At 34.8% G+C, this 144,179-nt stretch overlaps 1 pseudogene; it reads left to right on the top strand.

Moving 5' to 3' along the window:
* Window positions 1-40,474: 40,474 nt before the first annotated feature.
* On the top strand, window positions 40,475-110,833 carry LOC109456959 (sorting nexin-19-like; annotated as a pseudogene).
* Window positions 110,834-144,179: the final 33,346 nt, after the last annotated feature.

The raw sequence follows: 144,179 nt of genomic DNA, 5'->3' as shown, positions 1-144,179 counted from the left end.
AGCTTTAAATTTCCCACACGTGGAGAACAGCTCCACGATGTGTTTCTTGTCATATTCCTGGTGAGCCTCCCAATGGGGGTGGGTGGGTTCAGGGGAAGGGTTCGCCTTTTCCTCTCCTTTTCATCTCTTTTGAGTGGCTTAATTTGGAGTGGAAACGTGTCCTGTAGTCCTGTCTGTGCTAAGAAGGATTCGGAGAGCCAGAGAGCTGCTGGAGCAGTAGCTACAGGGAAGTGCTGGAGCCGGAGCTGGTCGCAGAGCTGGTGGGAGGCCTAGAGCCACTGCTCCCTTGGGAAGCACAGTACCCCTGTCAGGTTTTCTCCCGGCCACATCCTTCTCGCTCCAAGTCTTGGTGGCATCTTTCTCTGTAGAGTGTTCCTTGGTAGGAGAAGAAGCTCTAGTGCTGGACTTCGTGATATTTTCTTTGATTCCCAGCAAGTTCTCCTTCTTCTCTCCTGATAAATCCATTCTCTCTTCCAAGGTGTTCAGAGCGGCCATGGCAGCCTGACTTGTTGAATGCTCACTTACAACTTGAGTCTGAGAAGTGATTCCCAGTCGATTGCAGTTTATGCCAAAGTGCAGCAACGGTCCAGTCCAGGCGCCGGGCCTTGAGTGCCTGCAGGGTCTCCAGGATTGCAGTCTTGGGTCTCCAGCCAGGAGAGGGTTCCGGCAGCCTGACTGTGCCTCGTGAATAAATGGAGTGAGGCACCCTGTCTTAGCTCACAGGAGGTCCCACCACTTCATTCCAATGTTGTTTATTCCTTCAATCTTTTGGTTATTTGCCTTTATTTAGTATTCCATTCCATTTAGCATTTCTTTTGACTTCCTCTAACTTTGTGTATTGCTGTTATGTTTTAAGTTTTCATTCTAGGGATTACAAGAAGCACGCCTCATGATAATTAGCTTCCTTAATTAATTATAGTTTACTTAAAAGTAATACTGTCTACCTGCATTAGCTATTTATTTTAGCATAGCAAATTGCTCCGAAACTTAGCATTTTAAAATAATACATCTCTATTATCTCACAATTTCTGTGGATAAGGCAACTAGGCATTGATTGGCCAGTCTTGCAGGAAACTTATGAGTTGTCATTCTGGGCTGTAGTCATCTCAAAGCCAGATGAAGAAGGATCTCTTTCAAGCTCATTCACATAGTGTGGATGCATTCATTCTCGCAGTGTGAGCACTTGGTAGTACCTCCTTCTTCATTCATTATTGATCAAAGATTCAAGTTGTCTCAGCTTTTGCTACATGGACCTCAACCATAACATGACACCTTGTTCTATCAAAGGGAGCAAGTCAAGAAGACAATAGAAAAAGAGGGAGAAAAGACAGAAGGTGATGGGTGTCATCATGATATTGTCAAGATTCTTGGTTTTTATTTCAAACATTCTTCAAAGATATCACTTGTTTTTCCACTGGTATAGATATAGTACAAATGGACTGCAGGCTCTCTAGTTCATCAGTTCTCCAAATCTGCTTTTAAATGAGCTAGCACATATTTCATCATGCTTCAGAAATTTATACTCACCAAAAATAATATCTAGTAGCTTTGAAAAATAAGTCAGTTTTTCATGGCAAGGGAGAGTGCCACATTGTTTTTTCCAACTTTGGGTAAATTGTCACAGCCTTCATTTACACTAACCCATTCCAGCATGAACTCTAAATCCAAAATATTTTCTTGCTGTTATCTAAATCAAGTATGGATGAGACTCCAGGTACAATTTATTTTGCAACAAAATTCCTCTCTATCTCTGAATCTGTAAAACCAGACATCAAGTTGTCTGCTTCTAAAATACAATTCTGTGGCAGGCATTGGATAGACATCCACATTCCAAAAGAAAGAAATTGGACGATAGGAGCCATGGGTCTCAAGCAGATCGCAAACATAGCAAGGCAAATTCCATAATATTTTAAGGCTAATGAATAATCTTCTTTGGCTCCAGGCTCTGTCCTCCAAGCCCAGTAATAAACTCAGTAGAAGCTAAAGAATATGTCAACAAAGTTGCACAATACAAGGTCAACACACAAAATCAGTAGTATTTCTATATACTAGTAATAGACAATCTGAAATTGTAATTAAGAAAATTGTTGTATTTATAGTAACAGCAAGACAATAAAATTATTGGAAATTAGTTTAACCAAGAACGTACAAAATTTGTACACTAAAAAATGTAGAAAATATTGCTGAAAGAAATTAAAGCATACTGAAATGAATGAAATATATATTGTATGTTAATGTATAGAAGAATTAATCTTGTATAACTACTTCCAAATTAATCTCCAGGTTTAGCTTATCTATTAAAATCTAAACAGCATTTTACTTTGTGTCTCTCTTTTTTTTTAAAATCAATGGAAAAGCTGCTGCAAAAATTCATATGGATTTGAAAGGGACCAAAATAACACAAACAATCTTGAAAAATATTTACCAAGTTGGAAAATTCACACTTTCTGATTTGCAAATTTACTACAAAACTTCAGTAATTAAATCAGTGTTGCCTGTCAGGATGCTGGAAATACAGGTCAAGGGAACATATCTGAGAAACTAGAAATAAATCCACAGCAAAATAATGAACTTGGACCATTACCTTATACCACATACGAAAGCGAACTCAAATGTACCAAAGACCTAAATCTAAGATATATATAGATATAGATATAGATATAGACATAGATATAGATATATATATATAATGCATATATGTGTATATATATAATATGTATATATATATACATATTACATATAAATTGAACTTAGTTAAGATCAAACAACTTTTGCTCCTTTAAGATCACTATCAAGAGAATAAAAAATAGTCTACAGAATGGGAGGAAACACTTGCAAATCATATATCTAATAAGCATCTGGTATCCAAAGTATAGGAGTAACTCTCACAAGTCAACAACAAAAAGCCAAATCAATCCTATTCAAAAATGGACATAAGACTTGAAAATACTTTTCCTCCAAGAAGATAAATAAATGTCAGGCGACAATCACATGGATAGATGCTCAATGTCTTTAGCCACTAGAGAAATATAAACAAAAACAACAATGAGGTGCCATATCAGACCCACTAGGGTGGCTAGATTTAAAAAAAAGAAGAAAGGAAAATAACACTTGCTGGTGAGAATGTGGAAAACAAATAGAACTCTTGTACATTGCTAATGATAATATAAAATGGTATAGCTCTGTGGAAATAGTTTGTCAGGTCCTCAGTATATTAAAAATATAAGTAATAAAAGACTAATCTCCCTAACTATTCCAATGAATATATGCAGGAAAGAAATGATGTGTCTATAAATAAATAAATAAATAAATAAATAAATAAATAAATAACTGACTGACTCAGGAAATACACTGCAGTGAATATACTGAAAAGACTTAAAAACAGGTACTGAAGCAAAAACTTGTACATGAATGTTTATAAAAACACTGCTCACAGTAGCTAAAACTCACAAAAACTGGAAACAATGCAAATATCCATCAACTGATACATTTATAAACAAAATATGGTATAGCCATACCATGCAATATTATTCAGCCACAGAAATGAATGAAATACTGATGCATATTACAACATAATGCATGAAAACATAATGCTAAGTAAAAGAAGCAAAACACCAAAGGCCACAAATTACATGATTCCACTTACATGAAATATACAGAATAGGAAAATTCATGGTAATGGAAAGATTAGTGTTTTCCACTGGCTAGGCATCATGGGACTATGGAATGATGCTTAATGGGTTCATTTTGGGGTGAAAGAAAAGTTCTGGAACTACATAGGGCTAATAGTTATATAACATTTCGAAAGTACTTAGTGTCATCGAATTGTACTTGTCAAAGTTGCTAAAATGGTAAATTGTGTGCTATGTGTATTCTTGCCTCAATGAAAAAATATGTACATAAAGAAATTTCACTACTAAATCCTCACTATAGTTGAAATTTTAAGAAAATATCTTTAGCTGAACGACAGTCAACTTACAATGTAAAAAAATGTAATACAGAGTTAAAACAATATGTAAAGGAGAATGTTATCTCTTAAAGCACATATTAAAACATAAAAAAGTTTTAAAAAAAATCCTAAATTTCTACATCAAGAGCCAAGAACAATTAATTAAATCCAAAGAAAAAATAAAAAAGAAAATAATAAAGGTAAGACAATAAACCAATAAAATAGATAAACAGTAACAAAAATTGATGAAGCCAAAATTCGTCAATTAAAAAAAATTATTAAAACTGATAAAGCTTTAGCAAACCTCATGAAGATAGAGAAACCCCAAATAACCTGTAGTAGAATAAAAGGACATCACTACAGATCCTCCAAGATTATGTCAATGTATTTGAAGATTTTTTATGAAATTGAAAAATTCCCTGATCACAAATAAAAATACACACAAAATGGAATATAAAAATTGCTATTGTTTTAAATTATAAGAAATTGACTATAATTAAAATATTTCTCATTCAGAAATAGATAATTTCACTGGTAAATTCTTTCAAAATTTGAGGAGAAAATAATTTGTCTATCAAAAACTTTTCTAGAAATTAGGAAGACATTCTGCTTAAATTTATTTTATGAGACTAGCATAATCTTGACATCAAAATTTACCAGATATTATGAGAAAAGTAGAAACACATCTCTCCAATGAAAATAAATACAAAAATCATTTCAAATATGAGCTATTTTGATGCAGTGATATATTTAAAAAGGAGATAATTTATTATTAACTGCTGGAATGTTTTTTAAAAATGCAAGGTGGTTTAAAATTTGAATATTAATTAAATACAAAACATGGAGAAAAAAGAAAAATCACATGTACTTCAATAGAATGCATAAAACACTTTGATAACATTCATCATCACTTGCTTATCATAAAAGATTATCAACCAAAGAATAGATGGGGACTTCTGTAATTGGATTGAGTATCTGGGAAACAGTGTAAAGCAAAAATCATGTATAGGGTGAAATACTGAATATTGTTCCCTTAGAGGCAAGACAAGGGTATTCCTATAACTACTTGCATTCAATGTTTTGTGAGACAACTTGGCCACTAAAATATGATGAGGAAAAGCAAAAGAAAAGTTATACTGTGTGGAGTGAGAAAAAAAAATTGTCATAATTGCAGATTACATAATTGTGTACATAGAAACAGCTGCCGTCTGAAAAAATTACAAATTATTAGATACAATAAATGAGTTTAGCAATGAGCTAGTATACAAATGAGTTCAATACACAAAACTTAATTGCATTTCTACACATCAGCAATTAAAAATGAAATTAAAAATATCTCATACAAATGGCATTAGAAATATAAGCTATTAAAAAAAATGATGTGCAAGAATTCCACACAGAAAACTTGAAAACATTGCTAAGAATAATTTTCAAATAACTTACTAGAAAAGAATGTGATGTCTCTAAATTGGAATTTTAAATATTGTAAAGATTTCAATTTTCCCAAAATTTATCTGTAGCTTCAACAAATCCTTATAGAAATCCCATATTTTTTCTAGTGATTGACAGATGATTTTACAATTCATATGGAAATGGAAATGCTGAATATTAGTCAAAACAGTTTGAAGAAGAATATAACTGGAAATCTTGGTCTACTAGATTTCAAGACATTACAAGTTTACACTAATAAAATTATAATATCAATGCAAGGATAGACAAATAGAAAAATGGACAAAGACAGAAATTAGAAATCAAGAAATTGATCCTGTACATGTATAATCATTTACTATACAACAAAGTCACCATTTTAAGGCCAAGAGAAAAGAGTGGTTATTTGCACAAATCATGCCAGATCAACTGGTTATTAATATGAAAATTTTTAAAAATCTTGATTCTATACTTATACTCTACACAAAATCATTCCCAGCTATGTTGAAATAAATAAAAGTTCTGGAAAAGACAGGAAAGCATCTATATGACCACAGTGTTAGTTAAATCATTTCTTTAACTGGATACAATAATACTAATAATCATCAAATAAAATATTTTAAAATGCACTATTTTAAAATGTAAACTTTTTTTAATCAAAGACACTATAAAGCAACAGAAAAGGGAAGCCATAAACTGTATGCATATCCATAATACATATATCAAAAAATGACAAACTTTTTAATTTGATGTAAAAAATTATATCAAAGTGTAAGAAAAATATCAACTGCCCGTATTTTAATTAATTGAAGACTTGAACAAGCAATCCACACAAGTCAGTATTTAAATAGATAGTAATAGATGATAACTTTTTGCAACTAGTGGAATGGTTAAACCTGAAAAACAAACGAACAACTTTTATATTACAATTTAAAAAGGAAAATGAACAAAATCCAAGGTTGATAAAAATGTGAAACAACTAGGAACCTAATATAATACATAGCTACTTCCTCTATAGAACATAATTTTTATAAAACACATTTTAGCAATATAGTATAACATTAATATTACCATATTACCAGCAATCCCACGCCTAGAAATATAGCAAACCAAATAAGCACGAGTCAATCAAAAGATCTGAACAAAAATATTTATAGCTCCTAAATTATAATACCAACAAACTTTCAGTAAACTAAAAACCCATCAACAGAGCAGATACATAAATTGTAGTATATCTTTAAAATGAAATACTACACAGATTTGAAAAATAATGAACCAATCTATACACAATAGCATAGACAAATGTAATATATTATGATAAATATAATGATCCAAAAAATGAAGAAATATGTGATTCCTTTATGTGATGTTCAAAAACAAGCCATATCTTCTTGATGAAGATGTACTCATATATTCAAAACAATTCATAGATAGCAGAAAAATAATGCAAATTATTCTAAATTAAAGGAGGTAGTAACTAGGTGTATCATTGCTATTCTTCATGCAACCATCATTTGAGCATTTATAGGGGTTTTAAGCACCTGATTACACAAAACATTAATAGCTTGACAATGAGGTAATTAAATAAATTGGAACAATGGTGAGTAGTACAATTTGCAGTCAAGACCTTAAAAGGTAGCCCTGATCCCAGTTGGCAACAGCTGAAAATATTAGATTTAAATCCTTATCTGTTCATGGTGCTTGTGGCAAAAATGGAATGTCCCTTAAGAGGTTCTGCAAGTTTAAGAAGCTTGGATGTTTCTGATTCTACCTGGAAAGAGGTATTTAACCAGACATAGCAAGAGGTATTAACTATGGCATAAACTCCTCCCTGGACTGCAAATAATCTAAGGCAACTGTATTTTCAAGGATTGCTGGAGCCAGGGAGTGTAAAGATATTTGTTGAGTTCTGATGGCTGTAGAGGCTGAGCAGGCTATTCTGTTAACTGTTCTGGGCAGATTCCACATCATTATATCTAATTGAGCAGTGCCAAGGCCAGTTCATGGGCTTGCAGAGGTGAAGTGGGAACTATTATATATTTATGTATTTATGTATTTATGTATTTATTTATTTATTTTATTTTTTAACCATTTTTGTCCATTCTCTTGAATCTGATATAGTGTTATTACAGCTTCTAGATTAAGGTAGGTGCTCTAAAGGATCCAACTAATTGAATTTCTAGGTTCCAGAAATATTGCAGGTTTATGCAATAAGAAGCCTGTCTGCCAGAAAGTCATGTATGGTTCAAACATTTTCTGAATCAATGATTGAGAAGTTAAGACTAACTGCCAATGAAGACAGATTCTTCCCTAATTGTCAGATAACAGTTTGATCTTTTCTATCAAATTAAAATTCCTTAGTGAATATGGCCAAATCTCATTATTTTCCTGAATCCTCTACTAAAGTGTAGTGAACATGAGTACCATTTGGTGGATATATCTGGAAAAGGAAATTTTTTCTGCCTCAAAGAAAACACTAATCCATCACATGGTACACTTTAACTCCAATAACTTGATTTACAGAATCATTAACCTTTATAATTTCATTAAATGCTATCCATACTAATAGATATTTAAAATGTTGGGCTTATTCCCTCTGACATCACATGAATTCATTTCAATTTTAAATATTGGCATGAGGTAGAAAATGAGGAACTCATAAGGCAAGTAATCTTCAAAATACTGAACTCTACTCACTGCAATTAGCCCTGAGAGTGAGATAAGAAAAGTGAGAGCCTTAAGCTGGCAGACTGACTACTGTCGAGGTATTACTCCTTTATGAAAGAAATGTTCTTATATTTGAAATTACCCCTTTAATATTCAGTTTAAGGTGTTAGGAAAGGGACAACACACGTTTTAAACTTTTCATAAAGATTGTACACATTTTTTTTAGTCATCAATTTTATCTTACCTAGTTGCTCTAAGTCACTTCAATTGAAATACAGGTCCTTTCCTCTTGAATAACTGATCGATATCAGGGTTAAAAACCCTTCTAGCAAGATAAAAAATGATTCACATTTAAAATAATGCATGTTTCATAAACCAGCAGCACTTCATTCTACCAGGACTTAAAAATTTTGCTTCATTGACTGGTCAGAAATAAAAGAAAATGAATGTATGTCAAAAACAGCTCCTTGCACAAGGAAAATATGAAGATAAGGTCTTTATAATTAGTCAGAGGGTCTCCTTAATAAGGCAGGTTTGTACATTTCCAAACCAAGCCATATATTTTCCGATAATGATTTCAAAAGGAGACAATCGATGTTTACCAAAGGGAGTAGATTTCACATTAAGCAATACCAAGGGAAGGGCTTTAGGCCAAAGCATAATTAAGGTTTAAGAAGTTTTGCCAATTGAGTTTTCACTGTCTCATTGGTGTGTTCTACAAAGCCATAGGACTGTGGGTGATCAGCACAATGGAAATGTTGCAATTGGTCCATTTTTGGACACCTGGGATAGAAGCAGTGTTCTACAGTGGATTTCCTAAATTGCTATGGGACTCTGGGGAATTTTCAAGCAGAGAAAAAACCTGTCTCAAAGTATTTTTGTTACTGTTGTGTCTCTGGCTCTTCATCATGAGAATGCTTCTCTCAAATAATAATAGATACAAATCATCACCAGTCCATTTTCATCCTTGAAAAGGGGGGCAATTGGATTGAAACTCACTTTTCAAGCCTCAAATAAGCCTAATCAGTTTCACTTCCCCTTTTCATAAAGAGCATTTCCCTTACTTTAGTTATCTATTTAATCGTGATAACATTTAAAGACTTTACCAGCAATTATAGAAATTTACATGGTTAGTCACAAAATTTAGCTTTTTTAATATTAAGACTATTTGGTTTACCCAAGCAATTAAAGACCTGATGATGCAGAGCACAGGAAATAATTTTAATAACACATGAAGTCTTTACTTTCCCATGATAATTTCTTATTAAGAACATACCAATAGTACAAGGAAAACTGTGTCCTTTTCACAGGAAAGAAAAAAAGAACTCTAATTTTGCATCAGACCACTTCTGATATTCAAATTGACTTATTTAAATTTATTTTAATCTTATTTAGCTTGGTCATATATAAAATTACTTTCCCAAGATCCCTTTTCCACAAACCTTCTACAACTTTCCTTGTCCCCCGTACTTTGTGTTTATTAACTCACTCAGGAACAACCAACGTAGCTTAGAACAAACCATTTTCCTCCAGTTCCCTCAAAAATGCATTTCCATGTCTTAAACCTCCCTTCACTGAAAAGATGCATCATTTCCTTCCCAATAAGTTAGAATTTCTAAACTTTAGCAAAGTTAACGTGTAGTGACAACTAAAAGTACATAAACAGAATTCTTTATATTGGCATATTTATGAGTCTCTCTCATAACCTCTAGAAACACAGGTCTTTTATTGGCTAATATATTTCATAATTTTTAGAAATATATGCTGCCTCAATAAAGAATAAAAACATTTTCATTAACAGATTCAAATGTATCTGTTAGTTTCTCCATAATAAGTAGTCAATAGTAGATAAATGTAGACTTATTTAATAATTAATAATTAAGTATTTTATCTTACCTGGTAATGTTTTATATACTCAATGACTATAACTTGACTCATTTAACTTAACTTGGCTCTAAGGTTTCAAGTTACCAAAATATTTTGGAAACTATTTGCTGAAAAGTTCACCCACAAACTCTTATCTAGTTTATATGTAGTTAAATCATTTGTTTTTATAAATTATATTTAGATTGCTCCTGAAGATTTTATGAGATTTTAAAGCCATTCTCTTAAGTTATTTTTCTTGCTGACAAATTTTGTAAGAGAAAATGTGAGCTTTTTTGATTAATAAACCAGGTAAAATGAAAGCTGTATGTCCCCATTATTTTTCAGTGTTGATAATTAAAGGCATGACCATTTTAATTAAATCAATGACATTAAGCTAGATTTATTTACTAAAGATTAACCTTAGATTATGTGCACTTGAAAAGCATTTTGGTTAGTTTCTGATATTTCTCCAACTTGTATTAGCACACATTTTTAAAGTAAATTGAATAAGTTTCTGTTATAACCTAATTTTTAAATTACAAACCAATTTTGGCACTACTGGCCAGTGGTAGAAATATGCCATATCTATAATATACATACATAGACATCCATAGACAACAGACACACAGACAGTGATCTCACAGCTTTCATTTTACAATGCTAGCTTTTGTGACCCAGCACAATATAAAACTCAGATGAAAAACTGGATCCAAGATATGTTTCTAGCAGATGGACAAAGTTAAGATTTTGCTCAGATGTCCAAAGCTTTTGCATGCTGTAAGAATTCCTTTAAAATCAAAGAATAGTTACTATTGTCTCTGTGAGTTCTGAGATATTCTCCTTTAAGGATGCCCTTTAAGGTAGACTTATCGACAAAACCAAGCAAAAGATAGAAATAGAAAGCAAGTGTTCACATTATAGTTGTGTAGCTCAGAAAGTATAGGGAACAGCTTCAGAAGGCATGATTTCAAAGGAGCAGATTTTCCTAGAGGAAGATGTTGCCAAGGTGGAGACTGAGTGAACGATGGTGGTTGCCTCATGTCTGGAAACAAAGAAGATGAGGGATGGGAAGAAGCCTCAGACTCCGTATTAGGTATAAGTCATCTTGGGTTATTTTTGTTCAAACACCTACCCAACTGTAACTTTAAGAAAGGTTACCCACTTGCACTCACCTGATGAAGGCATCCCTTCGAGTGCACCTTAAGTGTGAGTGTCCTTGCAACCTTTATGACAGGTCTTAGTCCAAGCCTTATGGACAAGTTCCACCCACCGTATAGACCAAACTTGAATATGGATGAAGGTTTCTTTCCTTGGTCTGAAAAACGATATGGACCAAGCCCTAACCCAAATGAAGGTTAGTACCTTCTCTGAGGTACTCAGTATAGACAAGTGGAGATGAAATAACTGAAATCTGAACCTCCGACTTGTAAACAGAAGAAGACAGAAATCTTTGAATCTGAGTCTCTCACTCAGATGATATAGAAATATTGAGGAAAATTTTCCTTCATTGGCTGATGTGAGCTTTGGTCTGTTGGTTTTTGTTCCTTTATTTTTCCACACAAGATAATGCCAGTGAAGTTCCCTCCCGTGAGAGACTGCATGTTAAGTATTAGTTAGCTTTTACTTAGCGTTTATTCCCCCACATGAGAGACTGCATTTGGGGTTCCATCCTGTGAGAGACTGCATGTGAGGTATAGGTTAGCTTAGGGTTAAGAAAATTTCTCCCTTGTCTAGTTCCCAGCAGGAGAGATATAGGAAGATGTTGCTTTCTGTCTGTTTTGCCCACACCAGCAAATGAGGTGGAGAAGTTACTAAGTTATATCAGAATGACATGACACGCATGTTGCCAAGCTTTGGAAGGCCTTGAGCCAATGGTCCAAGGCAGGAACAGCCGGTGTTGTTTGTCCCAATGAACTGGACCCTCAGCCAGATAAGCAATATTCTTATCACAGTAACTGCCGGACCCTCCTGGAACTGGCCATTCCTGGAAGTGGAGACAGGAACAAGGAGCTTGGCTCTATGGTACATCTGAAAAAATATGTAAGACAGACCTCAGTTGGCAGTGTAATTTTCATAATTTTGTCATTTGTCATTGGTGATTCTTCATCATTCTAACATTTTGGAAACTTCCAGCAACGTGCAGCTTACAACACCAGGAGAAGCCCTGACTTCCAGCTGAGAACCTGGTGAGGTCTGGCAGGTTACTGACCTCTCCAGTGTTTTTCCCCATGGTTAGCCTTCTTGAGAACTGTTAGCGTTTTGAAACTTGCATGCAGTTTGCAGCGTGCAGCATCAGGAGATGCCCTAACTTCCAGCAACAACAACAAGAGCAATGGCAACAGCAGCAACATTCTTGGGAATTAGGGAGACCTGCTGCAGACCTGGCAAGGTTTTGATTCCTGACCTTTCCACTTGTTTTTCCGATGTTTTGGGGAGTTTTGGTATCTACTGTAATAGTTGCTATCCTATAGAGTGTATTACTGCTTTTGGATACTGCTTATTGATGTTATTTGTGTATTTAGCCAAGTGATTTTTGATCAATAGTAAACATATGTTAGGATCTCTTATGTATACTCCTTTGACATGACATTGTTATCGATGTATATAGTCTTAACCACCTTTACTTTCTGTCATTAGTACATACTTTTAAGTAACTTTGTCTTTTGCTATTGCATATTGCTAAATAAATTGATATATATATATATATATATATATATATATATATATATATATAATTTTATTTTTTTTTATTTTTATTTTTTGCTAAATAAATGCATTATTCCTACTCTAGTGTGTACCTCCTCCTTTTTTCCCTCCGCTCGTCATTATAGATGAGTGGAAGCCAGCAAATAGGAAAAAGAAAAAAGAAAAAGATGCTCAAATAAAGGCCAGAACCTCAACCGAAGAGGAAGGTTAGGATCCAGGACTTACCACCAAAAACTGGAACGACAGCAGGAGATGGTAGTGATAGTCTCTTGCCAGTACCTGGCGTGAATCCATGGAGGTGCTGGGAACTGCAGGAGCGTCACTCTATAATCCCATTGCTGCCACCATTAATGTAAACCCAAATTAATGTTTAATATTCTTAATAAAGAATAAAAGCATGTATTTGATCAAAAAGGAGCTGCAACCCTGGAGACACAGATTCAGGTAACAATCTTAATTGTGTTCCACCAAAACAAAGGAGAGGCAGCTTTTTATAACAATGTACACACCCAGGTTCTCAATTAGGTCCGTTTTATGTAAATGAGGTATCCAAATTGTGTAGCTCTGATTGACAGAGCAGGTCTCACTCTGTAGATAGAAAGACAAAACCAGGGTTTTCCTGAAGTTGTTGACTCAGGCAGTATAAACAAGCAGAGGTATTGCAGGAAGTCAAGAGTTCAGTGTGAGGTTTTCTCAAGTATACCCAGTACACGATGATAGTTTGTCAGCACATGGCCGCTAGACTCTTATTATTTATAAAATCTGGTCCCTTTGTTGACCATGAGGAGTCCGTCTCAGCAGATAACTTCCTTCTCATCAAATGAATCTTTCCTCTGTGGGGTACAGACATACATGAGACTAGCTCAGTAGTTCTCAACCAGGGGCATTTTGGTCCTCAGTGAACATTTTGCAATTTCTGGAGATTTACTGATTGTCTTGACTGGGAGTGTTGCGGAAAAACGGTGAGGACCGAGAGACACAAACGGCACCCAGAAGGCAAGGAGAACTCAGCTTTATTACACTAGTGGGCTCAGTGGGATATTTCCCAAAGAACTGAGCACTGACTGAGGTCAGGGGCTTTACTTTATGGGGTCAGGCCTCCGGGTTGGGGGGAAATCTGGCCAGGGGGCCAGGGAGATCCGTCCCTAGCTGCTGTGATCCCTCAACTTTGTTTTGACAGGGAGGCCTCTAACCATAGTGCCTGCAGGAGTCATCTCTGATAAGGTATGGGAGGAGGAGGGGGCAGAGCTCCTAGGGGGAGCTTGCCGGGGACATCTCCAATAAGGGGGAGATTGAGCTCTTAGGGGGGGCCTGCAGGAAAAACCGTCTCAACATATTCCCTCCTGTTGATGAATGAAAGGGGAACCCCAAAAGATCATCATCTAAACAGAGAGTGACAGCCCCGCAGGGCAAGGGTGTGGGAGGCGGTTAGACGGGAGACGGCACCTTCGATGAAGTGGACAAGGGCAGCAAAGATGTATGGGCCGATGGCAGCAAGGAGGAAAATGGAGAGTAAGGGGGAGTCAGGAGGTCCAGGACTGAAAGCTAAACCCCCAGGAGGCGAGCTCCTCGCAGCAGTTCTATATGCGATCCCCGGAGCTCACGGACCCTGGTGGCAGGGATCCCAGGCTGGCCTACACAGCAGCAACATTCTTCTTGGAGGAAGAGACAGGTCCCGCACTTTTCGGCCCTGCGCAGATCCAGGGCTCCCCAGCCCACGAGGGCGACTGCCGCCAGGCTGGAGAGTTGGGTCTGGAGTAACGTGAGTGAGTCCGCGACCAGTTCTAGGAGCAGAGCTTGCTACTGGCATTTAATCAGTCAAATCCCGGAGTGCTGCTAAACATCTTATAATGCACAGGACTGCCCTAGGACAAATAATTAACTGAATCAAAATGTAAATAATGCCAACGTTGAGAAACTGGATTAGATCAATCAGTGACCTTGAAGTAAGATGAAAGACACGATTTTGTAATCATGTCTGAGCAGACAGAAACAAAAACACAATGTACAAGACACAAAAATAACTAAACTTTCTGATTTCTCAACAACTTGAATGACTGCTACATTACCAATTACAGATCTAGTTCCACTCCATTCTATTTGTCTAATAAATATCAATTATTGATATATACAATCATGGAATTGCCTCTCCTCCACCTGACATCACTCAGTTTAGAGGAAATTCTGCTTCTTGGAACTCTCTCACAAATCATGTAAAGTAAGCTCAAATCCTATAATACGCCCTTCCTACTACTGTCACTAAAAGGTGACATGGTTCCCTATAGTGTATGTTGTTCTTTGCTGCCCCAAGCAAAAGCCTAACTTTGAGTACCCATTTGTGTGTTCCTACTTTTGATCCTTAGCTGGTGACCACTTTCAGTTTCTGTGACTTTTAGAACGTTATATTTGTAAGAGAACCTTAAAGAGCAGCAGAATATGCCTCTTTGGCGTAGAATTATTTTTAGCTGATTATCGTGTGAAAGAGCAGAACAGGAGAAGCTCTGAAAACAAGTGGAAGTTACCCTCCTTTTATACAGGACATTTACATTTATAAAAGGAATTTACAAATTTACATTTGTGAAGATGTCTCTCATTCTGTACTAAAAACAGAAAGGTGGCTAAATCACAAGAAACTTACTAATGGATAAAGTGGGTGCTTAAATCTGCATAACAAATCTTACTCTTGTTTACCATGCTTGTCCTACTCATCTCCCCATAAATGGTCTCCTGCATCTTTCTTTCTTTTGTCTTTAGCTGAAGATGACATCTAAGCTGCAGTCCTAAGCCACTTGCCAGAGCCCCTCTTTTTTCCCTGGGCATCTCCCATGTACACATGATGCTCAGTATACATGTTAGCACATTTTTGTTTGTAATCTGTCTATTATTATAGGGGTCTCAGCCAAGAACTCTGAAGAGTAGAGGGAAAATTATGTTTCCTCCCATGAAACATAAAGATTTTCTTCCAAATATGGAAAATGTCACGCAAGATGAGCTATATCTACAGCCGTTTGCCTAGAAAGAAAATGTATTCAATTACTCATCAAACCATCTGGACTGAATCTAGATGAATTAGTGGTTAATCAAAGAAAATATTAGGACTTTCCTTCCCATTACATTTGTTCCATTAGTTTAAGGTTTATACTTCTGAAGGGTACTTCTTGAGCAATGCTTTAATTACCTGTTTCTTGTTTGTCTCCAGATTAAAATGTTAGGTTCTTAAGGAAAACAACTGTGTTACATTTAATTTATCTTGTGCCTAACACAATGTTTAGCACAATTTAAGACATGAATAAACGTCTACTGTTATATTTTAGTTATAATTCTAGTTAAATGTTCATTTGTTACTCCCAGCAGTATTGTAAGTGCTTTACAGGCCAGAATATGTTAAACTTTATAGTGCCAAACATAGGGGTTTATTCTTTTAGGAGACAAATAAATTGTCCTGATTGACTTACATTTCTGTACAATTTCATGGTATAATTTACTATCATGCTGAAGAAATTAATGTGATGACATTTGATTGCAACCACAGGGAACTGGAAATTTAACAAGCCTCATCCTTAATTCACAATTTCATTAAGGAAATTGTTGAGCACTATATGTGCCACACTCTCCATTTGGACTCATAAGTTAGGAATGGAACCATAAATAGAAATATCATTGTCTTCAAAGACCTATGCATAATTTTATACGGGAGTGAGATATAAGCAAGTAAACTAAAAATCATAAATTAATAATGTATGCTAAAATAGTGTTAGTAACAATTTATATGGGAGAAAAAGTATGGTTCATTTAACCCAAGGAGGTAGGAATGTGCCAACCAGGAAGGGTCTTCTAGAGATGTTGACATGCCAGTTGAATTGTGGATAGTTGTTCTAAGTAAGCCAATAAAGAATAAGTTTGTGCATTCCAAGTAATGAAAAGTTACCTTCAAAGTCACAGAGATGATAAAGAGGGGATGGTACCTTTAGTAAAATGTTAACAGAGTTAAGTTTGATATATAAGGTGAAGGAGGGAGATGGGCTGGACAGTTAGGCAGAAATGAGATCACGATGGGCTATGTGCCATTTAAATATGTTGAATTATATCTGGAAGGCAAATTTTTACCTGTTTAATTGAAAGATTGTGCAAAGTCTCATGAGAACGCACTCTTCAAGTCCCATAAGCTAGACCTCTCCAACCCTTACTATTCAGCCTTCTTTCCTAGAAGTACTTATTTAGCTTCTGAATTTTCTTTTCTTTTTTTCTTTTTTTGTATATTGCCAGAGGGAATGAGACAATGTGGATCTTTCAGAATAAAATGCCAGGCATGCAGTTAAATTTCACAACAAATGTCCCATTTGGTGTTTCATTAGAGAGGAAGTATTACCTAAGATATTAATCTGATATAGTATGTTAATAGAGGGAGTGAAACAAACTAACAAAAACAAAAACCCAAAAGCCTCTTTTCAGATTCAGCAGTGAGTGACTCTGGGAACAGTATGATGGACCTTATTGAACACTAAGCAAAGTAAATAAGCTCTTGATATTAAAGTCCCTTAGCTGTAAACCCAAATGCTCAAACTCCCAATTCGAGCAACATCACCCATTTGCTTCTGTTTTGTACACTAGTTTTATTACAGAATTCCTACAAGAGTGCTAAATTGTTGGGAGATTCCTTCATGCCTGACTTTCAACACTAATCTTTAGGCTATCAAATTGCCTAAATGAAGTACCATCAAATACTTTTAGGGTATCATATTGCCTAAATTATGCGCCATAAAATACCAACAAAAAATTAGACTTTAAACATAATTGCACCCTTGTATAACATGTAGAGAGAACTTTCTATATAACATGTTTTATATTTATTGCAAAGTTGCTGAAACATATTTCACATGATAGCTCACTTCTATTTGATTCAGGCAAAAAAAGAGCTAAGGGCTCTTTTCCTATTATGAGGAAAAGCCCAGAATGAGGATAGGAAATGCTTTCTGTTAACTAGTAAGATGGGCTGGGCTGAGCTGTGACTGTAGCAACAGCTTAATTATACTGACTTATCCTTTTATTGCTAAAGACCTAGTTATAGACTAAACTGTATTCCCCCAAAATTAACATGTTGAAGCCCTTATCTCCAGTGTGATTATATTTAAAGATAGGGCCCTTAAGGAGGTAATTAAGGTTACATGAGGTCATAAACGCAAGACCCTAATCCTATAGGATTAGTGTCCTTATAAGAAGAAGGAAAGACATGAGCTCTCTCTCTCTCTCTCTCTCTCTCTCTCTCTCTCTCTCTCTCTCTCTTTCTCTCTCTCTCTCTCTCCCCACACACCTACACAGAGGGAAAGCAATAAAGAAAGTGGTTATCTATAAGCTAGGAGGAGGATACTCACCAGATACCAACCATATTGGCGCCTTGATCTTGAACCTCACCTCTAGCACTGTGAGACAATAAGCGTCTGCTATTGCTTAAGCCACCCAGACTATGGCATTATGGCAGCCCTAGCATAATAACATTAACTTCTTCAGTGTGGGGCTGAGACAACTCAGGAAAAATGTTGGAATGATTTACAAAAACCCAGAAGGTATCATAAAGGACATGATTAAATATCTTTCTTTAGTCACTGCTGTAGGCAGCCTATAAGATGACCCCAATAATCCCCACATCCTAATGTTCACACCGTTGTATAATTCTACCCCACTTTGAGTGCTAAGTGGATCTACTGATTCATTTCTAATGAATAGAATGGGGCGGAGGTGATAAGATACCAGTAGCTTAGTTTTGCTAGATTCAGCAAGCAATAATTAGAATGACCAGTTCAATTTAAATTTCAGGTAAGCAACATTTTTAGTATAAACATATCCCATGTAATATTTCAAATGTATTTATATTTAAAATGTTATTTATCTGAAATTCAAATTTAATTGGGTATCCTGTATCTGACAACTCTAAAGGAGCTCAACTAGAATATGAAAGAAATGATGGAATGTCACTTTCAAGCTGGTGTTACAAAAAGATTGTGCTTCCATCTTGGTTGCCCTCTCTCAGAGAGAAGTGAGTTGCTTTGCTTTGATATTCTCTACAAAGAGATTTTTTTGACAAGTAACTGAGAGATGCTTCTGGCCAACAGACACCAATAAATGGAGGCCTGGCAACAGCCATGTGAGGGAGCTTGAAAGTTGTTACTTCCCCACATCAGACTTGAGATGACTGCATCCCTGGCCAACATCTTCATTACAGCCTGCCTGAGTCAGAGAGGCCAGCTAAGCAATGCTCCTCATTCTGACCTGCAGATACAATGAGATAAGTACGTGATGTTTTGAGCTGCTAAACTTTGATTAATTTGTTGTGCCATAATAGATAATTAGTACAGTAACTGAGGCTTCCCAAATCAGTCATTTGATTTCTTGTTTTCTGAAAAGCAATGGGAAGACTCTGCAGAGATAACACCATGACACCCTGAACACGCTACTCCTCTGCTAGGACTCCCTGTTTCACTCCAATCCTTCCTCCTCTTTACTTGGTTCTACAACTTGTTATGCTTTTGCATACAGCTCAACTAGCACCTCTTCCAGGAAACTTTCCCTGAATTTGAAGGTCCTCCTTATACACATCCGTAACACACTTTACGTAGTCATATTGCATCTACTACTATACTGTGTTGAAATTTCACTTCTTTCCCCTTTTGCTCTCTCACTGGTTGCAAGTTTTTGGCCTAACACTGTGCCTGGCATTTGGTAGATACAAACAAATCATTGATAAACAAGAAGGATACAAGCAACATTTAAAAGGAAATAAATAGTTTTGGCCAGACTCTCCCAGAGTTTTGAAGGAGGATGAATCCTAATTGTGTTCCTTCTGGTTAAAATATAAGGAACATTCATGGCTGAGCTGTCTGGGTGTGGAAGCTCTAGAAGGAGACTGGATTGAGTAGAGGACTAGGAGAAACCGCAAAGGGTGACTGCTTCAGCATTCCAGAAAGCTCAACTCAGAACATGAGGAGATGGTATATTTGGTCAAGAATATGAGCCAGATGGTCTGATACCGAAATCTGAGTCCTGCATCATAAGGCAATGTTGCCTTGAGAACATTTATTAAATTGTCTGTAGCTTGGCTTTCTCATCCTTAAAATGGAAGTAATGTGAAAAAAAAAAAAAGCTAATGCTTAGTAAGAGTTTAGAACATTCACAGAGTAGGCTAAATAAAAATTCCTATTATAAGGAACATTACATATATATATATATATGAAATAGTATAAGGATGAACAGTGAGAAAGTAAAGAGACGGAATGGACTATGTCATCATAATAATAGTAATAGTCATGCAGCACTTGCTCTATATGGGACATATGTTATGGACGTCACATGTATTAATTCAAGCCTCATACCTAACTCTGTAGTAAGTATACTTTCCTTCTTGGTATTGCAGATGATTTAGAAAAGCACAACATAATTAAGTATAATTTGTCCAAAGCCTCAAAACTAGTAAATGTCAGAATTAGGACTTGACCCAACATAATCAAGATTCAGAGCCTGGGCTATTTACCACTTCACATACCCTGTCTCCCCTGAGTGGTCAGTTTCCATTTCCCAAAGACATTCTAACATATGCTGCCTGGTTATATATCTCATTCATCTCACCCTGCTAATAGGGCCTCACCCAGTTACACACTATCTTCTAGGCTCTGTACTTCTGTAACAATGTACTTAAGTATGATTTAGGGTCTTATAGGCAAAAGAGGAGAACATAGGGACAACTATTGATCTCAGTAAACTCATTACTTTCAAGAGTTAAAGGAAATATCTATCTGATCATTAGCTTACTGCTAAGCTAACTGATTGGAGAATTCAATGGGCATACATGATTAAGAATACACGTATTAGTTCAGAAGCAAGCAAACTACAAAATCAATAACAACTCAACAACAAATGATAGCAACAACAATCCCTAAGGCGAGAGAAGAATTTGATTTCCATATATATTTCAAGTATCATATAAAATGTTTAATTGTTAATAAAAATTATATAGTTTGCAAAAAAAAAATGACAAAATTAAAAGTATGGACCACACACAGGAAATAAAACCTATCAATTGAAATTGTCCTCGAGAAAGCCAGTACTTTGGACTTACTGCAACACAGCTTTACATCAGTTATATTAAATATGCTTCAAGAGCTAAAGGGAATAATGTATAAATAATTTTAAAAATGTGTAAGAATGATGTCTTAAAAATAGAGAATATAAATAAAAACAGAGATTGTTTTTCAAAAAATCAGAAATTCTGGAGTTAAAGAGTACAACACTGAAAAGAAAAAATCAGTAGAGGGACTTATCAGAAGACTTGACCAGGCAGGAAAAAAAAAAAAAAAAAAAAAAAATCAGTAAACTTGAAGATACGTAAACTGAGATTAACCAGTCTAAAGAACAGAATAAAGGTAAATGACCAGCACAGAGTTTCAAGATATGTGGGATGCCATTGAGCATATCAATATACACATAATGGAAGCCCAGGAAAAAGAGAGAAGACAGGGAGGAGCTGAAAAAATATTTAAAGAAAGAATGGCCAAAAAACCCCACCCTCTATATTTGAGGAACAATAATCTATAGATCCAAGAAGCTCAACACTCCAAGTAGTATAAACTGGGAACAATCCACACCTAGGTACATCATGAAAAAACTGTCCAAAGCAAAAAACTCAGAGAATTTTAGAAGCATCAAGAAGAAAATGACGTACCACATACACATCATCTTCAATACAATTAAGAGCTAATTTCTCACCAAAACCATGAAGCTAGGAAGCAATAGGAAGACACTTTAAGAGTGGAGAAAGAAAAATTGTCAACCAAGAATTTTATATCTCCCAAACTACCTTTCAAAAATGTAGGCTAATTTAGGACTTTCCAGATTAAAAACAAACAAAAAACTGAGAGACTAATGAAAAACAAACAAAACAAAAAAATTGAGAGAATCCGTCACTAGTGAAACTGCCTTATAATGAATACTAAAAGGATTTCTTCTGACTGAAACGAAAGGACACTAGAATGTTGACTTGAATTCCCATGAAATAATAGAGTACTTACAAAGGTAACTGTATAAGCAAATACGGTATAAATGTATGAAAGACACTATAATGTGCTTTTGATTTTTGTTCTGTCATTTAAAAGAAAATAGCATAAATTAATAATTATAAATATGTGGTTATGGGCATACAGAGTATAAAGATATAGCAAGTGACGTAAATGCAAAAAGGAGGCAGAACAGAGCTACATAGGGGCAAAGATTTTGTATAGCATTGAAATTAGGTTGGCATTAATTCAAATTAGATTATTATAAATTAAGATGTTCGTTGGAACCCCAGGGCAATCACTAAGAATGCAACTATATATATAGTAAGATGAATAAAAATGAATTAAAATAATACCTTAGAAAGTATCTATTTAATGTAATTAAACTTTGACCGTGCATTGAAACCCATTTTTCAATTATTCTCTTTTTTTTTTAACTACTTCAATCCATAATGAAACTGGCATTCTCTGAATATTGGTTGCTGCCTTCAGCTCTTAGAGCCATGCAACTTAACAAATAAGAGTCTGATACAATGGAAAGAGACTAGGCTTTGGAGATACAGGGATCTGATACTCAGTTTTTCAGTTCTTGCACTATCAGAGGAGTTTAGGTTCGCCCAAGGTTAGGTACATCATCTCATGGGCTGGTAATTTAACATCTCTTCACTGAGAAATGAAGTTATTACTCTTGACTGTGCCTGTTTGGAGAAGACTAATGATAGTCAAGCACATGGCATATGGTAAGAAGCCAATTGTATTGTAATTGAGGTCTGACCGTTATATTTCAGAACTCATTCTTGCCTTATTCCTAGTGTTAAACTTTCAGTATTTTGAGTTCTACCAATTACACCAAGAAGAATGCCCATTAGCTTCCAATGACTCACAGTACATATAGTTGTTTAATTTCCCCAGGAGGCCTTGCCTCAGTTGGGTTCTTTCATAATAACAACAGTGGCAAAAATTCATGGTGGCATTTAGAAGTTTGGGTGGGAGACGGGATCATGGAATCCAGGATGAGCTGTTCCTAAGGATTAAAAATAGCAGCTAAGAAACTAAAATCATGTGTTTCTAGTTAATTTGCAAAATTGCTTTCTACCCTTTGGACCTTTATGTGCAATGCAGAGAATTACTGTGTTGAGAACATAGTAAACAAGAGTTTTCACATGCTTAAGAGTAGGCTAGCCCACTCATTTCACTCTTATTTAATAAGGTAAACCCAGCATCTAACGAGTAGAAACTATTTAACAATCATAGGTGACAAATTAGAAATACAATCAAGGTACTTGCATTCCAACTTATGGACTTAGTCAAGTCTTTCCTTTTTTGATAGCTCAGCTAACCCCTTAAATCATATGTTCATAAAATATTAAGATTGGAAAAAAAAAAAAAAGCCTTTCACTTGTATGATATAGGAAAAAGGTAAGAACTTTTAAATGATTGCAGCTAATGCTGAGGACCGTTAAAAATGTGGTTGGGTTATATTCATATTTTTCTCAAAGGACATTTAAAAGTAAATGATTTTATTACCCCCAAATGGGTTGGATAATTAATTATGTATCTTACTGTGATTTATTAATAGGTGCTGAGTATTAAATAACATCAGCCCTTATCCACAGGGAATTAATTTGTACTCTGAGCAACCAGAAGGAAGAAAGATATGAAACGAATGATGTTTCAGTAGCAAATGAAATGAGCTATAGTAAATTACATAAATAAAACTATTTTAAGCCTTTCCTTAAGGTGTATTTGCGTCTCCCCAAGGTAGATTGCTGTGCTCTGCTCCTGTGGGATGCCAGAGGCAAGAGAACATTGATTACATTTTCAATAACCTCGAGTGCCTCATATGCATCTTGTGATATGTTATACTTTAGTAACTGAAATGAAAAACAACCTGGTAAAGCCCATCACTTAGCACCACTTCTACACTGTGAGGGGCCAGAGCTTCAGACTCCTTTTCAGTACCACAGATGTAAGAGACTTTAACCCTTATAAGGGAGAAGAGTAAGTGTAAGAGATGCAAGTTTTCGCAAATGACCTCAAAATTTTTAGTGAAAGGTTTTGTGCATATCTGAGTGGTAAATGAGGTGACAGCTAAATGTTTAGGTATGTTGCTACAAAGCCGGGTGTCAAGATGCTTCTTAATGGGGATGCCAATTCCAGCATTAAAGGCCAGACATTGATATATTTACACAAATAATGAAGAAAATGATATTTAATTGGCAACTTTTCATCTCCCTTTTGTCTCTTCTCTTTTCCTCATGCTTAAATCCTGAGAATTCCTCATGCTTCCCCCACCACACACACACACACACACACACACACACACACACACACACTGGTTACCTAGGTAAGCGGCTATTCTGTTTACCATTCTTTTATTTTTCCAGTTCATTGATGACACTTTGAATTTACTTATAATGAAGGTGTTAGTTGTTAACTAAGGGCAGCCAGCACATCGTGGTATATCATGAAACTTCTCTGCATGAAACTTCAGGTATGATGCTCGATTGTAGTTTCTGCACTTTAAGTAAGAAACAACAAAACCTACCAATTAGCAACACAGGTTTACAATCAGAAAAGCTAGGGTTGAAATATTAATTCTGTCATCTGTCATTTACAAGTTGTGTCCTGCGACAGTGACTTATTTCACCTATTCTTAAAAATTATTGAATTTATTGAGAAATTACTATGTGACACACACTGTGATAAGCACTTCATAGGAATTCTTGCAATCCCTATAACAACCTACTGAGTAGTATTATTCTAATGTCTGTGTCACCGATAAGAAAAGTGAGGCTTAGACATGTTAAATAACTTGCACCTAGTTATGCAACTTACAGTGATGAAGCTGGAGTTCTAAACACTCCTGCGTAAATAGGCACCTCACACCCCTTTATGCCAGCACTACTTGATCCTTATCAGGCAAATGTGGGTAAGAATGCTTCTTTAACTATTTTGCTGTGAACTTTAAATGACAGTATATGTTCTAGATATCTTAGAATAACTTTGGAACATAGTAGCCAGTGATTACATACAATGCCTAACATCTTCTAATCTTCCAAATTCTCTAGATACACAATGAGTTAAAACAAAACAGCATAATAGCTGGGATTGGGGATTATATTATACTCTAAAATATTAAAAATAATGCAAACACATTACATTAGCTTGTATGGAATTAATTTTCACACAATTCTTCTTTTAAGTGAAATATCGTTATCCTAACTCTATAGATTAGAAAGATACATTTTTGCACCTTCAGTATGCTTTAGGGTTTGTGATAAATCTTGGGGGTGGGGAAGCTCAGTTTTTGTAACCAATGAATTTATAGGATAGTAAAATAAACAGAAAATTTATTTTAGGTGCTATATATTAAGTGCTACGGTTGAGATACGTTTGCTTAAGCATTATAATACAATGCAGAGATACTTAATACAACTTTGAAGTTAAAAGAAGCCTTACAGGAGGAAGTAGGGAACCATGAGTTCTACAAACATAGATACGAGGGGGGAAAAAAAAAAAAAAAGGTATTCTCTACAGAGGGAAGGCTATTCAAATATAAAAATTTGACATTATGGCAATTGAATATGGTGAGAGAGATGGTTTCCTGATCTGCGGAAGAAGGGTGGATCATTGTTATTTTAACAAGCTAAAATTTTGACAAAATAATGGGGATCCTTTAGCAATGGCAGGATGATATAGGAAGGATTGGTGAATATTGGTTGACTTTATTTTCTAAGCATCAGTTATCCATCTTTATAGTAACATCTCTTATTTTTCAAAGAACTCCACTGTTAATCTCTATGACTTCTATCTCAGCTCCAGGGATTGTCATGTCACCAGGGCTAGCCAATCATAGTATCCTATCCCACCGGTTACAGCTCACAGGTCACAAATAAGACACTGGTAAAGAGGAATCAACAAGATCCAATTGTAAGATTTTGAGAATGTTTGTATGAGATAATCTGTATGTTTCCATTGGGGCTACTAAGGAAGTCTAAAATTGTCAGTGCCAAACTAAAATTAACAGGAAGAGTTTCTGTCTCAGAGTTGAGCCACTCGAAAAAATAAAACAAAATAAAAACACTGCCAGAGAGCCTGCGCTTGGGACATTGTGTGAGCCAATGAAGTCCACTCTATATTTACCTGTGGGCTCCAGCTATTGCAACTAATTGATTTAGTACTCAGAAGTAAGACTAATTTTGTATTACCTTTACAAAGCATTCTGACTAATAGAGAAGATTAGCAGTGTATGTTTTAGCTGCCACTTTTAAAACAGATGGCCTTAATTCATGTAAACAAGAACTCCTGATGGGTTTATATATTAGATCATAGAGGTGAAAAGTTCTTTGACAAGAATCCTCTAAAAAATGCAATCACATGTAACTTACAAGATAGATATTCATAAAATATGTACTATTCTCTTTATCCCTCTGAGGATATAACTAAGTTTCCCTTTTTCTATTTTATAAATTATGTATCCCCGCAAGTAGAGGTGTCTTGACCGGCAGTTATCCTCAAATGCTTTACTGCCCGTATCAGCAGAATATTACTTCCATTCTCACGATCTAAAATCTGACTGTTCGCTAAACTGAAAGAAATTGGTCTCTGTTGTGTCCCATTTAATTCAACAAACAGTTGTTGGTCTGGGTCACAGGATCTATGATAGATGCGGGGTACTAATACAGAAGATGTTTTGTGCCCTGCTGCTGTTCCAGTTCACCAGTAGAGACATACAGGTAAATAGATTTATGATGTATTAGGAATATATATACAAGTGCAATCAAGGCGGACTTAACCTACTCATACTAGTTCAGAGGAGGGTGAGTCCTACCAGTGAGGAGTGAGGGTTCAAAAGGACGATTCCATAGCCTTCAGAATTACAGAGAATGTGTTGTTTTCACTTTGGGTATATCAATATCAAGCTCAACTTATCAACTTATCGGCATTATCTCTGGCTTCCTAAAAAAAAGAATTACCTGTATCTTGTATTAAACCCTTTTTCTCCAAATTATTATAATGCAACAAATACTACGTTTAATCTCTTCCTATTTTATCATTTGTCAAGAAAAAAGGATAGCGGGTATGAACAGAGGGACAAAGATCTAAAATATTTCTAAAGATTCTTCTGAATTTGCTAAAATTCAGGGCTTTGCTGATCCATTGTGATTCTTTCAAAAAAAATAAATAAATAAAATGGAGACAAGGCAAAAGTTGGCCAAATTTTTACCTTAATTTATGGAGCCGTACATTTTTTGGAACATAAATAAAATTCTATGGGGGTAATATTTAGTTGGCTATAATAGGATGCTTAATTTTGGTATTCAGATTTTCCTTTAACAGAAAAAGAGTTATTTTTAAATTGTTTGAAGTGACAGAGAGAGGCCTTTCTGAACTCATGGGACTTAAAACCATGTACCGTAGTAGCAGGACCTTGGGTTAGAATTGTAATCAAGTCCAGCTCTCCTGTTAATCACTTAATTATTCTGAAAGTTCTTTCCTTTATTTTAAAATTTTCTCTCCTAGTTTACACTATTGTCTAGTAGTGATGTTTCTTAGATTCCAGTAGTGGATTCAAAACATTTGCACACACTGTGTTTTTAATGACATTTGGCTCACTATTTAGTATACTTTATTTTTGAAATGTGCTGAAGTTACTATTGACATTTATTTCATCATTATTCATCACAATCACCACTTGATGTACTTAGAAATAGTCAATAATATTTATAGATATTTAGTTAATATTTTTATTTTAAAAATAAAACTGTCACTCTTTACACAATGCATAATGGTACATACATAAAAGGCAAAATAATACATTGATAATGTTTTGAAATTAATGTTAATCAGTGAGGTCACTGATAAAAAGTTAATATAAAATTTTCACTTTTTATATATAAGCAACTACGACATGGAAAAGAAAGTATCATTTATGATAGCGTCTGTAAAAAATAATAAATAGAAACCTTGTCTAAAATGGAGTTGAGAGGGTAAAAGAGAGAACTCTCATGTACCAGTCTCTCAATGCACATTACTGATTCCAACAGGGAAAGATGTACATTGACTCTCTAACAGGAAGTGATGCTCCTTTAGTAGCTCAGCAGGTGGAACAAAAGATTCCTCCTCGTCCAGCAACAGCTCAGTCTATGGGAGACTGCCATAACTCAGCCAATGAAAAGTCACTAAACTTCAAACTTGCAGTTCCCTCCAGTGGATTCTTTGTTTACAACAGCTCGTCTCAGGTTTGTTTCTTTCCTTTGTTTCTCTGGATTTATTCACGGTTCGTGCTTAGACCTCATGTCCCAAATAATAATTATTTGTTGTTCCCAAATAAGCCCATTTTGCTGGAGAAATATCTGGCTGTCTCTTTCTTTAAGATCAAGACATCAAAATGTCTAATTACTGAGAATAAATCTAAAGATATACATTCTAAATCTCTATGGCACTAAACTATGTGACATAAGTAAAAGATATTAAAGACCTAAAAATGTGAAAGTATATATGATGTTACAGTATCGAGGGACTCAATAGTAGAAATATATCAATTTTTCATAAATCAATCTATTAATTCAATATATCAATACATTTTAGCATCTTTTAAAGTGGACATGGCAAACTAGTGTTACAATTTATGTAAAATATGTTACCTTTGTATCTGGCTTCTTGTACTTAGCATAATATTTTTAGATTCATATAAGTCGTAGCATGTATCAGTACTTCATTCATTTTTATAGTTGAATAATATTGTAATGTATGTATATATCACAATTTGTTTTATCTATCCATCAATTGATAAGCATTTGGACTGCTTCCACTTTTGGTTACCATAAATAGTACTTCTAAAAACAAGCATGTACCTTTATGTCTTTAATTACTGTTTTTTCATTTATTTGGACATATCTCTAATAGTAGAATTAATGGGTCATATGGTAATTCTATGTTGAACTTTTTGAGAATCACCAAATTCTTTTCCACAGCAACTGAGCCATTTTAGATTCTTATTAGCAATGTATGCATATAAGGGTTCTCATTTCTCTTTCACTCTCTCTCATATTTTTTTCCTATTAATATTATATTAATTCTAGCGTGATATGGTATCTCATTGTGGTTTTCATTTCTTTAATGATTAATGATGTTCAGAAGCTTTTCATGTTTTTATTGGCCATTTTTATGCCTTCATTACAGAAATGTTTGCTCTAGTCTTTTGTTCATTTTTTAATAGGATTGTTTGTCTTTATCTTGTTGAATTTTAGTTATTTACATATTTTGGATAGTAGGCCTTTATTTTATACACATAAATATTTGAAAATATTTTCTCCCATTCTTATGCTGTCTTTTGAGATTCTTGATAATGCTATTTGATAAACAAAAGTTTTTCTTTTTCTTTTTTCTTATTTTAGATGATGTTCATTTTATCTACTTTTTTCTTTTGCTGCTCACATTTTATGCATCATATCTAAGAATACATTGCCAAATCCAGGAATTCCATATGAATTTGAGGATCAGCTTTTTTAATTTTTTACTTTTGCAAAATGGTCATTTGAATTTTGATACAGATTGAAAATTTCTATGAAATATGCAGAATAGGTAAATTAACAAAGACAGAACACAGATTGATGGTTGCCAGGGGTCTAGGAGAGGGGAGAATAAAGACAAACTGTTAATTAAATTTGGAACTATTTTGGCATTATGAAAATGTAGTTGCATAACGTTTTCAATGTACTAAATGCCACTGAATTATTCATTTTAAAATGGTTATTTTATGTTATATGAATTTTACCTCAATACATTTTTAAAAAATAATTCAGAAATGCTAAATTGAAGAATAAGATAATCTAAAAAAAACTAGAATAAAGTTGAAAGACAGACATTATCAGGAATTAAGAGTTATTTACAAAGCTCCATAATGAAAAATGTGATGTTAAAACAAGAATTAAAAAATAAACCAATGGCACAGAATTGTCTGGAACCAGAAATTACACATTTAGTCAAAGAGCATTGGAGAAAGACAGCTTTTTAATTCATAGTCTTCAGTGAACTGTAGGTCTGTACTGGAAAAGGAAATAAAAAAGAACTGACCCTATATCATATTATGTGTAAAAATCAACTCCAGGTGAATTTAAATACAAATATAAAAGGTAAAATAACAAAGGTTTTGAAATTTAATATCTCCCATAGGAAAATGTTTCTTAAATGGAAATCTGAAAATATAAAGAAATTGAATTGAACTGAGATTAGTAATTTTGTCTGTCAAAAGATCAGAGTAGAAGACAGGAAAATAAAAATACAAAATAATAGAAAATATATGTAATGCATTTAACTGACAAATAATTTGCATGTGGAAATTATAATGAACTATAATTTAATAGGAGATTAATGAGGCTACCAAATAGAAAAAAAATGAGCAAGAAAATGAATTTTGCTCTTTATAAGCTAATCCTGCAAAGAAAATAAATATATGAAAAATTCTAAAACCTCATTAGTAATCAGAGAAATGTAAAGTAAAGCAACAGTGAGATACAAATGCCTACAGTAGTATCCAAAATTAAGAAATAGAAAATAACAAGTTTTGGAAAGAATGTGAGGCAACTGGAATTATACTCTGCTGAAGGGATTGTGAATTTGTATAATGTCTTTGGAAATCTGCTAGCAGTACCTTCTAAATTTGAACATATGTATTACTTATGTTTCAGCAATTTTACTTCTAGGTATATAATCAGCAGAAATATGTTCACCAAAAGATATATGCAAGGATATTCATTACAGTGTTGTTTGTTTTAGCTAAAAACTAACAATGGACCAAATATCCATCAATAGTAGAATTAATAACTAATTTGGAATATCTTGATAACTTGAGTTTTATACAATATTGAAAATAAATGCATTGTTATCTTAAACCATATGGATGATTATTGCGACATAATTTTGAATGAAGGAAGCCAGCAACCAAACAGTGCTGCTCTGGGATTTCATTTCTAAAATGTTCAAAAATAGGCAGAATTAGTCTAGAGTGTTAGCAGTGAGGCTGGTGTTTAATTTAACAATGGGGCAATAGTGCTGCATAGTGATTGAAGAGGACTTTGGAGGACTTTGGAGGTCATGTTCTAGGTGGTGGTTACTTATGTTTGCCTTGTGATAATCCATAGATCCCTACTCTTACAATGCAGCTTTTTCTGTGATTGTGTTATATTTCAATTAAATGCTTTATTTCAAAATGTTGATCATTTATAAATACATTAGGGTCTCTTTAATAGAAATGGTATTACGTAAATAAACACTGAACTGAATGTCAACAGTCACATACTTGTCACAGTAGTCTGATAGATTTTGTAGATGTAAACTGCATTATCAGATTCTAGTGTCATACACATTCTAGCATATACTAATCATAACAATAAACTAATTTGAATACCTTTATTGTTTATTTTTAATACATTGGCTCATTTTCAATTGGTTTGTTGTCAGAATTTGCTTGTTGATCTCTTCTTGATTCTTAATTATGCTTTAAAAAGTATGTTTGATCCTGAAACTAAATAGATTAAAATACATATACACATATTGTTGTTGTTAGTTTTCCCAAAATTATGTTTCTACTGAAAAATACATAATTCTAAATTTCTGAATAGACAATCATCACAAAGTATATTAAGAGCTATAGTAAAATGAAGCAAAATATACAATAAAGAAAAGAATAGTTTCTGTAAATTCATGGTTTGGTAATTGAGCAATTTATTAAGGTGCTCAGTCATCTGTGTCTGAAAAGATAAATGTGAAAATAATGTTTCTGACTTGGAAAAGTGTCAGGATTAGTGACTGGTTTATTCTCATGCCCGTCAACTCCCATGAGGGGAATTGAGTGTTAACATCATGACTCACATTGGTTACTCAGACAAGGATTCCCTTATATACCCCTGCGAAATGGCTAATTCTCTATACCACAAGATTCGTTTCTGATGACAATTCAGAGAGTGCTAGCACATTTAAAGTGGCACTGAAATACCTAGATTTTTTGATATTTGGAGCTTTAATTTTAATTTGGAATCAAATTAATATCCTAAATGAACTTGATGAGTAATTTCCAGTTAACAAACTGAGGCTTGTAAAAGAGGGAAGTTATTGCTAACTGGAAGTATTGAAGAACTTGTCTTTATGCAGTTAGGTAGAAAATAATATTATATCGCTCACTTGTTTGATTAACCTTGGAAACAGACTATTTCAACCATTGTTTCTAAACTTGCAGGTATCATACTAGTTTGCACTGCTTTTTAAAAACAAATTTTCCCTGAATTAAAGTTTCCTGATTTTTATAATACTTTTGCGAAACAATCTTTCTATAACAGAGATTTTTGAGTCTCTTCAAGACACTGCATAATTATTTCTGTTTAATTAATCATATATTAAATGCCTGTTAGGTACCAGGTCATGGTGAGGGATGGGAGAAACAAGTAGATGATGATGTTATATTCCCTTGACCTCAAGAAATTCATTATGACTAGAAAGACATTTATGTATGTATGTATGTTTGCATCTGTGCATGTCCATACAGGCATGTAAAAATGTACATATGTGTATACACACACATACATTTATGTATATGTATATACATAGATATACATCTATGCAATATGTCAAATATATACAAAAGTAGGAAAGATGATTGGAAAAAAATGTTGGCTTGCTGTTTTACCCATCATTTATAAACACTAATTTAATTGAATACATTACAATGATATATGCTCTTTTTAAAGAAAAAGAAAATCAAGCCACAAAGTAATATGAAGAGGAAAGCAACAAATTACTTTACATGCTACCATATAGAAGTACCCTTTGCTAAAATGTGGTATTATGTCAGTAAGAAACAGAATCCATTTCAGAGAATTTAAGAGTCAAGGCATTTTATTAAGACTCTTTGAGAAAGCTGAAGAAAAATTCTAAGCTGAATGCCCAGCCACACAATAGAATTGCATGGCCAGCTGAGGGGCTACTTTTGTCCATAGGAAGATGAAAGTAAATCAGGAAACTACCACGGCAGGTCCTTCTTCAAAACAATACCCCTTATATCAAGATGGGCATTATTAGCAAATCAGATGGCCTGCGTATTACCTTTGTCTCCCACATTACGTAGTCCAAATCAAAATTTTGTCCAGCTGTCTTTCCTTCCACTTGACTCATTCTAAATCAAGGTCTTGGATCTCGTGTGCTACGACTGATGGGTAGACTCTAAATCATATTTAGAAGCATATATAAAAGCATGTCAGTAATACAGAGAATTTTATCTTTCTCACTTCTCACTAAAAGAGGGTTGCAAATGCTGTTGAATAAACCAACACACTGGTCATAATTGTAAGCATAAAAGGTCAATAAATGAATGGATAGATGGATGGATGGGTGGATATGTAAAGAAATATTGATAGGTGAGTAGGTAGGCAGACAAATAAATGGATAGTAATGATTAGCAAAATGTAAGCATACTATGCATTTTATTTCTAATAAACTTATTAAAGTTAATTTCACTTGAAACTTAAAGAAAAATACAAGTAAATATAATGCTAAATTTAAGATAATTGTTTCTTAACTATAAAAGAACAAGTCTTCTAAAAGAACCTTTGAAGGTGGAAATGAGGTTTTATACATAACTTTAAGTGGTTATACATAACTTTAAGAGATTAAAATTATTTGGAGGTAAATTTTATGATTTATTTATAAGCAATATACATTAACTCCATGTTATCGAAGATAAAGTAAAAAAATATACATTTTTATGAAACCTCTTGAATTTTCTTGAATATATTATACAACTAGAATTTTATGCAGATTTATATTTGCATTCGATTCTATAAGGCAGACTACCCCAGTCATTTAGTCATTTTTAATTAAGCATATTTAGCATAAAGTAAAAGACTCATACCCTTGTGGTTGCTTTAATGAGTTTTGACAATATGTACACCTATGAAGCCACCACCATAATCAAGATATAAAAATTTTCCATGTCATCCCAAGAGTGCACTCTCATGCCCCTTTGCAGAATAGCCTCAATTTTAACCCCTATGTAGGGCAGTCTCCAATATATTTTTTTTTTTTGTCACTAAAGTCAACTTATACTTTTTCTATAATTTTATGTAAACAGAATTATGCCTTATGTCTTTTTATAAATGGCTCTTGTTCCTCAGTCTAATGTCTTTGAGATCCACCTGCACTGTTGCAGTAATCAGTAGTTGGTGCCTGTTTATTGTTGAATAGTATTCCATTATATGACTACATCTCAATTTGTTTACCCATTTACCTCCTGATGAACACTTAGGGTGTTTGGAATTTGGGGCACCTAGAGTAAGGCCTATATAAATGCAATTCATACATAGGTCGTTTTTTGGGAAATATGCTTCTTTAATTTATCTAACTGTGTAATTACTGAGTGATACGCTTATACTATACCTAAATTTATAAGAAGCTGTTTCCAAACTATTGTCCCAAGTGATAGTACCATGTTATTTCCCTCATAGCAATGTATGGGCATTTCATTGGTCTACATGTTTTCCATCATTTACTATTTCTACTTTTTTGACTATTAGCTGTTTTGGGGGCGTGTGCAGTACTATCTCATTGTGGCTTTAATTTATATTTTCTTGAAAACTAATGATTTTTAAACACATTTCCTATCCTTATTGGCTTTTTATAGGTCTTTCCCTGTGAATTGTATATGGTATATGTAAATCTTTGACTTTTGTTTTTAATTTTGTTCTGTATTTTCCTATTGAGTTGTATGAGTTCTTTATCCAGTCAATATATTATTTTCCATTGTGTGTCTAGTCTTTTAAGTTTTTTAATGATGAATTTTGATAAGTAGAAATTTTGATTTCAAAAGTCCCATTTTCAGTTTCCTCTTTATTACTATTACTATTATTTTTATTATTATTATTACTTCGATCTTTGGGGTAGAAATCTCTAATTCAATGTGATAAAGGAATCTGTCTGTGTACCTTACAATTTGATGGTTTTAGGTTTTACATTTAGACTTATAATCCACTTTTTGGTTGAGATATAATTGACATATAACATCATATTAGTTTTAGGGGTACCACATTGTTAGTTGATGTATACTCGTACGTATATTTCAAAATGATTACCATAGTACGTTTAGTTAACATCAATCACCTTAAATAGTTAAAATATTTTTCTTATGAAAAGAACTTTTAAGATTTACTGTCTTAGCAATTATGATCCATTTTGAGTTAATCTGCTTAATATAGCTCTCCATGCCTAGGTTCTTCTTTTTTTTTTTGACACATGGACATACAATCTTTTGATTGGAGCATTTAATCCATATACGTTAAAATAATTGTTGATAGATATGTAATTATTGCCATTTTATTATTCATATTTTTTATCTTTTCTTTCTTCTTCTTAAATAAGTCCGTCTAAGATTTCTTTTAATACTGGTTTGTTGTTGATGAACTCCTTTAGCTTTTTCTTGTCTGGGAAGCTCATTATCTATCCTTTGATTCTAAATGATAGCTTTGCTGGGTAGATTAATCTTGACTGTAGGTCTTTGCTTTTCATTACTTTGAATATTTTGTGCCACTCCTTTCTGGCCTGCAAAGTTTCTATTGAGAAATCAGCTGACAGTCTTATGGGAGCTCCCTTGTACAAAGAGAAAACTACTTTTGTCTTGCTGCTTTTACAATTCTCTCTTTGTCTTTAAGCTTTGGCATTTTAATTATGATGTGTCTTGATATGGGGCTGTTTGTCTTCATCTTGTATGGGACACGCTGCACATTCCTGGGTTTTTATGTCTATTTCCTTTGCAGGTTATGGAAGTTTTTCATCATTATTTCTTCAATTTCTTGCTCTCTCTCCTTCTTCTGGTACCCCTCTGATGTGAATGTTGGTGTACTTAATGTCATTCCAGAGGTCTCTTAAACTATCGTCATTTTTTTAATTCAGTTTTTCCTATTTCCTCTTTTGATTGGGTGTTTTCTGCTACTTCATCTTCTAAATTGTTGATTCAATCCTCTACTTCACCTAATCTACTATTGATTCCCTCTAATGTATTCTTCATTTCAGTTATTGTAGTTTTCATTTCTCACTGGTTCTTTTTGATATTTTCTATCTCCATTTTTATGTTTCTTACCTCTTCTTGAAGTTCTCACTGAGAGCACTGAGCATCCTGAAAACCAGTGCTTTGAACTCAGCATCTGATAGATTGCTATCCCTGTTTTGTTCAGTTGTTTTTCTGGAGCTTTGTTCTGTTCTTTTATTTGGGATATGTTTCTTTGTCTCCCCATTTTGGCTGCCTCCCTGTGTTTGTTTGTATGTATTGGTAGGGCTGCTCTGTCTCTCAGTCTTAGTAGAGTGGTCTCATGTAGTAGGTTTCCTGTGGGGCCTGATGGAGCAATCGGGTGCTCCAGGTGTGTCCCTTATACAGGTTGTGTGTACCCTCCTGTTGTAGTTGAACCTTTGTTGTTGTTTGCACATCAAAGAGAAGGAATTGACCATTGGGCAGATTGGTTGTGAGGATAGTCCATGACTACAGTGGAAGAACTATTGTGCAAGGGCTAAACATATGAAACGGGATTTACTTCCGCACTGCTCTGCTGCCTGCTCAGTCTGTCTTTTGGGTTTGTTGTTCTCAGAGGTGGCCAGGTGGTACTCTGACTTTGTTAGAAGCCAGCCATCAGGCATGCTGGCCCAGAGCTTCCAGGGAAGGGTTCTGCTGCAGGCCAAGTTCAGCCACAAACTGTACCCTGCCTGGAGCCACCTGGAATAAGCCACAAAACAATCCTCAAAAGGCTGCCACCTGTGCTGGGCTTGGAAGTACCTAAGAAAGGCTAAGCTATGACCTGAGGCTGACTGCTGCCAATGCCGGGCTTAGCAAGTGGTACAGGGCATGTCGAGACCAGATGCTGCTGCTATGGGTTTTGTGAAACTTTGAGAGATTTTAGGAAAGTCTACAGCATGAACCAAGGCAGATTGTTTATATGGAAAAGCCACTGGAAGCAGCTTGGGTGGGCCCACAAGTTGGGTGGTGCGGGGTCTCAGGGAATCACCAGTGCACGGTGAAGAATGTTAGGCAGTTTGATGGATACCTAGATATGGTGACTACCTGTTTCTGCACACCAGAAAAGGGGAGGGCTTAAGGAAAGAACCAATGGATTCTGCCAGGACTTCTCTCTGGGAGAAAGCTGCCCTTCCAGCCCTTGCCCTGAAGCCAGGCAATTCAGTTCCTCCCTGTGTCCCTGACACCTTTCAAGCTGCTGCCCCAGTGTTGGGGCTCAGAGAGAGTGAATCTGTCAGTGAGTATGTCCATGTGCAGACCCTTTAAGAGGAATGCCTGAGACTCCAGAGGTCTTCAGTCTCACTCAGCCAAAATCTCTGCTGTTTTTCACAGCCAGAAGTTGTAGGGACTTCTCTTCCTGGCACTAGAACCCGGAGCTGGGGAACCTGGCTTGGGGTTGGGATCCTTTGCTCCTCCAGGAAGGCATATGCAGCTGAGATATCCCTCCCAATTTTTAACCACCACACACAGGTATGGGACTATCCCGTTCTGTGTCTCTGCACCCCCTATCAGTCTGGAGGTGGATTGTTCTGTATGTCCTTAGTTGTAGGATTTTTGTTCATCCAGAGTTCAGGTGATTCTCAATAATGTTTGTTATGTAGTTTAGTTCTAATTTTGATGTGGTCATTAGAGGAGGGAAGAACACTGTTTACCTACTCTGCCATTTTGACCAGAAAATCCAGGATGCCTTATTCTTAATTAATAATGTAATATTGCTATATTCGGAGAGTATATTTTGCATGGTTTTAATTTCTTGTAATGTATTGGTTTGTATCTTATGACCCATTATATGGTCAATCTTGGTGAACATGCACGTGAATTTGACAATATTGTCATTATGGTCTTACATAATTATCACCTACATCACGTTTGTTTGTATTATTGTTCAAATTTATATTCTCCAGAGTCTGGTCCTTTTGATTTTAAATACTGAGAAATATGTGTTTAAAACCTCCAGCTATATTGTGGATCTGTCACATCTCTCAATTTATATTTAATAATTTGCAAGAATATTTAGTATTAATGTATATTTTTGAATAATTGTTATTTTCATTAATGTATTATTACTGTCTTGGTATAATTATGTTTTCTTGAACTATTTATTTGTTATTAAGAGATTCACCCCATCTTTTTATGCTTATGTGATGGAACTTTTGCCATCTTTATTCTTTCAACCTATTTGGGTCTTTACTTTCTTTTTTTTTCCTCAATTACAGTTGACATTTAATATTATTTTTTCTGGATTCCACTGTGTATATATGTATATATATGTGTGTGTGTGTGTGTGTGTGTGTGTGTGTGTGTGTGTGTTTCAGTTAGAGTTGACATACAATATTACATTAGTTTCAGGTGTACAACATAGTGATTAGACATTCATATAACTTACAAAGCAATCACACTGATAAATCTGGTACCCATCTGACATCATACATAATTATTACAATATTATTGACTATATTCCTTATGCTATACCCTACATTCCTATAACTACTTTATAGCAACCAATCTGTATTTCTTAATCCCTTCCTTTTTTCAGCCCCCAAGCCCCCTCCCATTGGCTAACCATCAAAATATTTTCCATATCTATGAGTTTCTTTTTGTTTTGTTTGTTAATTTTGCTCTTAGAATCAACATATAAGCACAATCACAGGCATCTGTCTTTCTCTGTCTGATATATTTCACTCAGCACAACATCTTCCAGGTCCATCCATGCTGCCTCAGATGGCAAGAACCCATTCTCTTCCATGACCAAGCATTATTCTATGGTATATATGTACCACTTACTCTTTATCCATTCATCCATCAACAGACACTGAGGCTGCCTCCACATCTTGGCCATTGTATATAATACTGCAATGAACATATGGATGCACATGTCCCCTCAAAATAACATTTCGAGTTTCTTCAGATGAACACTCTGAAGTGGAATGACTGGGTCCTTCATTGTCTCTTCTTATAACATTTGTTTTAAAGTGTGTTTTGTCTAGTGTAAGTATTGCTACCCCAAATTTTTTTTAATGAAATATGAGCTTTTTCATCCTGTTACTGTCTCTGTGTGTCTTTCAATTTGAAGTGAGTCCCTTGTAGGCAGCATATGTAAGGGTTTTGTTTTCTTACCCACTCAGCATTCCCATATCTTTTGATTGGAGCATTTAATCCATTTACATTGAAAGTAATTGTTGATAGATATGTAGCTATTGCCACTACACACACACACACACACACACACACATATATATATATATGTTTTATTTTATTTTATTTTATTTTATTTTATTTATTTATTTTTTTCTCTTAAAGAAGTCCCTCTAACATTTCTTGTAATACTGTTTTGGTGGTGATGAACTCCTTTAGCTGTTTCTTGTCTGGGAAGCTCTTTATCTGTTCTTCAATTTTAAATGACAACATTACTGGGTAAAGTAATCTTGGTTGCAGGTCATTGCTTTATATCACATTGATTATTTCAGGCCAATTCCTTCTGGCCTGCAAAGTTTCTGTTGAGAAATCATCTGATAGTCTTATGGGAGCTCCCTTATAAGTTACTAGTTGCCTTTCTCTAGCTGCTTTTAGGATTCTCTTTTTGTCTTTAACTTTTGCCCTTTAAATTATAGTGTGTCTATAATTAAAATTATAATTTAAATTATAATATGCCTATTTGGGTTTATCATGTTTGGAACTTTCTGCACTTCCTGGACTTGTATGTCTAAGGACATACAAGTCCTAACCTTCAACAGGTTAGGAATGTTTTCAGTCATTATTTCTTCAAATAGGTTTCAGTTTCTTGCTTTCTCTCTTCTTCTGGTACCCCTATGATGTGAATGTTGTTATGCTTGATGTTGTCCCAGAGGTCTCTTAATCTATCCTCATTTTTTTATTATTATTCATTTTTCTTTTTGCTGTTCCAATTAGGTGTTTTCTGCTACCTTGTCTTCCAAATCACTGATTCAATCTTCTCCTTCATGTAGTGTGCTGGTGATTCCTTATAGTGATTTCTTCATTTCAGTTATTGTGTTCTTCACTTCTGAGTGGTTCTTGTTTGTGGTTTCTATGTCTTTTTTTAAATGCTTACTATCTCTTTGTTGAAATTCTCACTAAGTTCCTTAAGCATCCTTATAACCATTGTTTTGAACTCTGTATCTGGTAGGTTACTTGCTGGAATATTGTCCTGTTCTTCCATTTGGAATGCATTTCTTTGTTTCCTCATTTTGGCTGTGTTTGTTTCTATATATTAGGTGGATTTGCTATGTCTCCCAGTCTTGGCCAGGTGGCCTTATGTAGTACGTGTTCTTTGGGACCCAGTGGCATAGTCTCCCTGGCCACCTTAGCCAGGTGCTCCAGGAGTGTCCTTTGTATGGGTTGTGTGTGCCCTCCTGTTAAAGTTGAGCCTTGATTGCTCTTGGCATGTCAGTCCCTAAGACTGACACTTTGTCAAACTGGCTGTGGGGTTTGGTCACATCTACAGCTTACAGGCTGCTGTGCAGGTGGTTTACCCCACTGAGTGGATTCATGTAAGTAGGTTCTGGTATCTGTTGACACCATTCTTTGTGTATGCTGCTTGTGGGGCTAATTGGATGGTGCTATGTTGTGGTCTGAAACCAACTTCCAACTATGTTGGTTCTGGGGCCTCTTGGGAGGGGCTGTGATATAGGTCAAGGTCAGCCACTGCCTGTGACCAGCTGGGGGCTACCTGGTAAAGCTATGTAGTGATCAGTGGTTGTTCGCTGCCTATGCCGGACCTAGAGGCATTTGGGAGATGCCATGCTGCGAACTGAGGATGGCTGCCACAAGTACCACGTCTGGGGTAGCTCTTCAAAAAGCCAGGATACCCTGAGGCCTGCTGCCACCTCCCTTAATTTTCAACCACTGATAACACCTTGTGCAGTTCTGGAGTTGGGTGAGTCAGGGTCTCAGGGAGTCCCTAGAGTGGCAAGAATGGTGGTCACCTGGTTAAGGTAAGTTCTGGTTTGGTGCCAGTGCTCAGCCTGAAGTGATTCAGCAAAAGTCTCAGAGTACACTGAGGCCAGTTGCTGCCCATCTGCGGCTTGCCACTCTCTGATAATTTCCAAGAGAGAGTGCCGTACAGTTGGGAATGGCTGCTAGCAAAGTGCTTCTGATGGTGTGGAATTTTGGTGGGATGGGGTCTCAGTTGAGTCAGTAAGGTGGAACAGCCTATTTCACCAGGCCAATCAGATTCAGATTTGGCCTGTGGGGAGCAGGCTCCACATGTTCGCTGCACAGGAGAAGATCCCCTCACAGGGAAAATATCAACTGTTCTCCAGTCCTTCCCACATTGTTACACACTTCAGTCTGCACTCCGTATGTCTCCAAGGCCCCTCGAGTCACACTGTCCCTCCGCTGGAGACCAAGGTGAGTACCTGCGAGCAAGTGAACCTGTGAGCAGGCTGTTTAAGAGGATATCTGGGTTTCCTGCAGCCTTCTGTCCCACCCAAACAGTCAGAATCACCCGTTTTTCACAGCCAGATATTGTGGGGCTCCTCTTCTCAGAACCAATATTCCTGCTTGGGAGCCTGGGTTGGGGGCTGGGGTCTCTTGCTCCTCTAAGGGGAAGCAACACAGCCTAGAGATATCTCCTGATTCTCAACTACCAAACACAGGTGTGTGGCCCACTCTGTGTCTCCACCCCTTCTTCCAGTCTCGATGTGGCTTCTTTAAATTTTCAGTTATAGGACTTCTGTTCGGATAGACTTCAGATGGCTCTCCAGGTTTATTGTCCTATAATTTAGCTGTAATTTTAATGTGTTTATCAAAGACCGCAGACACAGTGTTTACACACTCTGCCATCTTGGATTTCTCCTCTCAATATTCTGTGTCTTTAATGTTTATTTTTTTGTAAGAAATACAGAGTTTGGTCTTACGCATTTTTTTAAAAAATGTTTTTTCCTTTATTTCAGTTCTATTTAATCCAGCCAATAATTTTTACTTTTTATTAAATGTTTGATTCAATTACAATGAAAGTAATTGTTGGTGTGCTTATATTTGCATTTCTCATATTTGTATTTGTTTGTATCTGCTACCCCTTTGTAGTGTTTTTGTTTGTTTGTTTCTCTCCTCCTACCTTGTTTTGAGTAAAATGCATTTTGTGATCCACTTTAATATTTTATAGAGTATTTTGCTTTACATTTTTACATTATTATTATTTTATCAGTTGCTCTAAAAACTATAATACCTTCAAGTTATAAAAGGGTGTCTTTAGATCATATACTATCTTCTAGACAATGTAAAAAGTTACAGGAATATACCTTTGTTGACACCCATTTTCATCCTTTAACTTCTGTTGTCTTAAATTTTATTTCTATAACTACACTAAAAACACTACTAAATATTTTTATTATTTTTACGTTAATTACTCAATTTTCTTTTTTAAATTTAGAGAGATAATTATAAAAGGGCATTTTATATTTAACAGAATAGTCATTGTTTCTGCTGTTTTCTTTCTTTCTTTTTTTTTAAAATTAGTTTCAGGTGCACAAGACAAAGCAAAACTTAGACGTTTATCATTTATATCCATCACACTGTGTGAACCCTCCCTCCCCCCATCCACTATCTCTCTGTATGTTCCCCAGATTAATTTTCAAAACCCCATGGCCATCTTGTGATTACCGACTATTTTTTAAACCTCTCACCTTCCCCTTATCCCCACCCCCCCACGCCCCTCTAGCAACCCTCTGTTTTTCCTCCATGCTGTTTTCATTTCATCTTGAGTATCTGTATTTTTTCCTGGTATCATTTCATTTTAGTTTATAATTTTTTATTAACATTTTGTGTTGTGCAAATGTGCTTTAAAAAATACTCTCAGATTTTGTGTATATGGAATTGATTTAATTTTACCTTAAATTTTGAAGAATGTTTTATCCAGAATTCTACTTTGAAAGTTTTTCAGTTTTTCCCCTCTCATGATTACCGTCAGTATTTCACTCTGTTACCTCTAAACACCTTTGATTCTTGTGATGGGTCAGCCATGCTATCATTGTTTCCCTGTATAAAAAATGTGTATTTTTTCCTGGAAGATTTTAGTATCTGCTTTTGTTTGTTTGTTTGTTTAATTTACAACAATTTTCCTAATGGTGAAGCTCTGTGTTGTTTTTCTAATCTCATCCACTATTTTTTGTACCTCTGATGATATCTTCTATCCCAAAGCTTTTGAAAGGGATATGGCAGATGTCATAGATCCCTTAAAGTTCTTGAGGACTTTGTAGGTGTTATTATTTCCTCTCTTGTCTCATATTCATTATTCAGTGATTGAAATACTAGAATTCCAGGGGAGGTTACCTCAAATCTTTTGTCCAACTTTCAGTTTCCCTCAACTGAAAGTAGAAATGCCTCTGATGGATTTCTTTCAGTTCTCCTGTTATTCCTCACCCTTGTTTGGGACTTCATAATTGGGAGAGGTTCCCCATGCCTCAGGGGAGGTGTCTTTTAACTGTTCTTTATAACCCAGTTACCTTGACTACACTCTGCCAATGCATTCATTGAAATTGGCGGTGACTACAAACTTATTCTGAGGGTGGAACTCTTCTGAATTCTAATATGTCACTCCAGCAGACATGTGATTATTAAATGGTGATAAAAAGTTAGCTTTTTGTTACCTTTATTCTTCTATTCATTTACTCATCCATTCATTCAACAAATATTTTCTGAGTGTCCATTTACCTCAACATGACTGTGATGGTATAACAATGTGCAAGATAAAAATAACTCTGGCTTCTAGAGGCTTAAAGAAAATTGGGTAATAATAGCTTTCAATTTAGCACTTTCTTCGTGACAGCTTTCAAGGAATAGTGAAACAAGATAGAAATGAGTATCCTGAAATTCCTTGTACATGGCAGTGTCTACAACTGGTTTCCAAAAATAGGCAACAGATAAATATTCATAGGTTTGTGTTGCCTGTGCAATGATACTATAATTAAAATATCATGTTTTCATGTGTCAGTAGATATTCAATTCAAATTGTGTTTACTTATTCTCCAGGATGTGTGTATTGTATTATTATATATTAATTTTGTGATGTACTTTTTATAATTGGCAGGATTTAGTTTCATGGAGGGGTTTCTTAGCGTGTACCATCTACATTCATTCACCTGTGATCAATAGCCTATGGTAACTGAGGTGACCAGCTATGGTTCATACTGTGATCTCCCTCACCAACAGATTTCTTCATAAATTCTCTGAAAGAGTACCTTAATAGACTGTGTATGGATACCAGTGTATAATGTGAAATGTCTCCCAATGGTATTGTTCCTTAATAAATATAAACTATAATATAAACTCTAAACCATAAAAATGATGCTAATGAAGAGTGCAGCCCTGGTGCATAAAGACATGGTTGGTGTTTCACAAATTAACTTTGGTGACTGGATTGATATCAGCAAAATGGCACAGTAGGCAGTTCCAAGCTCTTGTCTCCTTACAGAAATATTGAAAAGCAAGCAGAAACTGTCAGATTCAACTTCATCAAAACTTTGGAAAATAGCCAAAGATACACATTGTCCAATTGTGTGCTGCTAAAGAAAAAGGCAACTAAAAATGGGTAGAAAGTGTTGTGGCATTGTACTTTCCCTTGCCCTACTCCTTCTTCAGCTTGCAGTGGTCTTGGTTGAATCACTGGCAGCTTATGTTCCCAGTGTGTGAAACTCCTTTCTGGTTACAGAGGAAGCAGAGCAGACCTCACTCACAAATTATTGTGTATATCTGTTCTAAGTCATCTGAGGGCTACTTGAAGGACTGACACAAGCACTCTTCTCGGTTTAACCTAAACAGGAACTCAGATTTTAATATATACATATATTCACATACACAAAAATTCATGAGCAGGATGTCTGCTTTAGGATAAGTATCAACTGTGCTCTGTGAAACTTTGATTGAATTTTAGTGGAGGGGTTTTCAGTGGAGCCAACATTTTGATAGTTCTGTTATACATAAACTGTATCCATTCATTCATTTAATTATTAATGAGACATTCATCAACTAGTTATATTTTGCTATGCATTTCTAAATGCTGGTCATAAAATAACGAGCATGAGAGTTTCTTTTTTTCCTTGGAGTACTTACAGCACTATGGAATGATTAATACATAAGTCAACTGTTATCATGAAGTAGTCTAAGTGTTATGATACTGATCGTGGTAATAACATAATTCTATGGCACAGGTACTGACCACACAGAATGACTACCAGTTGCAGCACTAGAGTGAGTCCGTGTAGGCCTCACGGAGTTGTGTGATTTGAGAGCAGTGTGGCATATCCTGGGAGAGGGGATATCCTCCTTCACTAGGCCAGGAAGGACTAGGTTGTCATGGTGGGTCACTTGTAGAGCTTGAGGTAACAGTTATTTATCAACTGGCATAGAATTCTCTCAACAATTTTCCAATCAATATATGTCTTCGTTGATTCACGAATGAATGTCAGCCCTAGAGAGAACTAAGCAAGTTCTCCTACGAAACAGAGTTAAGACACACAATCCAGAGGTTGGGGGTCAGCAGGTTTTACCATGAGTATTACAGCTGTGGTAAGGCACAGGCAAGACAGATTCACATGGAAAAGGAAGAGTGTCCACATTCAGTGAGTTGGAGGTGTGCACATGCAAATACACTGGAGAGAGCATAGAGTGGTTAAATACAGCTGGCCTGGAGTGCAATATGTGTTGGAGATAGTAGAAAGAAGCCCATCAGGGAAGCTTCATAAAGGTCTTGTACAAAATGTTAAATTTATTTTGTAGTAAAAACAAAAAGTGTTTAAGAATTGACTGAGGAACTGATATATAACATTTGTCTCTCAAATCACTTTTAAAAACATGTGGAGGATAGTTTGCAAGAAAGGAGGGGCAAAGTGCAAGCAAATGATCTATTATAAAAATCCAAGTGATATTTATCATATTAAAATATATAAATGCATTAAAGTAGCATGCTTAATTTACACCTTAAATTTATACAATATTACATGCTAAATTTATTCAATAAAAAAGAAACACTTCATTAAAACAAATTTAAGTGAGAAAGGCTGAGGGACAAAATAAAGACTGGAGATTAAAATGAGAAAACAGAGTTTAATAACATTGAAGCAATGTTAAAAGATTTTGTGTAAATCAATTATTTTGGTCAAAAAAATTACACAATTTCTAATCAGTGAGACAAAATCCATTACTTATCCCTATGCCATTCTTATACTAACATACCTCCCTGATGAATTTATAATGTCCTCTAACCAATAGCGTAGGTTTAAGAATTGCTTTGTGAGAAAGGTTGTTTGAGACTTGACAAGATGTTGTACTACAGGAAATCATCACCTGGATAAGTGGACAGAATGATAGGAAAGTGAGAGCTTGTTTCACTAGGCCCCAGAGTCCTGTTTGGGATTATGAGTTGGAGAGTTATAGGTCTACCACAAATCTTCAGGTGGGCTATAGAGTCATATATCTGTCAAACAAGAAGAAACAACACGAGAAAGTTTGACCTGTGTGTTAGGACATCTGGGGGAAGTTGGCCCCAAATAGGGGTATTCAGCAAAGAAGAAAATGATCAATGTAGTCATGAAAATATTTGAACATTTTTTTTCATGGGAACAAACACATAGCTGAGCAGATTTTGAAATACAGTAGTACCTCAGTTTTTGAACATCTCCGTTGACAAACATTTCAGTTTACGCATGCTGTAAACCTGGAAGTAAGTGCTTCAGTTTTCGATCACGCCTTGGGAAGTCAAACATGTCATGCGGCTTCCACTGAGTGCAGGATCCTGAGGCCTAGCTGTCTGCTGTTTTCCAACATTTCAGAACTCAAACGGTCTTCTGGAACGGATTACGTTTGAAAACCGAGGTACCACTGTATTGTATACGAAACTTAGGAATTGGAGGAAGCCTGCCTGGCCTTACCTCTGCTTTTTCCTTACAGTAGCCATAGAAGGTAGGATTGATTACTTAATCTTGTTGACCCCAAGAAGGAATATACCTGTCAAAAAGCACACCCTGTAGCTGACTGGGCCCAAATTCATAATAAGTCTAACAACTTTGTTTACAGTGGACCTCTCACACATGCTGCCTTTCAGGGAAAAGCCACAGACTGGGATGCCAAGGTTCCTGCATTGTGTTTCTGCCTTCTGAGCTGACCCTTATAAAGGAATTCCTGGAACCATGTTTTGACAAATGGGCTGAGACCTGTCCCTCAATTGGATCTGCACTGCTATGACCTCATTTACATCTTTACTGACCCGAGTGGCTTCATTATGACCAATTAGGATGCACAATTCTGACCAATCATGACAGTGCTATGTGGAAAAATCAAACTGTGCAAAATTGGACTCCTCGTTTGCATAAAAATGGACCAATCAGGGACCAGGGCAGGCATTTTCTCTATGTAAGTGGGGTTTCCCTGGGTCTCAAGGGAGTGTGCTTTCAGTTTCCACTGGAGGCTGTTTCTCCTGTTTGCAAAGTACTCACCTAAATAAAGTGTCTCTTTTTACTGCACCACAGACTGGGGACTCCTGTTGGCATTAAGTTGGTGTCAGTGACCTTTTCTTGACAATCTCTTTGACTTTCAGTTTTTCATTTGCAAAATGGTTACATTAATGTCCAATATGTCTTATTATTGTTAAGGTAAAATAAGCTATTGTAGATAGAGATTCAGCATTTACAGTAGGGGCAGGTGGAATAAATCAGTGCTTGTCTTCTCTCCCCTCAGCTAATCTCAAGCCCAATCCACCCAATGTCTGGCTATAGACTGCCTCTTTCTGTGGTGATACTGGTTTATTTAAGTTTTTGTAGAGTCCAGTTGTCTTAACTCAGTATGTTAATACAGTATTTATAATCACCTTGTAGATTTAGACTCTAAAACTTAGGGACAACACCTGAGATAATAGAGTTTGAACTTATTATAAAAATGGGTTTTAGTAGTAATCTTTAGTCCACTCTTTTTGATATGTTTGCACTTTCCTTCTATGACTGAATGGCCTTGTGTTGATTCTTCTTTATTGGGAGTTCTCTATAATCTGTCCCGGGAGGCACCTTGGTGTCTCCCCATCTTTAATGTATATGTGACTCCACAAGCAAAACACGGAGAATGATAAGATTCTCTAGGGCTATGTTAACCCCAATCAATTTAAAGACAAGTGGGAGAAATGTATGTATAACAAAATCTGTTAGAAATTCTCATCTGTCATAGACTTACATCTTTACAATTAAACCATTGTTTTCATTTTGTTAATTACAGAGCAAGTTACGTACACAGTATGATGCAAAAAAAAAAAAAAAAAGACTTGAACCTATATCTCTTTAATGATAAAGTCCATGGTCACAGACCATATATATCACTAAATTGGGTCTGTGATAGAAAGACAAACTTTCTTAGTGGCCAAGAAGTAATAATCAGTGCAATGCCCAAAAGACAGTCTGTCTGGTTTATCAGAACTCCTAGTATAGTTAAATAATACAAAATAAAAATAACTATTCTATTTTTTTCACTCAGTGTTCAAAGACATGATTCATAAATTACAGCAATAAAATGGGAATTATATAGACATCTATAATATATCTTAAATAGGTATCTAAAATATATATGTGTATATATGTATATATATGTATATGTATATTCATAAGCTTACATAGATAGCTAACCTCTAAACTCATATATATATATATATATATATATATATATATATATATATATATTCCACCACTTATATAAATCTCTAACTCACTAACTTACAGTGACAGTTATCTATTTCCCTAAGCTTATATAGACATTTATGTACCTGTAACTTAGATATTTATACCCTTAACTTATATCACTATCTATACCTCTGATTTACATAGATATCCATAATCCTAAATTTATATAGATGTCTAAACCCCTAAGTTATATAGATAGCTATGCTCCTAAGTTAAATATTAGGTTGGTGCAAAAGTAATTGCGGTTTAAAAGGTTAAAAATAATTGCAAAAAATGCAATTACTTTTGCACCAACCTAATAAATAACAACATTCTTAAACATATAGATATCAATGTATCGAATTAATCTACACCTCTCAAATCACATGGATATTTAGACCCTTAAACTTAAGTATGTGTGTGTATATGTGTGCATATATGTATATATATATATATATATATATATATATATATATATATATGCATATATACATATACATATGGATACCTATACCACTAAACTTATATTAATATTATTCTAATGCTTTCATTTTTACAACTTTAAAATGGGGAACAAATTCAGTGGCAGGAACTGGATTTCCATACTGTAATATTCTTATATTGGAAGACAAATATTCTCATTGATCAATAGCTATACTGTCACTTAAAAGAAACAGTTTAAAAGTCATGACTTCTTTTTTTCTTTCCTAAAGCTCATAATTTCCATCTGCATAACTTTCATCCCATTTTCCCATCTGGTTGGTCCAGATGGAATATGTTGCTGTTATAGCACCATCTGTTTTGGAAATTGACTGATATTACTTACATTAATAATTAGATGAAGATATATAACAGTTTTGAAAAATCACCTTGTGGATATGACGACTTTGTTTGCGATAAGTTTTGATTTGTGACTTAATTAAATACAGCTCAGGCTCTCCATTGAATTTGAATAATTACTTATCAGAGAAGGAAGACAGAGATGTGGTCTTGAGTCTCCTAGAAAAGGAGGAAACTCAGGAGGCTATCCTAGTCACAGAATTCTCCTCCTTCCCCATTCCTTCCTCTCCGACCACAAAAAAAAAAAAAAAAAAAAAAAAAAAAAAAGTTGTTGGAAGAAGGCTGAGTTCCCTCTCTCAGGGTACATTGCAGCGATTACTGCGCGCCACTTCAAGTCCTGTCTGTGCACTTCATAGAAGTTCTAAATTGGCCTTCTCTGGGACGACTCAGCATCTGAGAAATGTCCTTCGGAACCTGGGCTCCCCCATCTTTCTTATTGGCCATGAGTGTCACCTGGTCTCAGTTTCTAGGCTGGTTGTCTTGTGCCCATAAGGTGGCTGCTGCCAAACTCTGCCTCAGGTGTTCTCGTAACAGCTTTGCACGAGGGAAGTTTATTCCCAGGTACTGTTCTCACTTTTTATCATGGAGTCAACTCCTTTCTCAGAAGCCTGTCAGCAGACTCACCTTACATTTTACTGGCCAAAAGGGATTACATGCTTACTGTTAAGCCTGTTATAAGGAACCATATGGTTGGCCTGGGCAATCATGATTCACCCTGAGGCTGGACACAGTCACACAGATACTTGAAATAACACATCCTTATAATAACGGCAAATTGAGCAAAGGGGGTGCTCAGAAAATTTAGCCTCTAAAATTATTCAACTTGTTTGGAAGGCACATATATTCAAATACTAATTTTTCTTTTCACAAAACTTTTCCTCATTCTGCTAGATGGCACTGTCTTCTAAAGCGTTTTTAGAAAACTAAACATTGGCTAGCATTTTCTAAGTCATGAACTGTCTCAACGCAGTAAGCTGTGAGCAGCAGGACAACAATCCAAAAAGAACGAAAGTGGTTTGTAATGCTTAGAGCATCAAAAGTTGAGAGCCTCTAAGCTAGCCCTTTGGATTAATACCTTGGGTTCCTGGCTCATTTGAGAAAGAATAGAGCATTTTTTTGTGGATAATCACGATGCTACAGAATGTATCCCCCCAAATTCACATGTTGAAGCCTAACCCCCAATGTGATGGTATTAGAAGGTGAGGCTTTTCGGAGGAAATTAGGTCTTAAGAGTGAAGTCCTCATGATAAAATTAGTGGTCATGTAAGAAAAGATAGGTCATTGTGCTCTTGGTGAAAGGGTGGTCATCTGCAAACCATGAAGCTGGTTCTCACCAGGAACCAAATTGTCTGGCAGCTTGATCTTGGACTTCTCAGCCTTCAGAACTATGAGAAATAAATGTTTGTGGGTTTTTTTTGTTTTGTTTTTGTTTTGTTTTGTTTTTTTAATGTTTGTGTTTTAAGTCACTCATTCTATGGTAGTCTTTATTAGGTTGGTGCAAAAGTAATTGCGGTTTTTGCAATTATTTTTAATCTTTTAAACCACAACTGCTTTTGCACCAACCTAATACATTAGCTCAAACTGACTAAGCTACATTACCAGAATAATCATAGAAAGGCTAGCTGGTCACTAGCTGGTCACTTCATGCACTCAGAAGCACATGTGTTATTTTCGCCTAGGCACCAACCTCGCTTTTTGTTCCTACTAGTGAGTTGTTCAAGGTCCCATTGTATCTCTGACTCTGGCATCTGGCTGTCGCTTACTTCCAAAGCAACCTTCAAAAACCACAAGTTCTAGTTCCAACAATTAAATGTGCATGAGGCAAATCCACATAGACGAATTTTGGACTTTAGGTGACAACAAAATTTGAACTTTGTGTTCTTGCATTTTTAGATTTTTGTCTTCTTTCTGGGGCCAATATATAAAGAAAAATCTATAGATTCATAGAAGTAGAAAAGTCTTGACAAGTTTCTATGGTAACATAAAGATGTCAAATCTTGTCATCATTAAATTACTATGGGCTACTAGAAGATATGAATAAGCTCTGTTACTATCAATTGATTTTCAGATAGTCTTACATAAGATAAATCAGTTTAGTATTTTTAAAACTTATGTAAAATAAGAGCTAAGTGATTTCTATCTTCGATCATTTGGATTTGTTTATTATCAAGGCATGATAAAGGGAGATCTTTTTTCATTCATTGGCTGCAGCTCTGGAGGATCCCATTCATAAGTAAGTATTTCATACCAGCAAAACATTATTTGGGCAGCTGCACACTTTCAATTTCTTTCTAGTTAAATGTCCTTTCATTTATTCTGATTGTATTATAGCTACATGTTTCAATTAGGCACTAATGACTTTAACAGTCTGGTTCAAAATCTGGTAACCTTTCAAAGGGAGAAGGTATACCTAGAAAAAGGCAGTGTGAGACAGGGTGGATGAGAGAGGTGAAAGGTGCTGTTAGAATGACACCAGGAAATGACTTTGTTAAGTATTTGAAACTAGATTATTGCACTTGATTTCAATGGAAGACTATCTGAATAAATACATGATTTATATAAATTATAAACGTTTAGAGATGGAAGAGATCTGAGAACTCATGTGTTCTATTTTCCTGCATTTTGTATATTAATAAATTGAGGTACAGAGTGCTTGAATAACTTACAAAAAATAATTCAGGCATTTTCTGACAGAACTTTGTCTAGAAACTTGAAGCTTCATTCACCATTCTTTCCATAACACTACAGTACATCTGAATAAGAAAAATTGATGAACCACTAAATAGATTTTATACCTTCCCTTGTTCATATATTCAGCAACACTTGCAGGAATTATGAACTTTTTCACATAATCCTCTCTGATGCAATACATTCACACATATGAAATGACATTCATAATTTGGAGATAGTTATAGTTTCTTACTCACTCACCTCTTCACTGAGCTAAGTCACCCCAATAAATCATTGCCACAGGAAGAAGCTGTATTTCTTCTTCTTTTCTTATTTTTTTAAATTCCATGCAAATCTCGATGTCTTATTATTCTACAGGATCCAAAAAACCATCTCTACCCTTGTGCAATACAACTGGGAGGGCAGATTATGTTTGTTCACAATGGATTCAGAGGAGTGTATTTTCGGTTTATACTCATATCTTTTCATATCCCACATTAAGAGAATCACAAGTTTTTTGTATCTATAATAATGATATTGACTAATAGTATTCACTCATGTATAACTGTCCTCTTCTTCTGGGCCAAGAAAATACAGGAATATTCCAGAATTCCAGAACAAAATTGTGGATTTTGTTCCAGACCACCATAATACAGTGAATATTGCAATAAAGCCAGTTGTAATTTTTTGCTGGTGGAGGCTCTTTCCTTCAATGTGCAAAAATGCAGCATCTGTGAATCATAATAAAGCAAACCATGATAAGACAAAGTATGCCTGTATTATACTTCCCCTCCCTCTTGTTGTTTGGTGTAGCCAAGCGACCAATTTCAGATTATGGGATTGAGAGAGCATATGCTATATCATTTCTGTATGCAAGCATTTCATAGACTATATGGTACCCTTCTACACTATTTTCCCCAGTTGTGTCAACTGAGGAGGCCACAGATTCCAGATAATAAAGCCATAGTGTGATGGAGATACTCTCTGCCTGGGTCTTTGAAAAGATTAATGGTCTATCTAAATAGCAGCTATGACCTGTGGCCAACTTTACATGAGCAGAAAATACAGCTGTAAGATTTGGAGGTTCTTTGTTCTTACAGCATTATTTAGTTTCTTCTGATTAACAGGCTTTAGTCAGAATGCCTTGTCTTTGGCCAGGATATTTTTAATATTTAAATTTGAAAGAGTAAAGTTAGGTCATTCATTCATTTAACCATTTATTCATGAATCTGTTTGATTTCAAGCATTTTACTAAGCCTAAGGACTGAGAAGAACATAATTCATCTATGACCTGTAGTGCATCACGATCTGGGGCAGAAAACAAACAAAAATATAATAGAGAGATAGATGCTAAAAATGAGGCATGTACCCAGCACTCCAGTTGAACCAACAACAACAAAAAAGGATCTTCCTCGAAGGCTAGTATGGCTTTATGGAAGAGTTGACATGTGAGCTAAAAAAAGATCTGAGCATGAATTCACTTGTTGGGTAAAAATAGCCGAGAGGACAAATCACAGAGAGGAAATAGCATGCATAGTGACACAGAGTGAGAAAACAACATATTTTAGCAAAGTATTCTGGCATGGCTAAAATGAGGACCATCATTAGAGATGAAAGGGCCAGATCATGGAGGGTTTGTGTGATATACCATGAATTTTGGTTTTGTAAATTTGTGTTGCAGTACTGTTTACCTTGAATGCCATCTATGCCAGATTTGCAGTGGATACCTGGATCTTTGAGCTAAGATGGATCCTGAGTGTGTTTATACTCAATCTTTAAACTATGGGAGAGGATAGCAGTAGCTCATGTGATCAAATCTTTGCAATGAATTAGCATCAATTTAATACTTGCACATATGAGAGTAACTCACTTATTGAAAACCACATGAGTACTCAGTTTTTTATTTCTCATTTCATGAAAAAACAAATCCAACAACAACCAAACACACAAGCACATACACACACACACACACACACACCACTCACAGAGACAGTTCTGTAACTGTTAGATCCATGAGAGAATGAGACAGAATTCTCATCTAAATTCAGAAGATAGAATACCTCTTTTCAAAAATAATAAAGAAAAAGAATATGATCCTCGAGAGATATGTAGGCATTTCCTTCTTCTTCTTCTTTTTTTTTTTTTTTTTTTGGCTCTCCAAAGTAGAAATATATTTATTAAAAAATAAAATAAAATAGGAAAGTGCAAATAAGAACATGGGAAAAATACATGGTGTCCAAATGTCACGAATTAGGAGTAACTGGCATTAACAATTGAGGCCCTCATTCCAGAGAGTGTCCTATGTGTAAACACAGATGAAAGATTGAGAGATGAATCGTCTGGAGATCAATGTGTTGGGAATGCAAAAGTTGTGAGTATGAAATTCTATACTTAGCTATTGCATATTTATTTACTGGAAGTGGTACTGTTTTATGGGACATTACTAGATGGAAGAACTTAATGGCTACAATGCAGGCAATAAAACTAATTGCCATAAACCTAACAGGTTATCCGTATAATATATGCATTCTTCAGATTTCAAGAACTGAGAGGTTGTAGAATCAGCTTCTTTTTTCAGGTCACACAGCAAATGGAGACAATAATATAATCCACGCATGGCTTAATGTGATATTTTACTTGCCCATGTGGACTGTGTGGTACAGATCTTTGTCAAACCTATTGCTTTGAGATTTAGCTCCACATATGCATATAATTTATTTCTGAAAAACAAAAGAAACGTTTGTCTAGGGAAATAATTTCTTTCTAAACAAACTTTTAAACCATCACAAGCTGAGATACCAAATCCTTATCATGTATTTTCCTTTAAAAACATAATCTATAAATATAAACTGAGTCTAATAAAGAACATCTGGATTGCCTGAGTAGACCACTATTTATTTGATTAAATCACACAATGATAGACGTGTCTGATTTCCATATTTTGTAAATTATTTGGGATATAATTATTCTGATTGAATTTCAATACATGGTTTTTACAGGTTCCTAGCTTAATCTTTTCTTCATGAAAATCAGTTGATTCCAAATTCCCTCTTAGGTCTGGAAATGTGAGCGTGGTGTATATAAAAATTGAGAAAAAATCAACAATGGTTATCAAGAAAAGGGCAAGAGTGCCATAGGATCTATCCTGGCAACCAGAAAGCTCAGAGACTTGATTTATACATAAAGCTACTATTACAAAATGGTTCCAACAAGAGCATTACAGCATTTAAAAAAAAAAAAATCAATATTTTGAGATTTCAAATAAAATATATTTGTTAACAATTTCCAAATAATCAATCGGTTACTGTCATAATTTACTGTTAAATTTCATATTTTTCTAAGACTATAATCAACTGAATTATAATCTTACATAAAGATGTAATGAAAGCAATTATTATCTGACTATTTTAATACAGAACTATAAAGTCACTTGGATTAAAAAAAATACTTGATAGATCATATTTTAATGATTGTCAGAAGAAGCATAAGAGCAAAGGGTCAGAAAGAAGTGTCAGGGGAAATCCAGCTCACCATGGCTGTTTTTTACTTTTTTTTTTTTTTTTTTTGCAATCCCGTAAACGTCTTCATTTAAAAGGGCAGGGAAAGGAGGTGCCAACCAAAGGCTACATTGATTTGGCATATGACATATTTCCTTAAGCAAATAATTCTGGGTCACTTTAAAGGGTTATCCACTAACTAATAGGAAGAAAATACTGTATTATATATTTTACTGTTTAACCCCTCAAAATGCAAGCTTCTTGAATTGGATTTACTGCTGCCAGGATCTCTTATGGTCCACAATATGAAGCAAATTTACTTTCCTAATGCAACTTGAGTAAATATATGTCTGGTGGGAAATATTTTATCTGATGGGATCTCAATGAAAATTTTTATTTCTGAGGTGGGAGGAATGTAAATGGTCAAAGAAATATGGCTATAATAAGATATATATTCTAGGGAAACAGTAAAGATACAGCAGCAGCCAAGGAGAATCAGGAATAGAATAAATTATGTTTATAAATTAAAAAAAAAAAAAACATGACAAGAGTCTTAGTAGATTTGTTTATTTGGAAAATGTAAATGCCAAGAGATTTTTTTGGCATTTCTATATTTTAAGTTTGGAATAGAAATATTAACTATAATAGGGTAAATCACAGAGGCAAGAAAAACCTACAGTAATGTACCTGTGAACTGTATAAAGGCATCTAAACTTCTCGGTAAAAATTCAAGGAGTGTGCACTCTAAGGTGAAAAATGATAAATTTAACCTCAAATTGAAAGTATGAGAGAAAAGAGAAAAACTATAATAGAGAACCAATGCAAAATCCCAGCCAGCCAAGTGGGGAATCCTTAATCCAGCTGGCTGGGAAATTTACTCCCAGTTTCACAGGACTCAATGGTGTGCAATTAATGTGTGGTATGGCCCCACCCTGCAGGGTAGGCTCTAGTCTAGGTTATCGCAAGACAAATTTTCCATTCAACGGAAACTTTGAGGTCACGAAACTATACTCCTAGACTGAGAAGGAAATTGGACAAGCACTTAAGAGACAAAGCAGAGCAATGAAGGGAAATAACAAACATCATTCCGAATGACTGAGTTCCCATCAATTCCTGCGGGCGCTGCTACAGCACTCTATTCACATTCTCAAAGGCTTCTCACAAAAGCACTAGGCATTCAACTCAACATAATGATTTAAATAGAATATGATATCCACCATGATGACAATGATAAAAATTAATGTAATACCACTGAAAATTTTGCATTTTAACAGAACTTTTGGCATTCAAAGCAGATATTAAATTTGCATTTTGACATTCAAAACAGGTTTTTAAATTTATGTTTTTATTTCATTTTATAACAGTTCTGTTTGGAAGGTAGTCTCAAATAAATTATTCCGGGAAAATCAACTTACTGGAGGCCAGAGGTAATCTGAAACTAATGAAGTGTCCAGTATGTTTTGCTATGTCTTATGTCTTGTTGAAATGGTTCCTATTAGCAGAGTTAAAATGACTGAGATTTATCAATTTAAACAAATAATTTTTAGGAGTGTAACATATGTAAGATTATGTACTAAATCATGAATATGTAAGAATAAATAGGAAATAGTTCTTCTCTTCATATCCAATAGGGGGATAATGTATACATATGGATTAAAATGCAATATTAATTTTTGTGGTAGATGAGATGTAATTTATGGAGGTGATACAGGAGGGAGTGATGTTTACTCTTGCAGAGCAGAGGAAAAATAAAACATTTCTTGGAGGTAGGATTGCTTTAAAATGACATTTAATGTTTTAGAATCTTTTTAGGAGTGGCTGTTGATGAATTTTCTATTTGATGACTCCTTGAAGTTTAGTTAAAGATACAACTCAATTTAATAAACACGTAATGAATTCCCACCCACTACACCAGACACTATAAATGCAAAGCCAAGTGCATGCCCTCATGAAGATTATAGAATGGAAAATAATAGATACAGGAGCAAGTGTTCAAAACAACATGGCGATGCTCTGATAAAGAGTAGCATTGTGTGCTGAGGGGCCCAACAACTTCAGTCTGTAAACCCTTTGAACGGAGAGATCATGCAGAATGGGGATCAGAAGAACTTATAAGAGGATAATATCTAATATGAGTATTGATTATTTAATAAGATTTAGCCAGGATAAAAGGATGGGGCATTGGGTGGGAAGGGAAACAAGATGGGTGGGTATGGTGGTTGTAAAGGAAACATTCCAGGCAGAAGAAACATGAGAATAGAAAAATGACCTGCCATGAGGAATATAAGGAGACAGCAGCTCTACACGTAGATGGGGCTGGAGGAATTAAAGCCTTGGTAACATTATTGGCAGTTGAGAGACACAATAACCTTAGCGTTTCAAAGAAATCACATGTGCTGTCACATGAAATTTGGTCTGAAAGGAATATCTGAAGCACAGGAGAAGATAGAAGTCTATTTGAGACATCCAGGTGAGAGCTAATGAGGATCTGGGTGGGGCAAAAGTAGGGGATTAAGAGAACAGATATTCAAGCAATATTTTCACAAGAAATTGATAAAACGTCATTATTGTTGGGGGAAGGTGAAAGTTTACAACCTAGCCAACTTAGTGGTTTCACATTAAAGTAATTTAATGCAAAAATAGCAACATTTCTTTTCTTTTTAGAAACATACATTTCTACCCATAAGCATGATTCTCAAGGTGCTGTTTTCCTCAAATCATCTGTAGCCAATATGGATATCTATCTATCTATCTATCTATCTATCTATCTATCTATCTATCTATCTATCATCTATCTATCTATCTATCTATCTATCTATCTATCTATCTATCATCTATCTATCTAATCTATCTACTATCATCTATCTCTCTACCATCTAGCTTCCATTTAAAGTTTGCTTTATTACCTCTCAAACAAAAATACAATTCTAACAAGTTTTGTTATCACTTTTAAGCACTGGGGAATAAACCTTAAAGCTTACCATTTCTTGATGATATGAAGTAGTCATAGTTTTAGAAGCTTTGGTAGTTATTTGTCTTAGTTATTTGAATATTTCTCCTTTCTCCTTTTTTTTTTTTTAAATTTTCCCCCAGAAGGTCATGAAAATAGTTGAAAGCCATTCATAAGGTTAGGGGAAATTTTTGCTCATTATTGATCTCTTTAATAAAAATTGTGTTCATTTTATCGATATTTACTTTAAAGGTTGTGCTAGTTCAGATCCCCTGGGAAACAGATGCTGAGAAAGAGTTAAAAGTGCAAGAGGTTTACTGGTAAAAGACACAGTGGGAGAAAGCATAATTGGGCACTGAAAGCTTAAAAATGCCATGTAAATCTGATATCTGTAAAAGAAAATGTGGATAACAGAAGCAGACACCAGTGGGGAGCCCCTCATTACACAGTAGAAAGTCCTGTGTAAGACAAAAATGGCCAGATCCTAGAGCCTCTATGTTCTCATTGCTTAAGGGCTGCCCAAGAAGAGTGTGGCTACAGTTTTAAAGCTGAAGAAGATTATCGCAGTTTAACAGCAAGTCCTTCCTCCAGTAAAAGCTCAAAGCAGAACCCCCTTGTCTTCTGCTATCCACCCACATTTGTGTGGATCCACATCTCCAAACATGTTTCAGAGAAGCAGACTCCCCAGGATCCCAGGAGGACTTTGTTTCTGAGGAGGACTTTAAAAGGAAACCTAGGGGGATGAACAACATTCCAACACTGAGTAGGTCATGGAGCCTTAACTGGTCCTCATTCGTTTCCTAACCTACACTCCACTCTAAATTCCTCTCTTCATCACATTTAAACCTCTGATGGTCTCGTAAGCTTGCCTAGAGGTGTGACCCATAGTAACTTTGGGTCCAGTCTGAGTCCTGGTAACCATTTCCTTCTCAGGTTAGTGTTTCAATACTAGTTCATTTCACAGTTGGGCAACAGAATTGCAAGGGGCACTCAAGTGGATGACCTGAGAACCACATATACTTCTTCTTGCTCCCTTTGTGTAACAGTAGCCCCACTTCCTTCAGCTAATCAGGGTCCATTACCCTGTCATGAGGGTCACTTCTTGACTGCTGGTCCCTGGACAAAAGGAGTTCAAAGTACCCTGTCAGCTGTCCTTTATAGTTCTATGAGACTCTTGCTGTGTCCTTTTGCATGAGCACACTTCTTTTAGGGACTAGTGTCCCTAACTCTGCAGAACCCAGAGTTGTGGCTATGGGAAGCAAAAGTCATCCTGTGGGTCATTGGCAGTGATGGTGAGTAATGCTTCCAGCCACTTGGTTGCTAGACACATACGCTTTTCCCAATGGGTCACAGTGCCACGTAGAACTCGGGTTCAATGAGTATATTGCATCCTGGAAGATGCTACCCTATCCTCATGGAGTATTGCTTCTTAGCTGTCCCCTCAACTATGGCTTCCATAGACCATTCCAACAGTCTCTCAGGATGCTTTTTAATGATGTGTTATACAATGCAACCAGTTGAGCCTATGGCTATTGACCCAATCCTATAACTCCTTCACTGTAAAGATGGGTCCCTTGGTCAGTAGCTATGTTATGTGGGAATTAATGCCTGTTGGCTAGGAAATTTGTCAGCCCTGATAGTGACAATGACTGAGGTTCTGTATCTAAGAAAGCCAAATCCTTACTAGAATAATTATCTAGTAATTATCTAGTAATATTGGTCTGGGAAAAATAAATCCCAGACCAAATCCCATTGATGTAAACTTGCCATAAAGTGGCCATTTGGTCTCCCCAGGAAATAGTAACATTCCAGGACTCATACTGGATTCCACTGGCAGGCTGGCCACTTAGAGGTGACAGCAGCTAGAAGAGCCTTGGTGAGCAGAGACTCTGTACCACTGGGGCCAGTCAATTCATATGTGTCCAACATGGCATTTGGACCTAGCACATGACAAAATCTTGTAATACTAACTGGACAAGTAATTTTGTCTTTTCTATTACTGGACAAGTAATTTCTGCTCTAGTTTTCTATTCCCTTTGTTCTTCTGCTTGTTATATAGGTTTGACTTGTTCTTCTTTCTTTAGTTTTCTAAGACAAAAGCTTACAGGTTTACTTTAGATCTTCCTTATGTTTTAATATGTGCATTTAATGCTATAAATTTCTCTCTAAGCACTGCTTTAGATGAATACCTCACTTTTGGTAAACTGTATTTTATTTTAATTTAATTCAAAATATTATTTAAATTTCTCCTGAGACTCTTCTTTGACCAATGGGTTATTTAGAATTTGTCTAATTTCCAAATAGTTGAAGATTTTCCAGCTATCTTTCTGTTATTGATTTCTAGTGTAATTCCACTGTGGTCTGACGACATACTTTGTATCATTATCTTTTCTTTTGCATACGTGTGTTTTATGTCCCAGAATATGATCTTGATGAGTGTTCCATGTTAGCTTGAGAAGAATGTGTATTCTTCTGGTTTTGGATGGCGTGTTCTATAGATGTCAATTGGTCCAGTTCATTAATGGTGTTGTTCAGGTTGTCCACATCGTTTTACCAATTTTCTGCTTGTTTAGTCTGTCAATTACTGACAGAGATGTGTTGAGTCTTCAACTGTAATAGTAGATTTATATATTTCTTCTTTTAGTCCTATCATTTTTTTCCCCTAGTATATTTTGATGCCCTCTTGTGAGCTGCATACATATATAGGGTTTTTATATCCTTTTGGAAAATTAACTTTATTTTTTATTATGTAATCCCTCTCTTCACTCCTTGTAACCTTCCTTGTTCTGACACATGCTTCATATAAAGTTGATATAACTACTCAAGCTTTCTTTTGATTAGTATTAACATGGTATCTTTATGTTTCCTTTACTTTTACCTTACTTGAGTCTTTTTTTAATACATTTATTAGGACAACATTGATTAGTAAAATTATATAGGTTTCAAGTATACAATTCTATAATACATCACCTACATATTGCATTGTGTGCTCACTACCCAGAGTCAGTTCTCCTTCCATCACTATATAATTGATCCCTTTTACCCTCCTCTATCACCTCCCCACGTCCCCTTACCCTCTGGTAACCACTAAACTAATATGTTGTCTATGAGTTTTTGTTTCTCTGTTTGTCTTGTTCTTTTGTTGTTTTCAGTTTTATATCCCATATATGAGTTAAGAGACAGCTCAACTGAAAGGATAAATATAGACTCAAAGTGAAAGGGTGGAAAATGACACCCTGAACCAATGGCATTCAGAAAAAAACTGGGTGTATCCCTACTTATATCTGACAAAACAGACTTCAGGATAAAAAAGGTAACAAGAGACAAAGATGGACATTTTATAATGACAAGGGGACAATACAATAAGAAGACCTTACACTGAGTCTTTATATTTAATTTTACCAATTTCTTATACACAGTGTGTAGTTAACCTTGTTTTTAATATACTCTGATAATCTGTCTTTTAATTGGTATGTTTAGACAATTGTCATTTAAAGTGATTATTTGTACAGCTGGATTAATATCTACTATCTTTGAAATAGTTTCTATTTGTTGCATTGGCTTCTAAAATTGTTAATCATTATGTTCAAGGGTTAACGTTCAGTATATCAATTTCTCTTAATGAGAAGATGACACTTTCTTTTTCTTCTGTTGCATATGCTGTAATAACTGGTACTTGGCAAATCTGTCTCTTCTACTCATCTGGTAACTTCATGGTGGTAGGGTGCTTAATTTATTCAATTTCAGTGATGCCTGGCTGACTGCCTGTCAGTCAGCAAGTTCTTAATAAGTGTTTTTTTGTTTTTTTTTTTTAGTGAAAGACAAATATACAAAGAATCAGTGCTGGGGGACAGTGTGAGGCAAGTAACGACATATAAAAAGTAAATGAGAATCAACGTTGATAGCAATAACTTTTGAAAATAGGATATTTACCATATACTCTGCACTATAATGAATGGCCTATGTACACTACCATTTAATTGTCATAAAACCTTCGTAATAACATATAGTTGAGGTTTTGCAGATGTCAAGAAAACTGTTCAAGGGCGTACAGGTAACTTTTGTTGCCAGGACCCACTGTAAGGTTGTTAGGCCTCCAAAGATCAAACTAGTTCCACCAAAAACCTGCTCAAAAGTGCTGAAATGTTGCTCATGATGCTGTGATTAACCAAATATCTACCTAAACTCATTAATAGCATATTAGTTTAAATGCTCAGATTTTGTAAAGAAGCCACTATCAGCAAAGAATGTGCATCATTTTCTAATTCAGGGATTTTTTATTTATTTATTTTTTTTTTTGGCAAGATAACTCTTATCTCCAATTCATTAATTATTTTCTTGAGATGAACTTTTTCTTCATTTTTCACTAGAAACCCTCGAGGAGTGACATAATGCCCCCAAAATATATTATTGTACATGAAATCCACACTTTTGATGCTATTTGAAAAAAAAAAAATGTAGAAATATTTTGCCAGGCAGGAAATATTTTCTCAGATGGCCAAGTGAGTAAAATATTTATTTCTACAGGGGAAGAACCACAAGCAGGAAGAAGACATACAGCAGCAATAAAAGGTGCCTCCCATGAAAGGCTTCATTCACATCGGCATAAATGTGGCCAGAAACAGAATAAATTTTGTATAGAAATAAGTAAAGGGAGAAATGTGCTACTATATTTTTTCCGAGAGCAGTATACTCCAGCAATGTGCTGACATCTTTCTGTCCATCAGCAGATTTTGAATTTCAGTGCAAAAATATCTGGATGTAGCAATGAGGAGCAGAAGAGAAAAGCAGTACTGCCGGGCCATTCTAATTTTAAGATCACATCTGTAATGAGAAGGGGATAAATAATTGTGCTCAGTACAAAATCTAGGAGCTAAACAATCATCCATCCTTATTTGTTGTTGATTTTGGGGCTCAGCATTCCACTTGTCAGAGCCTCTGACATTTTCATCTGTAATATGGGGGAAAGATGGTTGTGAGGGTTACATGAAAACACATAGGAAACTACCTGGCATAGAGATGGACACAATGGATGCTCAATTATGCCTGTGCTTTTCTCCTCAGTATTGGGGATAAAAATCATCAGTGCAAAAGCCCGAGAGTATTCATGCTGAAATAGCATATACGAGTGTTCTCACTCTTCCATTCAATGCACCATCTTTTGGGGGTGGTTATTAAGTGCTCTGTAATGTTGTGGAAGAAGCCTCTCAGAAGCCCCTGGTGAGCTCCAGCTCCTGGACTTCATGCTCTTGCTCAAGACCTTCCCCTTTAGTGGGGTCTTGACCTAATAACTGTCATCTAATGTACAGAACACAGCAATAATATGGGACGTCACTTTCAATTTTAGATTATAAAATATTTTAATATTCCTATTGTTCACCTTGTCCAGTCTCTAGCTGATTGATTGGAAAGCAAGCCAGGTGCCATGTCGTGAGCTGCCCGATGTTGAGGCCTTTACGGCCATGGATGGAGGGAGGCCTCCAGTCAACAGCCAAGTAGGCACAGAAGTTCTCAAGCAATAATCTGTGAAGACTAGAATACTTCCAAGAACCAAAGAAGCAAGCTAAGGAGAGAATCTTCCTTGGAATCGAGCTTTGAGGTAACCGCAGCTCTAGCTAACACTTGATTGCAGCCTTCTGAGAGACCATGATTCAGATACATTCAGCTGGGCTGTGTCCTGATTCCTGACCCGGACTCTGTAAGATAATACATACATACTGTTTTCAGCCACTACGTTTTGTAGTAATTTGTTCCATAGCAATAGATAGATAACAGCAAATAGATAGATAACAAAATAGATAGATACAACTCTTATTGGTATCATGGGGGTGCAGAAGAAAAATAAAGATACTAATAAAAGAGCAAATATACTTGAATGGCTATTATGATTCTAAAATATTGCTAGAGCACATTTCTAGGCACATACAGTCCTGATCCTCAGGTTGCTGAAAGACACCCAGACTGTGAGATGGATGGAGTATCAGTATTCCTTAAGGAAGCAAGGCTGGTGTAATTCTAGCAGGTAGATGAAGTGAACTTATTATTTTGAAATTTCTTATCTGAGTTTAGATTGTTCAGTTTCTTCTCTTCTGAAGTCTTCCAAATCATTATTATATTGTTGTCTCATTGTTTTCTATGTTGTTGGTGTTTTCTTTCATTTGGTAGCCCCTTTATTGAGGAATAATTGATACGTAAAAAGCTATGCCTATTTAATGTACACAGTTTGATGAGTTTTGGAATAAGTATATACCCCTGAAACCATCACCATCATCAAGGTCATAAACATATCCATCACCTCCCAGTGTTTCCTCCTGCTTCCTTTATTATTATTGTGTGTGTGTGGTAAGAGCACTTCAGATAAGACCGACTCTCTTAGCAAATTTTAAGTACAAAATATAGTATTGTTAGCTATAGATACTATGCTGTATAGTAGATCTCCAGAACTTGTTATTTCTTTTATTTTTTTAATTTATTTTTTGTTGAACCTGTCAGTAAAAATATCATTAAAGTTGATCATGTACATAATATCAAGTCAAATAATCAAAATAACTTTTGACAAAGCAATATATTTTCATTCAAGCTACACAGGGAAATTATTTTGATTGTGCATATATATAAATGTGTATGTACTGATGTGTGTGTTTGTATATGTGTGCATTTGTGTGTTTAATTTTGGTGCTATCATTATAGCTCCAAATAACAAGCTATGTCTCTATTTTTTTAACTAATTTATTTTTTATTTTTATTATTATTTCAGTTCACATTCAAAATTATTTTATATTAGTTTCAGGTGTACAGCATTGTGGATAGACATTTATATAATTTAAAAAGTGATTCCCCCAATTAGTCTATTTCTTGCTGGTTAACATTTAAAAATCCTTAATGACTTTTGGTTTTAAAAGAGAAACACTATAATATAAGATTATTATAAAATACTATTTTATAATACTACTATATAGCTATATAATACATGAATTCTAGTATTACTGTTTTCAGTTGATTCATTGATTACCCTTGTCACTTTAATATATATATATATTAAGTATATATGTGTATGTATTTATACACGTATATATTCAATAGTTTTCAGGTTAATAGTCTATGTGTGTTTTATATGTACATAAACACACACACACACACACACACACACACACACACAATTAACCTGAAAACAATTGAAAATATTTTTTTTATTTAAGTATAGTTGGTATACAATCTTACATTGGAAGATATTTCTTGTAAAACATAAGATCAGGCTGGAAAAAATTACAGAGAATTAAAGAATTTCACAACAAGAAACAAAGTGTCACAGCAGATATATCTTTTATTTTAAGACATGATAAAATAGTTGTGCTGAAAAAATAGTTTTGAGTCATTAACTTGATTAGCTTTGGTTCTTTTTTTTTTTTTTCTTCTTATCCTGTCATTTTATGTATACAACACAATTTATCCCATCTGTTCCTAAAGGATTTGCAGATTAATTGTTTCAAGTTCTGGGCAATATATATTATGAACATTTTTGTGTATATGTCCTCATGTGCAGGGTCATACATTCTTTAGAACATTATCTAGTAATTGAATAGTTGCATTATAGAGCATATATATATTTAATGAAATTATATAGTGCCGAACTATGATGTGTAATGGTCAAAGTCGAACCAATTTGAATTTCCACAGAAGTGAATTATACATTGAAAGGTGTCATTACTATACATCTTTCTTAATACTTGATTTTGTCAGAATTTATTTTTTATTTACAAAATATTTTTGACAATCTGTATGTAGTGATATTCCTTGTGATATAAATTTTTATTTCTCTATTATTAATGTGGCTGAGCACTTTTTCATATGGTTATTGTCTACATTAAGGGAGTCATACAGGGAGTTTTCCCTTTAGCAAGTGTCTATTGGTGCCATTTTATGTCTTTATCCAAATAGACTTCTATCTTTTTAATATATTATTCTCACTCTTTTTGATATTTTGTCAATCAAACTCTTACTTTTATTATAGCATAATCCACTACTCTTTTCTTTAGGTTAGGGGTTAACCTTGCTTAAAATATTCTTTTCCAGTCTAAGATCATTTAGCTGTTCTCCTTCATTGCTTTCTAAAAACTTTGTGATTACCCTTTTCATAGTTGAGTCCATAATCCACCTGAAGTTGTTTTTTATGCTTTGTAAGAAGGGATCGAAATTCATTTTACTGAAAAACAGAGATACTTTATTTTCCCATTACAATTTATTCAGGAATAAAAAAAACAAAAACAATATTATTCCATCCATTGCTCTACAATGCCACTTCTGCATATATCAATTATTTATTTGTATTTGTCTATTCTTTAGTCTATTTCATTGGTCAGTTTATTTGTTCTCATGTGAATATTGCTCTCTTAATCACTGTGCCTTTGTTATGAATGTTAATATTTGGTAGAGCAATTTTTCCATTTTATTCTTTCAAAAATGTATGTCTAGTTTGATTCTTTGCATTTCCATATAAAATGTAAAATCTGCTTCCCACATATGCATACTCACATCAATAAGAAATCCTTTTTTTTCATAAAAACCTCATCTAATTAATAAATCATATAGAAATAATTGCTTTCTATCCAATAATGATTTATGCAATCTACCAGCAATGTATATCTCTCATTTATTTAGGTGATAAGGTAGTTAATATTTGATATTCATTCACACATTCCTCTCTGCACTATTGCTATTTTTAATGGGACGTATTAATGGATACTTGACAATTTCATGCTGTTAACAGTCACACACACACACACACACACACACACACACACACAACATTTTATTATCTAACCTATAAGGGCTGGTATATGGCAATAAAATTCATTTTTACACTTTGATTTTTATTCATTAAAACTGCTAAATTTTAACACTGTAACTATTATTTCTTTGGACTTACTATGTTCTCTAAATTACTTTATCTGCAAATAACAAGAGATTTTATTTCCTTTCCAACATATGCCTTTCCTCCCTTTTCTCAGATATGTATTTATTTCCATTCGGTATTTCAATTATTCCAGTTTTGGATTTTTCAATTTCCTGTCACATATATTCAACAGATAGAAAATATATTCTTGACTTATTTTAAATTGTTATTTTTATTTATTTTCTTCATTTTCTAAATCTTTAATTTTGTTTGCAAGTATATGTTCTGTTTATGAATCTTCATGTTGTTTTCTTTTCTGTCATAATTTTTTTCTTTTACTAATTTTCTCTCTTCTTTTTCCTCACAGCCCAGTTCTTCATTTTGTCTTGTCATCTCCCCTCCTTGTTTCTTCACTCCTTCTTTGTGGTCCATGAGATCATGACTTCATTGAATATTTTGTGTTTGGTGAATTTTTTTCTTGATTAATATTCATCGTTTGGTTAATTTTCCTTTGCTTTTAGAATTTTTCATGTAATATCTTTGTGTTGATTCTTTGCAAACTTTTCCAATCAACTTATTTTCACTCAGGTGGATTTTCCATTATTAGCTGTCTGCAGCCGGTTTCAGAGTTCTGGAAGGTGTGAACACCCAAACAGGTCTCACAGCCCTAAAGATCTTTCTCTGCTACCTAAGAAACAGATTGCTTCTTGACAACATAGTTCCCCTGGGATATTGCTTGAGTAAGCTCATGTTGTATAATACTATGCCCCAGAATGTTTCTGCCTCAGACCTATGCTCACCAGTCCAATCACTGGCCACTACAAATAAGAGACATAGCCAATACACTTCAAGGAAATCCCCCAGCCTCAGTGTGTTTTTGCTGAAACTTTTTGATAAGTGGTTCTCGATCCTAGGTCCTCTACATGTTCAACATGGCCATTTTTTGTTTTATTAAATTTATTGGGGAGACATTGGTTAGTAAAATTACATAGGTTTCAAGTGCACAATTCTATAGTACATCATCTATATATTGCATTGTGTGTTCCCAGAGTCACTTCTCCTTCCATCACCATATATTTCACCCCTTTTATACTCTTCTATCATCCCCCACACCCTTTACCCTATGGTAGCCACTAAACTATTGTCTGTGTCTATGAGAATTTTTGTTGTTTGTTTGTCTTGTTTGTTTGTTCCTTTTATTTTTATATCCCACATATGAATGAAATTGCATGGCCCTTCTAATCTTCCACTTCCCTCAACCTGCCCATTGTGGTTTCTGATTGATTTATATACGGCTAATTCCTGCTCTAGTTCCAATTATTTTAGGATGAGCTATAGATGTTGTATTTCAGTTTGAGCCACACCTTTAGGGTTTTAATTACCAGTCCTAAAATCTGTAACTACTGGGTCCTCTTAGTTTTTCTTATTCTTCTCCCTTGTGTCTTCCATGAATACAAGCATTTATAAAACTTTTTTAACTCTTCAGTTTTTCATTGAAAATAGATGGGTGTTGTTTTTAAATCTCTCTCTGTCTCTGTCTCTGTCTCTGTCTCTGTCTCTCTCTCTCTCTCTCCCTCATTTATCTATCACCTCTCATCTATCTGTCTATCATCTATCTATCTATCTATCTATCATCTATCTATCTATCTATCTATCTATCTATCTATCTATCTATCATCTATCTATCTATCTATCTATCTATCTATCTATCTATCTATCTATCTATCATCTATCTATCTATCATCTATCTATCTATCTATCTATCTATCTATCTATCTATCTATCTATCTATCATCTATCACATTGCTTATTAACTGTCAAGGAAGAGAAACAAGGGTAGAAAGACTATGTTGCTGCTATTTTTACCACTGGTTAAGACTTTTATAAAAAAAAAAACCTCACAATTTTTATTTATTTTTTCTTGATATGTCACATTCCTATAAATCATTTTTAAACACAATATTTTAAAGTAATGTTAAAATTATATTGTGGATTCTCACAAATAGCTTTATTTTGTTTTACCAAATCCTTTTAATATTAACTGTATTCAGAGTACTTTCACAACCTATTTAAGTTACCTCCTCATCCTCTGTGGTTTCTCTTTATTCCTTTTAACTTTTGTCAGTAAGACTCTATTCATATCCCTTAATTTCTTTATCATACCCATCACCTGATCCTTATTACTCGCTTCTTGTAACTTCAATATATTTTTCTAGAGTATGAATGGGTGACAGAAAGCCTGATACACTGCAATAAACATATTAAAACATTTATAGTTAGTCAATTTTTCTCTCTCTATCAGTTAATGTTTTATAAGCCAGGCAACCAATCATTAAGGACCACACTCGTGTGCATTTACTTCTTCATTCTGGCCTCATTTATTTAGTTAAGAGCAGTGTTCAGAGGAGTTATTGGCATATCCAACTGTATGTAATAAGCAAATTAAGGGTACAGATTTAAGTTGTGATTTATTTATTTATTGAGTTACTATTTATTTATTTACTGTGATAGATTAATAGCTAACTAAGACAGTTTTACCAAGAATATTCATAGATGACATCTGTATCCTTGATAGAATTCCTTTCCTTAAAAGGCACAGAATAAAAACAATCTTTGCTATGAAGAATTTAATCACAAAACTAGAGTTCTAAGCAATCCCAGGCTTGTTTTTTTTTTTTTTTTTTTTTTTGTTGTTGTTGTTTTTCTTATGTTCCATCTGTTTAACCCAATCATTCAGAGGCATCATCTATACTTTTCAGTCTTCCAGGCTCCTTGACACTTTCCATATCAACCTCTTTAGCTTTTAAAACCCTTACTATTTTGGCCCCTCCATCTCTATCCAACATTTTCCATCAGTGCGTGATCAAATGCCTCACTGCATCAACTCCCATAAGTTTGCACAGAAACAGAATGCCCCTTTCTCTCTTTATTTATACTGTAATATCTGTTCAGCTTCATTTTTACCTGTGCATCGAGATATAGTTCAAAACTTATCAAAGCTATACAAGATTTCTGGATTAAAAAACACCATTTATCTTTACTTCCAAGAGTACTTGTTACAACCCTCTTTCTAAACTATGCTATACTGCATGATTACACCCTAGTCTGAAAATCGAATACACTTCATTCTGAATCATGCTGTTGATGATTACTTATATTCTCAGTACAATTCAGAAAACATAATTTTAGTATTTGCCGTGTTTCCCCCCAAATAAAACCTAGCTGGACCTTCAGCTCTAATGCATCTTATGGAGCAAAAACGAATATAAGATAGAACGGGTCTTATATAATATAAGATATAATATAATATAAGATATATTAAAATAAGACTGGGTCTTATATTAATTTTTGTTCCAAAAGACACATTAGAGCAGATTGTTCAACTAGATCTTATTTTTGGGGAAACGGGATAGTACATGTTGACCACTGACTTAAGACACAGAGGTGACCAAATATCGTGGGTTCTTGGTTATAGGAAACCCATCTAAAACTGGCTTAGAAATATGAGTCTGACAATTAAGTTCATGAACTAATTGCAATGATGTTGCTAACATTTTTTTGATATCACAGGGATTATTCATTACGAATTTGTGCCAACTGGGCAAACAGTTAACAAAGTTTACTATTTGGAAGTGCTGAAAAGGCTGCATGAAAAAGTTACATGACCTGAGGTTTTTGCCAACAATTCATAGTTCTTGCATCAAGGCAATTTATTAACTCACACGGCACTGTCTGTGAGGGAGTTGTTAGCCACTGAACAAATAACTATATTGGAACACCCTACCTACTCACCTGATCTGGCCCCCAATGACTTCTTTCTCTACCCAAAAATAAAGGAAATATTGAAAGGAAGACATTTTGATGACATTCAGGACATCAAGGGTAATACGATCACAGCTCTGATGGTCTTTCCAGAAAAAGAGTTCCAAAATTGCTTTGAAGGGTGGACTAGGCGCTGGCGTTGGTGCATAGCTTCCCAAGGGGAGTACTTCAAAGGTGACCGTACTGATATTCAGCAGTTAATTATGTAGCACTTTTTCTAGGATGAGTTCATGAACTTAATTATCTGACCTCATAAACCCACATGTATATAGGCAACTAATTTTCAACAAACGAGCCAAAGACATACAATGGATAGCAACTTTAATAAATGGTGCTGCAAAAAATGGAAAGCGACATTCAAAAAAATGAAACTAGACAACTAGTATCTGACACAATACACAAAAATTAACTCAGAATGCATTAAAGACTTAAATATAAGACCTCAAATAATAAAATACATAGAAGAAAACATAAGTACTAAACTTATGGACCTTGATCTTGGAGGAGGTTTTATAAACTTGATCCCAAAGGTGAGAGAAATCAAAACAAAAATAAATTAATGAAACTACATCGAACTAAAAAGATTCTGCACAACAAAAGAAATTATCAACAGAACAAAAAGGCAACCAACCGAATGGGAGAAGGTATTTACCAACAATACCCGTGATAAGCAGCTAATATCGAAAAAATGTAAAGTACTCATACAACTCAACGATAATAAAAAACAATCTTATTAAAAATGGACAGAGGACCTAAACAGACACTTTTCCCAAAAAGACATGCAAATAACCAACAGCTATATAAAAATTACTCAACTTCACTAGCTATAAGGGAACTGCAAATCAAAACCACAATGAGGTACCACCTCACACCTGTTAGAATGGCTATTTTTATTAATAAGATAAGAAATAACAAGTGTTAGAGAAGATGTGGAAAAAAAGAAACCCTCATACACTGCTGTTGAGAATGCAAACTGGTACAAACATTATGAAAATCAATATGGAGATTCCTCAAAAAAATTAAGACTAGACCTATCATATGACCCAGGAGTCCCTCTGCTGTGTATCTACCCCAAAATTTTGAGAACATTTATTCATAAAGATATCTGTACCTCTGTGTCCATAGCAGCTTATTCATGATATCCAAGGTATGGCAACTATCTAAGTGTCTCGGTGGATGATTGGATGATTGGACAAAGAAGAACTAATACATACATACAAAAAATAGAATACTATTCTGCCATGAAGGATGAAATACAGCCACTTGTGATGACATTGATAGAACTTGAGAGTATAAGGCTAAGCAAAATGAGTTAGACAGAAAAGGACAAGAATCACATGGTTTCACTCATATGTGGGACATAAAACAGAAAGCAACAAACAAACAAACAAAGCAAACAAAAACACTCAGACACAGACAACAGTATGAAGGTGACCAGAGGGGAAGGGATGTAGGGGGAGAATAAAGAGGATAAGGAGGGTCAAATATATGGTGACATTGGGAGACTGGACTCTGGGTGATGAACACACAATACAATATACAGATAATGTGTTATAAAATTGTACTTGAAACATATAATGTTATTAATGAATGTCACCCCAATAAATTTAATATAAATAAATAAATACAACTTTCTTAGATGAAAATGGGAATTTAATGTCTCAGTTAATTGCAAGTTCCAAGGATAATTCTAGGGTCTCAAATGATAACATCAGTGATTTCTTTATTAAAATGAATATCAGGATGTTTAAGTATAGTAATCAGCATTTTCAGTTAGCATCCCATGTGGTTCTCATAGAAATAACTCAGACTTTGTACAAGCTGTCACACCTTTGGCAGTTGTGAACTAGAAAATAATCTCTAAGACCCCTTCCCATTCTTAGACTGATGAGGCTATCTAGGCTGATCATTTTATCATTGTAATTAGATTGAAAGTGTTTAATCTTAGTAATTGTGTCTTGTACTTCTGTATCCTAAACAGTTTACAACATTTGACACACACACACGCACACACACACACACACACACACACACACACACACACACAAAGGGTTCAGTAAATACTTAAAGCGTTTGCTAATGCTGCAGTAACTCACTATTAAGACAATTAAGTAAACTGATATGAAGAAATGTCAACAGAGGAAACAAGTGCTATTTATTATTATGGGCCATTTTGGGGGTTGGTGAGACAACGCACTTCTTAAAGAACATTTAGTGGTAACATTCAAACTTTCAGCAATGAGTGTATTATTATCTAAGATAATACATCTGGTCTGTACTCCTCATTTTTTATCTATCTGCCAGTTAGTTTCACAGTTCTTCACATTTAAGTAAATTTATTTCAATTATCTAAATAAAGTCTTAAGTAGATGTGAATTCCAAACTAACTGTGTACAGCTTCCATTAGCACTTAAAAATGTGTCAGCCTGACTCCAGTAGATATTTGTGTTTGTTTTTCTTATTTTCTAGTATTCCAAAATACTTTCTGAGTATATGCTGAATATTCTAGACTATGAATAAGGAAGATGGTGACTTGAGAATTTCTTTTTTCTTGTAACTCCATAAAATTGAGTAGATTACAGGACTATGTCTAATTATCATTTGGGTATTTTGAAATGCTTTATTAATATTTTAGATATGCAACTATAACATAATAGGACATATTGAATTCATATTGAATTAATATTATGTATTTGGACCCCATTATAAATAATTTATTTAATCTGAGAAATCTGACATCTAGTCTTAGATACATCTTACTTAAAGATCAACTGTTCATGACCAAAGTATTTTCACAATTTGTTATTTTTGATAAATTGTATTTTTACTCTCTGTGTACTATAATAGTTAAAAAATGGTTAATCTAGAAATTAATATGAAAGAAATCACTATCAATCATTATACCATGTCTCTAGGTAATCATTATTGACATTTGGTGTACATACTCTATATATAGGATATTTATATAATTAACACTACATGATACTCTGTCTTTATAAATAATATCACCAGCATTATTCTATGCACAATTATCTTATTATTATATCAATTTATGTGTCTGTCCTAACTCTTGGTCAAAACTGGCATCTAGTTGGAATTTAAAATATAACTTGTCCTTTATCTTCACATGGAGTTAAAGAGAAAAATCCAAAATATTTCTTCTTTAGGTTAATTCTCATTTCTGTAAATGTATCTATTGTCAAACCAACCTATTTAAATGGACTACACAGAGAGCTAAATATTAATATAGAGCCAAAATCTGGCATCATACAGAACCAGATATAAATCAGAGAAGAGAATGGATATGTGTACCCATGGATGAGAAGCAGATCCTAAAATATTTTCTTGCAGCCAAATGTGTGACCATTTGTAATATAAGAAAATGTTGAATCTAAAAATTAGATGTCTGGCTCATTTGATACCTGAAACTTTTTTTTAGATGATGATGATGATTATGATGATTTTAAAAGCATGTAAGTAATACTTGTATATTATATGAAAATGAAAATGTAAGAGCTTTGAAATAATTTTGGGGTTGGAGGTGATCAAATCTATCTCCTACCTTCTTTGTAATTGAGAACATTTTAACACTTTTTTTTTTTCATTTTCTTCTAACAAGATGTTCACATTCTTTGGTGCTAGATTTTTTTATTATTTCAGGAATTAGAAAATTTAAACATAATGCAGTGTATGAAAAATAAATATTAGCAAACACTAACTTAGCAAATAATTCCTACCTACTTACCTATCACACTGGGCCGAGGAGGCAGTTGTTTTATGTTATCCTTGAGATCTAACAGTAAGCCAAGTTGAGGTGCCCACAATTTACACTCCTGCCACTCCTGAGAAGATGTCCTCAGTAGCCTTGTAGTTCTCAGAGGCAAGACTCCTCAGAACCAGTCTGTGTCATTCCCACAGTGTCCCAACTTGTCCACTGCCATGTCTCGAGAGTGCAGATGCTGGCTTACCATCCAGGGCTGTGATCTCTGCTTCAGCCCCTCTGAATTTGCTGTCATTCTGATCCTCCCTGGAGATTGTGTTGTGTACCTGGAGTTCCCTATTTCCCAAATTTCACATCTTCCCTTGTCTCAGTGGAAGTTCCTCTGTGAATATTCAGTCCTATGGGATCCCATTCTTACACCACCTAACACACTCTTTCATGAAGGATTTGGGAATAAAATTATGAATCCTCCACAGGAATCAATATATATAATCAATGCAAACAATATTTCTTTTTCCTGTTCTTTTTGGCTAGCAGTTGGTGAGGCTGATTAGTTTCCTTCTGCAATCACACATAAGGTCACCTGAAATCACACAGCTGTAATTCTGTGTCTTGCAAAGATTATAATGTTGTGACTTGCCAAGGATAATCCTCACATCGTGCAATTTTTTCTGGTGAAATGTATCTACTAATCCCCTTTTCTGATTAATTATAACCTTCAGTTTGGTCCTTGATTTCCCCAAGGAACTTTGCTTCTGTACTATGGGACTCTCTTCATAGGGCTCATGATAAATACCCCTTATTCCTCAAGGTAGCCTTTTAAAGTCTTATCATCTGACCTCCATGACAAGGTGACAGGGTGCAAAAGGGAGGTCCTTCTGGAACCACATGAATACACAGTAGAGCCTGACAGACTGGTTCTTCTTCAACATGCTCACCTTCCCAGGCTAGCCCAGGGAGGCACAAAGGAGACATCACACACCATCTTTTCTGGACATATTTCTAAAAGTGAAAATAGTCAGTAACATTGTCTGGACACTTGAGAGTGAGTTTCCAGAAGGTGCATTATTGCTGAGATTTGAGTTTTTGTTTTCTTGCAGATACCATGGTCCTTAAAAACAAAGCATCTCTGTCCTTTAAGCATGTCAGCCACCTGTCAGCTTCACTCAGGTCCCACCAAATGGGTTTGGATGACTCTTTCTATGTAGTGTTTCCCACTCTGAGGGCTTGGAAATTGAAAGTAGATGCTGATATTCTGAAAAAAACAGTGCTAATAAAAAATGTCCCAGATAATATATGGTTTCTTCAGGCATAATTGTTAACCTTGATAGCTTGGGTCTTTTCCAACTTGAGTAATTATATTCTTCAAAGTCCAAGTTCCCCATATATTTTCTAATTGAGGATTTATCCTTCCTTTTGTTCCTAAAACCTGTTCAAGAGTTTATTCATGACAGCATGGCACCTGTGATTTGTGAGGTAGTCAACAATCTGAGAAGATAGCTCTTCTTTGAGCACTTGTAGTGGGATTTAAAGAAGTTATTCTACAAAGTTAATTTAAGTAGATTGCCTATTGTTATCTGATGTTTATTACACCAATGAAATTCAAAGGTTTGAGAACAACATAAAAGCAACTTTAGCATAAAGAAGAAAAGATTACTTGCATGTAATACAGATGGACACCAGAATTTCCAGCTCCACAATACTGCTGCACAGCAGAAATGCAAACCATAGCTTCCTCCCAAATGCTTTTCACAGGTTACGATGCACAGGGTATATGCAGTTGGTTCATTTGGTGTGTCTGTCATAGTCTCAATAAAGTCTCATATACATAAAGCTTTAGCAAGCCTTGTATTAATATATTCTATTACTTATACTAAGATTTGTTTCAGGAGATTGAATGACCTATCAATTGGCTGAATGAGCTATAGATTTATCTTCCATCTTTTGCTTCCACTATCAATTCCTTCTTTAGAATGATAAACTTCATAATAATATGATAATAACACTAAAATACCATCAGTTGGACAGTTATTATATTTCAGCACTGAGCTAGAAATACTAAACATGTTATCTCATTTGATACACAAAGAAACCTTCTTCAATTATCAGTTATTCTGATTTTATAGATAGAGAAACTGAGGCTTCAAAGGATAAGAAACTTGTTCAAGTTACACAGTTTGCACATGACAGATCAAGATTTCAGAATATGTCTGTTTGACACTGAAATCTGTACTTATAACTGCTATGCTACTTGCTTCTCTTCCATATCTAGAAATATGGCGGGATCCAAGCTTGATTAAGAAAACAGACAAACAAACAAAAACAGAGCCAAACAGTGTACTGTCTGTCCACACTGGACTGGAGAGTTTAGTTAGAATGCTTGGTTGTAACTACTACCATGACATTTTGAAATGTTTCTCAAGTTTAAAAAATGTAAAATCTTGTGTGTTTATTTTTATATTTATAAAACACCAAGGCTCTATGACTATTTTTATAAACTCTCAACATTCTTACACTAGAAATTATTTTTATGATAGTCATTTGGGGCCATTAACTGGGATCAAGAATCTTAGCTGCAAACTATATGTACCTTGAAAAAAATAGGGTGGCAGTTTATGCAGATGGTCACTTTAAGAGAGGTATTTAACCCAGGTCCTTATTCTTTGAACAAAGAATTATGAAGCAGCCACCACTCAGTGCTTCTTCCATTCTTTTTGGATTTTGCAATAAATTGAAAACTGGGTATTTAATTATACTATAAGAAGAGTTTCTTAATTCAGAAATCTTCATGTGATGGTAGAATCTGATACAAGTGAGACACATGGAGATTTTCAAGTTTCCAAGGGAGATAATTACCTAGTTTTGAATTTTTAATAAGCCACACCAAATAAAGACATGGCTAATGGGATGATTATAGCCTGAACAGAGTCAAAATGGCCATGGAAAAAATCTGGCGTCCTAAACAGGACCCTATTCATTAGACCATCGCTGCTTCCTCAATAATATCTGACACATTTCAAATGCGCTTCTTAGTGTCACCAGGGATGTCTTTGGCATCACTGTTAGCCAGCTAAGAGCAGGTCTCCTGTGCATGTCTTCTGTGCATCAGGGTCTGGATTAGTTATACACAACACTGATTTTCCTGATAACCATCAAAATTTGTAACTATTCCTGTCATTAACATAGGATATATCCGAGGTTCTAAGAGATTAAATGATCTTCTCAAGGTCACACAGTACAGCAGGTACCACTTCTGTCATTTGATCTCTAATTAACCACACAGCAGCATCAACAAATTGATGTGCTTTTACTTAACAATGTGAAGAAGCAATGTTGGTCAAGTATTACATGTCTTCGGAATTATACTAGCAACTATATGTGCACGTACCTTCATTTAATCTTTGTAGCATATTGGTGAGGTAAATGTCATGGTACTTTTATGTATGTAGAAAATAAGATACAGAAAGATTTGATTTCCTGAAAAGACCACCTAGCTTGTAAGTGTCAGCAGAAGATTTGAACCAAGTTTTGCCTACCTGCAAAGCCTGTGTTTACTCTACTAACTTCTCAATGGAAGTCACTCTATAAATGGTCTTTATTGTTTTCACAAAATATTCTTTGTCACCTACAATGGTTAATGCTTCACAAAAGATTGCTAATCCACCTTGGCAGAATTTCTCCAACAATAAATACAAATATTTGCCTAAATTATTGTCTTAGAAGATATTCTAAAGAAGGAAGCTTTGAGCAATTAGATTCACGTACTTCTGGAATTGCAAAGAATGAAATTTAATTGTTCATCAAGTCAAGAATGATTCAGGATGGAATAATTTCCTAATATCTCACTTCAGTATATTGAGTTTCAAGTATTTCTCAAGTCTTCAAGGATTGTCAGCTACATGTTGCTTTAGGTAAAAGGAATAAGATGATTTCCTTCCTAATTTCTAACTTTATTTAAGTAGTGTTCATTCTGCAAAAGTCTACATATCTCCTAAGGCTAAAGCAGAAAATACAACACGGTTGGAATTCTGCAAATGAAAGATCTGCACTGATATAAATCGTTCAGATAGGGAATAGCACAGGGCAGGAAGGAATAACCATAACACTTTTACAGTTTTTATTTTCTTTATTTGGAACTCTGCCTTTGGCTGTGAAAGACTCCACAAATATTTACTGATCAGTGTCTCTGTATCAGATACTGTGATATATGTTGGAAAACAAATGAATAAGATTCAGTCCTATCTTAAATCCCTCTACACACTCATCACAGCAAGAAACAATATGTATGCATGTACCTCGGGGGTCTCCTAATGCTGTGCCTAGAGGGTCAGTGTGTCTTTCCAAAATCCAGCTACAGTTCTGGTCCTCAAGAAATGGTTTAATTTCTCAGGAGGAAAGCAGATCATTAAATATATGAAGACGGGGTCTCTACTTACAAATCTCTAATTCTATGAAACTCATCATTCCCTGGGGTACCTCCTGAATTTTTCTGCTATTACAATGTGATTGCAAGGGGTTGTAGACAGCACTTGGTTTCAGGGCATGAGTTTTAATTTCAACTCTTGTACTGATGAGTTGTATAATCATGAACTAATTACAAATCTCTGAAGCTTGGGGTTCTCCTTTGAGTAATGTCTAACTACCACTTACCTCACAATATTTTTGTGAGAATATAAAGAAATGATGTATGTAATACTGTTTATGCAGAGGACACATTCACTAGTTGGCATTCTTAATAAAAACAACAACAACAAACTTCTAAATGGGTGACAGGGTAATCAGGAAAACTTTCGGCTCCTTTCCAAGAATGAGATCCTATGATTAAGGGACATACGAGCTTTTCTAGAGATTTGCATTTATTGGTGTCAAATCTCAATGCATTCAGTAAAAGCTATTTTCCCTTTTTTTCCATTTGAGCCAAAATAAATATCCTTGTGATTTTTACCTATTGATCTTGGTTCAGAATACAAACAGTCCATTCTTTATTTCATGAGGCAGCTATTTGAAATATCTAAAAACAGTTTATATTGAGTCACTTATCTTATGAAATATTACTTTCTACATATATAGGTAGCGTGAGTAAACTTATTTTCATATTCCTGGATACTTAAATAAACTTTTATAAATAAAAGTAATTCATCTTATGTTTGTGATGTTCACATTCTCCTACAGATGAAATGTTTTTTGTTACACATTGAGATAGAGAAAGCAACGCAATACTTTTAAGAGAGAAGAAAAATGGCTTCATTCACTAAGAGGGAATGATTGTGATCAGACCCTTCTGTCCTAGGGAGAGCGAGAGGAAGGCTTTGTACCTGTGCAGGACGCAGGTGAGATGACTGAGGATGGGATGGGGGCCCAGTGGAGTGAAGGGTCTCTTAAAGGAAACATAGCGAACTGGAGTGTTTCACCAAAGGCTAGCTCTGCTTACAAGGAGCTTGAAAATGGGCATCTCATCTGCATTTAAGAAGCATGAAACAGACACTGAAACAATTTCAATATTGAAAATGCCTTCAGAGGTCATCTGTCCGTAAGCCCCAAGTTTAGCTGATGATCTGAACTACCAGGGGAGTCTTTCAGAATCCATGCTCCTGAGTTCCGCTGAATATTGCTGAACGGGGCACAAGGATATTTTTGTATCAACTATGATTCTACGTTCCCAGTGATTGAAACTGACTTTGGCTGACTTTAGCAAAAAGGAATCTATTGAAAGGATAGATGGAAGGTCTTAGATGCTGCAGATATGCTAGAGAACAAAGCGTGGGAAGCAAGCAGTGACAGAGAACAGGGAACAGGACTACAGGGGACCCCCTTGAGCCAACCTGGGAAGCACTGCTCCTGAACCTCCAATGGTGCTGAGGCTTCTGCTATGTGTCCATCCCCTAAACAGCTAAGGATGCTTAGAAAGGTGATTATCTGTCCTCTGATTCTGCAACAGAAGTACCATGTTTCCCCGAAAATAAGACCTAACCAGATAATCAGCTCTAATACGTCTTATGAGCAAAAATTAATATAAGACATGGTCTTATTTTACTATAATATAAAATAAAAACATGACATAACATAACATAACATAACATAACATAGCATAGCATAGCATAGCATAGCATAACATAACATAACATAACATAGCATAACATAACATAATACTGGGTCTTATATTAATTTTTGCTCCAAAAGATGCATTAGAGCTGATTGTCCAGCTAGGTCTTATTTTCGGGGAAACACGGTATATAGTAGATTTAAGATTTACTTTGAGAAACAAAGAGAGTACATTATCTCAAATATGTAATATGCCTGAATGTAGAATCTGAGTTTGGTACAGCAATTGTCTCTATTTTATTATTTATGACATCTTAGTTTGTCACTTCTTGGTCATGTGCCTGCTATGTTCCAGGCAACATCTTTCCACACCAATAGCAACGGATTGATCTTGAGACAAGAAGAAAAGGTGGCCCTAGATTTTCTCCTCAAAGCCTCCATTTTTTTGAGATGAAAATATTTCCCAGAACTTTCTCTCCCCACCACTCCCATTCAAAAATGTCACCTCACATCTAATTGTCCAAAGTTGACTTACATGCCATTTCCTAAGCCAATCACTGCAAAATGTAATTGTGTTGCCATTGTGGCAATATATCTTTAACGTTTCCTTCTGGGTTGGGGATGGGGCCACCTTCTCTAACATGGAAGGTGGCACTATTTTAGGAGAATCCTGTCTGAGTTCCTAGAGACAAAGGCAGAGATTGGCTCATCGGTAGGCAATGAATTGTTTCTGCCAAGGCAGGAATTACTTACGTCTAAAAGACATTCTAAAGCTGAGCAGCCAAACAAACACCCACTGGCCACCATTCTATTCTTTTTAAAGTCCCCTGGGTGATTCTTTTGTAGCCAGGATTTTCTTGTTGTTTGTCATTCTGGCTTTTGTAAGCATATACCTAAGCCATTCTTCTTTTCTAAGAAAGAAAATATGTTCAGGGACCAGACATAATCCAAGGACATATATAAAACAATATAAGGACAAATATTCAATTCTTGTGAGTTTGGACTGGCATTGTTTCCATGCCATGATCATAACAGCTTCTATTTCCAGAATACTCTCTTAGCATCAGGCTAAGTAATTTACATTCAATGTCTCCAATATTCATAACCACTCTGTGGAAAATCTTCAAAGAGGCACTCAGTGGGCTTGTCCAAGGCTGCAGCATCAAGAAGAGGTGCAGCTGGGGCTTGAACATACTTCTTTAGGGATTGAACATATTTATTTAAGGATGCAAAGTTTATTTCTGCCACAGAATATTGGTAATTTTTTAAAAGCTTCTTTTCCCTGCAGAGAGTAACCTTCTTCAGGTCTGACAGGACATTAAATTAATTAGCTGATTTTAAAGAGAGGTATGTGTGTGTGCATGTGTGTATTTGGCCATTCCTGACATGGTCCCTCAAATTATGCTCAGCTTTTTTTGTTTTTGTGCACATTTTTTTGTTTTGTACACTTTTTTTGTTTTTGTTTTTGTTTTGTGGATTCCTGAGTCCTCCTCTCCATGACATCAAGGCAGCTGTTTTTTGTAGTTCTTGCCCTGACAGCCTATTCACTAAATGAAGGCCCTTGCCCTCAGGCATATTTAAAATATTTTTTAAAAATAGCATTGATCATAAAATTTACCACATAGTTAGTGAATGCATAGATAATGAATAGTTTTGTCTTTAAGAGGAATAGTATAAAGGAGGGAATGAGATAGGAAATGGGCTGTGACTTGTATGTAAAAAATAAACTATTGAATTGCCTTAAAAAACAAACAAACAAACAAAAACCCATCCTATTACAAAACCATGAAGGAGGTGGTATCCTCAACTTTTCTTTCAGTATTACATGTTCTCCAGCACCATTCTCCTGGCCTTGATTAATTGATTTAGGTTATTTCCTCTTTTCTGTCTCAACAGCAGAGAGTGGGGTTCTAATACATTGGTGGCTCTTGTTACATGTGCAGGTGTGTGATGCTTTCACTACATCATCACCACAGCTTGGTAGGCAGGTCTGAAATCAGGGGGAAGTGTGACTTGTAATCCAGAAAATTAATTGACTGGCTTTCATAGAATATTCACCATTTAGGGTTGATACCCATCGAAAAAAGACAAAGTCCAAAGTAATAAAAGAAATCAGTCAAGAGAACTATCGGAGCTGCTTGTTTAAGTCCCAAACAATAATCACAGGTGCTATATTAATAATGGATGTGAAATTTGACTTTTTAACAAAGGTTGCAGGTGATTCTAAATTCAGGCACAGTTAGGTACCACTGTGACAGCGAGCAGTTCTTACAGAGCAAATCATGGGTGATTTTAGTTTTCCATTTCGTAGGTAAGATGACAAAGGAGAAATAGGAACTAAGGCAAGAGGGTTATAATATTCTCACTGAGAAATTTAAAAAAAAATTGTGTAGCATACTGCCGTGTTTTTTCTTTAAGAAATGTATTTAAGAGAAACATAATCGCGCAGTGAAGCATTTGCTACCCTTAAAAAGAATGATGGGATAAGCATTTTTTGTACACGTCTCCTTTTACTCATACATGAATTTCTCTTAGGAGGCTTGATATGTCAGATCCAGGATTTGTTTATTTTCAACTATTGGGTATATTGTGAAAATTGTTGTCTAGGATGTCAGAAGCACATTTAAAATGTGAGTATTCATTGTTCTGCAGTTTTATCAGCATATAGTGTAGTCAGACTTAATTTTGTCATTATGGAAAGTGTCAAATGGTATCTTATGCTATTGGTTTACATTTCCCTGATTACTGCTGATGTAGACTTTTTTTTTTTTTTGCTTATGTTTGTTAGACTTCAATTATTTGTGAACATCTTATTTATAATCTTTTGTCTCTATAGTTTCCTATTGATTTTAGAATTTTAATATAGTTAATATCAATATCTTTTACTACATATATTATTTTGATTATATACATTATATTATATAATTCATTTTGATTGTACACATCTTTTTCCACTTGATGGTTTTTCTTTAGATGTTTTATGCTGTAGTTTATATCAAAGAACTTTTAAACTTGAATGTAATCAGGTTTTGAATCTTCCTCTTTCAGATGTGTGCTTTTTCTGTCTCACTTAAGTAATATTTCACTAGGACCACAATACAGATACATTTTATTCATAGTTTAATACTTATTTAATATGTATATGTTTAATCTACATGAAACGTTGTTCATTATAATATGGAATATTAGTTCTAATTCATATTTCTTCATGTTTAGAACCACTTTCTAAACACCATTTATCGAATAGTTATTTCTTTCTTCAATTGTTTGATCCTCACTGGCATCTCAGTAACATATCAAATCCCTATGTATTGGTGGGTATGGTTCTGAGCTCTTTATTCTAATACTGTATTTTAACTTCTTCCCACCTTCCACTGAGACAAACATATTTTCTTAATATCTAGGGCTTCCCAAAAGTCCTAATGTCTCATTGAAAGAGACTCAGCTCCTCCTTCTTCCCTTCCCAAAGTCTCTTAACAATTCTTGAACATTTAAACATCCATGAGAATTTTAGGATCATAATATCAAGTTCTGTGATTAAATCCTGTTGAGATTTGGATTGGAATTTCATTACAGATTACTTGGAAAAAAATACTGTTTATAATCTTGCTTCTTCTAATGCATAGCTGCGGCATGTTGCATGTATATTTAGATCTTTTTTTTTCATGACTTTGAAAAAACAAAGAAACAAAAACTCCTAGGAGAAAATGTGTATTCTTTCCCTCTGTTTTGAAGCTGTTAATTGTATTATGACTGTGAAATACAAACAGTGGTCATGACTACTTGAGACTAAAGGAAAAAATAAAGGAGGAGAGGCTTTTTAAAATACAGATTGCTATAAAAGCACCTTTGCCCAAAATCTCGTTTACATCCTCCATAAGATTACTAGTCAACGGCTAAAGTTTTAGAATGGAAGCTATGAGGTCTCTGTTTGTATCTGTCTGTATGTTTATATATGTCTGTAGATATATCAGAGTGCCAAAAAAGTGTATACTAGTGGACACTTTGGTCAGCATTGCTCAAACAGTAGTTTACTGTAATCAGAAGTGTCTGGGAGCTGATGGTAACCACTTTGAGCACCTCTTGTAATTGCAGAAGTCAAATGTGACTTGTATTCATGTTGTGTTATCGGCATATATTGAGTATTACAATTTCAATACAGTTCTCCTTTCTTAAAATGTGTATACATTGTTTTTTGGCACCCTCTGTATATGACACATACGTAATATTTCTCTACCTCTGGAGGGTGTTGCCACAATTAATTTCTCAGGGAGCTCTGTTTAATTGGCTTAAAGTTAAACATGTCTTAATATCAAGAGTGTACTTATGTAAAACCAACTTAATTTTCTTTCATCTGCTACAAGGACAACATTTTCTTGGACTATTGGTCTGTTCTTGGTAAGATTGTGAGCTTTTTTTAATTTACCTTTTGTGTACTATGCCTAGAAAACAAATATTCTGTGTTTTATCAAAATAACTTTCTGTACTTTATGTTGTCTTTATCAAGCCTTTGAGTATTAAAAAAAAAAAAAAAAAACTGAGTCTTCTCTTTTAAAACAGTTAATTGATTTTAAAACTATATAACTTCCTATATTTGCCTTTGAAGTCTTTAATTGTCACTTTGGTTAAATAGATAATTAAATATTGTTTCACAATTATATGGAACTCAATTTAATCAAATATTTTAAAACCTTTTGATATTTTGATAAACTGTCTCAGAAGCAAATTCTAAATGAAGACTTGCTGACATTAAATTAACTTTGGGATTTTCCAAAGGGTTCCGACAACATCTGAATAGATTTGTTCTGTCTCCTTATAAAAGAGAGATATTAAATTGAGTAGCTTATTTTATATGTTAAATTGCATGGGAAACATTGTCAAGTAAGAAGTGAAGCTCAACTTTCTTTAGGGTGTATTTGTATGAGTTTCCTAAAATCTGATATGTACTGGTATATTGGTATCAGTCATAATTCTAGTTATTATTTTAAAATGTATGTATATCACAGAAACAACAAATTCTCTTGTCAATTGCACTATAATGAACTCCCATCAGGTCCTTAATTATGGCCATTTTAAGTCTTTTGTCATTTACAGACAGTTATTGTTTTGCTCTGGCACTTTTACAAAAATGTTCCTGCACAAGTGTTTTGTCTTCAAGGACATTCGTGTAATGACTCTGACAAGTACAGGTTTCTGATAACTACGGTCATTTTTCCTTCCCAGGAGAAGGGCAAAAATGGATTTTCAAGTTCTTCCCCAAGTCTGTCTATACAGCCCTACAATATGTCATGGCATGGGAGCCTGAGACCTGTCTCCGTTCTCTTTCCCCACATAAATAAAATGGCCAATTACATTCATGATATAATGTCGACATGTGAAGACTTGCCTCTGCTGCAGGATGCTGTATAGACTTTGCTGGAACATCTGCAATGAAGACGAGAATCAGTGACGTCACAGAAATTTAAGGCCTAGGCGCCACCATAATGTTTTGGAGAGACATTTGGTTGTGTAAGATACATTTTGTTCCAGAAGCTGTGATTGATAAGGTGCAAGTCTATCCAACTCCTAAGAATGTGAAAGAGCTGCAAGATTTTGTAGAGATTTGAGAGTTTTGGAGGACTATTAGTCCATCCCTGATGTCACCAGAGGTTCACAGGGATGACCAAGAAAGGACTCAACCCAGAGCAGTTGTGAACAGTTTCTTGTCTTTGCATGAGAAATAATTCAAGAGTCAGAGAGGCACAGGAAAGCACAGGAAGTTTATTGACATGAAAGTACACACTTGAGAGGAAAGTGCAGGTGAGCTCAGAGATTGAGTCACACAAAAGAAGTGCTGACCTGGGGTATTTATACTTCCCAGGGGCAAATTTTGGTAGTAACATCTCGTTCATGTGGTGCCTCATTTTCCTCCCAGGAGGTGGGATCTTTCGTTTACTGCTCTTTCTTCCTTATTTGGCACTTCTGGAACTGTCACAGTATCAGATGCATGATGGGAGTCGTAGTAACTGCCATATAAATGAGATTATAATAACACTATAATGAGCTAGAAGTTAGGTCCCAGTTAAGGGGATTAGCCTTGGCTGGATGAAATTGGTTCCTGTTCTTCTCTAGCTGCAGGTACTGGATACGGTCACTTGTTAGTTGTGTAACCAGTGAGGCTCCTCACATTGTATCCTGGAGGGAGTTGTCAATTTCCCTGGCTACCTTTCCTGCCTCACTTGCACTACCTGGTAAAGAAAGGACACACATGGGACTGGGGACTAAAGAAGCAAGCTGCATGGAGAAGATAAAAAATACTAGTAAAGCAGATTAACTGTGCACATTTCCCACACAGGGCTGCAATTTCAGTTAGATATGTCCGTGATTTTGGATGGTATGGGTTAAATGCTGTGGCAAAAGTAGAAGGGGATAGTATCCTTAGGATTTTGGTCTCAGTTCTGGACTGGGGCAGAAATCCAATATACTCCCGTAGAGCAGCAGTTCTTGCTGTGTATACAGCATTCCTCCAGGTACAGCCTCTCATGGAGGAGCAGAATACATGGTAGGAACTTCCTTTGCTGTCAAGGACTGGGTTGAGAAAACGTTCCATCAATTCACCTCTGCCATGGCTCAAACTCCCACTTAAGTGGCATGCTTATTTGCACCAGAGGAGCATCCTGGCCTCCAGCCCATTGTCTCTAGAAATACAGTGGCACTAGTTCCTGTACAGTATGTACAGCTTCCAAATATCCTGGCCCTATCCCTGGGGTGTCCCTGTGGCCTGTAGAGAGGGAGTATGGGGAAATTCCCACTAATGTCTGATATGTAGATTCCTGCAAACGGGAGGAAACCACAGCAGCCAGTGGGCTGAACTCAGCCATTTTGGCTGATCACTCATGAGCCTGGGCCCTTAACCCTTTGCGTTAACAGTTGGGCTATTCTGAAGGGATTAAACCCATAGTTTGGACAATGGGAGGCCAAGTGGTGGAAGATCATAAGGCCTTGTGGGGACAGGATATATGGAAAACCAGCTGGGTTTGCCTGCAAGTGCTTGAGGCAGTACTTACTGGTTACCATGTCTGGCTCATAAGACACTGACACCCCCTGGCAATTGGAAAGCTGATGCCCTAGCGCAGGTATATGCTCTAGCAACTGACCTCTCAGTAGATGCAGCAGATCAGACGCATAGAAGGAGTGGCCACCATAGCATCCAGGTGGGATGGCAGGTTGCCAAGGATGATGATTGCCCTTGAAATATAGTGCCTTGGTTAATGCAGTAACAGCATGTCCTGTGTATTCCAAATGATGCCCAACTACCAAAGGAGTCTGGGACCATCACAGGAGATCCCGAGTGATAAAGAGTGACAAATTGAATATAGTGGCCCCTTCCCTTTGAGTGAAGGTTCTAACTATGCACTGGTTTGTGTAGACATTGCATCTGATATACTTACGATTTCCTGTCTCTACGCAAACTGGGCTGTCACTATTAGGAGACTAGAGAAGCTGAGAACCATGTATATATACACTCATTGAATAGACTGTGATCAGGAGTCACATTTCAAAGGTCATAATATGCAATTCTGGCTAAAGAACGTGACACTGAGTGGAGGTTGTTTCTCTCCTATAATCCACAAGTGGCAGGGTTGGTAGAAAGAAAACATGGAACATTAAAGCAGCAGATTAAATTACCAACTGGTAAAATCACCTTGGCTGGGTAGACTGATACTGTCCCAGGCTTTAATACATTTGAATGATCAAACACTAGGGCCTGTAGCTTCATAAGCCATGCATGGGACATTTACTGAGACATCCAAACATGGAAAGGTTGGAAGTCACAAGAAACAGCCATTGCCACAATTCTCATTGAGGATCAGTGTGCTGGGCTGCTGAGGACACCAAGCCTCATCATGCCTGGGACGGTGTTACCTACCAGAACTGGCAATGAGATGTACCATCAGAATGGGTGAGTTACTTTTCACCCCTGGGTGAGGGGAAACTACTCAATCTCCACTGGTATCCTGTTGACCTGATACAAGCTGGAGCCGTTGAAATACACTCTGCCTGAAATGAAACAGGCACCATTAAAAGAAGGGGGAAATGGGAGTTCGGGTCTAGCATATCTCACCCCCCATCCATCTCCTGATGCCTGACAGTGTTGCCTCCCCTGACCAACATGTATGGTTTGCACACCATTGACACAAACATTTGGTGACCATCTATGTCTCCTCCATGGATCTGTAGGTCACTATAGCACACACATAGCCTTTACAAAATTCACCCAAGAAATCTTAAATGACAGCCAACAAAACCTGTCTTTACTGAACACTGAAATATCTCTATGAGAAAAGCTGCCCTCCAAAACAGGACGGCTGCGCACATTATTACGGCTTCATGAAGAGGCACCTGTGCCATTATCCCAACAGAATGTTGTGTGTTCATACCTGATGGGTCTGTTAATGCATCATTCTACTACATCACATGAGGACCCAAGTGAATATCCTGAGTGATCTGACCCCCAACCTAGGTACTTAATAAATCAGCTGTTCAGCTCATGGAGTTCTTGGTTTATCCATTCACCTACTAAATGGCATCTTGGTTGCTTCCAACTATTGGGGATTATGAATAAAACAGCTGTGTAACTATCCATGTGCAGGGCATTGTGTGGACATGTTTTCAACTCCTTTGGACAAAAACAAAGGAGTTCTATTGCTGGATCATACACCAAGAGTATGTTTAGTTTTGTAAGAAACCACCACAGTTTCTTCCAGAAGGCTTGCACCATTTTTCATTCCTACTAGCAATGCATAAGAGTTCCTGATGCTCCACATTCTTGCTAGCATTTGGCATTATCAGTGTTCAGATTTTGGTCATTCTAAAGGGTGTGTATTGGTATCGCAATCTTGTTTTAATTTGCATTTCCCTGATGATGTATCATGTGCAGCATCTTTTCTTATGCTTATTTGCTTTTTTAGATCTTTTGATGTGATGTTTGTTCACATCTTTGACTCATCTTTAAATCAGGTTGTTTTATTTCCTATTTCTTTCTTTCTTTGTTTAATCAGAAGATCATTTTCATTGGCTTTGCCTCTTATGAGATAAGGAGTATGTAATGGGAAATCAATTTTCAGCTTGTAAACCTTGGTCTATAACTGATCTTTAACATCAATAATGGTGTATTATCTACAGGCAAATAGGAATAATTTTAAATATTTCCATATTTACCATCTTCACTAAGGATTGGACATTTCTCTTAAAGTAAAATTTTCTGATGGTCACACATTGGCATATATATACATATTCTATTCTATGTGTATCTCTCGTTGCTTTATATGACATTCCTTTATAAGAGATCCTTGATATTCTTCTTGCTCATGCCCTTTTAAAGCCATGATAGACTTTCTTATTATTTTAAAAGCTATATAACTTAGAATCTTTAAAAATTAGATGTCATTTGTGGTTCTATAAATTCTGAGGTAGCTTGAAAATGTCAAAATGTGTTTGCCATAACTGAAAAGACTGACATTAAAAACCACATGTTCCTTTCTCCACTAGATTGGTGAAATGAGTTTCTGTGCTCTATATAAACCTGGGACAACATATACTTACTTAATATAATCTTGAGTTATATCCATGAAGCATATTAACTTCTGAAGGATGACAAATTTCTCAAGTTTCTGTAAATGAGCTATTAACTGCCTTTTTAGGTTACCTTGAAACTCTGTAGAAATCATGCCCTGCATACAGAATGAACGCTAAAGAAAGAACAACTAAAGTGACAAATATACTAATTTTTTTTCCTGTTGAATTTCCCCATGAATCATAAAGAGTATTACTCTGCACAGATGCAGATTTGTGTCTGATACCTATGGAAAATATTGGTCTGAAACATACAGTTTGTCAGGCATTTATCTGTCAAATTTTGGTAAGATATTTAATATATTCATAGATCTATATTTATTGAGGAGTATAGGTATACTCCTTTTTGAATGTTTACATCCAGTAAGAAGGGAATGTCAAACTATCATTTTTTTAAATTGAGACATAATTGATATATACAATTATATTAGTTTCAGGTGTACCACATAATGTTTTGATATATGTATATATCAAATGGTCGCCAAAATAAGTCTCGTTAACATCCATCACTACACATACTTAAAAATGTTCTTATTGTGATGAGAACATTTAAAATCTACTCTTTTAGAAATTTTCATTTATATAATAATGCTATTATTATTTTGTTTATATTACATTACCATGAATAATTTAATTTATAACTGGAAGTTCGTACATTTTAGCTCCTTTTACCCTTTTCACTCATTTCACCCACCTCCCCCACCACACACACACACACACACACACACACACACACACACACACACACACCACTTTTGGCAACCACCATTCTGTTCATCTGTTCTCTGAATCTATGAGGGTTTTTTTTGTTTTGTTTTTTATTTTATGTGTAAATATAAGTCCGATGATACAGGCTTTGCTTTTCTCCGCCTGATATATTTCATGTATTTCACTTAGCACTATGTCCTCAAGATCCATCCACGTTGTTGCAAATGGCAAGATTTTGTTCTTTTTAATGGCTCAATTACATATATCATATTTTCTTTATTCATCAATCCATTGGTGGACACTTAGACTGTTTCCATACCATGGCTATTGTAATTAATGTTGCAGTGAACATTGGGGTGCATATATCTTTTCAAATTACTGTTTCTTATTTCATCAAATAAATACCCAAAACTGGAATTGCTAAATCATATAGTAGCTTAGTTTTAATTATTTGAGGCACCTCCATACTGTTGTCCATATTGGTTACACCAAATTACATTTTCACCAATAGTAAACAGGGGTTCCCTTTTCTCACATCCTTACCAACTTTTGTTATTCTTTGTCTTTTTGAAAGTTAGCCCCTCTAACAGATACGAGTTAATATCTTATTGTGGATTTGATTTGCATTTCCATGATGGTTAGTGATGTTGACCACCTTTACATGTACCTGTTCACCATCTGTTAGTCTGCTTTGGAAAATTATCTATTCAGACCCTCTGCTCATTTATAATTGGATTGTTTTTCTATTGATTTATATGAGTTCTTTATATATTTTTAGATTAAACCGTTTTCAGATACATGATTTGAAAATATTTTCTTCCATTCAATAGTTTGTGTTTTCATTTTGTTGATGGTTTCCTTTGCTCCGCAGAAGCCCTTTTAGTTTGATGTAATCCATCTTGCTTATTTTTCCTTTTGATACCTTTTCTTTTGGTGTAAAACCCAAAAAATCATTGCCAAGACTGATATAAAAAAGCTTACTGCCTATGTTTTCTTACAGGAGTTTTATGATTTCTGGTCTTACATCGGTGATCCATTTTGACTTAGTTTCTGTGTACAGTATTAAAGAGTGGCCCAGTTTTATTTTTTGGCATGTGACTCTACAGGTTTCCCAACATCCTTGGTTGAAGAGACAACTCTGTTCTTATGCATTCTTGGAACTTTTTTAGTAAATTAACTTGGCAGATATGCTTGGGTTTATTTCTGAGCTCTCTGTTTTATTTCACGGATAGGTTTGTTTTCAGGCCAATCCCATACTACTTTGATTGCTATAGCTTTGTGATATAGTTTGAAATCAGGGAGTTTGATACCTCCAGCTTTGTTCTGTTTTTCTTAAGATCGTTTTGGCTATTCCAGTACTTTTGTGGTTCCGTAAAATTTTATAATTGTGTGTTCTATTTCTTTATAAAATGTCATTGCAATTTTAATAGGGATTATATTAAATTTGTATATTGTTTGGATAGTATAGATATTTTGACAATATTAATGCTCCCAAGCCATAAGCATGAAATATCTTTCCATTTACTAAAGGCTTGACCATTTCTTTCATCAACATAATATCGTTTTAGACATAAAGATCTTTCACCTGCTTGGTTAAATTTATCCCTATGTATTTTAATATTTTTAATACAATTGTAAATGGGATTATTTGATTAATTTACCTTTCTCATAGTTTGTTACTACTGTTTAGAAATTGAACACATTTTTATAATTGATTATGTATTCTGCAATTTTACTGAATTTCTTTATTATTATTATTATTATTATTACTATTATTATTATTTTGGTGGAGTCTTTACTTTTTTCTACATATAATAATCTGCCTATAGTGACAGTGTTATATTTTACTTTCCAATTTCTTTTTCTCGCCTAATTGCTCTGGCTAAGACATCCATTACTATGTTGAAGTGGGAATCCTTGTTTCCACCTGATCATAGAGGAAATGTCTTCAACTTTTCACCACTGAATATGATGTTAACTGTCGGCTTGTAATATATGGCCTTTATTATGTTGAGGTATGTTCCCTCTTTATCCACTTTGTTGAGAGTTTTTATCATAAATGAACGTTGAACTTTGTCAAATGCTATCTATCATCGATCGATCGATCGATCTATCTATCTATCTATCTATCTATCTATCTATCTATCTATCTATCTATCTACCATCTATCTATACATATATATCCATTGAGATGATCATATTAAATGGGTGCAAAAGTAATTGCAGTTTAAAAGGTTAAAAATAATTGCAAAAACCGCAATTACTTTTGCACCAACCTAATATGATTTTTATCCTTCATTTTGTTAATGTGATATATCACATTTATTGATTTGTAGATGTTGAATCATCTTTGCTTCCCTGGAACAAATCCCACTTGATCATGGTGTATGATACTTTTCATGTATTGTTGAATTTGGTTTGCTAATAGTTTGTTCATTTTCTTGTGTTGAGATTTATAAGTTCTTGTATATTTTGGAAAATAAACTTTTATCAGATATATCTTCGCAAATAGTTTCTCCCAGTCTGTGGTTTATCTTTTCACTTTCTTGACAGCGCTTTTGCAATGCAGAAATTTTTAATTTGAATGAAGTCCAACTCATCTTTTATTTCTTTCATGAATTTTACCTTTGATATTGTATCTAAAAAGCCATCACCAAAACCAGAGTCATCTAGTTTTTCTCCTATGTTATTTTCTATGAATTTTATAGTTTTGAATTTTACATTTAGGTCTGTGATATATTTTGAGTAAATTTTGTGAATGGTGATAAGGTCTGTATCTAGTTACCTTTCTGTCATATAATGTCTAGTTGTTCCAGTACCATTTGTTGAAAAAAAACTATATTTTCTTCATTGCGTTGCCCTTTCCTCTTTGTCAAAAATAATTAACTATATATCTGTGCGCCTACTTTGGGCTGTATATTCTATGCCATTGAGGTATTTGTCTCCCCCACTCCCCCCCCAGTACCACATTGTCTTGATACCATAGTTTTAAAAAAGTCTTGAAGTAGGGTAGAATAGTATTCTAATTTTGTTTTTCTGTTTCAATATTGTATTGTTTATTTTGGGCTTTTTCTTCCCATATAACCTTTAAGATCAGTTTGTTGATATCCACAAGATAACTTGTTGAGATTTTGATTAAGATTGCATGGAATTTATAAATCAAGTTGGGAAAAACTGACATCTTGAGAATATTCAGTCTTCCTATCCTTAGACATGAAAAATTACCTTATTTATTTCTTTAATATTTTATTAGAGCTTCATACTTTTCCTCATGTAGATATTTTATATGTTTTGTTATATTTATACAAAAACATTATATGTTTTAGGTGCTGATATAAATGGTATTGTGTTTTTAATTTTAGTTTCCACTTGTTCATGAAAATTAATTATTTTACATATAGTTTTAAATAGAGAAGAGAGTGGGCTCTCCCATAAAGATAAGCCAAGAAAAGGCATCCTCTCTTTGCAGATTCAGAAGGAAGACATTTGAATGCATGATCAACATCACTGACAATAACCATCTTTTATTTTGGGGCATATTCATAATTCTTTGACGACCTTAATCAAATGGATTTACTACTCATTATATCAGCACCCATTCTTCTATCCTGGCGTTCTATGGTTGTATGATTCCATAAATATCTGTGAGGAATTGTGTTTTCAAAGAGTCATGTTAGTTTTAAACAATAAAACTTAAGGGTAGCCACTGCACCATGGTGACCTCCACCAAACCTATAGATAGATGAACTAGCTATTTGGATTTTGTTCTGTGCTTGGAAGCTACCTGAGCAGATGAGGTGATGATTAAATAGCCTCACACTGATGATGGCTTCCTGATATACTTCGTAGTGAATATCAATATGTATGCACTTGTCCCACCAACCTCTGTCTCTCCCCAGCCCAAGGTAATTGACTTTGAGTAATACATTGTAGAACTTAGATCCACATGGATATAAAAAGATGACTAAGCTTTTGTGTTTAATTTAATAAATAGAATTACATTTTCTTATTTAATTATGTAATAACAAGAGTTTTATTTTACAAATACAAAACAATATTAATATTATGGAAGAAATAAAATATAAAGAATTTCTTGATTAATATGCAGTTTATTAAGCTTGTTCTTATTACACTTTCAAAAATACCATGCATAATTTTTCTTTCCTTTTAGCTATACTCTATTAAGTACACATTTAAATTCATCATGGAAAACAAGGAGAAATTTGTTAGGTTTTTTCATTTTTGTGATCAAACACATTTTTAAATTAATCCTGGCATCTCAATGTAATGATGATGAATATTATTAATTTAACATTTTATGCCTTATTAGGGACATGTTTATAGAGAAATATGTCATATGTGAAAGTACATTTTTTAGATCAAAAGATACAACTCACCTTCAAAGGTCTTGGAATTAAAGATTGCTATTAAATTATTTATTTCATTATATTTATCTTTTATTTTTTAATATCAATCTTTGTTAATTCAGACTATATATATATATATATATATATATATATATATATATATATATATCAATACTTATATGCATTTTTTTTCTAAGAGAACTTCTATAGCAATAATCCATTGGTTGTTTAATTTTTTTTTTTTCTTCTAGTGAAGTTACAATTGAGAAATGGCCCTTATCAAGCACATTCAACTTTAGTCATTTCACAATCTTAGTCAGAAGAGGTTTAGATAATGCCAAGTACTTGTACACTTGATTGTGATTTGGGGGTTTCTATAGAGCTTTTCTTGGACACTTGTTTTCTTTACTGTTCTCATTAAGTGCTTGGGTGCAAAAGAGAAGGTGGAAGATAAGTTGCTTCTTAGATAACGTGGGAGGGAAGAAGCAGGTTGGAAGTACGTAAGCAGAACCTCCTGACTCTATTGAGAAGGCCCATAATTGGATAAGTTTTTCTGGACTTCCTCTGCTTCCAGTGGCAACTAGTATTAGCTTCAGAATTTATGTGTTCTTAGAAAACTGCTTCAGGGATTACTCAATATCCACTTCCTTAAACTCCCTCCTATAACATTGAACATCCCAAGGGCAGGATTTGTTGTTTCGCACTCATTTTGTATCTTTAATGCCCATCATAAGGCCAGGCACAAATAAATCTGACTAAATTTTAATTAAATGTTATTTAATTGACCTCTTGATTTACGCCCAAGGAGTGCCTTCCAATGTCTGATAATTTACCACCATTGACCATATAGTAAGTTGTTCTGTGATCATAATGCTTCAATCAAACACTTGCTATAGGCATTGCTTTAGTACCTGTTCTCTAGTAATCCATAATGTTTCTGGAAATGAACCATCTTTATCATACAAGGGTCTTCTTCATTCTTTATTCTCCAGTGAGAAAAGTTGAAGGCAGCTGAAAGATCAAAAGAAGATAAACCCAACGGAGGCCCAGGCCACGCTTTAGATAAATATAGCTCATATGTATTCGTTAAGGCTCTTAATCAAATAACATTTCTTGGGTATTTACCCAATCAGCTCAGAAAATGAGGGGTACTTGCAGAAAAAGAAATAGGCTTTAAAGTCAAAGCCCAATTATGTATTTTATTGGTGTGATGACTCTGAATAAATTACTTAATTCTAAGAACCTCATCTTCTTCATCTTTAAAAGAGGAGTAATGGTAATTGATATAGAATATTATTATGAAAAAAAGCACAAATAAAATAATGGATATGAAAGAATATCCTGTAGTGGTTTTTTGTTGTTGTTGTTTTTTGCGTTTTTTTTTTTTCATTTCTTGAGTTCTCAAATTTAAACTAGAAAGTAGACATTATTATGTCATTTATGTAGGTGAGTAAACCAAAGCTTAAATTATGTAACTTGTTCAAAGTGAGAAAAATGGAAACAAAGCTGTGGTAGGTACTGGAATACTAAGCTTTACTTACTGAGATATGTACTTCCCAGCTGCTCTTACACAAAGTAATGAAGCAATAAATATTGGGAAACAAAGAACAACAATTCACTCCATCATTCCATGGACATGTACCAAGCCCCAGCTATTTATTCTGGAATTACAGAGATGAAAAACAATTATTACCTTTTATTTTTCCCCTTGAGTTAAAGAAGCCCTCAATCACCAGCAACGGCAATTTTCCGAGGTTATTGTCCTTTGAAAGAAAGAATTCAGTCAAGAGACAGGAATCAAGCAAGCAGCAGACAGCAAAGTTCATTAGCAAAGTGAATATACTCCGAGCACAGAGCAGGCTGACCCGAGGGTGGGTAGCGGCTCAATGTCTCTGGGACCCTGGCCTTATATCCTATAGATGGGCTATCCTCCTCCTTCCCTTTTCCAATTTTTCTCTCCATTCTGCACATTTCCTTCTTCCTAGTTTGCCACACTAGCCCAGGTCTCTGTTCTGGCTTCTCGCTGCAGTTGGTCTGTAACAGGATGCTGATGACACTACTGTTTACCTGTGGGGGGCCCCCTGGTTCCTTCTCCTCCTGCTCATGTCCACCTTACGACCTACTCTGTCAAATCTAGTGAATGGAAGATGGTGGATCGCTTTCTGGATAAAACAAAATGAGATGTGTGGTTAAGCAGTAGTAGAAGAAAAAGTGATGAGATGGAGGGGGCATTACTGAAGAGAGAAGCAGTTCAGTGGTACTCACACCCTGGGACCAAATTCAGGAAGTGGTCTGTATGCTGTGAATTGAAGTGTCACTCCAGGCACAGGTTCTCAGGCCCTAGGAAAGATATTTTACAGAAAAGCCTTTGGGCTATTCCTATTGCTACCATATGTACAGTTTCCACTCTGTAATCAGTCATTACATCCATAATGGGAATTTAATGGTAAAGTTGTTTAATCACTTTCACCATTAAAAATTCTTGTTTTACTTTTCACATATATTATGATGATAACTTGTTGAAGAGCTTATCAGCTTGGGAAGGATGGCACCCATTTTTCCTCACACATAACCATTAAGAAACAAGCCTGGACCCACATAGTTGTCTGTTAGCACTGCCGTCCTGCTCAGTGCAAGAACTCTGCTTCCACCTATGCTGTTCCTGAGAACAAACACCCCTTCCAACAGTACGGGGCGTCTCGTTAGGTAATGAGCTCCCAGTGATCCTTTGTTCATCTCTTCACAGAGAACTTTCCCCATCAGGAGTCTGGAAAAGGGCCCTTTAGGAAGTTCAGTTCATTTCAAAAGCACTCCACGTACACTACACCATTGCTTTGTTGACTCACGGCCATCACACATTTTGTGCTGTCGAGTCATAGTTATACTGGAGGTGATTTTAATGCAAAATACTTTGCTTTCAAAACTGATATCAAGGGGCAAACTGATTGGTTCAATGTGTTGGAGCAGAAGCAAACATCTTAATTTCTTGATTACAGGGAGGAATTGAGCTCCTTTGAAGGCGACATGACAACTAAAACAACTGCCTTTACATCAAGCCCATGGAAGAGCCTTTACTTTGTTTTCTTTATTTATTGTTCTTTGCACAAAATTTCCAATTATGAGCAGTATCAAATACAACTCATTTTGCTTTTTAAGAGGATGTGAGATAGACGGCCAACTTAAGATCCTGAAAGTGTCCTGCTTGTGAGGCAATGTGAAAGTGAACTTTTGTTTTTCAATAAATAAAACAGAAAACCCAATCCAATTTTTTTAGAGTCTGAACGTATGAATCCTTGAATCCAAATTACACTCCCGTGTCTCAGTTTCTTCCTCTTAAAATAGAAAACAGCAATAAATGAGAGAATACATACAAGGTATTTGGAATAATGCCTGGCACAGAGAGATTCTAAAAAATGTTAGTTGTTGAAATTACTCTTCCTAGCGTTATTATTTCTTCTTCATCTCCGTACTGTTGGGACTTAATAATAAATAAAACTTAGATGAATTTAGAAATGAGAGCGAAAGAAAAGAGTTGGGCAATATGTCAGGTTCTTGATTCTTGTACCATTGGTCTTTGTGAGGGAGCTTAGTAGAACAAATAGTTGTTTGGCATGGAAGAATTGAAGTTTTAATATTGAATTCATAAGTAAAGCTTTGTTTTACATCTAAATATGTCTAAGAGCAACTTAGCACACTTGCTTAGAAGAACTATTTGGTGACTTGTGAAAGTCAGTGATTCTTTTTTTTTTTTTAATTTTATTTTATTAAATTTATTAGGGTGACAATTGTTAGTAAAATTACATAGATTTCAGGTGTACAATTCTGTATTACATCATCTATAAATCCCATTGTGTGTTCATCACCCAGAGTCAGTTCTCCTTCCATCCCTATATATTTGATCCCCCTTACCCTCATCTCCCACCCCCCACCCCCCTTACCCTCTGGCAACCACTAAACTATTATCTGTATCTATGAGTTTCTGTTTCTCATTTGTTTGTCTTGTTCTTTTGTTGTTTTTGGTTTATATACCACATATCAGTGAAATCACATGGTTCTCTGCTTTTTCTGTCTGGAAAGTCAATGATTCTTAATTACATATACCCACTTCAAAAAACAAACAAAAAGAAAAAAAAAATCACTGGATGAAAGGAAGGAAGGAAGGAAGGAAGGAAGGAAGGAAGGAAGGAAGGAAGGAAGGAAGGAAGGAAGGAAGGAAAAAGAAAGAAAGAAAGAAAGAAAGAAAGAAAGAAAGAAAGAAAGAAAGAAAGAAAGAAAGAAAGAAAGAAAGAAAGAAAGAAAGGTAAAAAGGACAAGAAACCAAACTAAACAAAAACAGACATAAACAAACACAAGAACACTGTTCAAAAATAAAAGTAGGAAATTTGAACTCAAGAATAGGGTAGAGTATGTTATAAGAAAAATGAACTGTAGGTTTTCTTTAAAAATTCAGAACCATGTTTTCTAACTTTTGAATAAAAACTATCACTTCTCAGTTATAATTTAACACTTACACATATATTTGGAAAATACTAAAAAACATGTGAAGAAGGAAGATAAATTTTAAATTCTTTCTGTTGTTATTACCAATTCAGGTATGTTTTCTTTATACACAACAATAATCACTTAGCATAACAGTGGATGCCCTATCTCTCATTTCCCATTGGCATTGTTCACAGCATGATACTGTTTTCATTTAAGTTTTCAAGTGGTTTATAACCTACCTTTGAGTGAGCAAGCCATCACTTCGCTCAGTTGGTACATTTTTTTAAAAGATATATAAGTTGTTGTTTTTTCCCAAAAAATGTCCATGTGCACATTATAAAAACAAATTTATTTGCCTATTAAATACTTCACAGAGTGAAATAAGACTGTGTGGAAAAAAATAAATCCATAGCTTAAAAAGGTCATCCTTTAAAAGGAAATCATAGCATTTTTAAAAGATGCAGAAACTGAGTGGTTCTATTTTCACTTCCATTTGTGCAGAGACTCTTTTCATCTCCAAGCTCCTCAATGAGTAACCATAGACTCTTTCCAGGGTGAAACATAATGTAACCATTTCATCTCCATTCTCCTACCTGCCAAACCTTTAACAGACCACAGCAAGTCACACTTCAGTATGGGGCATCCACAAACAGATGCGTTACACATTTACCATTAAGTGCAGTGATAAATCATGTTAATTCATAAAACACAGACATAGATGTGCTTGAAATTTTATTTTGGCAGATGAATTTCTTAGATACCTTAGTATGGAACTGTTAGGCTCTTGCACGTTTTTAGCCAGGGCTCTGTAATTTAAAGCCAGCTCTAGAGATGTTTCTATAGAATTGACAAAGACCACCCTAGAATAAAGAGACGTCTGCTACTTTGATCTCAGTGGCGTGATTGTCTCCATATACCCTTCATTTTTTACTATTAAAATCCATTTTTATTCCTGACTTTACAAAATGAACCCATTATTCTAAAGTTAATTGTGATTTTTCCCTTTTTCTTTCGATAATGTACAAGGTAAAATACTCAGGATAAAATTACATCCAGAGACATTTATTGTATGTGTCTCTTGGACACAACATAGTGCTGGATGGACTCTGTGAAACAAAGAACAGAAAAGGCAGACATGTGTCCTGGAGAAGTTAGTTTATATAAGGTGTGTGAATATTATACAGATAATACCTACTCTAGAAAAATACTTATTGTGGTTTGTTCCTGTTTAGGAAGTGAGTCCTTGAGTTACAATGACTTTGCACCTCAGAACTTAACTCTTCCAACTTTCTTCTAGTAACAGAAAATCTCAGTCTAATAGAGTGTATATGGGAAGAAGAAGGGCATGATTGTCAACAGAGCATGTACAGTGCTCTACGAGCACTGCATATCATAGAGTTTCAATACTCCTAATTTTTTTTCACAACCATCTGATGGAATTATGATAAGTCTGTTTTGTAGGTGCAGATAAAGACATTGAAACTCCAAGATGTTTAAATAATCTTGTTCAAGGAAGGTAAAAGTAATTATATAAACTTGACTTTGGTTATTAGTTGAAAAGTATCGAGAAACAATGACATTTAATTGTACAACGCTATCAGAACAAGGTAATTTTGTACCTTTCTTTTTTTAAATTAAAGTTTATTGGGGTGACAATTGTTAGTAAAGTTACATAGATTTCAGGTGTACAATTCTGTAATACATCATCTATAAACCCCATTGTGCGTTCACCACCCAGAGTCAGTTCTCCTTCCATCACCATATATTTGATCCCCTTTACCCTCATCTACGACCCCCTCCCCCTTACCCTCTGGTAACCACTAAACTATTGTCTGTGTCTATGTGTTTTTATTTCTCATTTGTTTGTCTTGTTCTTTTGTAGTTTTTGGTTTATAGACCACACGTTAGTGAAATCATGTGGTTCTCTGCTTTTTCTGTCTGATTTATTTCGCTTAGCATTATATTGTCAAGATTCATCCATGTTGTCACAAATGGTCCTTTTTCATCTTTTCTTACCACCAAATAGTATTCCATTGTGTATATATACCATAACTTTTTTATCCATTTATCTATCGAAGGACATTTTGGTTGTTTCCATGTCTTGGTCGCCGTAAATAAACCTGCAATGAACATTGGAGCACACATGTCTTTATGGATACATGTTTTCAGATTTTTTGGGTAGATAACCAGGAGAGGGATTGCTGGGTCATACGGGAATCTATTTGTAATTTTTTTAGGAACCTCCACGCTGCCTTCCATAGCGGTTGCACCAATCTGCATTCCCACCAACAGTGTATGAGGGTTCCTTTTTCTCCACAGCCTCTCCAACACTTGTTACTATTTGTCTTGTTCATGATAGCCATTCTGACTGGGGTGAGGTGATAACTCATTGTGGTTTTTATTTGCATTTCTCTGATGATTAGTGATGTTGAGCATTTTTTCATATGTCTATTTGCCATTTGTATGTCCTCTATGGAGAAATGTCTCTCCAGGTCCTCTGCTAATTTTTCAATTGGGTTGTTTGTATTTTTGTTATTGAGTTGCATGAGTTCCTTATATATTTTGGATATGAGCCCCTTATCGGAGGCACTGTTTGTAAAAATCTCCTCCCATTCAGTTGGTTGCCTCTTTATTTTGTCAATGATTTCTTTTGCTGTGCAGAAGCTTTAAGTTAGATGTAGTCCCATTCATTTATTTTAGCTTTAACTTCGCTTGCCTCTGGAGTCAAATTCATAAAATGCTCTTTGAACCCAAGGTCTATAAGTTTATTACCTATGCTTTTTTCTATGCAGTTTATTGTTTCAGGTCTTATGCTTAATTCTTTGATCCATTTTGAATTAATTTTGGTACATGGTGACAAATAGCAGTCCAGTTTCATTCTTTGCATGTGGTTTTACAATTCTCCCAGCACGATTTATTGAAGAGGCTGTCTTTTTTCCATTGTATGTTTTTGGCTTCTGTGTCAAAAATTATCTGTCCATATTTATGTGGTTTTATTTCTGAGTTCTCAATTCTATTCCATTGGTCTACGTGTCTATTTTTCTGCCAATACCATGCTGTTTTGATTATTGTAGCCCTGTAGTACAAGCTAAAGTCAGGGAGTGTGATACCTCTGGTATTGTTCTTTTTTCTTAAGATTGCTTTGGCTATTCCAGGTCTTTTGTGGTTCCAAACAAATCTGATTTTCTGTTCTATTTCTTTAAAAAATACCATTGGAATTTTAATGGGGATTGCATTAAATCTGTAAATTGCTTTGGGTAATATGGCCATTTTAACTATGTTGATTCTTCCATTCCATGAACATGGAATGTCTTTCCATTTCTTTGTGTCTTCTTCAATTTCTTTAAAAAATGTCCTATAGTTTTCAGCATATAGGTCTTTCACAACCTTAGTTAAGTTTTTTTTTCCTAGGTGTTTTATTCCTTTTGCTGCAATTGCAAAAGGAATTTTTCTTTTATTTCTTTTTCTGACATTTCATTGTTAGTATATAGGAACACAATGGACTTTCCTACGTTGATTGTGTAGCCAGCAAATTTACTGTATTTGTTGATTGTTTCTAATAATTTTTGTTGGAGTCTTTAGGGTTTTCTATATATAGCATCATGCCATCTGCAAAGAGTGAAACTTTAACTTCTTCATTCCCAATTTGGATGCCTTGTATTGCCTTCTCTTGCCTGATTGCTCTGGCAAGGACTTCCAACACTATGTTGAAACGCAGAGGTGATGGGGACATCCCTGCTGTGTTCCTGAACATAGAGGAAAGGGCCTCAGTTTTTCACTGTTAATTATGAGATTAGCTATGGGTTGTCATATATGGCCTTTATTATGTTAAGGTATTTTCCTTCTATACCTATTATATTAAGTGTTTTAGTCATAAATGGATGTTGTATCTTGTCAAATGCTTTTTCTGCATCAATTTATACAATCACGTGATTTTTGCCCTATATTTTGTTTATGTGATGTATCACATTGATGGATTTGTATGTTGAACCATACTTGTGCCCCTGGGATGAACCCCACTTGGTCGTGATGAATAATCTTTTTAATGCATTGGTGCATTCAATTTGCTAGAATTTTGTTTAGGATTTTTGCATCTGTATTCATTAGAGATATTAGTCTGTAGTTTTCTTTTTTTGTGTTGTTCTTAACCAGGTTTTGGTATCAGGATAATGTTGGCCTCATAAAATGAGTTAGGGAGTACTGTCTCTTCTTCAATTTTTTGGAACTGTTTGAGCAGGATTGGTATTAGATCCTCTTTGAAGGTTTGGTAGAATTCACTAGTGAAGCCACCTGGTCCCGGACTTTTGCTTTTGGGAAGGTTTTGGATGACTGATTCAATTTCGTTACTGGTGATCGGTCTGTTTAGATTTTCCAGTTCTTCATGGTTCAGCCTTGGAAGGCTATATGTTTCTAAGAACTTGTCCATTTCTTCCAGGTTATTGAATTTGGTGGCATATAGACCTTCATAGTATTCTTGGATGATCCTTTGTGTTTCTGTGGCATCCGTGATAACTTCCCCTTTTTCATTTCTGATTTTGTTAATCAGTGTCTTCTCTCTTTTTATCTTAGTGAGTCTAGACAAAGGTTTTTCAATTTTGTTAATCTTTTCAAAGAACCAGCTCTTTGTCACATTAATTTTTTCTATTGTCTTTTTGTTCTCTATTTCATTTAGTTCTGCTGTGATTTTTATTATTTATTTTCTTCTGCTGACCTTGGGTTTCATTTGTTCTATTTTTTCTAGTTCTTTAAGGTGTAACGTAAGGTTACTTATTTGGGATTTTTCTTGTTTCTTGAGATAGGCCTGTAATGAGATAAATATTTCCCTCTTAAAACTGCTTTTGCTGCATCCCAAAAATTTTGGTAGGATGTATTTTCATTGTCATTTGTTGGTATGTATCTTTTGATCTATCCTCTAATTTCTTCTTTGACCTGGTCGTTTTTTTAAAAGTATGTTGTTTAATCTCCATGTATTTGTGTTTTTTCCTGCTTTCTTTTTGCAGTTGATATCCAATTTCAAAGCCTTGTGATCAGAGAATATGCTTGGTGTGATCTCAATCTTCTTAAATTTGCTATGGTTAGTTTTATGTCCCAATATATGGTCTATCTTTGAGAATTTTCCATGTATACTAGAAAAAAATATATAGTCTGCTGTTTTAGGATGAAGTGCTTTATAAATGTCATTATGTCCATTTCATCTAATGTGTCATTTAGGACTGCGATTTCATTATTTATTTTCTGTTTCGATGATCTATCCATAGCTGTCAATGTTGTATTTAAGTCCCCTAGTTCAATTGTGTTTTGGTCAGTTTCTCCCTTTAGTTCTGTTAGTAGTTGCTTGGCATATTTCGGTGCTCCCTGATTGGGGGCATAAATATTAATGACTGTTATGTCTTCTTGTTGTATAGTCCCCTTTACCATTATGAAATGTCCATCTTTGTCTCTTGTTACCATTTTCACCCTGAAGTCTGTTTCATCTGATATCAGTATGGCTACACCTGATTTTCTCTGGATACCATTTGCTTGGAGTGCCAATTTCACCCTTTCATTTTGAGTCTATGGTTGTACTTATAGATGAGATGCGTCTCTTGGAGACATTACATGGTTGGGTATAGTTTTTTGATCCAATTTGCTACTGTGTGCCTTTTTATTGCTGAGTTCAATCCATTTACATTTAGGGACGTTATTGATATGTGAGGATTTCCTATCATTCTATCTTTAGTTTTCAGGTAAGACTGTGTCTCCTTTGTTTCTTTGCCTTTTTGTTCTTGTCTATTATTTCTGTGTGGTGGTATTCTATGATGTTTCCCTCTTTTTCTTCTTTTATTGTAGTATATATTTCAGTTCTGTTTTTTTTTTTTTTTTGAGTGGTTACCCTTATGTTTATGTAAAAGAAAGTTTGATGTTTAGAGTATTCCATTTTCTTCACATGCTTTCTTTCTCCATTCCCATATTCCAGTTCAGGCCTTTCCTCTCCCCCTTTTTATGTTTTGGTTGCCACAAATTGTCCCTGTTGGTGGTGATCGAATAGCCCCCTTTACTATTTTTTGTAGGGCAGGTCGTGTATTGGAAAATTTCCTCAGCATCTGTATGTCTGGAAAGGTCTTTATTCCTCCTTCATATCTAAAGGATATCTTTGCTGGATATATTATTCTTGGCTCACAATTTCTCTCTTTCAATAGTTTGAGTATTTGGTTCCACTCCCAACTGACTTGTAGAGTTTCTGCTGAGAAATCTGATGATAATCTAATGGGCTTTCCTTTGTAGGTTACCGTCTTCTTTTCCCTGGCTGCCTTGAGGATTCTTTCTTTGTCATTGATTTTTGACAGCTTCAATACAATGTGCCTTGGAGAAGCCTGTTGGGGTTGAGGAAATTGGGTGTCCTATTTGCTTCTTGGATTCAAGGATTCAGTTCTGTCCACAAGTTTGGGGAGTTCTCATCAACAATTTGTTTGAATATATTCTCTGTTCCCTTCTCTCTTTCTTCTCCTTCTGGTATGCCCATTATTCTCATATTGCTCTTTCTGATGGAGTCAGAAAGTTCCTGTAGAGTTATTTCATTTCTTTTAAGTCTCAAGTATTTTTCTTCTTCCACCCGTGTTATTTCCAGGTTTCTATCTTCGATGTCACTGATTCTTTCCTCCATCTGGTCAACTCTACTCTTTAAGCTGGTTATTTCATTCTTAGTTTCTTCTATTGAGTTCTTAATTTCCAGAAATTCTATTTGGTTCTTTTTTAAAATTTCAATCTCTTTAGTAAAATGTTCATGTTGTTCTTTGATTGTGTTTCTGAGTTCATTAAAATGCTTTTCGGTATTTTCTTACATCTCATTGAGTTTTTTCAGGACTGCAATCTTGAATTCTCTGTCACTTAAGTCGCATATTTCTATATCTTTAAGTTCCTTTTCTGGAGATTTTTCACTTTCTTTCTGAGCTGTCTTGCTGCCTTGGTTATTCATGGCAATTAATGATTTATAATTTCTTTTCCTAGATGTCTACAGGAGTGGGTCTGCAACAGGTTGATAAGAAGAGGTCTTTCTTTTGTTTTCCAGTACATGTTTTTAGAATGTTTTATTTTCTCTCTGACTGCAGCCTTTTTTTCTCTCTCACACAGTAGTGTTATGTTTTCTCTGCACTATTCCTGCTTCTCACACAATGGGGGGATTCCCTGGAAGGTGGGCATCTCCTCTGTTAATAGTTTTCCTGGGTCATAGGGCACTGCATCTGTGTGGGGATGTGGAGAGCTTTTGAAATTCCAAAGCTCTTCCAGCTCCTGATTCAGAGCCCATAGGTTTCAGCAGTTCTGTTTACTCCTGCAGGCATCCACCCAGATAGGTGGGGCCAGGGGCGAGGTGAGCTGTGAGAGGTGGCCCAGAGCAATGGCGTCGACCACCACCACAGCCGGTCCTACTTCCACAGCTCCCTCCCCTTTGCCAGAACTAGTTGGTCTGCGAATCTGTGTCTGCGGTCCACAGTTCTCAGAACAGCAAATATTCTGTTCTTTTGATCTGACACTGCTACTGTTCCGCTTCTAGCACCGGGCATTTGGGGGTGGGTGAGCTCTGGGAGGGTAGGGAGGGGGCGGCTATTCCCAGTGCCTAAGGCTCCGTTCTCTGCTCAGAGTGAGGGCTTAAATCACCGTTTTCAGCCTTCTTCCCTCAGTCTTTTCTCCGAGGTCTCTGCCGTGAGCGTTGGGTTCAGCCGTGTTATATGCTGCCCCCTCCGCCCTGTGGGCCATAAGCGGAGCCCTAGCAGTCCGAGTTCTTCCCTCACTCGCACGCAGCTGCGGTAGTTTCGGGAAGCAGCGAGCTCGGAACACTGATCTATTTCTGTGTCCTGTGACCGTGAGTCCCCTTCTCTGCATTTCTTCCTTCCCTCATCCACTGCTCAAGCCATTTGCCCATCTTTAGCTGGATTCAGTAGTGGGCCTCTTCATCTTGCCTGTCTGCTGTGCAGGGAGTCCTTTGTGGAGTTACGGTTTTTCAATTTGTTGTAAATTCCAGGGGAGATTTCCAGAGGCTCACCTCATGCCACCATTTTGATCATTTTGTACCTTTCTACTAAATACCAACAATGATTCATTATTTCTGATACTATGATGGTGACGTATGTAGGAATGGTAGAAATAACAAGTCAAACTAGTCACCCAGTGGCTGTCAGGAAAAAGGGCTTCATCAATTGCTAAGAACTATGAGCAGTCCTAAGGTTACTGATAAGGAACTAGAACACTGCTATGCTTACAGAAATATTACAAAGACAACAAAGAAAGAATACTCTTATAGCATGTATTAACATTTTTTTAAATTAATTTATTAATTAAGAAAGTTACTAAGATGCCAGGGAAACACACATCCAGAATTTGTCTGTTGAGTCATTTTAGACCTTTCAGTTTATGAATTTGGGCCTCAAATTTTTTGTTTATAAAATCCAGGCATTGATACAGATGAAAATTCCTTCAATCAGCAAAACACTGTTCATATTCCCACAACGGACAGAGAACCTCACATGACTTTGTATCTTCAGTCTAGAGGGCATCTTCATAAAAGAAAAAATAGGAAAATTGGTGGAGATGGAATCACGGGCTTCTAATTGTGTAAGGCAGTGTGCCTAGTGCTTTACATAGAGCATCAAAATCAATCCCATGGAAACTCTATTAAGTCAGTACTGCTACCTACATTCACAGAAGAAATTACTGAAAAAATATGGTTGGGTCAGAATTTCAGCAGCTATGTTTCAAAGCTCAAGAAAATAAATGAAATAATAACAGTAGACAGGGACATGTCAGATTACAGAAGAATGTGCACTTAGTGAGCCCAGGAAAGTGTAGGCTGCAAACACCAGAACTATTCAAAGTCCCTTACTTGAGTTTGGAAATGAAATAGCTCAGAATGAATTATGTAATAAGGATTAGGAAACTGACTCTTATTCTAAATATCTTTGCTCCTTCAGTTCCAAACTTGGATTGCTTCCTTGGAAATAAAAGTACCATTCTATACAGCCATGGCTCATTCTACCTAGTAAAATGTCTTTTAATTAATCTTACTAAGAGTTAATTAAGAATTGGATGTTAGTCCTCATGCTTTCCACATGTCTGCTTTGTCCCTCATGTTTTTTTTCTAAATTAAAAGAAGTCTTCACGTTCAGTTTGACCTCATCATGCTCAACCCCACTTGACGTTCTGCCAGATAGCAAATAAGAGTTTGCTGATATCAAACATTTTACTGTTTTGGAAAGAGTCATCATTCATTTCTGGGTTCATGGTCATTAAAGTCTATACAAATTTCTCCATATAAAGATTTAACTGACATTCTTAAGAGGAAAATTAAGTAATGTGATCAGTGAAATATTAAAGATATTGCTTAAAGATGAAAAATGTATCACTGTACAATAATTTTCATTGAGTACATTGTAAAACATAGTCAATTCTATAGTCTAATGGTGAACTTAAAATGTCTTTTAATGTGGCATGAAGTTTAAACAGTAGTTAGAAGTTTAAAACTATTTGAAGACAAAATTAGCTGTTTTTGGTTACATGAGTTAGAGAAACTGTTTTGAGAGACATTTATCTTGATAAGTAAATTAACATAACTATTTATGGCAGAGATTTTCAGAATGACAGTCTTTGAATTGGTTTGTGAGAACAGAAGTAAAATGTGCCTTCAACAAAACTTAGAAGGAAGTCCACCTCTCAGAATTAAATTATTTATTAATTTAATTATTTCCATCTGGAATTATTATTTGATACTGGAATTTGGAATTTGAGGTATGTGGGGAGACATAGAATGGAAAGGTTAGCAGTGATTATGGCAGGAATATCAGTAAAGGTCAGACGACAGAGCTTAACATTATTATGAACCTTATGAACCTTACTAAGCACTGGAGAGTCATGAAATCACTTGTCAAAGAAACGCTGGAGAGTAAATGGGTGAATGAATGAAGGAATGACTGCATTTCCTTCATTTAGATGTCTATCATTTAACAGCTCCTCCTAATTGGGGACTTCTTCCCCGTTATGAATAGTATTGGTGGAAACCACTGCCCACATCAGGCAAGAAAAGTAGTTAATGCAGTGAAATCCTCCTTGGCTTGACTAATCAGATCTACCCGACTGGGGCTTTCAATGTCAATATATTGGGAGATTTGGGATACAAAGCCATTGTGTTACAAATATTGGGTGCAGCTAGGTAGTAAAATAGCAGTAGTGACATACTAGCTACTGGAAACACAGCCAACAAAAGCCTGAAAAACATATCCTGAATAAATCCCCAAAGGATGTGTGGATGGTTACTTGTCATACGCAGCATATGCAGCTGACCCAAGCCAAGATCTCAGTGCTGGTGATCCATAGAAAGAGACAGAGTTAGCTAGCAAGCCCTGGAGCTGCACCTTTTGCTGCTAATGGAACTGTGGAGATAGCTATGTATGGAAGACATGCAGAAAGGTCTTCATCTTATCTTTGGTACGCTAATTCAGAGGTGGCTAGAGGTGCAAGCAGCTAATCTAACATATCTGCAGCACTGATGCAGTATCTCTGGCTTCTTCAAGTGCCCATCTGGCCTGGTGAAGTTTTACCTGGCCTGTAAGGAGTCAAGAGCAGAAAGTGGCTGGTGAGAAACAGGCTTTGCAGAGCCTGATGGGTGCCCTGACAGATATTGTTGTAGAAATCCTTGGGATGAGCTGATGCCAGCTGAACTGGAGTCTAGTCCTGGAGTTACAACAGCACTCGCTCATCAACAGGCATCTGATTTACTGCCTTTGGCACATAATACTGGAATTATTGTATTTCAGTTCCCCTTCCATAACCACCTCTGCCTCAGATACCGCAGGCAAACCTGAGGAAATGGGCATCTCCCCCTAGCCGTACATTATTCACCCAATCTTCAAAGGTTGGGGAAGGAGAGTTACTTTGCCCCAAGACACCAGTCAGGAAGCCTGTGCCCTCTGAACTGGGCTGTAACTCAGAAGGCCTGGGTCTCAGTGCCACAGTTCTCCCCCCACACCCACCCCAGTTCTACTCCATTTATAGCAGGTAATGCAGTGGTGTATGTACCAATTTCACACATATCTATTACCATACCTTTAAAATAAAGTATGTATTACACTGCCTGATTTTTTTGCTGCAGAGTATTTTGGGTTAACCCATTTTTCTACCCATCTTTCTTCATTCTCCTCCATTTATTCTGTAATGTAGCTAATACTTATATTCAACTATTTGTTTTTTAAGCTAGCCAGATTCATGCAGTTAAGAACCTTGGTTGATTTAGAGTTTTGAGCAAGGGACTGACTTAATTTGTGTTCAGTAATTTTTGCACTCCAGGGTGTTCTGGGATAGACTGAGACTGAGTCCATTCTATGGCATCAGCACATAAGCAGTGGCACTTGGGAAGGAGGAGAGGATGGATTTTTGTATGAATGTGTAACTACTCTTTTTAAGTAAACTCTATTGGATTTTAAACAGGGAAATGTTCTTTATGGTCTATCATCAACCATGTCTGGTCATAGATGAGGCACATAGTACAAGATGTTGTACAATTAGGCAATCACAGATTTTTAACACGCTTATTAATTCACTAGATTACTGAAGAAGTCACACATTATTGGCACACAATTTGTGAAGCCATGGCCTGAAACATATGATATAACAGTAAGGCTGTCTCTGTAATTTTAGGGAGTTAGGTTTAAGTTTCTATTTAGAATAGAGTGGTGTGTGTGTGTGTGTGTGTGTGTGTGTGTGTGTGTGTGTCTGTGTGTGTCTGTGTGTGTAGGTAGGTGTTCACTCACATCATGGTATGGCTATAGAAAAGTATGAAAAGAGAATAGCTTTCAAGGACCTAAAAATAGTCACAAATAAATGATTCTGTTCTTAAGAAGCAAGAAAAGATCGTAAAGTCTGGAATTTTTTCCCACCAAGAATATCCTTACATAATACTCTTCATGGCTATGGAGGAAAATCTGTGCATACTAAAGAAAATGCATTTTTCATGCCTTCACTATAAATGGTGACTATATGGGATGTTGCTATAAACCAGAGTCTTGATTGTCTTTTTTTTTTTCTTCTGTAACACCCAATAAATAATGAACAAAAGTGAGATTCTCTTCCATGGGCATATTTAGGTTTATGCATTGCATCTAATAACAGGCTATCACTCTTCTTCAAAGAAACTATACCCATATCTAAATTCCCAAGAGTGACATTATTATGGACAAAATTTATTTACCTATCATCTGTCCATCAGCTATCTATGTATCTATCATCTATCTATCAACTATCTATCTTTATCTACCTATCTATCATTTATCATCTATCTTGTTATAAAAAATATTCATTTGACATTCAAATAAAACATAATTTTCAATAATAAAAACAGTAGCCCCATGTCCACAGTTCCATGTTCCCAATCTGTCTGTTTAAAGTCCATTACATTCAAATATGTGTTATTGACTTATTTCTTTTTATTTCCTCTGCTGTAATTTCATGAGTAATTTGGTAAGTTTATATGACAAAATCCGACAAATTGATCATAATTCTTTAGCTTTTTAAGTGAATCATCAAAAATGTCAGTATGTTAACCTGTTCTTAACAATTAAAGGTTTGGAATTAATCTAAAACCAGAATGTTCTGAATCTAAATTTGAGAAATGATCACCTACAATACTGACTTTGTGCTGCTTAGATCCTGTACATGTTGGACATTATTAGAAGAAGTCCACTGTATTATATTGTTTGTACACGCACACACACACACACACACACACACGCACACACACACACACACACCAGATGCTCCCAATGAACACATGCACAATCCATGGCCGATACATTATGCACTGTCTTACTTCCATGCCTCCATTTATGATTTTTCTCTTTATTTGGCATACTCACACATATTTCGTTAAGTAATCTGTCCACTCAAGGCCCAAATCAGATTCATCTCTTCCACAGAACTTCATTTAGCGATACAAATGTACTACATAATTTCCTTTCTCTATAATTTTTTGATAGTAATATTAATAAAATCACATATTTATCATTACAGTTACTCTTAGATACTCAACAGTCAAAATACATACGTGGTATCTCTTTTATCCTTTTATGCTTCACAACAATCTATGAGCCCAGCATGAGTGATCCCAGGAATAGATGATGAAACTGAGGTATGGAGATATTTTAAAACTTTCTCTGTGATTCCAGAGCTGAAATTAGAATTCAGCTAAACCTGAACTCAACATCTGCACTTGATACATTCAGTAACCTTTCCTTTGCTGATGCTAATTTACTTCAAGGTCTGTGTTATCTTCTCCACTACACTAAATTTTCTGAAAAATTCATACTCTGACTTCTGATAAATTGTTTAATGTTTCTCAATTTTGTGCATGTCTTCCAACCAGTGCCTCGAGGGCAGTGTATCCTACCAAATGATTAATGCATAGTAGGGAGCTCAAGAAATACATGTTCAATAAGTATTTATTCACACTACAGGACATTCCCTGAATGCTTGATATGAAAGGTTAAGACTGTGTTGATTCCAGACTGAAATAGCTGAGGAAAAATTCAAAATTCAATAGGCATCACAACAGAAAAAAAATCAAATAAGGCTGTTCATTTTTTTTTTTTTTTGGTTGTTATATAGTTCCTGAATTCAGCTGCAATATGTTGAAGGTAACTCATAGTATGAATAATGGTGCAAATCCAACATCTACAGTTTTCTACATCTTGTTCTGAGGATTTTATTCTGAGTTTTTCCTTTTTTTTATGACCTCCAGTTTCTGAAAACTGCTTTGTTTGGCATAGTTTGGTAAAATTTGACATATTATATTTTTTTAAAAGGAAAAAATGTATTCCAAAGGATCTTTAAATATTATTTGTTTGCTCTATAAGAAGATTTTGTATTAGTGTGGGGTCTAAAAATGGGGAAAAAAAAGCTCACTTACAATATCAACACACAGGAGCTAAAGTCCCTTTCAACAGAGAAAGCCTTGTGATTGGTGGAGTATATACAATTATAAACTCAATTAATAAATCAAAACACATCTCAATCACCCCAGCATGTCACTTTTAATGGGCAATACATTCCCCAAGAAAGCAACTTCTCTGCTAACAATATTGAACCAAATCATCAAAATTCAAAGATGAGTCTATAAAATACAGAATTCCATCAGCAAATTTCACAGTGGGCTGCAATGTGTAGATTAATGGGCAGCATGTCAAGTATTTTAAATGTATGGTTCCATTGTTGAAATGCATGTGATGATTAGTAAAGTATTTGGCCTGAGCACTAAAAGATATAAAATAAATTAAAGTCATGACACCTTCTGAATTAATAAAGCATTTGGTTAGGCTGTATTGATAAATCACAAGCACAGATTTAAAAGCCCCACAACTGGATGCATTTCCCCCCAGACATGCTGAGAACTCACACTGGCCTCTCCATATGGCATCTTCCTAAATGAGGATCTCTGTGAAAGGGCAAATGCTAAGTCTCTGAAGAATCAGAATATGAACGCTCTGCTTTAAGCCTTGAATATAAACCAACATCTGTAATTGGCATCACTCATATTTCTTTAGAATTTCAAAATGAGATTTTCCATCTCTAAGCCAATTTCAAAACTAACTTTCACCTGAAAAGAAATTTTCAATATTTTCCTTGCAGCGTGTCACAAAGAATGTTGTAGCTTTGAGTGTTTTACACCAAAGTTAAACAACAAACACCACAAGAGAAACAATGGACTAAAGAAATCCATTTTCACTGTGGTTATTGGTATATATTATTGGTATATATAGGAGGTGAAATGAAGCTTCATCATCATGTTCAGGACAAAGAAATCCACAGGGTCTAGGAGATTCACCGTGTTCTTGAGTGACAGGCTTGGGAAGTGAAGCTGCAAAGATAGTTAGGTCATAGTCTCTATTGCCCAATGCCAACTTTGCACAGTAAGGAGACATAATTTGGAGGGGTGAGAGAAAATCTTAATTATTAAATGCTATCTTTTAGAGCTAAGCATTTCCAGAAGGAAAGTCACATGACATTACTTTCTCCGGGGGATTAAATTGTATTCATGGTTTGTTTGTCAAGGCTTGCTATCTATTTCAGAGGCCCATTCAATCCAGCACCGGAAGTTAAATCAGATGTGAGGTATTTTTGCACTGAAAATATAAAAGGAAAACCATGGTCATTGCCTTTTAGGACTCCACAGTTAGAAATCTGAAAGTTACTTACAAAAATAACACAACAGAAAATGTATGAAAAGGATAAGAGCTAGATGCTATGTGAGTAAGTAATGTGGAATCTAATTGGGTCTGGATGGTGCATGAGCCTCAGGGACATTTTCCTCACAGAATCACTACAAATGGGTCATCTTGGACAATGAAGATATTTCTGGATGAGAATGTGGAATGAACAAAGTATTCTTACGTAGAATGGAAGGTATTTAGCCTGGACAGAAGAAGACACTCGGCTACAAATGGAAAATGTTTTACAGAATGTCTCTTTTCAATTATTTAAAATTGGATTAACCTTTCCCATTTAACTCTACATTCTGTAACAACTTTCAAAAAAGAAAATAAACTATTTCAAAGGCAATGAGCTCCTCATCAATAAAGTTGTTTAGGTGTTGAATGACATCTTGGAAAACTTTTTGAAGGGATTCAAGCTTGGTAGTCTGTATTTCTATGAAATTAATGGAATGTTTCAAAAGGGACAACTAGTCACTGAAAATCAAATTAGGGCTGTTAGAATCCAGAGTGTACTCATTATGACTCATAGTTCCCTTTTACCATAGAACTTTTAGTATCCCTTTGCAAGGCATAGGTAAACATCTTATCATATATGTAAAAATCTTGTCATATACATATGTAAATCACTTGTCTTTGTCCCAGATAATGCAATATCTGTTTTCATTTATGTCCCTATTTATCCTTCTGTTTAATAAATTAGTTTAGATTAGACAAGTTGGTTAATTATTTCGGGGGGGCATTGATTTGAGCAAAACAAACTTTTGGATGAGAAATAAGATGATTCACAACTGGCATATCCATATCAAATAAAAATGTGTTTTTGTTTTTAATGATTGAAATAGAAATAAATAACTAAGGAAGAAAATATTGGGAAACACTAAAGGAACATGCATGCAAAATTCTTCTTTTTAGTCCTGGTTAAAAGCTACTTTTTTCCCCAGGATATGCATTTTAATTTGTAATCAACAAGTTTCCATATTGCTTATATATAAAACTGTTTTAGTTTATATTATACAATAATTATGTTCTTTATAATTAAGCATTATTGAAACAGGCATTTTTAAAAGCTATACAAAATGTATCCTACATTTGTGCCATAATTCATTTAATTAATCCCCTTTGTTAAAGATTTGAACTATTGACCACAATGTTATCAAACCTGTATCTCAGACATTATTTTTAAGCTCAACTAATTAAAACTATATTTTTGAATTTCATTTTACTTTAAATTGTAGAAGTACTAAATGACTGAACTCTTATAAATATCAAGATGACTAGAAAATAAAGTGCGTTATCTTTTCTAGAGGTAATAATTCTCAGGTTGTGAGGGACCATTCATGCCAATTTCTATCTGCTGATCTGGTGTAGTTCTTAATGTAAGGGTGACATTTTCAATTCATAGAAATGTACCAGTTTGAATGATAAACCATGCAATCACCTTAGTTAACCAGTTAAAAACGTAAATGTGTATTTCTTTTACCTTTACATATTTGCATTTATATATTTTACATATGCAAATTTTAATATATATATATATATATATATATATATATATATATAATATATATTTAAACAACTTATTTAATAATGATATTTCTAAAATAACTTTTCATAAAAAAATATATGGTTCAGACACATTCCTTTGAACTCCTTTGGTATTCCTGAATGGAGATGAACAAAATTTATTAATACAGATGAGTAATTATGATGATAAAGGATGCTTTTTAAAAGGTAATAAATGACTTGTACAAAACTAAAGTAAAATCTTGTCAAAGATTTTCTTTAGTTCAATTAATGAGACCACTAAGATGTGAGAACTAGTTAAAAGAATTCAAGACCCATACACACACACACACACACACACACACACACACACACATATACAGACACAGAGTCAAATGTGCCCAAATGAACTTATAGATATATACAAAATTGCAAAGTCGGTCAATATTTACAACCCCCATGGATACAAGTCATTTGCACTTACCTGTAAATAAATCATTTACATTACTATCAGTTCTCTCAACTTACAGGGTTTTTCAAAGGCAATGACTGGCAGAGATAACATGGAAGGTGAGCTAGACTTTCTGGAGTTATTGTTTCCAGGAAATTTATAGTTATTCCTGGAGTTTATGCCCATTTCAGAGTCTTTCACAGTTTTCTCCGCCAATAGAATTTTAGATTGTATTCAATATATTTGTATTGTATGGAATACTATAATCCAACAACTGTTTTTGATATGTAGCATTTTCTCATGTGGACATACATTTTTAATATAGAAGTAGAACTGCTATGTCAAAGGGTCAGATTCCTTCCTTCTTCCTTTCCTTTCTCTTCTTCCCTCCCTCACTTCCTTCCTTTCTTTCTATTTGTTTATTTTTAGCACTACTGCCAAATTGCCTTTGTACCACTTCTCCTTCACTTAAAAATACTGGATTTATTATTATTATTTATTTAATTAAGTAATCATTTTGATTCTCATTGCCTCAATTACTAATGAGATTGTTCATTTTTTCATGTATTTATTAGCCATTAGAATATCTTCTGTTTTAAAATTTTTGTTATTATGCTTTTTATATTTTTATTTATTTTGTATTCATTTGTTTACATATTTTTGATAATAATTATAACCTTGTATATAAGTTAAAAATATCCTCTTGCATTTGTCAGATGCATTTTTTTAAAATCTTTAAAATTTATCTTTTTTATTATGGTAAATATATAATTTATCATTTGAACAATTTGTAAGTTTACAATTCAGTGCCATTAAATATATTCCCAGTGTTGTGTAACCTTGTCATCTATACCCTGATTTTTCATCATCTTCAATATAAACTCTGTACTCACTAAACAATGACTTCCCTTCTCTCCCTTCCCCTTTCCCCAAATTCTATTCTACCTTATGGCTCTATGAATTTTTTATTATATATACCTCATATAGTTGGAATCATAAAATGTGCATCCTTCTGTGTCTACTTTATGTAACCTGATTTAAAGGTTTATCCATGTTGTAACATATGTCAAATTTTATTTATTTTTATGGGTGAGTAATAATATTACATTGTATTATACACTACATTTGATTTATCCATTAATCTGTTGATAGACAGTTGGATTTTCTTCTACTTTTTGGCTATTGTAAATAACACTACTATGAACATGGTATAAAAATATGTTTGAGTCCCTGCTTTCAATTCTTTTGGATATATACCTAGGACTGGCATTGCTGGATGAATGGTATTTCCATGTATAAGCTTTTGAAGAACTGTTAGTTTTCCACACCATTTTACATTCCCGGCTTCAATGTAGATGCTCTAATTTCTCCACATCTTTGCCAACAATTGTCATTTATTTTTAATAGCTATTTCCTTCCTTCCACTTACTTTGGGCTTTGTCTGCTATTCTTTTTTTCCCATTCCCTTAAATGTAAACTTAGATTGTTTATTTGAGATTTTCTTGTTTCTTGAGGTAGGCCTGTGTTGCTATGAATTTCTCACTTAGGACTGATTTCACTGTGTCCCATACATTTTAGGTTACCGTGTTTTCATTTTCATTTGTCTCAAGGTAGTTTTTGATTTCTTCCTTGATCTCATCGTTGACCTATTAATTGTTTAGTAGCATGTTATTTAGCCTCCATGTGTTCATGTGTTTTTCAGGTTTTTCTTTTGTAATTAATTTCTAGTTCCATACCATTACAGTTGGAAAGGAGTCTTGATATGATTCCAATCTTCTTGAATTTATTGAGATTTGTTTTGTGACCTAATATGTGATATATCTTGGGAAATGCTTCATGCGTTCTTGAAAGGAATGTATATTCAGCTACTTTAGGGTGGAATGCTCTAAAAATATAAATTAAATCCTTTATGGCCTATTGTATTATTTAAGGCCACTGTTTCCATGTTGATTTTCTGTCTGGAAGGTTTGCCCATTGGTGTCAATGGGGTGTTAAAGTCCCCTACGATGATTGTATTACTGTTGATCTCTCGCTTTATGTCCATCAATATATGCTTTACATATTTAGGTGCTCTTGTGTTAGGTGCATAGATGTTTACTAGGGTTACGTCCTCTTGTTAGATAGATCCCTTTATTATTATGTAATGTCCTTCTTTGTCTCTTATTATAGTTTTTGATTTAAAGTCTATTTTTTTACATAAGTATTGCTACCCCAGTTTTTTTCTCATTTCCATTTATGTGAAATATTTTTTTTTCATCCCTTTACTTTTAGTCTGTGTGTGTCTTTTGATGTATGTGTGTGGGGGTGTCTCCTGTAGACAGCATATGCATGGGTCTTGTTTTCTTACCCATTCAGCTACCCTATGTTTTATGTTTAGAGTATTTAATCCATTTACATTTAAAGTGATTATGCATAGGCAAATACTTACTGCCATTTTATTATTCATATTTTTGATCTGTTTTTTGTTTGTTTGTTTCCCCCATCTTGTTCTTAAAGAAGTCTCTTTAAGAGAAGACTCTTAAAGAAGTCTCTTGTAATACTGACTTGGTGGTGATGAATTCCTTTAGTTTTTTTCTTGTCTTGGAAGCTTTTTATCTCTCCTTCAGTTTTAAATGATACCTTTGCTGGGTAGGGTAGTCTTGGTTGTAAGTCCTACTTTTCATAGCTGAATATTTCACTCACTTCTGGCATGCAAAGTTTCTTTTGAGAAATCAGCTGACAGTCTTATGGGAGCTCTGTTGGAAGTAACTAGTTGTCTTTGTTTTCAAATTTTGACATTTTAATTATGATGTGTATTGATTCATCTCTGCATTTATCCTATTTGTTCTCTGCTTCCTGGCCTTGTATGTCTGCAAGTTTTGACAATTACGTTTGTGAACTCATCCTAGAAAAACTGCTACATACCTCATTGCTGAATGTCACTGTGGTCCTCTTTGAGATGACTCCCCTTGGGAAGCTATGCACTGATTGAAGAACCTAGACCACCCGTCAAAGCAATTTTGGAATTCTTTTTCTGGAATGGCCATAAGAGTTTTCATCGTACTATCCTTGATGTCCTGAATGTCATCAAAATATCTTCTTTCCAATATTTCCTTAATCTTCAGGTAGAGAAAGAAGTCATTATAGGCCAGATGAGGTGAGTAAGGGAGGGTGTTCTAATACCATTATTTGTTTACTGGCTAAAAACTTCACAGACAGGGCCATGTGAGCTGATGCATTGTCCTGATGCAAGAGCCATGAATTGCTGGCAAACATTTCACTTTGTTTTTGTTCTAACTTTTTGATGCAGCTTTTTCAGCACTTCCAAAGAATAAACCTGATTAACAGTTTGTCCAGTTGGTACAAAGTCATAATGAATAATCCCTCTGATATCAAAAAAGGTTAGCAACATCGTTTTGACTCTTGATTTGCACTGACAGAAATTTTTGGTCATGGAAAATTGGCTGACTTCCATTGTGTGCTTTGACGTTTTGTTTCAGAGTCATATTGGTACACCCATATTTCATTATCAGTGATAACACAGTCCAAAAGATTGTCTTGCGTCTCCAAAAGTTCTTGGCAAACTTTGACTCTCCTTAGTTCATCAATGAGCTCCTTTGGGACCATTTTTGTAGACATATTTCTCATACTAAACTTTTTGTTTTTGTTTGTTTGTTTGTTTTTAGTTTCTGGTGTACAAAACAATGTAATAGCTAGATATTTACACTCCTGAACATGCCCGATCTCATCCTATGCCAAGATTTTCAGTTAAGATATTCCTAACTGTTTCTCTATCAATGTTTACTTAGTCGACTATGGTTCTCACAGTCAGCTGGCAATTTTGACACACAATTTAATGAATTCTTGCAGTATTTTCATCAGTTTTGCTCGTTACTGGCCGCCCTGACCTCTCTTCATCAATGATGTGTTTTTCTGCCCCATCAGAAAAAAAACATTCAATCCTTTTTTAAACTGCAGTGTTTTTCATGGCGTTAGCCCCATAAAATTGGACTAACATGTCACTAATTTCACTTCCACTCTTGCCAAGTTTAACAAAAATTCAATGTTTGCCCATTGGTCTAATTCAGCTCAGACATTCTCATGATGGCACAAAAAACAGGCCACAACCATAAATAACACCACTCAGCAAGACATCGCCACATGTCGACACAAACACATCTGTGAGACACTGATATACCAATGTTATGAAACCTTACCGAGCTGTTTGTACAGTCTGCCAATGTAAGTGCACGGTGTCAAGTTAACGAACTTAGTTGTCTGACTTCGTATTTCCCTAACCTCGTGAGGGAAAAATTTTCAGTCATTATTTCTTCAAATAGGTTCTAAACTCCATTGCTCCCTCTCTTCTCCTTCTGGTACCCCTATGATGTAAATGTTGTTTGGTTGATGTTGTCCCAGAGGTCCTTTACATGATCTTCATTTTTTTTTTTAATTATTATTTTTTGTTTTTTTTGTTTTTCCAGTTGAGTGTTTTGTGCTACCTTGTCTTCTAAATCACTGATTCAATCCTCTCCTTCATCTAATCTGATGTTGATTCCTTCTAGTGTATTATTTATTTGAGTTATAGTATTATTTTTCTTTCTGACTATTTTTTATGGTTTCTCTGTTATTCTTTTTCTTACTATCTCTTTGTTGAAGTTCTCACTAAGTTCCTTAAGCACTGTTATCACCAGTGTTTTGTACTTTACCTCTGGTAGATTGTTGCCTCCATTTCATTTAGTTTCTTTTCTGGAGTTTTTTTCCTGTTCATTTATTTGGGACATGTTTCTTCATTTCCTCATTTTGGCTGCCCTATGTTTTTGCTTCTATGTACTAAGTAAATCTCCAATGTCTTTTAGTCTTAGCCCGGTGGTCTTATGTAATAGGTGTCCAGTGTGGTCCAGTGGTGCAGTCTCCATGATCACCTGCACTGTGTGTTGAGGAGTGTTCCTTGTTTGTGTTGTGTATATTGTCCTGTTGTTTTTGAGCATGATTGCTTTGGGTGCATCAGTGTTTGGGACTGACTCTCAGGCTCTCTAGTTGTGAGGATTGGCTATGCCCACACTGTATTTGCTGCTGTGTCGATGCAGAACCCTCAGAGAGGGATTCTCTCAGGGGGCTCTTGTGCCTGTTGAGACCACTCTTTGTGTTTGCCACTTTGAGGGCTAATCAGGTGGTGGTCTGGTGTCCTGCATGGGAGCTAATCAGGGCTCCCATGCAGGAATTTCTGACTTGCCTGTGACCTGCCCAGGACTACCTGGTAGGAGCTACAAAGTTATATGCAATCGGTTGTTGCCTATGCAGGACTTACAGGCATGTGAGGTTAACCTCATTGTGAACCAAGGTCAGCTGCTACCCAGATTAGGCCTGGAGCAGCTTAGCAAAAGGCCCAGGGCACCAGTAGGCCTATTGCCACCTGAAAGAACATCCTTAGGGGCATGGACAAGGCTTGTTGTCCTGGTGTTAACAGTGCCCCTGGTGATACCACCCAAGTTGGGCAAAGTGGGGTCCCAACGAATCACTGGGGTAGGGAGATGGTGTTACCAAAACTAATGCAGATTCAGTTCTTGTTTCAGTGTCATACCTGTGGACAATCCACAAAATACCCCGAGAATGCTACAGTCAGCCATTGCTCACCGTGGGCCTGCAGATTCCTGAGAGCCACCAAAAGAAAGTTGCACTGCCAGCTGGGGTGAAAGCCTGCTACCAAAGTTTCCCAGGAGGTTTCACAGGCTACCCTAAGCCATCCACTGCTGGGAAAGCCTTCCACAGCTTGGCTAGATTCCTGGAAGCTGAGAGTGTCTCCAGCAATACTGCACAAGCTGGGTAGGGCAGGGTCTCAGGGAGATACCTGGGTAGTCCATGTGTGGAGTTCACCAGGCCACTGTTGACTCAGATTTGGCCATGTGGGGGATGGCTCAACACAGGAATAATGGCACCTGCCTGAAGGCTGTATGTGAGGTGGGTTCCATACAGGGATAATAACGGCTGTCCTGCCAGCCTTTGCCTGGCAGCCACACACCTTAATCTTTCCCTGTATGTCTCTGGCAACTTTTGAATTGCTGGTCTTCACCAGAGCCAAAGGTGAGTAATTGCAAGCCAATGAGTCTGTGTATAGGCCTTTGAGGATGACATCTAGGTTTCCAGTCACATTCCATCTCATTGGAATGGGCAGAATCCGTGTTGATTTGCACAGCCAGATGTTGTGGAGACTCCTCTTACCAGCATAATGTCCTTGGGCTTGGCAGCCTGGTGTGGTGCTGGGACACTTCATTCTTCATGGGGGACCTCCACGACCAATTTGTCCCTCCTGATGCTAAACCACTAGCCTGTTTTGCATCTTGGCCTCTTCCACCAGTCTCAGTGTGGCCTCTTCTTTATATCTTTAGTTATAAGGGTTCTGTTCATCTAGTCTTCAAATGATTGTCGAGATTGATTGTTCTATAATTTAGTTGTAATTTTAATGTGGTTGTGGGAAGTGGCAAGCACAGCATTTACCTATTCCATCATCTTGAAAACTTTTTGCAAAAGTCCTTATTTTTGATGAAGTCTAATTTATTTACTTTTTCTTTTGTTGCCTGAGATTTTGGTTCCATACCCACAAAACGTCAAATCCAATGTCTTGAAGTTTTCCCCACTTCTTCTTCTAATAATTTTACAGTTTTTTTTTGTTTTTTGTTTTTTTCAGTTTAAGTTTTGATCCATTTTAAGTGATTTTTTTAAATACGGTGTGGAGTAAGGGTCCAACTTTATTCTTTTGCATATAGATCTCCAGTTTTCCCAGCACCATTTGTTGAAAATAATGTCCTTTCCCAATTGATTAATCTTGGCACGCCGGATCAAAATCAATGAACTAAATATTTAAGGATTTATTTACATGCTTTCTATTCTATTTCATTGGTCTACATGTCTGTCCTCACATGAGTACCATGCTCTTTTAATTATTGTAGCTTTGTAGTAAATTTTGAAGTGAGAAAGTGTGAGTGCTTAAACTTTGTTCTTTTTCAAGAATAGTTTGGCAATTTTGGGCCCCTGGCAATTCAATAGTGGATCAGTTTATCCACTTCTGCAAAAGAGGCTTCTGGTATTTTAATTGGCAGTGCATTGAATCTTACATCACTGTTGCAAGGAGATTTCAAGATGGCGGAATAGATAAATGCTGTGCCTGCCACCTCCCATAACCACATTAAAATTACAACTAAATTATATTTTAACAATGTTAGGTCTTCCTATCCATGAACATGGGGTGCCATTTTATTTATTTAGTTTCCATTTATTTATTATTTTTCATGATACGTTTTTGTAATTTAGGAATTAGTATGCATTAATTTTTCTTTATCGTTTCTAGATTTTATATTGTACTCATGATGCCATACTTTAACCCATTATTTACTAAATAATATCTGTTTTTTTATAATTTCACATAATTAAAAATATATTGTTCTTTACTCCATCCCAATTTTAACATATAATTAATATATGGATCTGACTTATTTTTCCCTGAATCCATGCTAATTGGTTCCCACAATATTTAATGACTGGTCAAGCTCATACCTACCATTTTAAAATGCCATATTTAATACATGCCATATTGCTATATATTCATAGTTTGACTTCTGAATTCCCAATACAGTTTTGATCTACTTATTAATTCTGGGTAAACACTATGCTCTTTTAATCTCTCTGGTTTAGAAGTAGGTTTTCATTTCTGGTACCATAATTCACATTGTTCTTCATTATTATTCTCCCTCCTATTTTTTCTCTGTTTTTTCTTTTATACTACCTTTGAAATAAGTTACATTCCTTTAGAAATTCTGCTGTTGTTATAGATGAAATTTTGTTGAATTTATTGATCAAGTTTTGGAGCCATAACATCTTTGTATTAGAAAGTTTTTCCATTTAGGAACAGTGTAAATTTTTTCATTAATTGACATGTTCTTTTTGCCTTAACTTTTTTATATTTTATTTTGCACAACTCAATGGTTTACAGAATTTTGTTACTTTTTTCTTTTTGTATTTTATAGTCCTTTCTCCTTTATCCCTTCCTTCCTTCCCTCCTTCCTTCAATTCTTTCTCCCTCCTCTCTTTTTCCTTTGTTTTTGTTATTCTAAATGAAGACCTTTTTGATTAATATTTTCTATTAGAGATTGATCATTCTATCAGCTGTTTGGTTTCATTTAGAATGACAATGATTTTTAAATGTTTAAGAAAAAAGGGGAAATTTAGGGTTGCACACCATTTAACACGCCAGTGGTTGTATGGTTTCAGGTAATGATGTAATCAGGGCTTTGAATATATTTACCTAAATCTAGTTTCTTATACTTCAATTTCTTCCATTTGGTTATTATTATTATTATTATTATTTCCATTTTAGGCAAACTTTCTACCCGTAATGACAATAAAATGGTTTCCAGAATGTCCTGGGCATGTATATGTCCATGTTAAAATTGCATGAATTAGAGTAAATGATTCTGTTTCAGAATTCCTAGGAAATGTCTAGATATTCCCTCTGACTCACTGTGAAGCAGTCCGTTTCTGTGGGACCATGATGAGGGCATAGGCATAAGCTTCATCTCAAATACTGCAAGGAGGTAAGGGAGTACAATAACCAATGCATGATATAATGACATCAAAGGAGAGGTGTATTCACCAAAATAATTCAGGAGTATAGAAAATAAAATAGACAATGGATGTGGAGTCGGCAAACAATAATTGACCAACAACTTGTAGTATAGGAAAAGATATATATTAATTTATTTTTGCTTTAATCTTGTATCTGTCCACAAGGAAAATTCATTTATTTATTAACTGATATCAAAGTAAAAAAATAGCAGAAATTGCTAAGCAACTATAGCCCACTCCTTTCATTCCTTCTAGCAGTCTCACAATTCACAGCTGCTTCCATTTTGGATTATTTTGTAATTATTAGTAATCTACTAATTTTTTTCTTTATTTTTCAATTTTTAGCATTATTTCTAGATTTCCCATCTCCAAGTATGAAAAATGACCATGTCACCCACATTTCTAAGTTCTGAAATTTGCATTAGTTTTATTTTTATTAGTTTGGCTGTAATTTTAAATAAACTTTAAATAATATAATTAAATGTTTTTCTCTTGTTTATTTTTTATTCAGCTGTAATTTACATATCATAATTTTGACACAATGTGTACAATTTAAAGAGTTTTTAGTCTACTCAAGGAATTATGCAACTATCAACATAATCTAATTATAGAACATATCACTACAACCAAAATATTCTCCATTGAGTTGCACTGCACTCATCTTACTCCTTCTGTGCTAGGCAGTCATTAATCTTTGTATCACTATATTTTGATAATTTCTTATTTTGATAATTTCATGTAAATACAATTATATAACATCTAGTGCTTTGTGACCGGCTTCTTTTATTCAATAACATTTTCAGGTTATAGCAGGTATTTCACTTTGTCATTGTTTTTGCCAAAATATAATGCATTGTATATACGTACAACATTTTGTTTATCTATTCAACTTTTGATTGAAATTTGGTTTGTTTACATTTTTTCTATTTAAAATAGTTCTTCTATGAACATTTGTGTATAATTTTATTTGGATATATGTTTTCAGTTATCATGGGTATATAAATTACTGGGTCAAATGGTAACTGTCTATATGTAAAATTTGGAAAATTGTCAAACACATTTTGTAAGTGGTTACACAATTTTAAACTCCTATCAGCAATATATGGGTGTTCCATTTTCTCCTCCTCACCAGTACTTGTTATTTTTTGTACATCTATTTTTGATTAAAACTATTTTAGTGATTGTAAACTGTTATCTCATTATAGTTTTGGTTTACTTTCCTTAATTGTTGAAGATGTTGAACATCTTCTCTTGTCATTATTGTCCACTTGTGTACTTTTTTGAAGAACTATCTATTCAAATACTTTGCCTAGTTTTTGTTTTGTTTTGTTTTGTTTTAGCTGGGCTATTTTTCTTTTTTATTATTGAATTGTAAGAGTTCTTATACAAGGTCTGACAATTAAGCTCACAAACTTGCTACAGTGCGCTTACACTGGCAGCACTGTACAAACAGCTCAGTAAGGTTTCATAACCTTGGTATATCAGTGTCTCACAGCTATGTTCATATTGATGTGTGGCAGTGTCTTACTAAGTGACATTCATTATTGTTTTTTCGTGCTTTTGTGTGCCATTGTGAGAATGTCTGAGTTTGAATTAGAGCAATGAACAAACATTATATTTCTTGTTAAACTTGGCAAGAGTGGAAGTGAAATCGGGAAAATGTTAGTCTAAGTTTATGGGGATAATGCAATGAAGAAAATGACGTGTACAAATGAATTAAACATTTTTCTGAGGGGAGAGTAGGTGTCACTGATGAAGAGAAGTCAGGTAGGCCAGAATGAGCAGAATTGATGAAAACATTGCAAAAATTCATTAAATTATGCGTCAAAATCATCACTTGACTGTGAGAAGCATAGCAGACCAAGTAAAAATCAATAGAGAAACAGTTAGAAAAATCTTAACTGAAAATCTTGGCATGAGAAAGGTGTGTGCAAAAATGGTCCGAAAGGAACTGACTGATGAACAAAAACAAAGGAGAGTCAAAGTTTGCCAAGAACTTTTGAAGAGGCAAGATCATGTTTTTCTCCGTGACCAAAAAAATCTGTCAGTCCAAATCAAGAGTCAAAACGATGTTGCTAACATTTTTTGATATCAGAGGGATTATTCATTATGAATTTGCACCAACTGGACAGACAGTTAACCAAGTTTACTATTTGCTGAAAAGCCTGCATGAAAATGTTAGATGTAAATGACCTGAACTTTTCGCCAACAATTTATGGGTCTTGCATCAAGACAATGCATCAGCTCACACGGCACTGTCTTTGAGGGAATTTTCAGCCAGTAAACAAAATAACTATATTGGAACATTCTCTCTACTCACCTGATCTGGCCCTCAATAACTTCTTTCATTACCTGAAGATAAAGAAAATATTAAAAGGAAGACATTTTGATGACATTCGGGACATCAAGGGTAATACAATGACAGCTCTGATGAACATTCCAGAAAGAGTTCCAAAATTGCTTTGAAGGGTAGACTAGGCACTGGTGTAGCTTTCCAAGGGAAGTACTTCAAAGGGGACCATAGTGATATTCAGCAATGAGGTATGTAACACTTTTTCTAGGATGAGTTCGCAAACGTAATTGTCAGATCTCATGTGTTCTGGAACTATGCCACTTATCAGATAAATGATTTGTAAATAGTTTTGTTTTCTAGTTTGTAAATTTTCTTTTCACTTTCTAAGATAGTATAATTTTTTATTTTTTTTTCTCTTGTTGCTTGCAATTTTGGTGATATATCTAAAAAAGCAAATGAAACAAAATATTGCCTACACAAGGTCATTAAGTTTTACTGTGAAGATTTGCTGTGAGTTTTATACTTTTATGTCTTACACTGAGTCTCCTAATCTATTTTTGTGTATAATATTAATATTAGGTAGGAGTCCACCTTCATTATTTTACATGTAGATATTCAGTTGTAGCAGCAGCATTAAAAACAAAACATAACAAAAACTATTTCTCTCCAGTGAATTATCCTCACGACTTTACTAGAAATGAACTTACCATAAATGTAGGTTTATTTCTGGATTCTAATATTATCAATCTATATAGCAATGTTTATGCCAATATCAAGCTGTGTGTTGACTACTATAGCTTTATAGTACATTGTGAAACTGGGAAACCTAAGTTTTTCAACTTTGTTCTCTTTTCTTCAAGATTGTTTTGGCTATTGTCTGTGTCTATGAGTTTCTGTTTCTCATCAGACAATAGTTTAATGGTTACCAGAGGGTAAGGGGGTTGGGGGGTAGGAGGTGAGGGTAAGGGGGATCAAATATATGGTGATGGAAGAACTGACTCTGGGTGGTGAACACACAATGGGATTTATAGATGATATAATATAGAATTGTACGCCTGAAATCTATGTAATTTTACTAACAATTGTCACCCCAATAAATTAAAATAAATAAATAAATAAAAAAGATTGTTTTGGCTATGCTAGGTATTTTAGGATAAAGTTGTAAATCTTTGCACTTAAAAAAAGATAACTGGGTATTCGATAGGGATTGTATTGAATCTGTAGATCAGTTTTAGAAGTATTGCCATGTTGACATTTAAAATTTATTTGGCTTTTATTGTTTTGAATATTTTTTTCTTCTCATTCTTTTTCTCTCTTTCCTCCCTCTAGAGCACCAACTATGTGTATATAGGTACATTTGATTGTATCACCAATATAGCTGAGGCTCTGTTCATTTTTCTTCATTCTATTTAGTCTCTGTCCTTCATACTGAAGAACATCAATTAACTTATGTTCTACTTTGCCAATTCCTTCTCCCAGCTTAAATGTGCTACTGAGACTCAATAGTAAATTTTTTTATTTCACTTTTTTACTTTTCAACTTAGAATTCTTATTTTTAAAATAATTTCTTTCTATTCATTTCATATTTGGTGACATATTATTTTTATAATTCCATTAAATTCTTTAGACACAACTTTCTTCAGTTCTTTAAATTGAATATTTATAATTTTTTATTTTTTTGAATATTTTAAAAGCTGATTTCAATTAGTCTCTGTAGTCCAGTCTATGTGCTCCCTTTGAGGACAGTTTATATTGACTATTTTTTATTTGTTTTTTATGTGACATAATTTTTTGTTGTTGTTGAAAACTGGGTATTTTACTTAATATATATGGTCACTCTGGAAATCAGGTCTCAAGCCCCAGAATTTCTTGGTGCTATCATTATTGTTGTTGTTATTGATATTTGTTTTCTAGATTCTACTATACCAGTATTCTCTATAGTATGATGACACTGAAGTCTCTGCTTGGTTAATTTACTTAACAACAAAACATTGTTTATAACTTTCCTTAAATGTCTTGACCCAATAAATTCCATCTTTTGATGAAGAGCACTGCATACATGCTGAGACACATCTTCAACATCAGAAAGTTTACAGCTTTGCTTCAGCCTTCACTTTCTGCTTGTGCAATTCCTCAAAGTCAGCAAGGAAAGGCCACCACAAGTATAAGATAGGACATGCACATAACCCTATAAATGTAAATGATTTTCTAGAAACCCCAGGTTATATCAGAACTTCTTCAAGTTCACTACAGATACCTGATGGCTCAGATATGTTTTGTAAGATTTTTTTTTTTTTTTTTTTTTTTTTTTACCAGGATATTATTTTTCCTACCTGATATAGCCTCAGGAAGCTGCAGTCTTAACAACTGCCTCTAATTGTTTCTAAAAAAAAAAAAAAATGCCCTAGGGATAGCAATTTTCCCACTAGTGAGTTCTGAGTCAGGTAAAAAATCACATGGCTTAGAGAATAAGGCTTTCCATACAGCTGCAAAGCATGTTGACTTTTTTGAGGAGTTCCAAACCTCATTGACTTCTCTGGTCAGTGCAAAACTAGTGATTTTCAAGACTACCATGAATCTGGGAGAAGGGGCAAGGTATTGGCAGTGATGAAATCTTCCTGTAGGTTCTCAAAAAAATTAATTTTCTTTCCTTTACCAGACTTTACAGGCCATTCACATTCCTTACCTAATAGGTCCCCTCTTCCATCATGGAAACTGGCAAAGATGAGTCAATTCCTTTCTGTATTGCTTCATTCAAGCCACCTCTTCTGCCCCCCCCTCCCCTTACTTTTAAGGACCATAAGGACCATTGTGATTACAAGGAACCTATCTGGATAACCCCAGGTTATCTCCCTATCATTAAATCAACTGATTAGCAACCACAGTTCCATCTGCAACATCAATTCCCTCCACCATGTATAACAGGTTTAACATACAAACATTTAACATATAAACATTTAACATATAAACAGGTTTTAGAGATTACTACATGAATATCTTCAGGATCTGTTACTCTTTCTACCACAGTCCACATTCTGGCTCCCCAAAATGCACTTCTGTATCCCAAGGTGGATGTTTTCATCATATCTTAAATCCTCATAATTATACTATCTTTGCACCAAATCTCACTTTTAGCAGGGTATTTTCTATGGGAATCCTTAGACTATTTATTTTAATTTTTATCGATGCCATTTATGAATCTTACATTCCTAGCATACTGGGAATGCAATTCATACTGGAAATGCAAATTCCTGTATTCCTGCTTATTCAGAATTCTATAATTTGTTCTTTCTAAGTTTTTCCCTCTAGTTTTTTCAGATAATTTACTCAGAAAATGTTTGCATGAATTTTATATTTCTCAATATATTAAATATAACTGCACATTTTCTTTTGCATTTGATCATTTAGCTTTGCATTAAATTCTAGATTCTCAACAATTAAGTTGTGTTTTTTTACTATATTTAGAAATTAAATATTGCTGATAATATTTAACAAGGCCATTGTGATGATTTTTTAGTGGTTCTAATTTTTATTAGGATTGCTTTAAAGTTTCTATTTAAGCTTGAGTTTGAGCACAACAAAAATATCGGAATGATCAGATACATATGATAAACTCACAAACAAAACAAATTTGCTTGTGTATATTATGTTCAGGGAGATAAAGCAAAACTGAATTACTATACTTGTTTTCTATTGCTATCCATAAAAGATCACAAACTAAGTGGCTTCAAACAACATTCATTTAGTTTCTCACTTTTGAAGGTGAGAAGTTGAGGCGCTTCCAGGTTGGGCTTTTTGCTCAGGACCTCCCCAGGCCAAAATCAAAACATTGCCAGGTAACGTTTTCATTTAGAGCCAGCATCTTCTTCCAAATGGATTTATATTGTTGGCAGGTTTTATTTTCTTGCTGTTGTCATGCAGACATCTTTGTTTTTTGCTGGCTATTAGCCAGATGTCATTTCCAGCTCCTATTAGGATTCTCTGGTTCTTTTCAGGTGGATTCCTCCAAGATCAATGCCGGCAAGACAATTTCTTTAGTGTCGAATTCCTCCTATGTTTCACATCTCTTATTCTTTGTTACTTTTCGACCCAGATATAAGGAAGTTATGTCATTAGGTCAAGCCCATTTGAAATAGCTCATAAAGTCAACAGTGCCATATAACGTAACATAACCATATGAGTAAAATATATGATATTCATAGTCTGGAAAATATGGGGTATGTGTATACTAGGAGGTGGAAATCTTAAAGGCATTCTTGGAAATCTAACAACCATTGTAATATTATCAGAAAACTGGGATAACTATTATAGTTTGAAAATAAAAATTAATATCATAAAACTAAAAATATAAAGTAAAAATATAATATAAAAATATTAAGTAAAAATATTTTAAAAATATAAATTTCATACTTAATGGACAAATTTGTTAACCACTTAGTCACAATTCAAGAGAGAATAAGTAACCTAATATTAATCAGAAAAACACATCTGTAATAAATCAAGGAAAGAGAAAAAAGCTATCAAATACAGGAGATAAGAGAAAACTAACAGCAACAAAGTGAAATAAGTAAGACAAAGTTTAATATTGTATGATCTCACTCATATGTGGAATTCAAGGAAAGAAAGATAAATTAATAGAAACAGAAAACAGATTGGTGGTTGCCAGAGGTGGTGGTAGGGGTGTGGGGGAAACGCATGAAGGTGGTCAAAGGTATAAACTTCCAGTTATATGTTCTAGAAATGTAATGTACAGTATAGTGATTATAGTTATAATAACAATATTGTGTTGTATATTTGAAAGTTGCTAAGATAGTATATCTTAAAAGATTTTAACACAAAAAAGTTCTAACTATTGAAGTTGATGGATGTTACCTAAACTAATAATGGTAATTGTTTCACAGCATATACAACTATCAAATTTTTTATGCTGTACATGCTAAACTAATAAGATGGTATACATCAATCGTATCTTAATAAAACTGAAATAAATTAAAACTAAAGAAATAAAAAGAGCCTAGTATAAGTCAAAATCGAGTAGCACAAGAAAATAGAGAAAGAGTAAGTTAGTAATATTTGAAGATATAATGGCTAAAAATTTTCCATAACAGATGAAAAACATCAATCCACAAAATCTATCAGCTCAGTAATCCTTAAGCAGAAAAGTATATAGAAATCCACACATAAAACATAAGTTTGAAATGAGAGAAAACATAGTAAAAAGACCATCTTAAAAAAAAAAAAAAAGAGACAAAAGACAGATCATTTTCAAAGAAACAATAGTCTGACCAGAAGATTACTTCTCAAACACCAATATTTGACACAGACAAAAATAAAATGATAATAACAGAAAAATATTGCGATATTAGAGTTCTACACTTTACTCAGCAATAATATTTCATTGGAATATAACCTAAACATCTAACAATATCAAAATCAGAATTTACCACAAGCAAATCCATACCAAAAGACAATCTAAAGAATGTTCTTCTAGAATAAACAAAATAATCCCAGATCAAATGTCATACTTACTGCATGAAATAAAGATAAACAAAATAAATATGAGGGTAAATTTAAATAAACATCATCATAATAGCAAAAGTTTCTGAAATATTTAATATTAGAACTACCATATGATCAAAGCAATCTCATTTCTGGGTATATGAGGTGTGACAATTAAGTTCATGAACTTGTTGCAACAATGTTGCTAACATTTTTTTGATATCAGAGAGATTATTCATTATGAATTTGTACTAACTGGACAAATAGTTAACCAAGTTTACTACTTGGAAGTGCTGAAAAGGCTGCATGGAAAAGTTAGACTACCTGAACTTTTCGCCAACGATGCATGGCTCTTGTATCACAACAATGGACCAGCTCATAGGGCACTGTCTGTGAGGGAGTTTTTAGCCAGTAAACAAATAACTGTATTGGGACACCTACTTACCTGATCTGTTCCCCAATGGCTTCTTTCTTGACCCAAAGATAAAAGAAATATTGAAAGGGAGACATTTTGATGACATTCAGGACATCAAGGGTAATATGATGACAGCTCTGGTGGGCATTCCAGAAAAAAAGTTCCAAAATTGCTTTGAAGGGTGGACTAGGCGCTGGCATCGGTGCCTAGCTTCCCAAGGGGGGTACTCAATGGTGACCATGGTGATATTCAGCAATGAGGTATGTATTATAGCCCTTTTTCTAGGATGAGTTCACGAGCTTAGTTGTCAAACCTCATATACCCAAAGGAAATTAAAACAAGACTTTTAAGAGATATCCACTCTCCCATATTTATTGTAGTATTAATCATAATAGCTAAGCTATGGAACAGCTTACATGTCCATCAATAGATTAATGGATAAAGAAGATGTTTTATATATGTATTTATTTATATATACTTTAAAAATTTCTTCACATTTCCTGTTCCCAAAGGCATTTTTTCCAAATATTTAAGAAACAAATACTCCCCACTTACTAAATAAGCCCAGCAAATGTTTGACTCCAAAACCAGCACAACAATATTTTAACAAAATAAAATTATATGCCTCATATACATAAATTAAAAGAAAATCCCAAAGAATATATAAACATGAATTCAGCAATAAATAGAAGAGAAAGTAATGAGATCAATATAAGGTCAAACGGAAATGGTCTGTCATTCAAATTTAGGAGAGATATTAAAATTTGTAAATTCCGGATAGAAACATAGCTTACTTAAACCATAAAAACAAAAAGAAGAAGCATCACTCTAGAATTGTAGAATCATATTTCCACAAAACAGAAAATATATAAACTTTGTACTCTAATGAAAAAATACTTGCTCATTTACTCCAACCAAGTGAAAACTAAGACCAGAAGAGTGATCTCAAGGTAAACAAATAAAATGAGTAGAGGAAACAGAAGTAAATAATTAATCTCACAATATATAGAATAACTAAAAATGGTAGATGGTAATATGATTGGAAATTTATAATAATTAGTAATTTTATTGGAACAAATGAAATACTGATTTTCAGAAAATCATATTTGTTAGGTGAAGAAAATGTACAGGCAATTAACTTGTTTGGTAGGAAGCCTAAATATATTTAATGTAGAAATATTACTAGAGAAATATCAATTTGCATATAACAATTATAGAGAAGATGGCAAACACTAGATGAATTGAAAATGATAGTAGAATTGCCAAATTTCTAGACCATGACATATATGACAAGAGAATTAAAAAAAGAGATGCATTAAAAAAAGGAAAATCTAAGGCAATTAAAACAAGGAGCAGGAAGAGTCAAATCAACACTCCAGTGTAGAAATTTGTAAAATTAAAGAAATTAAAGAATAAAGATGCATTGGGTGTGGCAGTTAGGTCAATTGGTTAGAGCGTGGTGCTGATAACACCAAGGTTGCCAGTTCGGGCCACTATGAGCTGTGCTCTAAATAAAAAGTAAAATAAAATATAGTTTAACAAAAAGAAAGAAATAGATCCATAAAGTATATAATATATATATATATATATATATATATATATATATATGTATATATATATAGTGTATATATATATAGTGTATATATATATACACACATATCTATGTATATGTTTTGTAAACAAATGCAAATGAAATAAATTATTTTATCAAAAGAGAAAAAATTGTGAAGTTCACTTAAGAATAAATTCAAACATTTGTCCTCAATATTATGAGACTAAATTTAGATTTAAAATAATGGAATGGACTAAAATATATAAGGAAAATGACTCCCCCTCCACTCTACCCAGTAAAACCACAAATGTTAATATCAATAAGAGAAGAAGTGGAAATTAAGGTTAAACCTTTAAATGGTACAATGAAAGATATTTTCATATGGAACAAATGATGATCTGTATCAAAATATTTAAATTAATGTGCTAGAGGGGCAAACCACCGATACCAGCCAAGAGGAATCAGGAAGGCTGCAAGAGGTGAAAGCTTAGAAGAATGTTAAGCCATAGAAGTAGAAACACTGATATTTTTATAATAGGAGTCACCAAAGGGCAGAGACAAAAATAAACATAGGGAAGTTTTAAAAAGGAAATGACTGTGTAAAGATGAAAAGGCAAAAAATTCCTAGACACATACAATGTCAAAAAAAAAGAAAAAGAATAAGGATAAATATGAAAAGAGAAAATACTACATCAGTGAAATTTAAGGATAACCATGAAAAAGAGAAAAGTCAAATAAACGAGGAAGGATTTACAATGTAATAAGAATAAAATTGGCATAAGAACCCACAATAACATTTGGTGCACAACAATGTGCACATATGAGGCGTGATCAAAAACTACAGTGAATGTTTAAATTTTAAAAAAATGTTACAGTAAAAGACACATGGCCATTAATTCCCCTCAAAATACTCCTCCTTGCTTCAAACAAACTTATTCCATCAATCTTGCCACTTTCTGAAGCAGTTCTGGGAGTCCTCTTTCATGAGTGTCTTTAGTTGCTCTGCCATGGCTGCCTCGATGTCCTGAATCGATTCAAACCATTTACCTTTCATGGTCATTTTGACTTTGGGGAAGAGCCAGAAGTTGCACGGTGCCAGATCCAGTGAATAAAGTGGATGAGGACAGACCATAATGTTTTTATTTGACAGAAATTCCCATATACCAGAAGTGATGTGTAACACGGAGCCTTTCTGCTGTGATCAAACAATACGGTGAATGCTGCTCCAAGTGCCATCCCATGGAAAAACAGGGATCTTCAATACAGGAAGTGGCACGTGGAACCTTAGTAACAGTATGTGACAAGTTTCAACTTATTCAGTGCAGCCAGTCTGGTATGAGCTAGGGTTGAGAGAAGGTGTGTTTTAAAGTGTGCCATAAATCATTCTCCATCACGACAATGCTCTGTGTCACATACCCCTCGCTGAATGCACAGCGTGGACAACTTTGAGTTAAAAGCTACAGGGGAAACCAGTCATAACATAAGCAATAAAATAGAGCAAAGATAGTCTTTTCAACAAATGGTGAATTGGATATTTACATGCCAAACAAAATGAATCTATACTCAAAACTTGCATTCTTCACAAAATGGAGCAGACTTAAATGCAAAGCTATAAAACTCCTAGAAGATACTGTAGGAGAAATCCTAGATGACCATGGGTAGATAACAAATGCCCCACTCTGCAGCCTGATTTTAGGGGAGGCGATACACATGCGGAGAAAGGGAGTGTATAGGAAACCTGTGTACCCTGCTCTCAATTTTGCTTTTAACATAAAACTGTCCTAAAAATTTAGTTAAAATAAAAAATGCCAGGTAACTATGAATCAAAAGAAAACAACAAGCAAGTTTAATATGGACTAACATAAGGGGAAAATAATTGTACATACTTCTAAAATTAATACTTGATCAGCAAGTTATAGTAGTCATGAACATATAGTTTGTCTAACTTTATAACCTACTGTATGTCAGTCAATAAGTGAAGAAATACGGTGAGAAATAGAAAAATTAAATGCCAAATGTGGCTACATAATTTTATACTGTATAATTTAAAATATACCTGGTTAAACCCATTAGATCAAAAGACAAAATAAATAAAAATCTAGATTTGAATACTATGATAAATAATCTCTAATATGATGGACTATACATTATTTTCAAGCAAGCATGCTTCATTCATGAAAAAGAAGTTCAAGAGACTGAAAAGAAAAAGACAATACTTTTATTCATAATTTATTTTATTTTCATAATAGAAACCACAAGAGTATCTTCAGTTATATTTCTAAAAGTGGTAGGAGAGTTTTGTTGCATTCAATATCACAACACAAATATCAATTCATTTTGTTATCAACAATAACAAAAAAATCCAGGAGATCCTTCTAGGAAGCAAAGAGAGTTTTATTCATATGTGGTTTGCAAACCAAGAAGACAAAGTCTTTGGCATTAACTGAAAGTATGCACTGAGGAGGGTAAATCTAAATTCTAGTTCAAATGCAACCTTTAGCCTTCATTGGTTACTGAAGATAAGAGAGTTCTGCTGCATGCTATCTACAAATAACTATAAAACATCCCTGAAGAATAAAATTGACTGTTCATTAGATCAAGGTTTCAAAGGAGATTTTATTTGAAATTATTTTAAATACTTTGATTGTGATATATTAAGAATATTTGGCAGTAACCTTATCAGAATATTTATTGACATAATGGAGGACAAAGGGTGACATATAGTAGGAGCAAATGAGGAAACTGTTTTATTACAAGGTTCTTCACATATAGACACATAAAAAAGTCATATGACTTCTTCAGATCTTGTTTTTTCTTAAATATATGGATTTTCAATAAAATAAATAGCTGATTGGGTTGTCCTTTTATAGTTCTCTGTGCCTAGAACAGAGCCCATAAAACTATAAATATTTAAAAATGTAGAGCAGGAATTAAAATAGTAACTACAGAAGCGATCTTTAGTAATAAATAGGAAACATATATGATTGCTGAATAGTGGATATTTGTACATGACTCTTGAATGATTACTATTAGTATCTATTCCTTGTGAATATTCTATGTTCAGATATCTGGAAATGTTCAATGTCATTGGGAGAAAGTGAATGATTCCAATAATACCCCTTAGAAAAATATGCTTGTTTATTATTAACTAATAGTACAGGTAAAGTGACATGAAGTTTTTTAAGGATTTATTATAAACAATCCCAATATGACAGATAATTGGTTGTACTTATTTTTCTCCCTCTAATATTAAGATGATATTATGTCACAAAATCCCCCAGTCTTAAACCAATCAATATAATTGTAGCTGAACTTTAATTGAATTGTTTCATCAGGCAAGGTAAACCTATGGCTTTTGTTAACTAGAGTTTAAAGGATATATGGAGGATTGGACCATAGAATGAAATTACTTATTGCTAATTCACTATTTTCTCTTTAATGACTGTACCTTATTCTTATCTAATTTATCACTGAACTCCAAAGAGTTAAGTATATGGCTTAACTCTTAATCGGGAAATTGAAGGTCAGTGCAGGGTTAGAAATTTCATTCCACCCACTCCCCCCCCACACACACACACATACACACACTTTTTTTTTTTTTTTTTCAAGTAAGACTATTAGACTATCACACAGGAAAATTCTTAACATAATGTCAAAGGTTGGTGTTTATTTAAATCAGAAATTGCATGACTCAATCCTTCAGGGTCACTCTATGAGACAGATGTGGTCCATGATGAAACTGAAAGAAAATGTGACAGAATGGGTATGACTTCAAAAGTATTAATGGATTCTTCTATAAGACAACCTTCTCTATTTTCTCCTGCCACATCCCTGGTCTCTCTCTGGCCAGCAGTATACTCTCTTTTTCTTACCCACTTAATGTCTGTTTTACATAATCATAGCTGCTTCCATTCAGAGTTTCACCTAATATTTTGAGTACCAATTTTGTACTAGTAAACATAATAGTAGCTGTTTCTCTCTCTCTCTCCATATATTTAGATAGATATAGACATAAATATACAGATATAATGGAGATATATATATATATATATATATATATATATATATATATATATATATAGTGAAGAAGATATTATAATACCCATTTTGTATAAATTAATGGAGATGGATTAACTTGTCCAATGTCAAATAGCTAGTGTTTTACAGACCCTATTATTTTTTGCACTAAGTCTGGTCTTTTTTTCCATAAAAATAGTTGCTCTATATTTTGCTCTTATAAAAAGTAAAAGATAAAAATGATTGTACAAGTTTCATAATTTTCACTTTAAATGAATGGTTTCTCAGGAAAACAAGGGTACCTCTCTGACAATGCTCTTCACAGAAGTAAAGAGAACTTCTATAGGTAAATACAGGATAACTTTATAGCAATAAAATCTGAGTTTGTATCCATCTAACTACTTTGCCCATTCAGGCAATCATACAGCTACAAGCTTATAGTTGGGTCCAATGTCACCTACAACACTCAGCATTCATCTTTTCTGGGTTTCACACCACTTTCTGGCTCTGTGCCTAAGTTTATGAAGACCATATCAGTTCCCCTTTTTCTACTATCATCATTTCTTAATTTGAACTCAGCACAGTCTACCATACCCTCCATTCAACATACATAGTGTGACCCAGACCTCCACAGCCCCCTCCATGGACTCTGGGCCATAGACTGACCCATGGAAGTATGTACCCTCCCCTCAGTACACACTAGTGACCCAGACCTCCACAGCCCCCTCCGTGGACTGTATGCCATAGGCTACACCATGGAAGCTTGTACCCAGGGAAGAAGAGTTGGACATAGTAGGGAGCCATTTATCATATTTATAAAAGCAATTCTGAACCTCTCAAGAACATTCTTCACACATTTCTGCTCATGCAAGGGGATTAAAAATTCCTTGAAGAAGTAACATGTACAAACTATAAAATCAGTTATAGGATTGGAGGTAGGCGTGGGAGACACACACTAATTTCTGCATGTATATTAATCAACTACTTCTCTACCTACTACATGTCTTCTTTGGTTCTTCAATGAGAACGCGGTCTCCAAAAGGTTGTAATTCACTCCTGGGACCCTTAACTTAATTCACTTTCTAAAATCTAATCCTAGAAATAGAACTCCCCTTGAAAAAATAAATTATGAAGCTAAATAGTCCTATTTGTTAGGGAGGAAAGAGAAGTTCTCCCTAAGTCACATATTTGGCATGTAGCTGAGCTCTCAGACACATGGAAAATCGTTACCCAGTATGGCAGATAGAGGTGGTCTGACTTTGTCTCTATTCTGTTGCTTAATGACCTTGGATAATCAAGAAAAAAACTTTTCTGGGAATTTGTAGCTACAGAAAAGGTCAACAATTGTCATAAAAATAGTTTATTTCATCCATCTCCTGTTTGATTTCTATTCTTCAATCTATTACTCCCACATTTTCAAAGGTCAGAGAATTTTGCTGCATTTGATCTTCAGTAAGTAGGAAGCAAGCTTTTAAAAGGTACCATTTTCAGAACAGGTACAAAACAGTGAATCTAATAAAATTCTAGAGAGAATGATTACAAAGTCAGGCCTCAAAGGTTTGATTTACTTGCTAAAGAGCAGAGAGATAATACTTGTGGAATAGGAACAAAAACAATCCCACAATGAGAATGGCATGATATTTTTTTAAGTGCCTAATAATTATCATATTTTTGAGACTTAATAGAAGTCAGCATGCAATCCTGATGATTTATGTGGCTCTCTCCCACTGCGATGTATTTCCATTATGCACACCAGTATTCAATTCTTAACCTTCTTGTTTTTGTTTTCCTTCTTCTTCCTGGAGATAATCAAGATATTAAATTCAGTAAATAAATTAAAAATGTTTAACCATTAGAGAAAATTCTTTGTAAATCATGTGGCTTTGTGAATAAGACTCTTGAACAGTGAGTAGTAATTCAGTGCCCCAAGAATCAATGTCTTACCTTCTTATTACAGAGTCACTTGCACTTATTTCCATAGAATAAATGTGCACATGAAGGGACTGGTAAACACGGTGTAATAGGGAACAACTACTATAGGATCATAAAACAATTATATAGTGGGGTACTCCAGTACCTTGAAGAAGTAAAATGATTATTGTTTTTTTATTTGAAATGTATTATATCTGCATTATTTATTCATTATTTCATATACTTATGGTATCCTAAAGCTGTCACTCATTATTCTATTATCCAGAATTATACTATAACAGCTAATATCTATTTAATTTTTATTATGTATCAGACACCTTGCTAAGGTTATATGTGAATTATCTTAATTAGTACTAAAACTGTATTACATAGCGCTATGACTTTGTTAAATTAACATTTGTGAAAGAGCCCCTGAGATCAGATGGTGAACCACAGTACAATAGAAAAAAACACATAAAGGTAGTGAAACAGAGACATTTACTGCTCACAGGTCCTGGAGGAAATGCACAACATACCTTGAGGGGCCACATGGGGAAATGAAAGCAGGCTGCTACCGAGAGAGTTGTAGGACCTGGGTAACACGACTTTACAAGAGTCTACAGGAGGAGTGCTTTGAGATTCCCAAGATAAAAGCCAGATAGGTCAATTTAAACTAAAACGAGAAGGTTTTTTGTTTGTTTGTCTATTTGTTTGTTTTTATTTACTTTTCAATCACAGAAGACATTCAATATGATTTTGTATTAGTTTCAGGTGTATAGCATAGTGGTTAGACATATATATATATATATATATATATATATATTTTATATATATATATATTTTATATATATATATATATATATATATATATATATATATATATATATATATATATATATATATATATATATTTTAAGAAGTGATTCCCCTGACTAGTCTAGTACCCACCTAGTATAATACATCGTTCTTACCATATCATTGACTATGTTCTCTATGCTTTACTTTACATCCCCATGACTATTTTGTAACTACCAATTTGTACTTCTTAATCCCTTCACTTTGCCCACCCGACACCCCAAGCCCCCTGCCTCAAAAATGGTTTTGGTAGGCCACATAAAGTTCTTACCTAAGAGGTACACAGGGGAAAGCCCTGGGAAAGGGGGAGACTGCTTATCACAAGTGGTGTGTTAGTATGTCATGTCAGGAACTTGCATTTACTGTGACTCTGTGGGTTGTTACCCAGGACATGCACTTGTATGAGTAGCAAAGTCAGTGTAAGACCCCAACAGGCAACTTCACCAAACAAAGTAGATGCCATTGCTGCAATACCAAAGAGTAGCTCAGCTGAACTCTCAACAGGCAGGGTGTATTGTCCTTATTTTTAATGGGGGAGAGTGAGAATGATACACATTTTGCAACTTATTCAAGATCACATAGCTAGTATAAGGTTGATTAGTTAAAACCAGACACAAATTTATTTTATTTGTTTCCAGATCCCAAATATAACCTAAAATACCATTTCTATAATTTAAAATAAATAAATAAATAAATAAATAAATAAATAAATAAATAAATAAATGCCTTCTCTCAAACAGTTCTCAAGTCTAATCTAGAGGAAGTTATTTCTAAAGTAGAGTACTTAGTCCTGAAGGAAGAGAGACATTTAAGGGTTCTATTGATGATTTGTAGTATATAAGACATAGTAGGGAAAGTGTGGAAATTGAATTTGAAAGAACATGGCTGTACGTAAAGAGGTCGGGGGTTGGGGTTACTATCCAAGATGTGTGGGGGGAAAATGTTTGTGAAATATTTAGACAAAAATGTTCAAGAAGGATTGACTGAATAAATTTGAGAATATGAAGAGAGAAAACAACAAAGGAGAAATTACAGGAATTATTTCAAATTCCTTTCCCAATATAGGAACTAAATTTTTGGTGATATATTGATAAAAAAAATTCTAAGATATTGAAATATGTAGTTTAAATCTCAAATTCTAGTTGAAATTGGGCATTTATCAAACATTTTCTGAGTGCTCATGGGAAAAACTTTAGTATCTATCATTTGTAAATGATGTAATGTTGTGAAAGCATTCAACAGACAATTCAGCACAGAAAATGAATTTGCAAAACTGGTTCCCTTTCCTTCCACAATCATTGCCAAAGTTAGTGCATATCTACGCGAAAATTTTAATATGTTGGATCCTTACTCTTCATTTCCATCCAAGAAGTATTTCTTGAGTATTAGACTTTGTTCAACACTCTACAAATGTAAAAATGAATGAGATTCAGCCCCCTTCCTTACCACATGTAAAAACAAAAAGGTTAGACAGTCCAGAAAACTACCATTTGCTGGACATCTACTATATCTTAGGAATTATGTAGGGTAGTGGATGTCGTTCAGGGCTGAGTCTTCCTCATGAATGAAAAGGAAACTCCTACTATTGCCATTTTTAAGTTTTTTCTACATGTCTTGTAGTCCTGTGTTTTCTCTTCTCAGTTTCTGTTTTCCTTCGCATGTTTTGTTAACTTTTGTAGTGGTGTGCTTTGTTAGTTCTCATTTTCTTTTTGTGAAACTTCTACATGTATTTTTTTGTGGTTGTTAAGAGATGTGAGGGATATAAATGATAAACGTCTAAGTTTTGCTTTGTCTTGTGCACCTGAAACTAATTAAAAAAATAAATAAATAAATAAAAATTAAAAAAAAAAAAGAGATGTATATGAAACATATA

This window comes from Rhinolophus sinicus, chromosome 17, assembly GCF_057876585.1.
Source record: "Rhinolophus sinicus isolate RSI-liver-muscle chromosome 17, RSI-T2T, whole genome shotgun sequence".
In the NCBI taxonomy this organism is placed as follows: domain Eukaryota; kingdom Metazoa; phylum Chordata; class Mammalia; order Chiroptera; family Rhinolophidae; genus Rhinolophus; species Rhinolophus sinicus.
Note: the sequence above shows the minus strand (reverse complement) of the source record. Positions and strands in the feature narration are given on the sequence as shown.